Raw genomic sequence first — 115,847 nt, forward strand, 5'->3', positions numbered from 1 at the left:
AGTATAGAAACACATCCCCTGTTAGATGCCGTAAGAAGATCATTAGTAACCATCACAAGTGTTGTTTTGTTGCAAACGTCTTGGACAGTCTGTATCACACAACAGGTAATAATATTTGTTGGATACTTCCATTAAAAAGGTCCAAACACAGAGGAGGTTTGATGACTCCCCAAATTCCAATGTCCAGATGGATGTTATGAGTTTCTTTCATTTTTCAGTCCCGGTTAGAACTAATGTTACTATTAACTGCCGATCTGGTGAAAAAGCACTTCCACACCTTTCATGAATAAAAAAATAATAATGACATCATTGTATCATCTGTTATTTAGATGCACTGCATAATGTTCCTCAGACACTCCATAGAGATATAATTAAAGATTAAAATTAAGATTCAGTGTTTTTTGGAAAAAAAGAACTTACAGCAAGCCATATGTCAGAGCTGTACAGTTGGCTTAGTAAGTGTATTATAAAATTTGCTTTTGAAGAATACTCAGTTTTCTACATTGCTGTATAGAAAGTTATCAGGCTCATTTCATACATGGATTACTTTATACCGCCAATCCAATCATCAAGATTATCCTTTATCCAAAGAAATGGTGTGAACGCTTCTACCTATACTGGCCTCCTTACACAGGATCCAGTCTAAAATTTGATTAGTTGTTTTTAGGAGTCTCAGTGGTTTGGTATCCCTTTCTTAATAGAAACTTTAAAACCCTGCAATCCTAAGAGAGTACTGAGTTCTACAAAACAGCTCCTCTCGGACGTTCCTAGATCCAGGCTTGAAAGCAGAGGCGATAGTGATTTGAGTGGTGGCTCTTAATCTTTGGAACAACTTACCTCTTTACATAAGAGCTGCCCAGTCTCTCAATCTTTTTAAGCACTTTAGAAAACACTATTTCTTCTTGCTTTTTTGTCTAGTTGAGCAGAGTATTCTGGCTTTTATTATGCAAACACAGTCTTATTTACTTGTTTTATTTGAGTTTTAGTGTATCTTTATTGTTTGATTTGGTGACTCTTACACATATAATTGCATATTTCCTGAAACTTTACAGCACTTTGGTCAACTGAGGTTGTTTAAAATGTGCTATAGAAATAAACTTTGACTTGACTTATACCTCATCCTGGTGGTTGCTACAGAAAGGAGCCTGGGCTGTCCACACAAATGTTGACATGCAGCCTGAAAAAAATCGTTGTATATTAAATCACACAGCCTCACAGTCAATAAAGTTTGACCTTCTCTTCTGTTTTCTCAAAGGTTTAGAAAACTCGCCCTTACTAGACATGAAAGGCTAATACTACCTAGCTTCCATTCATTTCTGTGTTATTTTCAAGTGGCTGATAATTTTTTTGTGACACCTCATTGCATTTAAACAATGCTGAGTCAAGAATATTTGTGAAGCAGTCTCAGTCCCTCTGCAGCTCTGTTTCCTTCACTCACATTTTTCTCGGCTAGGAGCCATCAGTGGAGACGCGGGCTGAATACTGAGCACTGAGGTTAATCAGGGAACTCAGATGAAGAGGGGCCCACAAAACCACTGCACCTTGCTGAAAGGCTTTTAGGTTTTAGCCTTGGGGGAAAAGCATCACATTAGCTGGTACACTACAAAGGTGTCTGACTGATGAAACACTTTATTTCTATTAAAGTGGATCAAAAGTGATCCCAGGCTGCGACTAGGTTAAAGCACAAAGCACAAAGCATTAACCGAAAAACTTTGCTTGTTAAGTACACTTTTTCTGTCTTTTGTACAGTGCCGTGCAGCACAATAGAAAGAACCAATTTATGCACTGTGATCCTTGATAACATCCAACATGGTAGTGCAAAAGCAGCATAGAGTCAGTACCACGCTGCTTTAGCCATAACACTCTCGAAGCGGAGCTCAGGTTGTGAAACCATAACTCAGTGCTCCTCACACAAGGAGCAGCAGGAGATGAGTTTTATACACTCTGTGATAAAACTTTCAATGTTTCAAGCACATTTCTTCTAAGAAACAATTCCTTATATTGCCACATTCACACTGAGTACCTGTTTCATAACAACACAACAACTTACAAGATATGAAGGAGCAAATAAAAACATAAATCATAAAGGGTATGCTGCTGGCAAGTTATCCCAAAGAGATGCTTTTAGAAGCTCGTACAGTATTTCATACCCTGATTATCAGAAGATGTCATCCCATTTGAGGAACATATGAACATATTTGCTGCGAAGAAGCTTCTGAAATTAAAGAATTTATGTGCCCTTCAGAGAAGCTCATATTTACTCAAGATTGCTTATGAAAACCATTTGCTTCATTAAGTTTCAGTAAATCATGGAGTAAACATTTCTTGGGTTTTTCCCGCTTTATTCCTAATGAAGAAAATAACTAACAGACAGTAACACATACAGTGCTTTGACTATAAAATACATTTTAAATGAGTTCTTTAATCACATCGGGAAAAAAATGACTGCCTCGACATCTCAAAGCCAGTGTATGCAGGGCTTACTTCTCCATCCTTTAAATTATAATAACTACATCTGCTCAAACAACCCATGCTATTGCTGTTTGGAGTATTAACACAAACCACATTCATTATGCAAGAGAAAATGTTCCGCTGGGCTTGTTGAATAATAAATGAAGCTTTAGTCACAAAGCTATAAAAGTCCAAATTATTTATTGTTTTTTTCTAGTCGGAAAATAGGCAAATTTATTACTGTTTCGAAGGTTATTTTGGGCGAGCTGCATCTCATGACATTACAATGACTACCTAAACTAAAAATGATAACTCAAACATAAATCTACGATCTGCCCCTGATATTCGTGGTACAGTATATGAATACACATTTCCCTGAAGCTCCCTGAAGCTCATCTCTGTAATGATTGCACCATAAGCTTCCGTGACCTTTCCAGTACAGAGGCGTCCAAAGATTAGTCAGCCAAACATGCCTCAGCCAAAATCAATACGCCCCCTGAACCATCAACAGCACTGAAGATCACAGACGCCTTACCTCCATCGCTCCTTCCAAGTCTTAAACACCTGCAGTCCAGGGGAGTGCGAGGCCAGTCTTTCATCTCATGCAAAACTATGCAGACTGTGTTATGTCCAGCTTGAACCGACCATTAAATACTGTGGTCCATATCAGGTTGGTCCTGCAATAACCCCAAACAAGGAAAAGTTAATGGACTCTCTGTCCTGCCTGAGCGTGAGGATTAAATACCTCTATAAGCCCCTTCGGAGAAACAAAAAGGAGCCAGCAAGTAGCGTCTAAAAAGTAGAAATTTATGTTTTGGCAAGATTAATCTTTTTAAATGAATAGAAGATGAAGACATTTACATATTTTTCATTTTGCAGTTTCGCTCTTTTTGTCTCCTTTTGCCTCTACATCAGATGGGAATAACTCAAGTTCTCTAGTAGGTCTTAAATGCTTTCTCTTACCATCTTTCTCAATCTCTTTCTCACCTCCTGTGACTCGGGGCTCTGCCATTCACTCTCACTTCCACAGTCTCTGGAAAGACACACTTGTGGGGAGTCATGCTCTCAGCAAGAAAAAAATAAATCACACAAGGGTTTAAATCCGATTCACTTGATGTAATGACTTAGACTTCAATGTTATACATCTATGGGAAAATACTTATCTTGCATTACCCCTACAATGTTTATTCCCTGCTTCTACTGTGGGATGCACTGATGATTACAAATGAGAGATAATGAGCATCTCTGTTTCTGTTTCTCTGATCCTCTATCCCTTTGCCTCGCTAATTATTTATCTGAACTCTTGTTCATTTTCTTTTCACTTTCATTTTTCCCATAATTTGGATCTGTTCTATTATATCAGTATATTATATTAGTATTTCAGCATCATAATGTTAAAATGTGTGTATGTGTGTGTGTGTGTGTGTGTGGGGGGGGGGGGGGGGGAAACTCTGCATTGCAAAAGCCAAACTGGAACTTGGAATTAAAGAGGTTTCAGAGTGAGAGATGAAAGAGGACAATTACAGTAATGAGCCCATTGTGACCATGTGAGTTATGTTTTGGTTAAATTGTTTTTGAAGTCTCCCCAATTATCACAGTGTTCAAACATAGCATATCATTATTATTATTATTTTTTTGCATGATCAGAAATAGCAGTGTAATTAATTGCTTCCTTTATTCGTATTTCACCTTAATGAAACATATCAGGCTGTCACAAATTTTGAAGAAAGTGGGTTCTGGTATTTGCCCAAAAAATGATTGCCAGTATTTAAACTGCTGTAATTGACTTATTGGCCTCTGATCTGCCCAAGAAATCTCAAACATATCTTTCACGGATGATATCAAGTCATCTTGAGCCAGAAATAACATTCCTGTCAAAAGGTAGAAGTTGCAATCAACTGTCTGTCAAAAAATGACTGTTATAAATGCTTTTTTTTTTTTTTATCCAGGTAAAAAAGTTTCATTGAAATTAAAAACTTCTTTGTCAAAAGAGATCTGCCTAAGATGGCAGCACAAATTAAAATATATATATAACATAACAATTCAATAAAGATATTTAAGTGAATTCACTATAATGTGGAAGACAGACTAAGGACAGGGGCATTTGAGGTGGATACAAACTGTTCTGCATGTTTAAATACCTGAGGTCAACTATCCAAAGAAACAGCCAGTGCAGAAGAGAAGTGAAGAAGAGAGTGCAGACAGGGTGAAGTGGGTGGAGTGTCAGGAGTGATTGGTGAGAAAAGGATAGCAGCAAGAGTGAAAAGAAATATTTGCAAGATGGTAGTAAGACCTGCTATGTATGTATGGTTTGGAGACAGTGGCACTAACAAAAAACAGAAGGTAGAGCTGGAGGTGGCAGGGTCATAGATGCTCAGACTTTCTCTGGCAGTGACCAGAGTGGACAGGATTAGAAATAATTCTGTCAGAGGGACAGCTCAGGTCGAGGGCTTTGGAGATCAAGTTAGAGGGGAAACAATGAGATGGGTTGGACCTGTGCAGGGGAGAGATAGTGGATATATTGAATAAAGGGTGTTGAATATGGAGGTGTCAGGCAGAAGGAAAAGAGGAAGACCACAGAGAAGATTTATGATATTGTGATGTGCAACAGGTTTGGTGTGATAGAGGAAAATGTGAAAGCATTAAGTACAATAGGTGGAGTCATTGCAAAACATGCCATTTCTTTACATCATATATATCCTTGACATAAATCCTGTTGACTACAGCCTATTTATCAATATAAACAAAGATATTAGACATTAAAACCCCCCCACAAATAAACATCAGCAATCCCCTTTTTGGCATGACACTGGTAAAGAAAGACCTGCCTGACTGATGAAGACAAGGAATGAGAATGTGTTATGCCTGCAGGAGACCAGGTGGATGGGAACCAAAGCCAGGAGCATTGGAGCTGAATATGGAGCTGCCAGGCAGGAGTAAAAAAATGAAAACCACAGGGTAGACTAATAGATGCAGTAAAGGAGAAACCTGGTTTGATAGGGTGAGATCATGGAAACAGATGATCTGAAAGGAGGATCTTCTGCCTCCTAAAGGGAGTAGCCGAAAGAAGAAGAAGAAGAGTGGTCTGTGAATACACCAGTGGAGGGCAGTAGACGTCATTTTTAAGCAAATCTACGAGAACAAGAAGAAGAGGTGCATCAACGGACTGGAAAGATGGCTAATGACAAGGTGTGTCTCCAAGTTTTTAATGTTAAGCCAACTTTGAATAGTGGATAGGCGTTAATTTTAACTTGAGCTGTCATTCAGCATTAGCCGTCAGCTTCAGCTTGGGGTGTCACTACGTAAAACAAAGTGTAGCGTAGCTAGCTAAACCGTTAGCTTACTTTCCGTTTAACCGAATGAAATTAGCAAACAGGACATACATTTTTTGTGCATTCAACCAAATCCATAGCACTGTCAATAAGCTGAAAATAAAGAGACTGTTAATTTCATAACAGCAAACGTTTTGCTAGCTGCTAAAATAACGTTGACGGGAAGGACTAGATTTGGAAGGTCTGTTCACCTTGAGACTGTCAGTTAGCAAACAACGAAAACACGACCCACAGCGCTTAAAATGAAATATTTCTACTATTAAATAAGCTAAAAGAAAACGGTTAGCTTAGTAACCTGTCGAAAATAACTGTTCTCTAAAAGGTGTCATGCCTGCTTAGGGCAACGGGTATATGGGAATGGTTTTAAGAGACAAGTATCTGTTCCAACATGTTCTCTATGCTTTTTGTTTATTTTACTACCATCGGCATAGGGTCACTGTTGTATAAGTTACCCGTTTTACCTGGTTTGTGGAATGCAGTGTGTTTTTACACAGAGCTCGGGGAAACACGAGGAAATATAAGCCTAAAGGCAACTTAACTAATAAGGGGTAATAAGATAAAAGCACTTTAATATTTAGTTCCAAATGTGGAAATTGCCTGTTCACAATTGCAAGGATTAGCAAAAACCATCTTAGTATGTGTTTTCTTTTTTTTAATTTATGTGGTGTACTTTCTCTTATTGGAAATGGATAATCTGCAGTCACCTGTTAAGATAAAACAAAACTGAAACTAAAACTCAGACAACTGAGTCTCTGAAAGAAAATCCGTCATATGCCCAAATGATTTTAGAACATATATTTTCAGTGGATTTTCAAGTTCATTGTCAGAGTGTTTGCTGTGCTTGGTCATAATACAGGAAGTTCAAATGTTTTATTTTTAGATACACTCCATGTTTTAGAAAACTCTGGTTGCCTCCACTAACCTGTTTGCTTGTCTCTGTGCCTACATGTTTTTGTAGAGTCCACTGGGTCAACTCAAGGATCTCGTGGAGTTAAAAGACCAGTTGGAGGACATTCAGAAACGGGTAGAAGATGAGATACAGGCTGGAGTTCCTCCAGTAAGGCTCACAAATCAAATATTATTATTATTAGTAGTATTAGTATATATGGAGAGAGACCATAGATTACTTTGCCTTGAATTTTGTTGAGAGTTAAGTTATAAAATTATAGGTCGAGGTATATATCAAAACACCAGACCAGGTCTCATTTCTCTTCCTCTCTCTAGGGGGGCAGTCTGCTGGCTTCTCCTTTCTTGAAGGGTTTTCTTGCTGGGTACGTTGTTGCTAGACTTCGCTCTTCAGCGCTGCTAGGCGTTGCCATAGGCACGTGTACAGGGATGTATGCAGCTCAAAATTATGCTGTTCCCAACATCGAAAACACCATTAAAGACTACATACGCAACCTGAAAGGAGGACACAAGTAAGGAGGAGGAAAATTGGAGCCAAACAACGGAGCAAAGCGAGCGTCAGACATCTACAGAAAGAGTGTGCCAGTACAGCTCCACATGGGATCAGAAACATATAGAAAAGGCTTAAAACTTATCAGAATTTAATGTGGTATTTTTTTACTTTAAATATATTCAAATAATATATATATAAAAAAATTTATAATTACACTATTGAATTTGGTATAGAGTAAAAAAAAAACAGCTATTCTTTTCCTTTTTATATATATATTTTTTAATTTAGTTGACCCCCCTGCAGAAGACAGCTCATTAATTCATGTATTCATTAATATGAATGCAGAAAAATGTCAGTGGTTGAAATTTAGACAAACTGCTATTGTAAATCCTTACAGCTGCTATGATTGACTTCTGAAGCCAACCTTGTCTTTCATTACAGCACGTGCTTTCTAAAACTTAATTGAAAGACCAACAAATATGTAGCTGTAAACTCTGGTTCGGTTGACCTCTCTAGCATAAGCTTATTGTAAGAAAGCGCGTTGCATTTTGATGAAAATTCAAACAGGACTTGAATTCTGTGTGTTTTGGTATCTTCTGCCCTCTAGTGGTCAGAAATCAATAATAGCAGCCTTAACTTATGACACTTTTTCCTTGTTGCTCAGGGTGTAAAATTGCCTCACTTTACATCACACAGTTCTTCTCTGCAAAACCTGTCAAATCTTTTGGTTTTTGTTAATTTTCACATTGTTTACAGTTATCAGAGCAGTGTCTGTAATGCGGAGTAATGTCAATCTACAGGTACAGAACCCTTCCCCTTTCCTTCTGGATTGTATTTCCTAATCTCTCTATAAGTTAACACTTTTCAGAGACCTGTCTCTTTTTTTTCCTTTTTTTTTTTTTTTTTTTTTTTGACAAGTTGTTCCGTGATTGACTCAGAAAAACACTCAATTTGCCAGAAATTATGTTGCTTTTTCTGTGTCCTCACAATGCTGAAAAAATTCTAAGAGCAAGAAAACAGCCAAATGCCAAAGCAATTCTTTTTCTTTATTAAGATTTAATTTGCTCTTTGGACTTTTAGAAAAACTGGGGAATGTGTGTTAAAGCATTTCATGTAAAGTATACATTAAGAGTGCCTACTATGGTCTGGAGTTGACAGTATCATCTCAAAAGCCTTGTTAAGAGTTGACTGCCTGTTTTTTATATGCTGGAAACTGATCGTTTGCACATGTATCGATTATGCTCTTTTAATCTAAAGCTGTTAATAATTTGTATGTTTTTTTTGGAGTCATTTATTGAAATCTGTAGAATGAAAAGTGAAAAGTTTTACTTTCTTAGAATGTGCTGATTGCATCATGCACTTATGAGTTGTACTTTTTAGTATTAGAGGTTTAAGCTGTAAAACTGAGTGTTTTATCCATAGACTATGCTGCTTCTGCTGCAGGAGACACATCTCTAATAATCCAGCGTGTAAAGTTGTACAAAATAGTGGTGCCACTTGGCAAAACCAGCATACATTTCAGTGTGAATTTTCATTTTGCACAGCGGATATTTCACTATCCACATACAAAAATGTGGACAATCCGCTTTTTCAAAGATAAATCAGTAAACACTACAGTATTCAGTGATTCTACAAAATATATTGTTGTTTTTGCAGCTTTAGTGTAATATTAAAAATGTATTCATGTCTATGGAAAGCACTGTAAAACTGCACTGTGATGTTTTTAACATGTTGGCAACATCGAAATGAACATTTCACCCCATTGCGTAATTAGATCTCTGACAGAAATTAGATAAACAAGCCATAAAGGAGAAAGACGTTGTTTCTGCTTGTGATCAGCTTGTTAGTTTTCAGGCAAACGTGTGTACTGTATGTTTGGTGACTGGAATCCAGAAACAACATGTGCCTATTGACAATCATTGTGTTACTGTCTCCATATTGTATGTTTTAGTGTCTCTTTTTTTGTCCTATCTTTGCATGTTTTTAAGTAATAATTTTTGTGGGATATTGATTCAACTTGACAGAGCTTTGTTTTAGCAGTTTTGGTTTTTGTGTGTTTATGCTCCTACACATCAAAAACAGAACTGTTTATAATTCCCACTGTGCTGGTATCATAAAAGAAAACCATCAGAATTGTTTTTAACAGGTTTTATTTGGGTTGTTCAAATAAATCTACTCATGTATCCCTGATTGTGTCCAAATGATCCTTCAGAACTTGTAATAACAGCTTTATTATTATTATTATTACTATTATATTTTACCTTAAGCCAAACATGACAAAATTAAAAGACCAAGCCTTTGATGTCAGGGAGGACTGCATTTACATTTTGTCAGAAATCCATTCTTAAAAGTATTTTTTAAAGTACTTTGGCTTAGCTTCTCTTATTTTTTCCTCTTTATTTATGTGTGCCTCCCAACACAAAAACCACATTCTTGTCCAATCATCAACATTAAAATAAAGCATTTTAAGGCTGCACACTAAACACTATTTGATAATTATTCATCTTTAATAGCCATTAAAAATCTCCAATCACGGTCAAAAGGCTCTGCTGTCAGTAGAATATTGGTTGCAATAAAATAGGAACGATAGCAAGCAGGTAATTGGTTACTAGTAATTTATCAGCGATATATAAAACCCCATTAGCTTATTAAGTGCAGCTGTGGTGATTAATTCGGCGAAGTTGTAACACGATACTAGGAGATGAGCCGAAACTGGTTTCTGGAAAAGACTGAAGCGGCTTCTGTTGCCTAAAACAACAACAACAACAACAAAAAGCATGATTAATAAATGATTAATGGTTTTAAATTCGCTATTCAAGACAATTGTACTTTTCCAAAATTATTAGTTCAATTTAATTTTATTTATATAGCACTAAGGCACATTACACTGTAGGGAAATACCCTACGATAGTGAAATGCACTTTTTAATTGTAGAAACTGTAGCTTATAGCGATCATATAAAGTAAGACAGAAGAATATGATTGTTTACTCACCACAGTTTTAATTGTCCTCACTGGGAAGACTCAGCATTCTCATCATGGTGCCTGGAAAGACAGATGTTGGACTGTAAGTGACACTGTAGCTTAAATCAGATCCTGAATGTAATCAATAATTGAATCATTTAAAGGTTTTAGATTTCTCCAGATGAATCAAGATTTGTATATGCATATCGGAATTACATTGCAATCCTCTTATGAAAGATCAATATTTTTAAAACAAAAATCCTGAGTTCTCTGAAAGTATATTCAATATCATGCTAAAACCTAATACACAAATTCATTAATCGTGCACAACTCTACAAATAGTCAGCAAAAAAGGTTCACTGAAATCTCTGACGTGTGGGTTGTAGATTTAAATAACTACATGAAACAAACCATAAATGCAACAATAAAATGCTGATATGAAACTGAACATGGCATTTTCAATAATATTTTTTTTTTTCTAATTTGAATTTAATACTCAAAATCTGTTATCTTGTCTCACCAGCACGGACGGACTGATTGCAATTGGCTCGTCCTTGGCGCAGGCTTCCATCGATCTGTTCCCCGGTGGCTGTGTTCACACACCAGCAAACGGACTCGAAGCACTGCTGGGCCTTGTAGAGGCCATCCTTTTCACAGGCAGGTTTGAAACCTGGAACCTGCACAGGCTTCACGCCAGAAGCCTCAAGCTGGCACTTGGTGGGAGGAGGGGCTGTGAGAGCAGGGGAGAGGGGATGAGTTGATCCACATTTTATAAATTTGTTAAAGACAAACTGTAACAGTTTAATCTTTCTGACTATTGAACTTTGAGGTCACATATGAGGACAGAAAAAAGAGCATTTTTGTTAATAATAATTAAAAAAAAGCATTCTCTAGGCCATAAACAGATGAGAAGATAATTAACACATATACAGAATATATGAACACAAATATTTAAGACATACAGGAATCATCTGGGGTTCCAGTTGAAGAGTCCTGCAACACAATAAGTTAAAAAACCACAAATGAGAAAAATGCAGGACTTTAGAAGTGTGTCAGGATTCACTAAAGTTGTACTTATTTAACTTTAAAAAAAATTGACAAAATTAGGGTTTAGGGTTAGATTTGAACTGAGACTTACTAACTTGAAAATCAAAAGCCCAGTTTCAGACATTTTTTTTTTTTTTACCGTGTCTGCAAGGTCCGACATCGCCATGGAGTTCAAGGGCAGATGCATCTTCATGGGTGCAGGAGCTATGGACAGGGAGAGAAAGGTGTATGTGAGACAGAGGTAAAACAAAAAGCAAAATACAGAAAAAAGAGAGTGGCACTAAAAATAAATTGTACAACAACAGAGAGCTGTAATTCGGTTTCAATAAAATTCTAGGCACTGATTCATTATCAGTCTAAGTTGTTTTACAGGTAACAGGGCAGTTTCATAAGATTTTGTCTTCTTTTTCATCTTTTTTAATGTTTAGCAGTTAAGCAGTTTGTTTTAAATAAAGCTTTTTTTGCTGCATCCTGCTAATTCCCAGCATAGCATTCTCACCAGAGTTGACTCGTGACACCTGTGACTCAAGTTTGTTGTTCTGATCCTCCAGAGATTTGATGTCATTCTTCTGGCTGAGGAGGAAATAGGCGGTCATCGCCTGGCCCACAATCAGCACACAGGCCAGAAGGGTCAATCCTGCCACCTTATAAGCCCGGGTAGAGCGGCCACTGAAAAAAAAAAAAGAAAGCATTATTTCTTTATTAATGCTTGTAGGATTAAAAGAATATTATTTGGCACTAGAAGGTCTTCAGGATGAAAACCTTCAGTGGGAGAAAGATGATGAGTAGGTAGGCAGAAAGGTTTATGGACATAAAAGAATATGAAGAATGAAGAACCTGATTGGTAACTTAGACTTTTTGTTGGCTCAGAACTGGGGAAAAAATTGATATAACAGGAACTATGTCCATGGTGCTCATGTGTATACGTAACTAAGTAATGACATCAACTGTTGTCAAGCAGACACCTGAGTGAACATCTAAGATGAGCTCTGTTTTCACCAGGGCATGTTTTGGACAATCCTTAATTTTATTGACGTGTGCTCAGCAAGAAGTTTTTTGACTTCTGATTTACTGATTCTAGAAAAAAAAAAATCCTAAAATCATTAAATACAGTTTTGTTTTTAAACAAATACCGTATATATTTCATTTGCATATATATATATATATATATATATATATATATATATATATATATATATATATATATATATATATATATATATATATATATATTTTTTTTTTTATTAGTTTTCTTATTAGCATGAAACATACATAAAATATAATTACCATTATATAAACAATCACATATCTATGTCTATACATACATATTTATATACCTAAATAAGTATATACAAAGGAGGGGAAAAGGAAAAAAAAAGGAGAAAGAGATAGAGAGAAAAAAACAACAACAAAAAAAAACAAACCCAAAAAACAAAAAGAAATTTTCTCTCTCTATTTCATTTATATTTTTATTTAATTCTAAAATAACATTAATTTCTATATCAGTAGCAGTCTCAGCATAATAACCCACAAATCCACTTCACATTGCAGTTTTGGAATATTTTTGTTTCATTCTTTTCTTTTTGCAGTGTGTAAATCAATTAGAAAACTAAAAACTTATAATATAATATATAATATAAATATAAATGAGGTTGTTTTGTTTGGGTTTTTTTTTTTGAAGCGCTGTTATTCATCTGTACAGTAATATAATATCAGTGTGGTATTAATTTACAATTACAATATGATCAACCACAGCCACTGCTATGTAAAATCTATAGAAAAAACACAAACAGGAAATAACGGTAAAATCCTTCTCTCTGACACACAAATGTGTTTCTTTGACAGTGATTTCATTTTTTATTACATAGCCACGACTTTCTATGACATTATAGGACTTTCTTATCCCCCAAAAAGGAGCAGGATCCCCAAACTGTGACACTGTAAACTGCTTGCCTGCTGATGTCTGGCAGGCAAGCAGCTATTCTTAGCGCACGCACGCACGCACGCACGCACGCACACAAACAAAAATAAAACATATACACCGGAGCTTTACTGAGTCAGTATCCTGTTATAACAAAACGACACGACAGTTTCAAAACCTAAATTAACGTTTAGGTTTTGGTTTTCGCACCGTGATCCCTCACCTGATGTTTGTGACACACACACACACACACACACACACACACACACACACACACACACACACACACACGCACACACACACACACACACACACACAAAATTTAAAAAAAAAACCCATCTTAAACACTTACTTCTGTCCTGGCGCTCCAACATTGACGGTTGTTTCATGGCTGGGCGCGCCAATTAGAGGTTGGGTTGGAGTCTCGGGGTCGGACATCTTCACGCAAACACAAACCTGGGTGCAAACATACATATATTAAAAAAAACCCCCACTAATTACAAAATAAAACAGAAAGAATAATAACATGCTTTCATAAACACACACACACAAACACACACACAAGAACACGGAAACGGGTTGTTTACCTTCTCTTAGGTCAGACTGAAAAGTGATTCACGGTATTAGTGACCGAATTCAGCCAAATTTTACCTTTATGACTGAAGAAAGGCAGAAGGAACTGAAAGCTGAAGGCAGGGGAATCCCGCACTGCCAATCTCTACTCTGGTTGGCGTTTTTTTCACAAACTGAATTTGTGATTGGCTGTTTGTAATAGTTCATCATCTGTAACTAAGAGCAGAGAATACAGACGTTAACTCTTGGAAAAACAATTGAGCTCTTTATATGGCGAAGTAAATGGGGTATATCTTTGAATTTTATTAAATATCTGTAAATAATTTAACTTTGTTAACAACACAAACAACATACTGTGTTTTCAAAATACCTGTACTACCGATTATGTCTTTAATAAAATATTTCTATCTTTATTTCTAAATTTAAATCTAATATTAACAAAATTCTACTAATAACTATAGATTGAGGAACAATTATGCTTCCAACCCACTCCTGTAATGTCTTTACATCCTTGAATCGAACTTAACTCTTGAAAAAGACAGTTTTTCATTCACCATTCAAAAAGCAGACGCCAGTTAACACTCATTTATAAAATCTGTTATTATATTAAATATATATCATTAGCATATATTTAACATGGGAGATTTTTTTTTTTAAAAGGAAAGAGTAATATTGGTATATTTATATATATTTCAAATAAATATCCACACATCGGGCTTACAGACTTCCTTTTTCCTCTCTTTATATTGGTTGTAAATTTCCACCAATTAATGACATCTGAAGTGTGGACACTGCTTAGTTTCTTACAATTTAGACATATGCAGCATTGTAAAATCATTGAGGTATTTCTTGATTTAGATTTGTTGTGACGTCAGAGTAATAAAACAAAGACCCAATTGAACTGGCTAAAGGAAGTGAAAGTATATTGGACACCTGATTTGGCAAGACAGTACTGCAAGTCAGATAACTTAAAATCAGACGAGGCTGCAAAATCACAGTTGTGAGTGGTTGGGTTGAAGTTGTAATAATGAGTCTCTGTGCTCTTGTTTTAATTCTTCTGGTAGCCTAAAAGGTTCTGAAATTACAAACATTACACAAAATGAAACTGATTTTCTGAGTATGTGGGCGATGGAGATAACCTTCTTTCAAGAGTAAGGGAAAGGGAAAGGCTTCTGTAGTATCATTGCTTTCGCTCTTTAAAATCACTATACTATATTTAATGGGGGAAACCCTATCAAATCATTTTCAGTAGATTTTTATGTATACCATGTACATTTACACCATGTAGACCCCATTTCCATGAAGAGGTGTACATGGGGGTATTTGGGTGCCATAACACACACCATGTTTGGAGATAAAAGGAGACTGGATTTCACCCAACAAACACTATACCAGCTTCAGTGGTGGGAACATCATGGTGTGGGTTGTTTTTCAGCATACGACACTGGCACACTTTATGATTGAAGGAAGGAGGAATGGAAAAATGCACCAAGACATTCTTGATAAAAATACTGGTGTCATCTACCAGGTTGATGACAATGAAACGAGGGTGGCCGTTTCAGGAAGACAATGAAAAAAAGCCTCTTCAACCTGTCATCACCACCAAAGGCTTTTGTACGAAGTGTTAAATACATTTCAGTAAGCGTGTTCAATATTTATTATTACACATATTGGAGCACTGTATTGGAGCACTGTATTGGAGCACCTTTGTCTGGTGACTTTGGAGGGAGCTGAAGCTTTTGCTGGATTCTTGGTTAATACTCTGTTTCTCTCCATTAAAATGAAACTATGATAAAAATGAGATGGTTCAAGCTTACAAATTCAATATTTTCAGTGCTGTAAATGGCTGAAAACATTTATAAGTGATGTCAAAGAATGAGAAATGCTCTTTCTCATGTCCATAACATAATAAACAGTTTTGAATCCTTTCACATATTGTATTGAAGACTTCCATCCAAAATTTGAGTCAGACCAACTATACCAACATTAGTTCCACAACAACAATTTGTAAACTTAGAGGAGCCTGGTCAGATGGACATTTATCAGGAAATCAAGTCAGCCCAGTGAAGAGGAAGAGGAATAGAGTACTTTTCAGCAACAAAGGGAACAAAACACAAGAAGCAGACGAATACAGAGTATAGATTTTACTATACCAGAAGAAGAATGTACCAGAGGAAAAATGTAAATGAGAAATTGATAAAAATCTGAGGCTGAACAGAGCAACAGGAAGTGATACTGGGGATTTTTTTTAAAAACAGTTTTTCTTGATTGCTTTGACACAGTTCTCCGATCAGAAATGTCACTCTAACCACTCTTTATGTCCTTACATTGGTCTTTTATCATTATGTTTCATATGCTTCACATACTTCACTACTAAAAACATTTTGTTGTGTTTATGCATTTCTCATCTGTACGTATTATAACTTATATACAACATATCTTTTACTTTGTGTTAGTGTTTGCTAGCAAATCACTTCCTACTTTTTTCAGTGGTTATAGTAACACATGCTCTCATTCTGGTATCACAGCTGTGTGTTGTGACTAATTACATACGCATATATACTGTAACCATATATAGTGGGAATTTCCTGTAATATACAATAGTACAGCAGTAGTATTGTAGTTGTTTATATAATTTTCCTTGTTTATTTTTTGATGCACTTTTTTTCAGGAATGATCTGTAAGAAGTGTAAGGAGTGAGTTGGATGGACAATTAGAAATCAGTACATCAGAAGGAAAGTGTAAGTTGAGTGCTTTAGAGACAAATGTAAAGGGACAAGGCTGAATGGACACATAGTGAATATACTGGGCAAAGGATGTTGAAGATGCTGGTGCAAGGCAGCAGAAAAGTAGGAAAACCAGATAGAAGATGTGTGGAATGAAGGAGGGTTGATGTGACAGAGGATAATGTTAGGAATAGGACAACTACTGTGGCAACCACTAAAGAGAGCAGCCAAAAGAAGAAGAAGAAGATAGTTTCACGTGTATCATCTTGCTTGGGGCTTTCCTGATCTGTGTAATGCATAGAGGAACACAAAAAGTTATTTACACTCAGGTGTCCCTGTTACCATGTTATTGTGCCACATGTGTATATGTACGCAAATCACCCTAAGACATATATAATATAATATAATATAATATGATATAATATAATATAATATAATATAATAATAGCTTAATTTCAATTTTCAGTTAACAGGCATTTCTGTCAGGGCTCTGTGTGCGGGCAGGCGGAGATGAGGATCCAAATGCAGGACTCGGACACTGAATTGCAACTCAAAAAACCCCTCAGCTTTATTGCTGGTGATGAAACAAAGCATGAACTGACAATGAACGACTGGAAACAGAAACACACAGGCACAATCTGAGAGTACGACGCAACAGAGAGCAAAGGAAAACACAGGGCTTATATACACAGAGGAGTAATCAGGCAATGGGAAACAGGAGGGAGACACCGCTGGGAGAAATTAGGCTAACGAGACAGGGGAGAAGTAAAACTGAACACACTGACATCAGACATGAACGTGAACATTCAAAGTAAAACAGGAAACAAGACACTTTACTAAGACACGGACTAGACAGAGTGAGACAGACTTGACACTGAACTAAACTTGCAATAATAACAATAATCAAAACAGTATCTCTAAATAATCAGAACATAAATCATAATCCAGAAAAACACCAAAACATAAGAAACAGAAAAAGCTGGGTCAAAATGACCCAGAACCGTGACAATTTCACTATAATTCAAAACAGACTGTAGCTCAGAAAGTAGAGCAAGCAGAAGGTAGGTACGTTGATCCCTGACTGCTCCAGTCCTCATTGCAAAAATCCTTGGACAAGATACTAAACAATTTGCAGATTGTTCTCCATTACATCAAGTGTGAATGTTATATAGAACATGAAGGGGTGAAGGAAGCATGTTGTATGAAATGCTTTGAGTGTTCAAGTAGTGCTCACAAGTGCTATAGAAGAACTAGTACATTTACCAAATTGCTTGCTGTGTGCACACAGCCGAGAAAAAGGAAAGTTCAGTTCAATTAATTTCTGCTCTGTTTAATAAAAATCTCAGTATTATTTAAACTCAGTAAGTGGGCTGGCCTCTAAACTCTCAAATTGAGCACCGAGTGAAGAATTTCAGGGCAGAGTTTTGACAGTGTGCTCATAACTTTGAGTCATCCACGTAAAGTATTGATTACACACTCGTTCTGATAACATCTTCCCCTTTTAAAAAACAAGAAGTACTAGTGGCAACTATCACAACCATAAGCCTACAGTTGTTCTCGATAATTTTGGAACAATTTTCACCACTCTTAATGCAGCTGTCAAAACGGTTAAGGCATTTTTCATAACACAGACTAACCTGTTCAAAAGACACTACAACAACCAAAATCTTTTTCACATTTGTCAAAATTTGTCATTTTAAGACATCAAATTGTTTTTTTTGTTTTTTTTACTTACTTTCAAAATAGTACAGCAAAAATATAGGCCTAATATTAAGTGTTTCAAAACACAATGAAATGAGAAGGATTTATTTAAAACTTTACAAAAGTCTGTGATTTGGTGCGGTTCATAAATTCACATTATGTTTTATCATCCTTGAAATTTCTAGTACAACACTTATATTAATAGAACACTGTATGCAAGTATGATTTTAAAAAAACCCCATTAACAACAATTCTTGTAATGGCATTAAAATCAGCCCAACTTTTATTTTCAAATGCAAAAAAGTATAACAGCCAACATACTGGACACTGTTCTGCTGAACAACAAACAATTATATTGCCATCATTGTTATAATCTTACAATGAAACAAAGTCTCAGATTTAATTATCCTGAAACTAAGTTTAGGCCTTCCACAACTTTGTTTTGCAAGTTACATTACTTATAAAATCAAAATAAAATGTATTTACGGTTCAGCCACACATGCAGTCTCAAGATCAAACAGCACATTTGTTTTGCATTCAAACACAGAAGCTTGGTATGTTGTAATATTTTAAGGATGTTTGTTTCCAGTCCAGGCATTACTGCCTGAATGACTGTCGTAGATTTAAGTGATCCAAATATGGGTGAAAAAAAAAGTCATTAACATTGTCCCAACTTTGCCTTAAATCGTCTTCAGACAGTGAAGAATGCTGCAGCACGTCTCTTAACAGGCACCAAGAGAAGATCTCATATCACTCCAGTTTTGACCTCCCTTCACTGGTTGACTATAAATTTTAGGTTTCATTTTAAAATTTTAGTTCTAACCTTTAGGACCCTACATGGTCAAGCTTGTCAATATTTATCTGACCTGCTGAAACCACATTCATCTTCTCGGGCTTTAAGGTCATGGGATCAGAGACTGCTGGTGGTACCGCGCACTCGTTTTAAAACTCGTGGTGATCGGGCCTTTCAGACTGTGGCACCACGGTTGTGGAATTCTCTTCCACTGTCTCTCCGCTGCACGGACTCCACTGATTCTTTTAAAAAACAGCTGAAGACATTTTTATTTAGAAAAGCATTTGATTAATTTCCTTTTATGCTGTTTTTATAGTTTTATTGTTTTACATTGTTTTATTTGCTGTTTTATTTACTGTTATATTGTTTTATATTTCCATTTCCTGTGTTGTAAAGCACTTTGTGATTTTTTTATCTGTGAAAAGCGCTATATAAATAAATTTTACTTACTTACTTACTTACTTACAAAATTACAGAAATGGAGAAAAGCAAAATGATAAAACTTTATGCAGAGGTCAGAAAACAAATGGCCAGACTAATTCAAGCTGTTAGAAAGACAACAGTGATGTTACAAGCAAGATATGCAAAACAGCATCTCTGAAAGCACATCTGACCTTGAAGCAGATGGGCTACAGCAACAGATGACCAAACTGGAGGCCAGTCCTGTCAGCTAAGAACAGGAAACTGAGGCTATAGTTTGCACAGACTCACAAAAATTGGACAATAGAAGACTGGAAAAACATCGTAGTCATATGGCCTCCACATTCACCAAATGTCAGTTCAAATCCATGTCAAGTATACATTTCTATTGGTTGCAAGTAAACCTCTGACATAGTGTTAGTGTATTTGCTCTTTCATACATATTCATACATACAGAGGATTCAGACATCCATACAGAATTCATAAAAGTGAGTAGTGAGAAGTGCATCAACACAGAAACAAATAGCTATAGTAGTGAGGCATATGAGGTATATGTAGAAATAATAGTAGAAACAATGTAGACACAATAGCAGTGTGTGTAAAAACTAGAGATGGACCGATCCGATATTACGTATCGGTATCGGTCCGATACTGACCTAAATTACTGGATCGGATATCGGAGAAAAATAAAAAATGTAATCCGATCCATTAAATATCACGAAAGCACCTCACAAAACTTGCAACACGCTGTAACTCACCTCAGAACGTTAGCACATCGGAGCAGTATGCATCACGTGATAGAGCGGCTGTGGCATGCGGGACCTGTCGGTGGTCTGGATAGCATGTGGAGCTTCGCTAGCAACCTGGCATTTCATCTCCGACAAAGTTATCCCGAGAGAAGTAAAGCAAGTGTGTAAGTCCATCTCTGAATGTTTGTAAAGCATTCCTGCGTTAAGCTTAACAAACGATATGGAGCGACTGCCTCTCTCTCTCCTGCTGCTACTTCAATCATGAAACTGCTTAACGATCAGCTGATCGGCTTTTCTGTAGCAAGTCCGTGTCTCTAGTTTGCTTTTGGCCCACTTTGCACCAGAAAGAGGAAACCAGCGGCTGAACAACAGCAGCACGTTTAAGCTTGATCAGCTGTTGTTAGAATTTATTTAATATTACTTTCTACTTGAGGATCTTTTTCTACGTAGCTGACGCTGGTAACTGTGCAGGGGCGGATCTAGCAAAGTTTAGCCAGGGGGGCCGATAGGGCATTAACAGGGAAAAGGCGGCACAAAGACATACTTTTCTTTCTTATTCTCATTTAAAATGTCTAGCTTTTAATAAATAATTATCTGACACCCAAAGTTTTAATTTGATGTAAAATGAATAGAAGTCCATTACTGTATATAGTAACTATTAAGTCTAATATATATACCCTAGTAAGCTATAGTACTTTTTCCTTTGGGAAGGTACCATCTGTGCAGTCTGCAATTTTGTTGAAGAAAGATGTTGAATCTATTTAATATTTCTTGAAAAATAATTGATTTCTGTGCATTTTTTTTCACACTGCATCAAATTAAGGTTGATTACGTCGATTAAGCATCATGAGGTGGAGCGTGGGGGGTGGTTCCCTATTTTTTATTTATTTATTTTTGTTGTTGCTGGGAGTTGGAACCCTATTAGTTAGGTTGCTTAATATTTATGCTAAGTACTCTTTAAAATACCAGAATAGGGAGGATGGTGTAGGTTTAAGTTTATTAGATTGATCAGTATTGCTGAACTATGAAATATTTCTTTTTGCATACAGGTATAACAGAATAGCTTTAGTGTAGTTGTTGTTTTAAACTTGAGTATGAACTTATACAAAATGCAGCAAGATATTTAAAAAAACAGTTTTGTTGATTAAAAAACACTATATCGGATTCATATCGGTATCGGCAGATATCCAAATTTATGATATCGGTATCGGTATCGGACATAAAAAAGTGGTATCGTGCCATCTCTAGTAAAAACAAGGAGAATGTCTTATATGAGTGAGAATATGCGTCACAGATTTGAGTTCTGCATTAAGAGTAGCGAGAATGACCTTTCTGCTGTCAGAACTGAGCCAAAGCGATGGAGAAAAACTGTAAAAGAAAAAAAAGAAAAAAGGAAATTAATACATAAATAGATAAAAGAAAAAGGTAAACACAAACAAGAGGATAGAGATACAGAGAATTTATTAAGCTAATTTTGGAAAAGTGAATAGTTTTGGCACAACAGTAAATTCAGATGATAATTCAGATTGGAAAAGCTGCCGACAGGACAGGTGAAAAAGGACAAACGAATCTCCTTCTGGAAGGGAAACTTACAATTACATATGCCATAAAGCCAGCTGCAAACATACTCTCGTTTACAATTCACAAATTCACAAGTCACGAAACTGAGGCTGTGCTGTACTTGGCCCCTCAGCTAAAATGAGTTTGACCACTCCTTTGCAGTACGTGGCAGTGTGCACCTTCCACAACAAATACAAGGAAGAAGAGCCTTTGGCCCTTTAAGACTTTTGGTTGCTGTGATTGGCTCAGTCCATTTTGTTGCAGGAAGCAGTCGTTGTACTGCACAAAGTGCTATTCCAGCGCAATAACCACAAATAGTTTGAGTATTATCAACAGTATAAAGGTATAGTAGGTAGTCACGCTTTATGCCGTGCGGAAAAATTGTGTCATGAATTAAAATGCTTCGTTATGCCAGTAACGTTGCTTGCTTCATCATGTAGCGGCAAATTTGAAACAGCTAACCAACATAACGCCGATTCTGTTGTTAGCTAGCAGACACGTACAATTCAAGTTCAGCAAAAATAAATGGTCTTATGGTTGAATACAATGGGCTGAGTATTGTTTAGCGACGTAACTCTCGCCCAACGGCACTGACAGCGCACTATTATTGTTAAAGCCAGATAATTTTACACGATGTGATATGATTTTAACGATGAATTTTGATGTAATGCTTCTTACCAAAATACCTTCTCTAACAGATGATGCGAAGACCCAGAGCGACTACTGTCAACGCTGTAAAGTACAAAGATGTGGACTCCGACCTGTAAGTGGTTTTTACTCGTTCATTTCACCCACTCAGTAGGGCCGTACAGTATTTGTGGTCAGGAGCAGAAAAATAACGTTCCATTGTTTTCATAACAGGTTGCTTAAAACATTTGTTAAATCCTGTATTTTAAAAGATTTCTCTATTCAGTGAAAACGCCCTTGAGAGTTATAAATTAGTGTGCAGTAAGTGAATTACATCATAGCTTCACAAACTGAAGCTTAAAAAATGCATTATGTGGTTTAAATCGAAGCTGTTTACGTGATGGTCAATAATACAAAGTGGTGGATTTCTGTATGTTCTGCTTTTGGGAATTTTAAGGTACTAGAATTTCAGGATCTTGTGGATAAGATGGTATGCAGACAACAAACAAGTTTCACCAAGTCTAGAGCTAGTCTTTTATGATAATCTAAGTCAAAGTCAAATTTATTCATATAGCACATTTAAAACAAAAACTGTTGACCAAAGTGCTATACATTTAAAACAATCAAAACTGATAAAAACATAGGAAGACATGACAGGCACAGGCTAAGGTCACTTAAACCCTAATGTCTTCAAAATTGCTAACTGACATCTACAGTTAGCTTTTTTTGCAACAGCCATCATCTGTAATAGTATTAATTCTATTAATAAGATACATACTTAACATGTATTAATCTATTTTTTAATAGTTACTGTGTGTAATGTGTTTTAAACTTTAATGGACCAATCAGGAAACGGATTCCTAGACAATGACATTAAGGGAAATAAAATGAATTATAAAATGAAGCACTTTTAAAAGTTATATTTGTTCTATTTTAGTTATAGTGACAAAACAGGTGTTGTATTTTGGATCATTTGAAGTTTAAGGCCTTCTTTGTGAGGCCTTAGAAAGGGGTATTACGTGTTAAATGTTAAATATGTCACTAATTGTTCGGGTTGCTTGCATGTTACTAACTATCAATCCATTAAACACCTGTGAAAAACATTATAAAGTTATTAGAAAGGTTCAAGTTTGGTTCTGGTGTTATAATTGACAGATTTTGTTCTTTTTCTTTACTCCACCATCAGATCTTTTTCCCAAACGGTGAGTAGCGATGAGGATGCTGAGGAATGGAGGCCACCGAAGCCAAAGTCAAAAGCCCCCAACAAAACTGCTAGAGGTACTGCAACTGGTGAAAAGAAAACAACTGCCAAGAAAACTGCAAAACCAAAAGAGGCAAAAGCACCCAAAGAACCTAAAGCTCCCAAAGTGCCTAAAGAACCTAAGCTAAGGGCACCACGTAAACCTGCAGCAGGACGAAAAACACAGGCTGCTAAAAGTCTAAAGGATTCTGAAGCCTCAGTGTTGGCTGGAATGGAGAGGAAAAAAGTGGATAACGATTATAGAGAAAAAACAGGAGGAATTCAAACTGACTGTCCAGAGGAAACGAGGGCTGAAGAGAGCGGGACAAGTGTCAGAACGAAGGAAGAGGTAAGGCAAACTTTCAGTGTTTATAATTACAGCCAAATGAAACATATTAGAATGTAATTATAAGTTAACTTTTGTGACCCATTAATTACACAAAACTGTGGCTGTATTTATAATATTAAAAACTTATAAAACTGGACAATGAACTACACATCAATATTTACATTCTGAGTTGATGTCTGCAGAAAATGTCCATGTTCTAAATGTCTTGTGTTTGCATTTTTATGTTTTCTTTCATCTTTTCCTTGTTTTCCTTTCTTTCTCTTCTTTTCTTGTAGAGGGTGTCATTTATTGTGTCAGAATCCTATCAGAGAGACAGATGGGCAGATGAGGGGTCTTCACAAGCTTGGCTTGGAGTGAAGAAAGAGGAAGTAGATGCGGAGGATTTTACTTTTGATGAGCCCTGTTTAAAGAAACAAAAGACCAGCGCTGCCTGCATGGGACGGCCGACTAATTTACCATCATCTGAAGCGCAGTCTTTGAGGAATGAACTCAATATGAACTGGGACTTGATAGAGGTATTTTTATATATTATGTGGGAATTGTTTCTTTTTTTGTTTGTTTTTTGTCAGGTGGTAAAAAGACACCTCACTTAGTTTCAGACAGAAAATAAATGCTCTAATAAACGAACAGTTTGAAGGTGACCACCACCACCTGGCCAAAAAGCATATTTCTACCTTCATTTGCATAAAGTTATGACTCAAGAATTAAATTAGGCTATGTGACAGTGATTCGCATATGCAGTTTTGGTGATAAGCTACTGGAGAGAAATGCCACTTTAAAAAAGTCACAACTGCTTTTTCAAATTTAGTGTATTGCATTACTGATGTTTGAAAATCATAAGTATACAAGTAGCCGTTCTTAATGCACACTGACATATTTAAAAACCAGTGATCAGTTAATACACACAAAGATCCAGAATTCTGCATATCAAATATAATCAAATGCTCTCTGCTGAAGGTTAATTTGTGTCTTTCTGCCTACCTGCTTAACTGTGTGTGTATATATGCATGTAGAGTAGATGCAGAGTTGCAATTCCTGTGTGTGTGATTTCCCCCCCAGGTGCTGTCCCACTTGACATGTGTGGAGCGATGGGTATGTGCAAACATCACTATGCTGCTTCGTGAGGAGAACACTGTGCCGTTCATGGTGCGCTACAGGAAAGACATGATTAACCACATGGATGCTGATGCTGTTCGAGATGTCCAGATGGTTTATGAGGAGTTATGGTAAGTGAATGTAAGATGTTCAATGAAACAAAAAAAATATGAATCTTATACTTTCATAAGATTCAGATTCACCCTATCTCTAAGGGTGGCTGGCCTCTCCCTTAGAGATGGTGTGAGAAATTCGGCCATTCGGGAGGGGCTTAGAGTAGAGCCGCAGCTCCTCCACATTGAAAGGGGCCAGTTGAGGTGGTTTGGGCATCTGACAAGGATGCCTCCTGGGCGCTTCCTGGGTGAGGTGTTCCGGGCATGACCCACTGGGAGAAGGCCCCGGGGCAGACCCAGGACATGAGAGATTATATCTCTCGGCTGGCCTGGGAACGCCTGGGTGTTCCCCCAGACAAGCTGGAGGAGGTGGCTGGGAAGAGGGAGGTCTGAGCTTCTCTGCTTGAGCTGCTGCTCCCGCGACCTGGCCCCGGATAAGCAGAAGAAGATCGATGGATGGATGGATCTTATACTACTTACACTACTCATGCCCTCAATATGTTAAAAGCATGGAAAGAACATTTTAGAATACTGGAATTAGATTTGTGAAACCACATGAGCTGACTGTACTGAGTCCTGCAGCTAGATGGTGCTATATGTCAAGCTTTAAAGCCTGAAATAGTTGCATGTGGCTGATTTGTATTTGTCTGATTTCTGTGTGTTTGTCCTGCACAGTTGATAATCTGTCTTTCTTCTATGTGTATATTTGTTCTTCAGTTCTTTGGCAAAGAGGACTCAGTCTGTGGTTCAGACCCTGAAGAAAGATGGGGTGTTAACAACTGAACTGGAACAAAACCTGAGGAACTGCCGTTCAGCTGATGAACTGGATCATGTGGTCAGAATCAAATTTGTATTCCAAAGTGTTATCCATCAATTAACTGTAATAAGATTAGTTCATTCTTGGCTCTCCACACATGAAAAAGGCTCTCACACTAATAACTAGCTCAGTCCAGTGTTTGTGTTTTTGCCTGCAGTACTCCCCCTATAAGAAAGGCAGCAAGCTGACAAAAGCTCGCAGGGCCAAAGCACTTGGCCTTGAGGATGCTGCTTCTGCATTGATGAACACACCACACACTCTAGATTTAAGGGCATGGATAAAACCTGGTACTGAAGGTAACTGATAAACATGTGCACACTCTTGTCATGGTCTGCGCTGTTTTGTGTATTGCTTGAATCAGCCAATGATTACCCAATGATTTAATTAAATGGTTATGCAATGCAGATGAAGACACACGCAATCACATTCTAAATTCTTAAAGATTTATAGACTCATTTAAAGTACATTATTGATGTGTGTATATGTGTGACAGGTCTGTCATCAGTGGCAGAAGTGGCTACAGGTGTGGAGCACATATTGGCTGATATGATGGCCAAAGATCCTGAAACACTCACCTACGTGAAGACATTGTAGGAGTCTGTCTACATACACATAAAATCTAATTCATTTTTCTTGTATCTTCATGAATTATTAATATTGTATGTCTTTCTTTATTTGTGCCAGATGTGAGAAAAGTTTTGTAAGCATACAGTCTTCTGTGTCTAAGTCGGCATTAAAGGAAAAGGAACAGGCGAAACCTGTCCAAGGCCACAAAACAAAAGCAGGCGCCGAGCAAAATAAAAACAAGGACATTGACAAGTTCCAACTCTACTTTGACTTCACCTGTAACATCCAACGTATCCAACCCCATCAGGTAGGAAGTTTAATTATCCTTTTAAGAATTGTTTGCAATCTACCTTAAAAGTTTTGTGCAAATACATTTTATAGCAGAAGCGTAACCGTTTGGAGTGTGATTATAAGCTTAAAATTTTGCTCGAGTGCTTTTGTAATAAACATTTCTCTTTACATTTTAGCTATAACTTGGATCTTGTGCTATCTTTAGGGTTACCGGTCCTAAACACGGAAATATGTGACACTGTTTCTTCTGATCACAGTCCTGTTGTTTTTGATATATTTTTATCTCATTGCCATTTTACACCTTTTATTCCAACACGTCATTGTCGTGTGTTTAAGCCATCTGCAACAGAACAATTTTCTATTGCTTTTAAAGAAGTTTTAAGATCTCCCCCTGGCTCTAGTACCGAGGAGATGACATCTAATTTTTATGATAAATGCAGAGCTGTCCTTGATGAGGTTTCTCCTTTTAAAACTATGAGCTTGAAACCATAATCGATCCCATGGATAAATGAGACCACTCGTTCAGCCAGACGAGAGTGCAGGCTTGCTGATCATAAGTGGAAAAAAGGCTGCAGGTGTCTTTTCTCATGCTGAGAGACAGGTATCAGGAAATCGTAAAAGCAGAAAAGTCAAAGTGTTTTTTTTCTAATGTTATTGAGAACAGTTCCAACAATCCTCAGGGTTTTTTTCCCCCAATTGTTCACTCTGCTCTGAATATTTCCCCAGCTTCTCGTATTAATAGTTCCTCAAAAACCTGTGAAAGATTCTTGCAGTTTTTTATCAATAAGATAAAACAGCTTTGATTTATGATTGCGCTGCTTTCACATGACCCTTCTAAAATATTCACCTGCTCTGATGTTTTTTTATCAGTTTGAGCCTGTGTTTTGATCAGGTGGAGGAACTATGTAATGGCATGAAGACATTATCTTGTCCCAATGATGTTGTTCCAACACATTAAAAAAAGATTTCTGACATTTTAAGGATTTTTAACAGCAGTCTTACTTCAGGTGTTGTGCCAGCTTGTTTTAAACATGTACAGCCTTTACTTAAAAAAAACCTAATCCCGATTCCTCTGTCCGTTCAAATTTCAGAACTATTTCCAATTGAAAATCTTGGAAAAGATTGTATTAGTTCTTTTGTAAATAGACACAATGTTCTTGAGAGGTTTCAGTCTGGTTTTAAAGCTATTCACAACACTGAAACTGAACTTTTAAAAGTTCTTAACAATCTTTTATTAGTCCCTGACTCAGGAGACTCAGCTGTGCTTTTGCTTTTGGATCTGACAGCTGCCTTTGATACTGTTGACCACAGCATCTTGCATTGCGGCATCAAGGGCCTTCCATTAGAGTGGTTCAGGTCATACCGATCTGACAGGACTTTCTCTGTGAGCTTTGGAGCTTTTATCTCTTCTTCAGCTCCCTTTACTTGCGGTGTTCCACAGGGATCTATACTGGGGCCAATTTTATTCTTTATTTATATGCTGCCCATAGGTCTAATTTTTTTGAAAATATAACATTTGTTTCCATTCATACGCCGATGACACTCAGATCTATATTCAACTGAAGAGAAGCTGTCCTGCTCCACTGGAGCTCCTACTTCAGTGTCTCGGTGAAATTAAAGCCCGGATGGCCTCTAACTTCCTTAACTTTAATAACAACACAACTGTAGTGATAATTTTTGGACCAAGTGTCAATCCCAGCACCTCTCATTTTAACCTTGAGTCTTTTGTTAAGCTGCATGCCAAAAATTTTTGGGTTATATTTGACAGCAATTTCACCTTTGAAAAACAGATTAGCTCAGTTGTACATTGGTCTTTTTTCAAACTGAGGCTTTTAAGGTGAAATCATTTCTGTCTTTTAAAAATTTTGAATGGGCAATCCATGCTGTTATTACATCCCAGCTGGAATATTGTAACTCCTTATATGTTAGACTTGGCCAGACCTGCCTTGCAAGACTGCAGTTGGTCCAAAATGCTGCAGCTGCATGAACTAAAAGATGTGAACATATTTCGCCGGTGCTTGCCTCTCTTCACTGGCTCCCTGTTCACTTCAGAATTGACTTTAAAATTTTATTGTTGACTTACAAAGCCCCTGAATGGACAGGCTCCTGGGCAATTGTCTGACCTCTTGCAGCGATATGCGCCCTCTAGATCTCTTAGATCAAATGAGCTTTTGCTTTTAGCCATACCAAGGTCAAGGCTAGTTCACAGAGGTGATCAAGCATTTGGGTCCGTAGCACCTAAACTGTGTGAATAATCTACCCCTACACATCAGACAGGCAACTACTGTCAGTCTTTTTAATCTCATCTTAAAACGCATTTGTATTCACTGGCTTTTAATACAGTATGAGAGGTATTTGGTGTTTGGTACTAATATTATAAGTTATTTGGTACTAGTTATTTTGTATTTTTGTACAGCACTTTGGTTAACGTTGCTCTTGTAATTAAATGTGCTATATAAATAAATAAACGATAATCTCACAGACATTTGGGAAAATATTCTGTAGACTGACGAAACAAAAATGTAACTTTTTGGGAGTTTTGACTCCTTTTACATCTGACATAAAACTAACACTGCATTTCGTAATAAGAATATTGTGCCAACAAGCATACATAGTGGTAGAAATGTGGTGGTCCGGGACTACTTTGCTTCTTGAGGACCTGGGTGACTTGTATTTGATGAAACCATGAATTTTGAATCCTGAATATCTGGCCATCAGTTTGTTCCCTGAAATTCAAGTACACTTAGGTTACAAAGTGGGACAGTTATCTGAAACATACCTGAAAGTCCACCTCTGAATGGCTTAAACAAAAAAAACAGAAAACAAATTAAAGGTTTTGAATGGCCTAGTCAAAGTCCAAGCTTAAGTCCAATTGAAAGGCTTTAGCATGACCTTAAATAGGCTGTTCATGTTCAAAAACCCTTCAGTGTAGCTCAATTTGAACAATTCTGTGGAAAAGGGTGGGCTAAAATTGCTCCACAGCAAAAACCAAACAAAAAGAATGACAGTTTGCTTTATTTGTAAGATACATTTACGCTGCTGAGAGTCACACTTTTTCTTGTGCCTATTTTTTTTTTTACCTCGACTGGAATTACTCCTTCTAACACCTTTACTTTTATGATATAACTAATGAGACAAGTAATAACCCAGCCATAAGAGAAAATACATACAAAACAAATAAACTTGAAAAGCAACAAATAAGTCAAGTCTTCTTGATGATCATAAAGGTCATTTACAGCTGTGGAGTGTGTTTTGACTACCCTAGTTCTCAAATACACACACGCATGCACATAAACATGAACAAATGCACACCATCTGCTTGTGTCATTTCTGTCTGCTTAATGCATGCCACTTCTGAATGCTAGCCATGTCAGTCACAGTTAGCCTTGTCTGTGCCTTCATATTTAGCCCTCCTGCATCTTGCACCACATCCTCTGCTCCCCCTCTGTCCCTCTAGTGACTGGTGGGTTACTCAGAGTTGGGCCCGGGCCTCATGTGTCACCACAGCTTCCATCATCTGCTGTCTCTGCCACACCACACTCTCTGGCAACCGCTCTCTGCCCTACAGTCATTTAATCGCATACGCACATGCATACACACACTTGCTCACACACAAGCGCACCCTGTGAGTCCCCTCATTTTCTCTTCTTAACATATGTGACATGTCCCCTGCCGACATGCCATTGGATTAGGGAGCTTTGATTGACAGGCGCTCTCCTGTAGTGACAGCTACTGCTGCTGGGCCCACAGGCGGACAAAAGGACGGGGAGAAGGAGTGGGGGGCAGTAAGGGAAGGCAGAGCATGGACAGATGAGTGGTGCTGAGGTGCTTCCGTCACTTATCTCTCCTGCTTCGCTCTACTCTGCCTCCCTCTTTTTCTTACTAAACGTCAGCCCTCCAATCCACTCATCACCTCCGCTTTGCGCCTCTCCTCCCCTTTCTATGCAAGGCCTTTAATTCGATGACTCGCCTTTGTCACGGAGCGTTAATCCACAGGCTGCTGTGACCCTGCGAGCTGTCAGATTCCGGCTAATATGAACCTTTTCTAGCCGTCAAGTTGGCAGTTAGGGGGAGCAGGTGGGAGATGTGTTTTGACAGGAGGCATGTGTGTGAGCGCACACTTGCCCGTTTGCTTTAGCACATTTTTATTAAGCCCCAGCCGTGGTAGTTTGTTAAAAATAAAGTGCAAGGCATTGTATTAAGGGTGTGTGGAAGTATAGATCTCCTGTGGTGTAAAACAAAATTAGGTAGCATGGAAAGTACATCTTCAGAATTTTAATCTCCTTAATGAAGTAACACATAAAAGGGATTCTAGGTTTTGGTGTTGGTACATTTTAATTCATCGTCAAAGTTAAATACATTAAGGAAAAGAATTAATCAAGAAGGTAACATCTGAACACTAGGTGTTCACCTTGATTCAAAAGTACGGGCTTGAAATGACATCCAAGTTTAATTCTGAATCCATAATAACAGATTTGGTGGATGATTTTTCTCGTGCTGCCTTCTAAAATCCATGTCACTGATTTTTATGACCACACGAAGTGAAGGAAAAGAGTGCATTCCTGAACTTTAGAAGTTGAAACTTTTTGGTTTGGCATTTTTCAACTTTTCTTGAAAAAAGGGCTGAAAATATAAACAAATTATAGGAATAAATGAGTAATTCAGTACTTTTTGTTGTCTTGTTAATCAGCTAATGATTTCAGGCACAAAAAATCCAACTTTTCTTATGATTTCTTATGAGTGAAAATGGGGGGAAAAGTACAGTGATTTATTGTAGCGTATATAAGACAAAAGCAGAATTTGTACAATTTCAACAAGCTCAAAAGTCGGTATCATTTTATCCTTCAACACAGCCTGAACTCTCTAAGGCAAACTTATGTAGTCTCCAGGAATAGTTCTCCAGGCTTCATGAAGGACATTCAAAATCTCTTGTTACTGTTTCCCAATGGTACGACTTTCGGTTACTGTTCATCTGCTGATAGTTTTTTGCGCCTGCCACTTCTTTTGTTCTTCACTTGTCCAACTTCCTCAGTTTTGTAAGAGCACACCACACACCAGGCTAAGCTGTGCCCTCTTTAGCTCAGATTTAATTCCGACTAACATGATTTGAGGCCTTCTTTGAAGGGTACACGTTTACCTTATAGCTATTAGCAGCTGCTGTGCTCTCGAGTATGCCAGGGAAGATTTGTTAAACATGCAGTGGGCTGTTTTTAATGCGATTTGTGCTGTGATCAAATGGTAGTTCAGCGCTCCAGTCTGGGGCTTGCCTGCAGAGAAGCTTGGGTAAATGGAACTGTTTTATCAATTAAACACTTGTTTTTGATGGACAGGCGGAGAAAAACAAGATTATTTGTATGTTCACATTTTGTACTGCAAAATTGTTTGTGTGTGTGTGTGTGTGTGTACTGTACATGTGGTATATTTGAGTTTATGTAACGGTTTTAATGCCCGAGATGCTCTGAGGATTTTATAACTTTGTACAACTTGCGGTATATTGAATCAGATTCATGTGTCAAATATAAAATATGTTATTTTGCCACCTGGGTAGTACAAAGTCTGTGTAATCAGTGATTACAAGTGGACGTCAGGTGTCCTGTCTCCTTCCTCCCTCACGCTCTGCACCTAATGTATTTATTCGCTACCTTTACCTAAACCAAGCGACATATCACCAGTAGTGAGAACATGTCACTGTGCGACAGTGAGAATGGGAAACTCCATGTGTGTTCCTTACAAAGCGTATTTTTTAAATGAAATCAAACTGTGTAAAGATACTTTGGTTTTATTATTCCATATACTTTACTGGTTATTGTTTATCCAGACCATTAGATGCCCAGTTTTGTATTTCTAATCCTACTGGCCTTCACTTATATAGGAATATTGAGCATTCTACTGACAGCTTTGTTCAGCTGTTATACAACCACATTCGTCACTCATATACAATGTGTCCTGTGTGTGTCAACAAAGTCAAAAAGTCTGCAAGTTGGCACTGAATATGTGTGTCTGTTTGTTTATCCTTGATATGTCGGATGGATAGATGTGTTGATGACAGTATTCCTCTAAAGAAAGGGTGAGAGAGAGAAGGAGACAGACAGAGTATAGTTGTTGGCTGACTGCCCTCCCTTCAGGGCTGGTGGGAGGAATAAGGGGCATCTAGAAGAGACGGTCTGTCTGCTCTTGTCAGGGTTTGGCCAGTACTTGGTTACCTGTCACTCTGGGCCCATCTAAAACACAAACACAGTTCTTACTCTGTCTCACATCACCCTTCCTTCCAGATCACCCTGTGTGTCCCATCAGTGACCCAACTCAGATAGAAACTGAGAGAAAGTGAGAGAAGCACCAGACACTGGTGTTTATCATCACTGAGGACCGTCATCTGTTATAGAAAAAACCTGAGCATGAACAAAAATTGCCGTTGGATGAACTTAGATCTTTTACTTTTATTGGCACCATAGCTGAATTTGGAATACATACCAACAACAAGGAAGATGAATTTAGTGTTTGTTTGTTTTCCAGAAAGCTACTTTCAGCTGCTCCCTTATTCACCAAGGCTTGCCACAGCACGTATCTCTGCATGTTTGATTTCGAAGGGTTTACACCGAATACCCTTCCTGATGCAATACCAAAGGAATTTGTGTCTTCTCCTGGAATTGAACTGGTGATCTGTTGAATGTGTAAACCACTACACTATGGAGAGATTTCTTTTTTTCTCCATTTAGGTTGTGATATCAATAAAACCTTAGAAGCAGCAGCTAAAATTCTGGTACAGTTATGCATTTTTGCAGTTGTTTATAAGAAATACATATTTGAATTATATCTTTATCATACATTATAGTGTTGTGTATATAGATAGACTGTTGTGTTTATCTGTGCAGCTTCTATTTACTTAAAGTGTTATGAATTCTTGAATTTCTGAAAACTGAAAACTTTATTATGCCAGACATGTCACAGATATGTCATTCTTAATTACCCAAAATAATTAAAGCCCAAGAGCGCAGATTTAACAAGGCTTTGTTTTGTATTTACTGCTTTAATTTCACTCATGGGCTTTCCTAAATTCCAAGATAAAGAAGTGTTTTGCCTGCTTTTTTTTTTTTTAGACTACCTCTTAAACTTTAGTTCTTTGATAAAGATTCTTTGAGAAATCTCTTCATAGTCAGCGAAGCAGCCCTGGGGAGAAACATGTCAACACAGGAGAAATCTTAACTTTCATCATTATTTAAGGAAACTTGCTGCATTAATCCGTGTCTCTGCCATGCCATTAGCTGTGTTTTATGTTTTTATTTGTGTGTGTGTGTTGAATATGGGCGCATCCCTTCCGAGGGTGCTGCTGAGTGGTAATGGTTGTGGCACTGTGTGGGTGCGGGTGGGGGGAAGGCCTTGCGGTCTCAGTGCTGATGGTGGCATGGTGGTGGCATTTGTCAGCTTGCTTCTTCCGCTTGGGCTCCAGATTGACGTCTTGTTTCTTGGCCCTGTTCTATGGCAGGCTAAAGGTTCCCCACTGAAAAGGTCAGACACTTACTACTGTTTGCTTAACAGCATGTAACAGTTCCTCTGAGGGGGGAACGACCGCACAGCAAAACAGGCCTGGCCACGGGATATACTCCTAGGCTCATCACTTTTAGCGCACGTGTATTGAGATTTCAAAGATTTTTTCTTTTTTGTATGTTTGTGTGAGTAAAGCGTGTTCATGCACTAAAGCGACAGAGCCTTATGTGTTTTAAAACAAAATATACACATAAAATATACATTTTTCTAAAATATTTCTGCTAGCCGTTGCTATTTATCATACTTCAAATGAAGTATATCACATATACACACATAAATTAATCTGAATATTTATGATTTCAGTGGATGCTGGTTTTAGGGACAACAGCGAGTCTTGTTTAACTGTCTGTGCGGTAACTGGTGGAAATATATGTATTGCATTCATGCGTGCATATATGTGCAGACGCTGGCTATTAACCGAGGGGAGAGTCTCAAGATTTTGACAGTGAAGGTGAACATCCCCGACAGGGTGAAGAGTGACTTCACTAGGTGGTGCATCAACAACAGGTCAGACACAAGTAATACACAAACACTGTTACACTCACTGACACTTGTGTCTGCCATGATCATATGATGTTTTGTTAAAAATTTTAATACAAAACTGGAACTGTAGAAGGCAGAAAGTGTGGCATCTGTTGTTGACTTTAAGATTTTTGTACAAAAGGTACAAAACTGAACATATGATACCAGTGCTGTATGTATTGTGGCTGTTTTTGCCTGTGGCGGAAGTCGATAATAGAAATACTAAGAAATGGCTGGAGAGTCATTATTGCTTTTTAAGAGGACAAAAATGAAAATTTAATATTTTTTTAATACTCCAAATTGAATGCAATCCATTCATTATTTTTGACTTATGCTTCAGGTATCTTTAAATTAGATTTTACATTGAGAAATTATTGTAAAAAGTAAAGCAACAATTCTCATAATTTTGAATATTTTCTTAGTATTCTTTTTTAATATTAGTTTTGGGAAGCATGAGTAGCACAGCACTTTCCTAAGTAACAGCAACTTTTGCTAATTCTGTTTTTTGCCACTCTGAAATAGCCATTTAAATAATCAGTAAAAAAGAAAAAGAAGCAAATAGCAGTTGTTTGTAAGTACTATTTGTAAAGTACGCTATCTATTTTTAAATATATATTCTTAGGCATCTTGTAAGCAAGGTAACAAAATGTTACTCTAATGATAAGACGTATTTCTCATGATTAAAGGAGTAGTTTCCTTATGTGCCACCAAATATGACAAGCAGAACACTCCACCTGGTTTAAACTATAATAAAAGGTTTGATGACATTTGCAAAGCATCTCTTGGGAGCACAAGAGTCAGTTTGCAAAGGCACATTTGCTTTGACAAAATACGTTAAGCAGTAGAAACGCCTTGCAGAAGAACGCACTCTTTACCCCCACTGCTTTAATGCAGGTGGAGGCCAAAGACATTTGCAAAAGAAGAACTTCATGCAATCATTAGGAATGCAGTGGAGGATTCATATAAAAGGCTTATTCTTCCTTTCCTCACCAGGAGTTACAGGTAAGTGGATTTTGGATTTTAAAGTGTTTTTTCACCCAATATCAGTTTTTCCATTTACACCATGATCCTTTTTTGATCCTTTCTCAGTTTCTCTTTTGTTGATGTTGTCATTCTCTTCTTTAACTTATCTGTTTGTCTCTATCTTGCATTTTCTCTCTTTAGGACTAAGCTGACGAGTGCAGCGGAGAAGGAGTCAATCGCCATGTTTGTGCGCAACCTCCGCCAGCGCCTGTTGGTGTGTCCAGTGAGAGGCTGTGTCATCATGGGGGTGGACCCTGGCTTCAGACATGGCTGCAAGCTGGCAATTCTCTCACCTACTAGTAAGTAAACACAAAAATGTGCAAAAGTGGACTCCCTGTCAGCTATCTCTTGGTTTTGCAAGTCAGTGTATAAAAAGCATACTCATGTACCTACACAAATAATACTAAAAATACATTTTATTGCTAAAGATATGATGAAATCACATTGATGTTGAAGAAAGATGGAAATATAAAGGCAATTTAGAATCGCCAGTTAACTTAACCTCACTAACTCATTAACTGCATGTCCTTGGACTGTGGGAGGAAGCTGGAGTACTTGGAGAGAACCCACGGGGAGAATCCCACAGATTTACCTAGGGATTCAAATCAGGGCTTTGTCCTGGACTTCGGTCTACTGGATGTAGTTCTTCATCAGGAGCAACAAATGTTTTTGAGTCGTTATCTGACTGGGAGACAAAGCCATGAGCCACATCCATTTTTGCTGCTCAAAAAGCATCTCTAAAGGCTTTTTGTGATTGTAATCATTGTAGCCCTTTCCAAAGAGCACTTTTGTCCATTAACTATAAAGGGAATTGTATTTTTACCCTTTTACCCTAAACCTTTTGAAAGTTTTGAGTACTGCAGTGCATTGTATCTCAGGAGAACAGCTGTGCCAAGATGGTTTGTTTTTAGTTAATGCAATTCATTGTCATATTTTAATACAATAACTAAGTATAAATTCAAGTCATTGCTTTTGCCAACTGTATTTTATCACACTTTTTAAGTGTCCTTTCAAATTTATGACTAGTGAATTTTTATTTCCCTCGTTTGTGTCTTGTGATTTCTGACACTTGTGCTTAATTCCCTTTGCTATTGATAATTCAAACCTGGATATACATAGCAATGGCACACATTTCCAGTTGTTACTGGGCAAATTATGAAGCCAAAGATTTTGTCTGAAAGGTTGCCGTGTAACCAGGCACCACTAGATTTGATAGAGCTGGCATGAACCTGGTGGGTTTATTTTTTTGTGTGCACACAACTATGTGTATGTGCTGTGTCCATTTTACTGGTTTTTTTTTTGACATGTCACTCAGTGGTTGTGCCCTCAAACTGGCAAGGGATTGCCCCACCCTCTGGGTTACCAGTTGTGTGGCCAAAAGTCATGCTGGCACACTTAAATAGTATCAAATACCGTGTGGTGTGGTCACAGGTTTGTGTCTCCTGGCTCACATCATTTCACAGCTTCAGATCTAAACTTCTCTTTTAATGAAGCAGTGAAGTGACTGACTTTCTGGCGCAGCTTGGATGGATTATAGGTTGTGTACTCAACTTAGAGGGAAGAGACATTACGTTATAGCATACATCTTTGTCTGTTAAATTCCTCTTGTCATCATAGTTACATATCAGCAATATTGTAATTTCTCTCTCTCTCTCTCGCTCTCTCTCTCTCTCTTGCTACTTTTATCTGTCCAAGGTCAGATTCTCCAAACTGATGTTGTGTACCTGCATAATTCAAACCAACCAAGGGAAGCAGAGAAATTACGCCACCTTATGACCAAATACAGGTATTACAACTAAAGAGTCACTGTTAATCATAGTATTTCTGTGCAGATTGTGTATTTGTCTGCTTTCTTGGTGTTATAAAGTCCACTGAACTGTATATTATTAAAATCTGGAGGGAACTCAAAACCCAGTTGCAGTTTTTCAGAGGTTGATGGTTTTTTTTTCTTAATCCTCAGTTTTCTCCTCTTCATCTTGTCCATATTAGCTGTAGTAGGGTTGTCATTGGCAATGGGACAGCATGTCGGGAAACAGAGTCCTTCTTTGCTGACCTCATCTCCCGGCGGTATTTTCACCCACTGGATGTGTCCTATTGGTAAGGTCCAGTATACTTTGGAATAGTTCGTAAATTATTTATTATCCTGAGTAGAAATAAATGCTTATAAAAGATGGCTGATAGATGACTCTCCAGAGGGCTGACTTCTATTGCACAGTTTATTGTTTCTTGGGTTTGCAAGATTTGCATCTTAAACAGTAACAGAAGGCTGTAAACTGTGGACCTTTAGATATTTTTGGATGGTTTGCAAGATATGTGCTTTTTTCTGAAAGGAAAATTACATAGTAGTAAGTGAAGCTCAAGCTTTATGAATCTGTGTAACACCAGAAACAAACTGAATTGAACTGGTGCTGAAATAATTCAAAGTTTAATACATATTTGCAACCAAATAACTGCAACTGTATTTGTTCTGTCTATTTTTAAAGTTAACTTTGTCTGTTGTCTTTCCTCTCTATGGTGTTTGCAAAAAACATACCACACTGCTCGGCTAAGCCAAGGCTAACTGCAGTCATGGTTCCTACTCTTAGAAAACACCCAAGGATTTTTTAGGACCAAAATATTAAAAAAACCTTTAAGTAAGTGATTCATTGAAATATCCTTGATTTGTTTATACAACTTAACTGCCAATATGTAATCTCTTTCATTATGAAAGAGGAGTAAGAGGGGAGGTATCAGCAAGATCTGGAATTGTTATGGTAAATGGTAAATGGCCTTCATTTGTATAGCGCTTTTCTAGTCCCTAAGGACCCCAAAGCGCTTCACACTACATTCAGTCATTCACCCATTCACACACACATTCACACACTGGCGATGGCAAGCTACATTGTAGCCACAGCTGCCCTGGGGCGCACTGACAGAGGCGAGGCTGCCGGACACTGGCGCCACCGGGCCCTCTGACCACCACCAGCAGGCAAACATGGGGTTAGTATCTTGCCCAAGGATATTTGGCATGCAGCCAGGAGGCAGCCTGGGATCGAACCACCGACCTTCTGATTAATGGCTGACCTGCTCTGCCACCTGAGCTACAGCCACCCCCATAGTATTATGATGATTATTAAGTTATTATGATCTTGGTACAGAATAAGATTAACAGTGGGGGAGAACAGTGATGAGAAGTGTAGAAGAATAAAAAACAAAAAGCATTATATGTGTGAGCGAGAAAGCAGGACACAGATGCAGAGTAAGACTAAGAGGAATGTGTCCTCCAGTGAATATTGTCCATTAAAGCCATCTGGACTTTGTTACGCTTTGGTCCAATTAAAGAGACGCTTTGTGGTTGAAGTTGTGTCTGTAACCAGGCCCAGTCCAAACTTAAGAATATAACAGCACAGAACCTGTGTCCAAGCATAATAACCACTGGCCTCTCCCTGCTCCATCTCGCTCACTCTCTACTGAGTTCCATGTGTGTTTGTTGACTTGGGGTTAGAAGTGGGACCACAGCCTAAAGTGACTTTAAGTGATATGTGAATGTCTATGTATAATTTTTTTTTTTTCTGAGCACCTTGGAGTTCATATACACACACACACTTCAAAGGTTGTGCTTTTGGTATAATAGCCCATATTTTTTCTATCATGTTACATTTTCTGTCGTCTTTTTAGAACAGAAACGGTGAAAGCGAGGCGTTTAGTAAGTTAATGTCCACTTGATTATTTTCCTGACAGACGGTTTTTCTTTTGAGCACCTCCAGAGCAGCCAAATTTTACATCTTGATATAATGCCTTTCTTGTTCATTCTTTTGCTGCAGCTGTTTGGCATTCACACTTTTCACAACACAGAAGAACCTTTGGATGTCTGTTTGATGTGGTGATAGCTGAATGTCCTGTATTACTCAATGTGATTAATCACATTTGAGTACGCAGCACATGTGTAAAGAGTCTGCCTTAACTTGGTATGGTTTGAGGAATAAAGGCATTTGCAAGTGTGTGAACTATAGAAGAACAGAAAGCTGTTCTTTTGACATTAGTTATTGAAAAATGGTTGTTGTCGTCCAGAGATAACATCTTTCCAGAATCATCTGGTCCTATATCTCACTCTGGTTTCTTTGGACAGTTGATGAATAAGACATGGGAAAAAAAAGATGTTAAAATACAGTCTGTTTTTTTCAGAATTTAAATCTACATTCTGCTCTTGCTGCTCTTCGCTCCCTTCTCTCTCAATCTGATTCTCCTTGGTCCTTGTTTTACATTATGTATCCCTTTCTTGACTTTCCCTTCTTAACTTCAGTTGAACATTCTTTGGCCCTGCAGAATCCTTTTCCTAGATTTTCAAAAACTGCCCATACTTAAATAGTGGTTCGTTCCAAAGTGTTAAAACTCTAGGATACATGTTGGTTCAGTATCAGTATTACACGTACTTTGGGATTTAGAGTTGTGGTCATAAGTTTACATACACACATCATATCCGTAATTGTTATGGTAATTTTGGACTTTTAATTATTTTTTTGAGCCGTTCTTTTCCCAGCGTGAGGTGATTGGATAACATACATTTCAAGTTAGAATTTATTTTTGATATTTTCTAATCCACACAGAGTCAAATGTATACTTACGTCCCCACTAATATTTGGTTAACTGTCCCTTAGCAAGGTGCCTCTTGACCAGATGCTTTTGGTAGCCATCGGCAACCAAAAGGCATAACTGTGGCTGGGTAATTTGCCACTCATCTTAGCAGAATAGGTAGAGTTGATTTAAATTAGTTGTAATTTTTCAATTGGGTTTTTAACCCAACTGACTGTGTAACTGAGATACTTCACATTTATGTTACAGCAGTTTTATATCAATAGACTTATTTCTGCATGTTTTTTATTCTGTCATTCCTGCTGCATGGAAAATCATTCTATGCAGGATGAAGTCATTCTCCTGGTACAAATGGAAAAAAGTTTTAGGGGTGGGGAAATTGTATAGCTAGCCTGTTGGTTAATATACTAGTTGTCAACATTTATTGATCTAAAATGGATTAACATCCTAATACCTGCTGTATTAGTAATATGTGTTTTTCCTTAATACTCCTTTAAGATATCTGGTTAATTGTGTCAAATTTGACAGAAGCATCTCTTGAAGAATGACAATGATTGCATGGCTGATTAAAGAATAACTGGCCTCAAAGAGTGATGGTTGTTTACTGTGAGGGTCTCACTCCCCTGCTGGTTGACCCACAGCTGACCCTGACTTGCTACTAAGACATACTCATTACTGTGACCACAAGGATGATGACAGTGATGTAGAATAGCTGTGTAGCATCAGAAACAGTAGGGGTCTTAGTGCTGACCCCAAAGTAATTAATTGACCTATTTTCTTATATACTTAGCATGTTTGCATGAGCTTTTGTAGGCTGACGTGATACCAAATTGGTGCCCAATACTTTTTGCTTGACAGATGTAGGAAGGTTTTTAGGAATCCGTAGCTAGCCAAATCACAGTGGTGGAAAACAACCAGGAAGACAAAATAGTGGTTTCAGGGTATTTACAAAGTGAGTGACTCTCCCTGTGTTACCATTGCTATACCTTTAGTGGCCCTTGTTTTTCACCCTGCTTTTTTTGGCATCTGCTGCTAGTTATGATGCCATTACCATTTTAAATAGAATCAGTAAAAGTTTGGCATTACCAGTATTTTAATATTTTTACTAGAATACCATTAGAGGTATTAGGTTGGGCTGGCTTGTTTGGCTCTGTGTGTACCTCTGCAAACACATGTGTTGGTAATTAGACCTCCCCTCTCTTCTCTTTTCCTCCACTTTTTCTGCCAGCTTTGACTGTGCCGTAGTTCATTAAAGTCCCCGGCCTCATTTGCACCGTCTGCTTCCTGTCTCCCTGTGAGCCTTCATTGTGTCACCACCCCCACCCTTCACCACCCTGTCTTCTCTACTCGCCTGTCTCTCTTTCGCTCTCTGTCCTTCTGCCTCAGTGCTCAGATGGAATGACAGCCAGAAATGGCAGCCTGCAGGACATCCCTACTTGTATTTTGACTGTGTGTGTGTGTGTGTGTGTGCATGCAGTTTTCCTTGCCTTAGTCCTGTTTAAGTCTAACTTTCATCTTCTGCATCACCATAATGCTTTAGAAGTGTGGCCTTTTCCAAAGACGGTGAAAAAAGTGCACAGATTTGAGTCTTTGTCTGTAAGACTGTCATTTTATGTCATTTTGGAGCTACAGATGTGAAAGCTTGTTTTATTCTGTGCAGCTGTAATAGTCACCCCTATTTGTTTCCCTGATAGCGCAGAAATGATGTACACTGGAGTGCACAGAGTAATTTCATTAGGCCACAAAAAGTACACAGTACCATTATTAACATATGTGTAGTTCTTTCTGATTTTTTTAAAGGTACAGTGTGTAAATCTCACCATATTGGTAGAGTTCAGATTGCAGTCAATTGAATTGTGTTTTCTTACCTCTCCCAATTCAAGTGTATAAACCTAGCTACAGTGGCTGATGTGGGGCAAACAACTCTAGCTGGCACTGCAGCCTGTCACTTCGCTGTCTACCTCAGCTGTCAATATACCACTTTCCCATGTCTAATTGTTTCTGGAACAAGCTGCAAAACTTTGTGAAAGGAGTCCAATAAGAGTCGATGAGTCAGTGAAGCTCGTGTCCAGGGTTTTCTGTTCGTAATCATGATGTTCTTGCCACTGTTCGCTGAACTTAGTGAAACAATGGATTAAACATTGTTTTACAGGGACACTTGGTGAATAACTACTGTATGTGAGAATGTTATCAAGCTGTTTATCAGAGGGAGAGTGTAATTTGCAAGACACTTGAGCCTTACATTAGCTGGAATAATGTTAGCTTATAACCAGCTGCTGCTGTTTAGCCTGCCTACTGTTAGTTTGTTTAAGAGATGGTAGTGTCGGATGTGTTATCTTCAGTGAATAAGTGACTGCAACAATATCCAAGATAGATAAGCATATTTATTCACATTTTCTAACTTTAGTACCGGAGATGAGGCTTAAGGTGAGGAGGGGGAAATGAGGGAGGAAAGAGCATGTGTGGAGGGGGAGAAAGACAGAATGAAAAATTGATGATGTAAATATAGATGTCCAAATGTTAAATACTTATATATAGTTTGAACGACCTATTTGTGATCTTTAAATATAAAGTTACTTATAAGGTGTACAACATATGTGACCGGTATCCAGCCACATACATAAAACGCGATTATGCAGAATGTCCGTCTTGTCCACATCACTTTGTTAGAAGATGTAATTACACACTAATCATTGTATTTCTATGAATACAACATTCTTTTTTTCTGATAAATAACCCCGAAAGCTACTTACTGTACCTTTTACAGTATATGAAGGTGATAGGCACATATGCACATTGCACTACTCAGTTCTGCACTTACTGAAAGTCTGAAAGTCAAAAATATAACTCAATTGTATATACTGCCTATTTAAATATAACGTTTCTATTTTTGCAAATTTACTTGTTTGTGTGCACAAACTTGGGCAAATAAAAATGATTCTGATTCTTTAATAATCACAACTTTAGCAAATTCAAAATGGAGAAATACTATCACAGCAATTAATCTTTTCATTATTTTATGCTTTCAGCTGTTTAATATTCTGTAATTCAATAGAGAAAAGCAACAAATCTTCACATTTGAGAGGCTGGAATGTGAAATTAACCAGTAGTGATTATTAAAATTGTTGCTGAATAAATATTTTGTTGATCGGTTAATTAATTTTTTCAGCACTGATTTGCTTTCAGGATTTTTTTTTTCATAATAAGCATATGACATCATAAATATTTTGGTGGGTTGATGCTATCATTGTGGCTATACAAGGCTTTTTTTTAACAAAGGTACATTGAACAAACTGCCTACAATGTGCATACTTGTGTCTGATTTCAACATCCTCTCCATAATAATTCAGTTCTCTTTAAATTTTGTTTTTTTTTTTTTTTTTTTTTATTTAATGAAAAAGATGGTGAGCGAACTTGGCTTCCAGTTGACCAGTTAAGCGGATAATCTCTGTTATGTTAATTAATATTTTATTCAAATTATATAAAACCTTTTATATTCAAGAGAAGATTGTGAGTTTTGACATAGTACAAAGACGTTTAAGGAGTATATACTAGCATACAACTCAAGGTTATTGAAACAGGATTATCATAAGAAAAAATATATTTTTAGATGTTAGCAGTGGAGGATTAAGTATGACAGCTTTTAAGGACTTCAGTGTTGCTTCCTGTATTTTTCTTTTCTTGTCTTTGCCATGTAAGAATTATATCACACAATCTGGTTCTTCATAGTCCTATAAGATTCACCACACAGTAACCTTGCATGATTAAGCTTGAACTATGCCTCTATGGATGACCAGTAATCTGCAGGAAATTATACAGCATGAGGTAATATTAAGCTGACAAGGTTTGTCTGTGGCGATGATGACCCTCACTGAATGCACATTAGGTTACTTGCCATACAGCTGTGCCTGGATAATGTTAAGACCTCCTGCTGGACATCATTCTGGGACACATTAGAAGGAAGCTCCAAATTTCTGACTTGAGTAAACTATTTTCTAGGTTTTAGGTGACCTAAAGGTCTGTATAGATGTGAGTTTAGGTGTGTAGTATGTGCCAGAGTGCATCTGCTCTGATTGCCGGGGCATTGTCATTAACACCTGCTCTTTGCTAGCTCACTGCTCAGTATGTGTGCGTGTGTCTTTCTTTCTCCTACTTGCCTGGCTAGAGCAGCTTGACCTCAGCTGTCATTGTGCTTTAACACTGATAGAGCATGCAGGCTTTGTCAAAGCTCACAAAGGTGCACAACACGGGCCAGACAGATGCTCGAATGGAAATGTTTGTGTGTTGGTGTGATGTAGCGTTGTGCTTGGTGATATGATATGTGGTCTCTGTCACTTTCGTCAGGTGGTTTCCAGATTTTTGTGGGGGAATCTTATTGGTAGGAAAGACATGCACGCACGCACGAATGCACGCACGCACAGTGAATTGGACTGAGGTTTACAAATGACAAAAAGCTGAGAGGGTTCAGTGCAGAAATATTGTGCTTAAATTTGATCAGCAGGTCAGTTTTAAACACTTCCTGTTTTCACAGTGTTACGACTGAACTGCGATACATTTACCGTTGCATTTCACTGTTTTGCATGTTTTGAGCTTTGAGCATTAAGGCTGACAAGTTGACAGTGTTTGGCTGTAATAGGTTGATGTTATTATATCAGAGGGCAAGAATATGTGGGGTAAGGTTAGGGAGATCTTTGGGCAACTGTGATGATACACACGCACTCTGACCACCGCTAAAGGCAAACAGAAACAACATCCAATTTCTTGACCACTTTCTCTGTCGCTCCTCAAGGCAATGGGATGACTGACCCTCTTATCCTTTTTCATAAACACACAATCAGATCCTGCGGGCCTACATGTCACAACTCCAACCACCGGTCCTGTTGCGTTGAATAAATGACCTGATAAATTGCAGTGTGTTAAAATGAAATCGTTTTTTGTGTTGCTCTGTCGTAATAAAACTACTTTGGCTACAGTTTATTATAATTGAATCTCTTTTTTTGCCATTTCTGACTTGTCGTTGAGCTGTGGGTTTTGTCAAAGTTGTACTTTTAGTTGATAAAAGTATTATGACGTTTCTCTTTCACGTGCTAGTCATTATTTTTCCTTAAATGGTTCATTCTGTAGATGAGATCGACACAAGCAGCAGAAGAAAAAGTCAAATAGCAGTGTCTAATAACAGCCTCTGTTTGCCCTGGCACACAGGCACGCTTACAATAAGTCCTTGACTGTCTTGCCCTCTGGCTCGCTCCTGTTGGGATGAGATCATTATTACTTGCTACTGATGAACCTGGAGGAGAGTGGTGGAGACTGTATTTATGACTGTATGTGGGTGCGGGTATGTGTATCCCCTGTCATGTCCTGTGTCCAGGCATGCTCCCAGGGCCAAGCTGAGAGAGTGATGAACATACAGTGGCAGGACAAGCGATGACTGAGTGACATCCAGGCACTCAGGCCCCATTGAAGGTTGGGTAGGAGGTGGTGCAGAGGGACAGATGGATTTAGAGGCATGGAAAGGCCTCAGCTTGGCTTTGGGGTGCATCTTCATATTAGAAGAGGAAAATAAACCCACGGGTAAACAAAGAGGTTATGTCTTTGCCTTAAAATTCATAATGAATTGAGTCTGATGCAGAAAATGGTGCAAGTATTGAGTAAACATTTCAGACAGGAGAAAATATAACGTAACAAATTCTCTTTTAATACTTTGTGGACAGATTGTGGCTCGTGGGGTTGAGATGTGGTTGTTTTAGCTAAATGTTTTTGAACAAAACCCAAGTTGTGTGTTAGTGGAAAACCTACAAGTCAGAAGAAAAACATTATCATTTGCATTTATCATGATTATTTAAGGAACCTCCTCACCTTGAGAGTTTCAACTTAAATACATTTTCTGTATATTTATTATTTGTTTAACCTTAAAAGTATGGGTTAAATAAATAGTTTAGTTAGTTGCAAAATGAATGTGTATTGTCTGTTACTATGTATAAAGTAGAAATGCATTCATGTATTGCAGATAGTAGACATTTCTTCTAATCAGTCACAGTGTTACCATGCTTTTTTTTTTTAATGAAACAAAAAAGATTGAGATCTGAAAGAAGAATTAATTGAATTTGATATGAATTATGATGGCATGACTTATGTGTTAATAATTGTGGGATAGCTACTTTCTACTTTTTCCTTGAAACCTTTTACCCGTCAAAGTGTGAAAGTCTAAAGGGCATGAAAAGCACTGTGACATCTGTGCCCACCTTCTGTGCTCTTCACAGCTTTTTCATTTGATCTCGTTTGCCCTTTCTTTTTGGCACAAAGCAGGAAGCTTTCTGTTGCTCTCTTTCTTTTCATCCTCACGGAGCTCTTGGAGATATTTTGCTCTTTCCATTACTGAAGTAAATGGCTTGTAAAAAAACCAAATAATTCAAGCAGTATTGTTTTTTGAAGAAGGTTTATTTGGACTTTTTTAGCTTAACATAGTCACAGATGGTTTGGGTTGGGTTGAGGACTTGGCATTTGCAGGTGGTGAACAGTAAATATCTGCCACTTTCATTCTGAGGAGCCACAGGCCTGTCGCTCCTCCCACCGTGCTCACTGGTGGCCAGCCTCGGTCCCTTCTTCCCCACGTTTCACCCTAGGGCTACACTGTTCCCTACAATAGTCTTGTGTGACAAAAATGTGTGATGAATGTGTGTGACATGCCATGTGTGTATTGCGTGTTTGCATGTGGTTGTGTATGCTTTTGTGTATGACACAAGTGCAGGCCTTTCCTGCTACCAGATTGACGTGAGTGTCTGTGAGGCTTTGCTCTTTTCAGACATGCCTCACACTGGCAGTTGGAGTTTATGTGTGTGTGCGTTCGGCTGCCTGCCTTCTAGCGCCTCGAAAGAGACTGACGGCCTCTGACACCTGCCATTTGGACGCTTTTCTCTGTGAAAAATGTCATTGTCTTCAGAACCGACGTGTGTGTGTGTGTGTGTGTGTGTGTGTGTGTGTGTGTGTGTGTGTGTGTGTGTGTGTGTGTGCGTGTGAGAAAGAGAGAGAGAGAGAGACACAGCGCGATATGGCGCATCCCTCAATTTGTCTCCCTCAGGTCAAGCTTTGCAGCTGACTGAACAATGGAACGAAGCTGTTTGAGCAGCTGGGACAGAGAAACTTACTGTGTGTGTTTTTGTGTGTGTGTGTGTGCGCGTGCAAATATATTTTTGGGTGACAACATCTGATGTTACAGCTCATTCTGAGGCAATAAAATGAGGCCAATCCAAGTATCTTGAACACGAACACAGTTGCTGGAATAGAAAACATGGTCCAGGTTAGACATATTTGGGCAACAAAGTTTGCGTTCTCTTTTCCTTACCATATTTAAGTAAAGCAGTAAATGAGAAGGTTTCTACTTCAGCTTGACTGGGTATCATTAACACAGAAAGAAAGGTATTGGAGATCAGTACCCTTTGCTGCTTTCTTTTGCATATTAAGCAGCAGATTGGAGCCACCTACACTCGCCTTCTATATGGGATCACTTTTAAGCAAGTGAAATGCATGCATTCAGCAAGTCTTGCTGAATTCAAGTGACTGACTTTTGGCAGTTATATCCCTCATCTTCATTCTAAAAAATATCTCTGCTTTGGATGTAGATTTAGGTTAGTTGTCCAGCTGAATTACAAAATCAGTGATTTCAAAGTTATTAATCTTTGCAGCACACAGAATGCTTTTTTAAATTCATCATTTCTCCCACTGAAAAGGCTACATCCAGATAAACAGAATCAGTTTTGGGGGATTTATTCATCAGCATTTGGTCATATTATGTATTTTACACATATATATTGTATATATTCTTTACTAGGCATGTTTTACTTGATTTACTCTCTTAAGTGACTGCACCTGCTGGTAATTGACTGTGCGCGCACTGTTGGTGCTACAGCTCCTTTAAAGTGTGAGAGGCAAAGCACTCCTGTCTACTGATTTTTGTTATTGATTCCTTTTATGACAAAAAGCATATAATTGGTATAAAACGTTCCAAAATTGGCAACAATTATGTGAACTGAAGCATCTCAAGTGTAAGGGTATTTCCAAATTAAAAAGAGAAATATCAGACTAGTGAAATATAAAACCATAGGGCCTAAACAACAAACATCTAAATAGACAGATATTCAGTTACAGCATCCCTTTCTTCAAGTTGTTGAGTTGGGGCTTTGTGGCTAATAGCAGTTCTGTTTTCTTGAGGAGTAGCAGGATGCCAGTCATTGTGTGTGTGTGTGTGTGTGTGTGTGTGTGTGTGTGTGTGTGTGTGTGTGTGTGTGTGTGTGTGTGTGTGTGTGTGGACCATTGAGTTTGTGACTTTCCCCCAGGAAAGGGCATGGCTAAAGGCAAGTCTATATTTATGTTTGTGTACAATTAAGAGAGCAAATGAACATGCGAGTGAAAGATATCCCTACAGGGGCAGAAATCATTGCTTCACACCAAGAGGCAACCACTGACTTTGTATACAAAAGAGAGAGAGAGAGAGTGTGTGTGTGTTATCTGTCCATTCATCCACCATCCAACCACAGATGACCTTCTGCTGGCTGCCAGGGCGATCCCCTCACTATGGCTGCAGTCATAGATGCTATGGCGATGAGGGCTCAGAGCTGTATCTATGACAGTGGTTACCCAGATGCCCCAGCAGCAGCCTTAATTAAGTCAGACGTGATAGGGGCTGGTGGCCTTGCTTTCTTCTCTCACCCTATTCTCAACTTTCATATGTCCTGTGTATGCTTCATTGTACCATCATTTTTTTTCACTCTGTCTACAGCATCTCTCTCTCTCTCTTGTTGTAATTTTTCTTGAAAAACAAACTGTGTAGGTGCTACACCTCATTGACCTGCCCACTCTGTTTTGGGGGCAGAGAGAGAGATCAGGGTTGGGAAATACACATTCATATGTATATAAATACATATATAATTATTTGGCCCTTTGCATTTGCTGTTGGAAAATTGAGATTTAGGTATAGTGAATGATTTTGTTTATATAAGCGAAATCTTCGGTCTTAATCTGCATTACCTACCATGTAAATTTGTGTCTCTGCAAGCCTGCATGTTTCTGCGCGAGCCCATGTGTGTCAGGTTAATGACCAGCTTTGTTTTGACCTCCTTGAAGGTCATGTGCCATTGCTCGTTAGTAGTGTCACCATGGCGATATGTCAGCTGTCAGCGCGATGGATGGGAGGTTAACAAAAAGAACAGTGTAATGGAGAAAGGGCTGAATAAAGATATTGGGAAGGAGAAAGAAAAAGGGAGGGTGAACAGACAAGTTAATTTAAATGCGATTCTCATCAGACGGCCTCTGCCACTCCTCATTAATGAGATACTTATAATTGGCAAGGTTGTTGTAGCAAGGTCCAGGCCTCTGGGATAGTATATGTGCACGCGTGTGTGTTTGTGTGTGTGAGCGCACTATGGAAGACCTTAGTTTTGGACATAGGGGAGGGGACGACCCTCTTGTCATATTGGTTAGCCCTGAGGGAACTCCCCCTTCTTTCTTTTTCCAAGTCTCCCTCAAGAGAATAGGAGGACTAAACAATTTGGCAGTTTCATTTGTGTGTCACCAACATTAACACGGGTGTCAGTGGCTTTGTTGTACCACCATCTTGCAAGTGTGGTGATGGATGATAAGCAGCCTACTTTAGACTGAATGCATTAACAGGGAAATTGTATAATTCGTAGCATGTTAACCTTATATTGCCAGTAATTTAATTATAAGATATATATGAAATATAACAATACTGGAATTGTCAAAGACCTTGACTTCAGTTGAGTCTTTAAAAGTTTATTTAATGGTTAATTATGTGAAGTATTAAGGCAGACTGTTGGTTTTATTTTCTAACTTTATGCATAATTCTAACGATTTTCTTTCTGCAGCAACATGTAAATGGATTTTTTTAATGCTTACTTAAATTTATAGATAACTGGGCAGAAAGAAGAATTATATTACTTAGGATTTAGTTGAAACTTGGTATGTCTGACATCATGACTCAGTCCTGACATGGCTTTGGAAAATGTGAATGAATGCAGCATTTTGAACTTTTAATTGTATTTTGATTACATTAACAGCTTTTCCTTTTGTTCCCTAGTGATATAGACCTACCCCTCTGACACTTATAATGCACCAAAGTATTTAAGTAATAGATAAACTAATAAAACTAATAAACTAATAAATTACTAATATGTTTGTCACTTTCTGTTATATAAATTTCACATTTTGTTGTGAATGAACAAAACCTTTTCGATTTATAAATAAAGGACAGTCTGTAAAATTATTTATTTTTCTGTAATTTCACACATTTATCATGTAGAAAAATGAAGTGTGCTGTTGAAATTGCACTCCTTTTTGTTATGTTGAGACATCTCAGGGATTAAATGTTTAGTTATGTTTCTTTACACTGACAGAAAGAGAAGTAGCATTTCTATGCCTCACTTAAGATTAAAATAGGCTGTGTGTGGCTCACGAGGTTAAGTGAGTTTGACATCCCTTGTCTATAGTAATACTCTATAGAGGCTGGCAAACAGTCCACCAAAACTACCACTAGATGGCAGAAGTGCCACACGATTTGCTGTAAAGAGGTTCGGTATCTTACTACTGAGTCACACTTTCTTTTGTGAGAGTTCAGTGTGGAAAAGTGACCGTACTCTGAATCATATATGCAGAAAAATGTATGGCTGTGAATTTATAGTTGCCTAAAGTGCATACCATACAGTGGGCAAATTGACTCAATCACCCGACTGACTCGCTAACTTCTTCTGAACATGTTAAGTATTCATAGGTACATGAGGCAGTGACTCATACATGCATTTGGAGTGCAAGTTGTTTTTTACACCTGCTGCCAAGTGTCAGAATACTTAAAGGCATTTGAAAGACTGTAACTGAGATCTTGTTAAGGGTGCAGGACTACTAGTCATGATGCTATTTTGGCTTGTCATGGCTACAAAGGGGGTAACTAGAGTCATATAAAGTAACTGTTTTAAGGACTTTTCAAGTACATTATTAAAGATGTAAGTCATGTTTAATTATGATGATGTCTCTCAAGTAGTAATAGCTATTTTAATTAGTTTCCTCCTCCCTCTCCTTAACTCACAATTTTCTCCCTATGCAAACCCATCTTTCTCACCTCTTTTTCACCTTCCCCCCGCTGTCGAACCTGTATGTTTTCCCTTTTTCCTTTGTACATCTCTGCCAGTATCTTCCCAAAGCCATCCTTTACTTTTCTAACTCTTACTTTTCTTTCTTTCCCATATCTTCCCTAGTATAACCAATGAGGCAGGAGCATCCATCTACAGTGTGAGTCCCGAGGCAGTCCAAGAGATGCCAGACCTGGACCCTAACCTTAGGAGTGCAGGTACACCAAGCTGCAAAGCTTGATTGTTGTCAAGTAGCAAGTAGATTTTTCCTGGTTTAATGTGTTGTTTTTGTGGATAGTAATACGAATAAGATTGGAAATTTGGTAAGTCAGGAACAGCTGTATGTCCACTGGTTTCAGCTTCAATTTTATTTTCCACCTTTTTTTTTTTTTTTTTGCATATTGCTTTCAGACGTCAGTGAATTTCTGGCATTGCTTTTTGGTTCTCCTCTGTCGCCCTAACTTTGCTTTACCTCTCTGCCTCCCTTGCCAATTCTTCCTAACTCTCTGCACATACTACGTCATTGAAAACACAGCAGAATATAAAGGAATCACACTGAGTTTTGGAGAATAAATGTTTCCAGCAGACTTCCTCTATAAAAACCATAAATCAGCCAAGGCTGGATTATTCCTCACTAGTATCCTGTGGTCAGCAGCACAGAGCACTTGCAGAGAGCCATATTTATACCCATAACGAAAACCTCAAGAAATCTACTGAATTTATATTTGGATGCTAAGCCTCGACACCATGAATAACAGTGTGTGTCTGTTTTGCCTTTCGGGGGTATCTTTGCTATTGCCTTAGTCTAAATGAATGGCTGTGTAACACTGTATGCAGGGGGGTGTTTTGACTTATTACACTGATTATTGTGAGATTAGGGACACCTAGTGGTAATAGGTAATATTTTACCCATTTCCAGGGATTACTGTTTTTGTTCCACTTATTTCTGCTCCTCCCGTCTCCCCACTGATCAGAAGACTGCTGTCACTAACTGGTTTTCAGTCACTCATTGCAGACATGCTGCATCTCTTTAAAAGTTGGCCTGTTGTAATCAAGTTTTTTCAGCTCATGATCTGATGGAGAGTAATGATGTTTGAGAGGAGTGCGAGCAGTTCATTTTCTTTCTCAGTTCATGCTCTGCAACAAAAACTGTGCAGCCACATCATCAGTGTCTCACCAGAAGGCTGGATGTCTCCGTTTTCTCCTGAGTAATGTGTCTGGCCAGGGCCTTCGTCAGTTGTTGTGCTCTTCATTGCTTCTCATTTTTGTAGTACTGTATTTGGCTCATAAACTTTCAATAAGTGCTGGAGAGTTCTGCTGGACTCCATTTACAAATAACCTCCCTTCAGAGAGGGGGGGGGGATTAGAGACGGGATAAATGGAAAGAGTATAGGAGAGTTTTGGTGGTGTACTGAGCAAGGCTAGGGTTGAAACTCCATCCCTGTCTAAATATTATCTCAGGCAGCAGGCTCCTGCCGCAGCCAGAGGAGAGAGAGGAGGACCATTGATTCCAGACATACTCCCTCTCTTACATCCTATTCTTCCCTTTGTCTGCCTTTTCCACCTCAAAGATCAGAATCTGATGCATCCCATGCAGCATACTACATACACAAAACGGTGGATAGGGCAGGAAAGGAAGGACAAATGAAGGGACAAACTGTTCCCTGAAATTGATCAATGGATGAGCAAATCGTTGGTCATAATTGTGTTGTGATGCCAAAGTTTGGGGAGTATAGCAGTTTTTTTAAGTTCTATTTTTCAGGAAAGCTCAAACTACTAAAAATATTTATGTAAATATTGCTTTTTCTCTTTTTAAAAATTATATAAATGGAAAAGACATAACAGTGTACGGTAACGCCCAGAGCTGGCATCCCCTTTGTCTTGCCCATGGTTATGTAAGTACACAATTGATTGGTTGTGTTATTCTTCTCCGCTCGGTGTGTGCTCGTGGGGAAATGCCGCGTGTATGTGAATAAGATTATTGTAATTTTTCTCTTTGTCATTTAGAAAATCAGAAAAGACGTGTGACCTAAGCCTTAAAGACTCTGTCATAAAACAAACCCAACGTTGGTTGAGGAGTATTGTGTATTTGTTTGTGTGCTACATTTGACTGTTTTTGCCAGAGGGCACAGAAGTGGATAAATTGGTGTTTTTAAAGGTTCATGGCTCAAACGTCTATCAGCAAGCTAAATGACAGGTGCAGCAACTCCAGCTGAATGCCAGCTTTAATTATTATTAGTGGGGGTGGAGGAATGACAATTAGGTTTGGCCTGCCCTCAGGCCAACACAGTAATATGCAGACAATTAGCATATCGAGTAATTACGCATACTACTATGGATTTGCATATTCAATAACTGTGAGTCAAATACCAAGTTTATGAAAAACACAAACCACGGATTCCCATGAGACGTAGAGGTATCTTATATGTGTGTGTGTGTGTGTGTGTGTGTGTGTGTGTGTGTGTGTGTGTGTGATGGCAGTGTCGATTGGAAGACGTGTCCAAGATCCGCTGGCTGAGCTTGTGAAGATTGATCCCAAACACATAGGCATTGGAACATATCAGGTAAGTTAGCTTTTAGCTTTTTGATTGTCTGCTTTTGTCAATGAAGACAAGTATTCCAGGTGTACAATAAGGCACTTATGTTTATTTTTATTTTTATGTTTCATATTTACTTTAGTTATCAAAGATGGTCTTTTTAGGAGAGTCCAGATCAAATATTTCATACCAACAATAATGTAATCATGCATTTGCATTTCTATCCTTTCATCCTCCAAAGCACAAGTTGCTTGTTACTAGAGTTTAGGTGCGACATTTATCTTTTAGGCAAAACCAAGAGAGCAGAAACGTAACTGAGTCCTAAAAAGAAAAAGCGATGAGAGGGATGAGGAAAAAAGGCAAAACAGGCAAGCAGGGACAAAGAAGATAAACTTGGCTGAGAACTGTGTCAACAGATGATGCTAAGGATGACTAATTCAATTAATGGAGATCAGGCATGACGTATGTTTGGACATTTGTTTTTGCTTGTTTAATTGCCGTTCTCTGTCCGTTTGTGTGCACTGCCAACTCTTATACTCTTTCCAGTGTCTGTGTGTGTGTGTGTGTGTGTGTGTGTGTGTGTGTGTGTGTGTGTGTGTGTGTGTGCGTGCATGTGTATGAAGCAGGAGTTGGATCAGTGTTGGTTTTCTGCATTGCGAGTGGGTATGTAATTGTGCGAGAAAGGCAATCTGAGCATTATGTCAGTGAGCTTACTGTTAGCATCAGCTATGAATGCAGTATTGTTCTCCATGTGGTCTTGGAAGAAAAGGCTATGAGGAGATGGAAATAAGTAGAAAACGGAAAAGAATGAGGATGACACAGGCAAATACAATAAGGTCACAATAAACGACTGTCAGCTGTATATGATGGATCCAGTATTAGATGCTATGTACTACAAAAAAAAGTAATAATAAAGTTCTTTTTAAGGCTTTATTGGATATAGTTAAAGCAGGTAGAAGAGAGGGTGTAAACTGCAGAACATCTAGTGCTTTTTTGCAGCAGTTGTTTTTCAGTTATATTGTTAAATTGGTAGAATTCCTGTTCCTGATAAAGATGTGAGGACCATTTAATTATTGGGCAGTGATGAGAGAGAAGAGCTGATGTACTGTAAGGCTGAGTGAGTTTTCAGGTCTAGTGTTAAATTGGTGGAATTCCTCTTTGTAATAGAAATGTGAAGCCCATTTAATCACTGGGAAATGATGAGAGAGAAGAATTGATGCACCGTAGGACTGAGTTTATTTTGATTAACTTTTCATTTAATTTAATTTTAATTGCTAAAAAAGCAGATATTTTTGTCATTGATGAAAAAGAATTTTTGCTTTTGGCTTAGTAAAAAGGAGACTGAAGTTGTTATCAGTTGGTTTTTCATTCATCAACTAACAGATGAGGTGCTGTTTATCTGCTGAGAGGAGGTTTCTGCTCACTAAGTCAGTATTGTACAGGGTAAATTGTAACTAAGTAATACACTGATATCTTTTATCAAGGTTATTTCAAGAGCTGTCATTCAAGGAGCGTAAGAAGCATTTTCACGTGTTGCTTTGGCTAATATTTTAGTGTTAAGAAAAAGAATTCACCAGTGGAAGAAGAGAAGGAAGGGAGGGGGGTTAAAAAGAACAGCAGAGGGTGACAAAAGTCAAAGTAAAGGAATGATGGGAAAAATTTAACATTTGAAAGTAAAAGGAGGAGGTCATATTGTTCAAATGATTGTGTGCATGGCTGTGTGTGTTAGGTCACAGGCCCGTGTCTCTCATCACGTCCTGATCTTGACTCTCTAGGGTGCTCAGGGTTCTGCACCTCCCGCTCTCAGATCATGTGACTAGGTCAACAAATGCTAATCTTACCGAGTAAATAAACTCTGGGTGCTGACAGATATGAGATGGGACATCATCTTGACCTGTGTATGAGCTCACGCAAAGCATACACACTTTCTTCCCCATCCTTTTTCAGAGTCAATGTGTAATGTGTGTGCATACATTTGCACTGGTGTATACGTGAATGTATATGTGTGAGAATAGGGCAGTCATGCATGCGTTTGTTTTCTAGCAAGTTCTTTTATATGGCCTTTTGAGCTTTCGGAAAGTTTATTGCCATTAGACCCAAAAAGCATAAGGGTAGATGTAACTCTAGACAGCTGGCACAGCATGCGCTCTCTTTCTCTCTCCCTGCTGACCCAGTGAGTGACAGCTCTGAGGGACAGGCGGAAATGAGCTGAGGGCTAAAGAAGTGAGGCCCATTAAAATCAGATTGGACGCAAGTATTGGGGTGGGAACGCTGTTTTCACTGTGGATCCGCTGGCTGACAGTTTTCCTTTTTTTTTTTTTTGAATGCTGAAAAGCCAGAAACATGTCAGAATGAGGAGCCAGTGTCATTAGCTTTAACAGGACACTGACATTTAAAAGACTACTTACACATCGGCACAGTACAGAAAACTAAGTGTGTAAACATTGCTGGAGTCTTCTGTTCTTTAATAATTAGACACTAACTTTCCTTTGAACCAGACCTCCATCTGTCAGTCACCTTTTTATGTAGCTATGGTCTGTTGACAGCTGGGAAATCCCCAGGGATGTGAAATGAACTACTGGAAAATACACACACACAGACGCACACTGCTGTGTAAGAAAACATTACCCGCCAGCCGGATATTAAAGAAACTGTCATTCTTCCCCTCACCTTTGTTGATTGTTTTTCTCTTCCAATTTTAACTTTTTGTAAAACTCTTCACACACCTGAACTAATGCCCTTCATCTGCCTTCCTTTAATTTCATGTTTTCTTTCAAATACTACAACGTGTTAGGAGTGGGTAATACAACCTCAAAATTATAGTGCAATATTTCAAGGAAATCTGAGATAATGATATTTATAAGGATGTAGAAAAAAAATACTGATCGCAGCTTCTAGGCAGCATTTATAAGTGTGAACAAACTCAAGGGCATTTTCTGTACGTCTTTTCTATTGAGCCACTGTCATTGATGCCATCGAAAGTGTGAATCTGTTGCCACAAGGTGCCGCCAGCAGCATTATAGTGCAATACTAGTGACACAGCATTGTATACAGTGACACAGCACAAGTCAAATGTAAGCACAAAAGTAACCTAGGAAGTGTTTTCCCTGGAAATTTTAACAGTAACGTAACTGTTTAATACTTTTGTACAGCAATAAGTAAAGTAACTTAATCCTGTACCTCTTCGTGAGCCTGCACAATATTGTCACATATTAAAACTGAAACTGAAAACCCCTTGACCCCTTCGTGAGCAAGCACTTTGGTGACAGTGGGAAAGAAGAACTTCCTTTTAACAGGAAGAAACCTCCAGCAGAACCAGGCTCACGGAGGGGCAGGCATCTGCCGCGACCAGTTGGGGGTGAGTGGCAGATGGCTTGGATTACCATCCAACGTTTGCTGATTCTGCCAGATTATGGAGTGCAGCTAGCAAGTGCTCCAGCAATGCTTGGATGAGCAATTTGTTTAACTCTGGGTCACACACCACAAGTATAAGTACTGTCTTCATAGCCTGGTTGTACTCAGTGCTCCCTTTTTAGGTCCAAAATCGTCATTGAAGGGTAACAGACAGCTCGTGCTCTCAGACATTTTTGAGTGGCTTCGGCTGAGGTGGTTGAGCAGGTGGTATGATATGCCACTGCCATATAACATGTACTGAGTATAGACTGTAAATGGCAGAGAATACCATCTTATGTAGCTGAAGGAATCTAAAGTTTGTGTTCTTTTAGGAACATTTGCACTGACTTTCAGATTTGCTTGACTGAATATGAGGTTTTAGCCTGCATGCTGTGCTAGTGATGTCACTCTCACACCAAAGCCTGTTTTCCCATAGTGATATGTGTGTGCGTAGAAAGAAAGTGTCTGACTCCTTTGACATGTTTTTCACCTTTGAATGGTAGTGCCTATGGGGCAGACAGGAGCAGGCAGAGCACAGGGAAAGAAGAAGAGAACGAAATAAAGGCTTGACAGTGATTGATAGTTCCTGCCTAGTCGCTTTGGAGCGTGGGAAAAAAAAAGCAAGCTCTTTAAGACTTGGCAGAAGGTGCCAAAAACATTAGTAGATACTATTTTAATGATTTCCTTTAGATTTGTTCAAGCATGTTTTTGAGTGTTTGTGCATTTAAGCAGGGTGTTAAATGAATAAACCTTGCATCTTTGTTTGTATAATGGATTTACAGAGGCTTGTGCCAAATATCTTCTTATTCTGCAATAAATAATACATATCTGGCTGCCAGGTACTTATTTTAAGGTTGTACAATTTACTTTCCCTTGTTTAAATGTCTTGGTAAGTGCTTTCTAATTGCTACCTTTTTATATCAAAATTAGTTTTCTATAGTAGGATATTCAAGGGAAAAAAGCACACAAATCTCATAGTTAACAAGAGCAAACAGCAGAATTGTCAAATAAGAAATAAACTATTTGAAAGAGAGGAGGAAAGGTGCATTTTTTGGTTCTTAAAATGATGATTTAAATCAACCGTGTCCTTAATTTTTTATCTATATTAAACAAAATGCAAACATTGCCTCTAATCTTTTTGTTAATGGAACATTTGAATAGAGTATTTTGTCCAAATTCTCAAACATGATATTTTCCAAGTGAAAACCTAAATAGATGAGACTTCCTGTGCCTCTCTTGAAGCGCTTTCTGTTCTAGTTTTCTCATGTTCTGTTTTGCACTCCCTCGGGTAATGTGTGACCGTGCATGTGTTTGTGCACACGAGTATGTGCTTGGTTAGGTCGTTAAATGCCAGTCATTAATCAGCACCTGCAAGTGATATGACGGCAAAGACATGTTTTTATGATTTTCTATCACCTTTCACAAAGACCTGATAGCTATTACTTAACTTCCTGAGCTTCCATAATGATCACTCTTGTGTGTGCATGCACACTCCCACGCCTTAACTACTTTAACTGTATGCACTACTTGCCTAACCTGTAACCTAACCTTAAAATTCAAAATAAGACTTGCTTTTTTGTCCCTTCAAGAAAGACAAGTTTGATAATATGCCTGTAGAGAAGAGTCACTGATTAGTCTGCATATTGTCTTAGACCTTCATAAAGTAATTGTTGTGACCACATTTAGGGGCCTAAAACATTAGTAATCCCTGCATCCACAAACACAAGCATACTCAGCCAAGGCTCCATATGTAGAATACATATACAGGTCTCAGAGGCCTTTAAAAAGTGCTGTCAGTCAAGATCATGACCTTCAGATAGCCTTGTTTATTTGTACATAGTTCACTTATTATGTGAAACTGACTGATGTCACTCAGCAGTTTCACTCCATTGTCTATCTGTCTGTCTTCAAAATTGGTTTTCCCAACTTCACTTTGGTGCCAAGTACATTGTGGATTGTTGACAACTGGGAGGAGATCTGTGAAGGGGTGGGGGTTGAGTTTGGTGATGCAGAATTTGGAATCATGGCTGCTGCTGAGGCAGCATACCTTAGTTGTTGCTCTGGTTGATTTAAATAAACAGTTTTAACTAATCAACCTCTGGTAGATGTGACAACATTCACTGACTTGTGGCTTCCCACATTACAAGAATTAATACATGAGTATAAGCCTTTGTGTCTCAGTTTGAATACAACACTTGGAACCCAACAGACATTTCATCTTAATTATTGTGTTCCTGTTTCTCTTTATTCTTTATTCTTCTACCTTATTATTCTAGTTGCTCAGACCTTTGCTGGTTAACTACTCGCTCTGTTCCGCTCCTTCTGCTAATTCCTGCTATATCTTTTGGTCCTCATAACTTTTATACTTTTTGAGATATTAAGCTTTTTATGCCATTTTTTTGGCCCATTTTGCTGAATGGGACCACATTACGAGTGTGATCACTGGTTTTGCTTGCCGGGCTGAGCCATGTTTTAGCTCAGTGAGATGAGCAGCCGTTCTCAGAGCAGGAGGGCCGGGTTCGAATCCCGCTTATGGCAACATTTTTTTCAGTTAACAGTTCAACTTTTTTTCACTCTTTTCAACACAAATTTCAGCTTCTTCACCACTTTTCAGCAGAATTTTCATTCTCTTTTGCTCTTTTTAGCAGAATTTTCAATCTGTTCTGCTCTTTTCAGTAGAATTTTAGGTTTTTCACCTCTTTTGAGCACAAATTTCAGTTTCTTCTGCTCTTTTTAGCAGAATTTTCAGCCTCTTCTGCTCTTTTCAGCACAATTTTCAGGTTCTTTGTCTCTTTTTGCTGAACATTCAGCTTCTTCACCTCTTTTCAGCACAATTCAGCTTCTTCTGCACAGTGGACATTTTGCCTTTCTGGTTGAGACCGAAAGTGGTTTGGCTCAGTGGGATGATCAGCTGCCGTGAGATCTGGTGGCGAAGATTCAAATCCTGCCTGTGGCGGTTGCCGCACATGTTCCCCTGCTTGCATGCACTCTTTCTTGACACTCTTCACTGTACCCTTTCAAATACAGCCATTTTCAGCAAGCACTTCAGCTTCTACAACTCTCTTCAGCTGATAGTTTTGCTTCTTCTGCTGTTTTCAGCAGATTCCACTACACAGCATTCACACTGCATTTTCGCAGGAAATGCAACTTTTTCTAGTCTCACAGTTAACCTTCTGTCATTTACATCCCTCAGGCTCTTCTTCTTTCATATAAACGATCAGCCTGCTGTCCAAAGACATTCATTCATTACTGTCAGTCCCCTTTCCCTCTCTGGTTTACTCACCTTCTGGTTCACTGCAATTTTATAAATGTCGAAATGACAAGGTATTCTAGGTTTTATCAGTAAAGTACCTCTCTAAAAAACCCTTTTTGTTTTGTCTCTTTTGTAGTTTTCACCACTGTGCTTCTCTCACTGTCTCTGATTGACATGTGGTAACTCAACAGTGTTTAAGTACTTGAGGTGCAGAAAGAAGCACTTTGTTCCTTTGTATTGGTTGGCTGGCTTTGGCTGGTTTCCGACCAATCCAAACATAACTTTCGCACATAGGGATCCACTCCATTGGTTCTGTATGAATTTGAGGTTTGGGTGCTGGGAGTTGGGACGAAGGAATGAGGGAGTGGAGGTGATTTTCAAAGAGATAGTAGCATATATAGCTTTGTCTGGCAAACCATCTCTATGCTTCCACATCACCTTACAGCTCTAATCTAAATACTATGAAGAACATTTAGCAATGATCTAGATAACTCAGATGGAAAATCTGCATTAAGTTGCGTATGTGATTTCTAATGTTCTTTAGTTAGTGTGTACCTCGAGGTGAGTTGAATATAAAATGAAAATAGAAGAACACTAGGTCAGTGCATCCCTCTAAAGCTAGAATTTGCAGCTTAAAAATAGTGATCGTGCCATTTTATTTGACTCGTCTGTTGCATAATCAGATAGAAAACATACCTCACAAAGTGTGACACGTGGATCGATAGATAAAAAGATACAGCATGACATGCTTCACTGGTGCTGTTAGCGCCACTGTAAACTGTGACGCAGAGCCATGCGGGCCTCTGCTGCCTGGGTGTTGAAGCGGAAACACACGGACTGGATTGTGGATGTTTAATAGAGCAGAACTCTTTCACTCCAGCTCTGAAATCACAGTTGTTTAGTACAGTTGTTTTTCTTCACCTGTATTTTCTCGTTACTTTCTCCCTATGACATATTTGCATATCCTTTTCTGTGTAGCAGTCCCTTATTTGTTATGCAAATATCTATTATTATTGAGCAGTGTCACAATGTTTCAAGTGTAAATGTGATTATTATGATTATTGTTTACTTTTGGGAAGTTACTATAAATGCTTATTAAGCTACATTTTTAGTGTTCCCATCCCTAACCAAGCAGTACCTAAAGTGTTCTAGTGTTTCTCACGCCTGTATAAGGTTTCAGCAAGAATCTAAGAACACATTCAGTGGATTTTTCCTGCAGGTTAAAACTCACACTACCTTACGCACCTCCAACTTTCTCACGTGAGAAAATTCTTTTCTGGTGTGACAGGTGATTGCCTCCTCCTTGTCTTCTCTTTCTCCTGTGAGCTTCTGCTTCTAGAGCCACTCAGCAGAAATCATAAATCATTCGTAGTTTTATTTGTTCCTGTTCGGAATTTTTTAAAATTATTGTCTCCAAAAGGCCTCTGGTTATACTTACAAAGAACAGATTGTAGATGCTGTTTTTCTCCAGAACTACTTTGTCTTTTAGCTGTAAGTCATCCTCTGTCTGCTGAGCAAAGCTACATCTGTTGTAGGCTAAGTGCTAACTTTTGCTGAAGTTATAGTAACTTAGTAAATATAGCAAATATAGCAGTCTCAGACTTATTTAAAGTTAAAGGTTAACACGCTACCATCATGTTAAGCAGCTTAAGATAACAAGATAGAAATATTGTTGTAACTATATAGCATAAAAATGTGTGATAAGTATTGGAGGTTCTGTGCTGAAATTACATATTGTAGTTCACAACGGCCAAGCAAAAACTTAGGAGCCCCATGTGTTCTCTGTCTCCCGCGCTCTCCCTCCTCTATCCTCATCTGTCCTCCTATCCTGTTATTGCTGACAGAGGGTGTGTTTGCTAGCTGCTCTTGTTGTTATCTGTTTACAAGTCAGTGTTTGTTAAAAGCTTGATCATGTTACAGGACAGCCCATGCTAGTCTCAGTCATGTTCATGCACATGACAGACATACACATGCACACAAACACATTCAAAGACCAACAGTAGTCTAGTTTAGAGTGTCAGCTAATCCTCAAGCAGTCGCTGAGACATCAGTCTGTAGCTGAACTCCTGGATTTTAACCTTGTGCCACAACACAGGGTTTCGTGTTTCTCACTGCCAGACCTTATATTTCTTTAAGATTATTTGGTTGTGTGCTTAAATAGTTTGTTGACAATAATTTTCTTTCCTTTCCTTTCTTGCTGTCAACTTTTCTCATTTAAAAAAAAACAGGCTCCACTGCTTTTGAAAAATATCTCCTGTTTAATGTTTGATTGGCTGGTCGATGAGAAATGTGAAAGTTTCATTTGGAGGTACTTTCATAGACTGAGAGCTACAATGACAAGAGCACTGTATTACTGGGAAAAATCACAGAAAGGCCTAACGAAACATTTTCCTTTCACTTCTGTACTTCTCCTGTCAATCAGTTTTCTCGCTCCCTTTTTTGTTTAAAATTTGCCTCATATTTGCTGTATTGACAGTGTATGCTGTCAGCACAAGATCAAGTAGCAGTATGTGGTGAAAATGGAATATAATATATGGGAATTAACCTGAACACACTCAAGTGAAGTCTGTTAAAATCTTCCATTAAAATATTTTGATAAACAGATTTGGATGGGAAAAAAGAAAGCACAGCTACATGCAGCTGTGTTAGTTTTTAGTGTTCATCTGTCCCAAAGAGGTTTGAAAAATCCTAAGAATTCCTGTATTTGCTCTCACACACAGATAAAAGCAGTGATTTAAAGTTGTTTTCTTTGCTTAACCAGTTTTTGCCATGTGTCTTTCTGTCTCTGTGTGTGTCTGTACTTTAAAAATTCCCTGGTTTTGTCAATATGTTTCTTTTTTCTCTTAGCATGACGTGTCAGCTGGAGCTTTGAAGACAGCATTGGATGGCGTGGTGCAGGAGTGTGTGAGCTTTGTTGGTGTGGACATTAACATCTGCTCTGAGATACTGATGAGGTAGAGTACCCAAAATGACACATCGCATAATTTCTAAAAATCAATTCAGTTTTATTTATATAGCGACAAACCACAACAGCACTTACCTCAAGGTGCTTTAAATTGTAAGGTAGAGACGCTCCAATAACACAGAGAGAACCCCAATAATCAAACAACAAGTATGCACTTGGCAACAGCCTGCTTTAGCCCGCCTTAACCTTAAATTGAAGGAAGAATTTCAGAGTAGTCCTCCTTGATTATTCCATATACTGTGCAATATACCATTACCACAAGCAGTAAAACAGCCTGAGCTCATGATGCTGTCACCACCATGCTTGACAGCTGGTACAAAGGTGTTAATTTTGGAGCAGGGCTTCTTTCTTGGTCAGGATCATCTTTCATTGTAGAAAAGAATGTAAGTGAATGCATGTACACATTTGAACCTGTATGTATGCTTTTGAGCCTGTGTTGATTAAAGAAAATCCAAATTAAATTCAAACCTCTGCACCCAATTTGTAGTGGAAACAAAAGTTGTAGTATGACGTGATTTGATATGATTTGATTGACAAGTCACTAGCCAATAATCTTGCAGTGCCCCTCAGTTTCACCGTGTACAGTTTCTAAACACTAAAATGGGGATTATACTCAGCTTAGACTGAACTGTGGGACTCACATTGCCTGTGTCCGTCTTTTACACACAGTTTATGTTTGCAAGATTCTTTGCCTATGTTGTCACAGAAGAGGGTTCTTACTGAGCGTGGCTGTAGACTCAGACTAGGGATGCATTAAAATAGCTCGTTTGGGACCAGTGAGCTGTCTTGCTAATGTTAGATGATAATTAAGAATCAAAACATCAAACATGCCTAAAAACATTTAATACATGTCCTCACAAGCAAGTGCATGTTTGCACTCAACCACTGTGTGCTGCACAAATACATGCAGACAGAGACAAAATTCTGAAAACGAGATGAAGACGGGCTCAGACCTCTGGCATACTTTCCCTTAGCAGTCACAACATGGCAAGGGATCATTCACACTCATGCCATTGCATGATCTACACACACAAACACACAGATGGCCTGCCAGTTTTCTGTTTAGACTAATGCTTCACACCTTGGCCCACTTACTGGGCTGACTGGTATTAACAAAGAGGATTAGGAACAGTGGACACAATTAAACTCACAGAAACATACATGCTGAAGAAGAAACATGCAAGAACACCGTGCACACATGTGCTTATTTGTTACAACTTGTGCAGTATAAACATGAGTCAAAAGTAGGAAGTGCAGAAATTTCATATGCACACTTTTTGCAGTGGAGACAAACAGTATGAATTGAGCTGGCATTAGCTGCAAGGCAGGCATCAGGTCATCTGTTTACCTGTCTGCTCTGCAAGTGAGCTTTTTCCATTCCTCCACAAAGTTAAGCTATGCACAAACGCACATGAAACACACACAGACGTGTTGATGACTGAGGTATTATGCCGAGTGTTGACATTGCCACATGCTTTAGCATGAGTGAGTCACTGTGGGCATTAACAGAGCAGACCTAATTTAGTTTCAAATCACCTCTCGTCTTTGCTCAGCCTGAACTGGACAAATATACATGCTTAATATTGGCTTATGTGTGTCACTTGTGTTTCCAGTGCTTGCTTAAATGCCAGGTCACGGTTGCAGAATCTGCTGTTTGTTTGGTGTGGGTGTGTGTGTCTAAGCCTAATACTGTAGAGTTATTATAGGTGATCCCATAGGTATACAATCTATATGGATATCAACCAAGCTTGAGATCCTACTTATTTAATTACCTGTTCTGTTTTGTTGTTTTAGCATCTAGTGTAGAATAATTTTAAGAAGTTGTTTGAATATATTGGGAGATGAGTAATTTTTGTCCCTTCAATCTGTTGTTTTATCTCCTAGGCATGTAGCAGGCTTAAATGCGGGAAGGGCACGGAGTATCACAGAATGGAGAGAGCAGCACGGTCCCTTCATCAACAGGGAGCAGCTGAAGCTGGTCAAAGGCATGGGGCCCAAGTCCTACCAGCAGTGTGCTGGCTTCATTAGAATAAACCCACAAACTCTGTCCAGGTACGCACTCATATACACAGTATATCCACATAGATAGACCTAAAAGCAAGCAGACAAACACTCAAATTCTGTTTCACAATGTTGTCTTTTTTTCATGCAATGGTCTGTTGGAACAAACTGCAAAAACGCCCTGTTTAAAATGTTTAGACATGTTGTGTTATTTAGCCATGCAAGTAGTTTAGATAAACTTGCACCCAAGTTCTGAGAATTTCTCAATGGGGTTCAGTTCGTAGCAGTTCAAAGCAGTAAAAATTACAGTTGAATTACCATCCAAGAGTTTGTATCGTGTATATCATGTAAAACAGAGATGGGTTGAAGAAGTTATTTATGATTTATGAGGAGTCTGAGGTGATGCAGAAATTATTCTAAAAAAAAAATGTTTTAGTTACTCTAGATAATCGTGTCAAATGTGTTGGGAAATACTGACAGTGTACTTGGATTATTTCAAATATCCATCCATTCAGTATTTCCGACATTTTTCCCTCCGAGATGATGGGGGCAGCAGTCTAAGCAGTCTAGCAACTCAGACCTCCCACTTCCCAACCACCGGTGCGTTTTCAAGCCAACTTAGAGATATAATGTTTCCAGGTTGCCGCAGGTCTGCGGCAGGATCTCCTCCCAGTGGGATGTGCCTGAAGCACTTGTACCGCTGTTATATTTGGATGGAAGCAAAATTCACAGGGCTCAGTAAAGCAAAATGCAGCATGTTTCCATGGCTTGATAGATTTTCTTTTCCCTTAATGTTTATATAAAACAATATATAGTCTTAGAGCAGGAATACTGGGGTGATTTAAAATGCATTTCTTTCTTGCCAAAACAGTGTCAGATCATCATCTAACCAGGCACCAGAAGTGCCCGAGAAACCTGCAGCTAAGAAAGGCAAGGGAAAAACTGGTGTCAACGTCTCAACCTCATTTAACCCCCTCGATCAGACTTGTATACACCCGGAGTCCTACCATGTAGCACAAAGGTACAGTGCACACAAACACACACGGACGCTTGAACAGCAGCCCACCCCACTGGCTAAAGCATGTTCAGGCTATGATGGAGTTGATTTTGACACCATCTCACATGGGGTTGGTTATAGTGGTGGAGGGCTCTGATTTGATTTACGCAGACATGGGATACAAGAGAGGAGGCGTTGGCTGTGGTGTGTGTGTCCTTGTGTGAGAGATGATTGTTAGCGCTGCTGATGCTGATATCAGAAGCACATTGAGCATCTGTGTGTGTGTAACAGATGGACACACAAAACGGAGGGAGAGAGTGGGGGCCCTCTCTCCTCCAGCTGTAGTCACTCAACTGTGTTTAGTCTATATAAGTTCTGACACTAGTGGTTTTAAGCATTGCTCTCCTCTTGTTGATGGTGTCTGTACATATATGTGGGGAGATGTATCTCTGCGCACACACATGCAGATAGATTGATGTTGCGTGTATGAAACTTCCTACTTCAGTGTCTGTGTGTTCAATACAGACTGCACTAGAGAGTAGTTCATCAAAGAAGTATTGGGGATCAGAGGTCTTAAAATATAAGAGCACACATTACTCTTCTGTACTCCTTTTTGAGCTGCACGCGTTTAGTTACATTTATTTGTTTTTCTCTTTTATTTTTATTTATTTATTTGGCAGACACGTTTCTCGTCCATACTTTCAGCTCTCTCGCTGCCCCTCCCTGTCACTTTCTCAATGGTGCCTCACATTAAAACTTCTTTTAACCAGAATTACCAACCGTTTAAAGATATCTTTAGCATTTTTCCCACAGAATTTAACTCCACAATTGAAATTTCTCACTGGACATCTAATCGTTCTCTGCTTTTCTATTTCTCTTGCTGTTCAGAATTCTTAATCCTGTGTTGGCAAATGCATTATCCGGTGTTATGGCTGTATTATAATCCAAGTCTGGGAATGTACTCCATTCAGTATGGGTTCTGAAAGTATCCCAAAGTGTGTTGTGGTTTTCCAGCACATCACCTGTCTCTGTAAAGATTTTCAGTACATGAAAAGCCATGTCAGTTCTTGCTCTTTTATTTTGACAAACCAGAAAATAAGTAACCTTCCACTAAACTTAAAATCACAGGGTATGACAGTGATCTGGAAATAGACCATACTACTTGATGAGTGTATCACTCATTGGGCTAGTTTGGATGTCTTTTTACATAAACCTTTAGATTATAGCTGTAAAAGTCTTGGTGAGTTATATTCATAATCAAAGAGTTACTTTGAAAATCACTCATTTGTATACTGACTCAAAATCAGAACTCTAATAATCGCTACTAATCACTAATAATCTAATCAACTTGAATTGATTAGATTATTAGCTGTGAGAGCATCACTGAAATACCCCAAAGATTTTCTCTCCTCCTCACCTACAAATGGTGAAAACAAGGTTTAGAGGGAGAATTGTAAAGGAATGCTTGTGTGTGTGTTAGTGTATGTGTGTGTTTGTGTGTGTCTTTATGCTGTATAAGGAATATCATGTTCATCGCATTAGTGGAACTGGATCCTCCATTACTGCTCACAGCCTACACATCCACCCCTTTTTGTAACCATATACACACACGCGCACAAAACCAGAAACACAAGAGCACACACATGATTTGTCCACCTTTTAAAAAAATTAAAAAAATCAAAAAAAAATCAGTGAAGCCTAATAACTGAAGACAGAGTGGGTCCTTGATTGTATGCCTGGATAAAATCTGTATTAAAGCCCACCCAACGCTACATTCACACACACATACCAAAATACATGCACAGTGTTGGTAGCAATTATATAAGTATGAACCCAACGGTGTTGGAGGCCTGTGGACTCCCGGTACCCCTTAAATACTAACATACACCACTGAAAAATGAAATGTGAAACACACACCTGCAAGTAGGGCCCTCCACCCACTCAATCTATTCTAAGATATCTCTCCTGTGCTCTTCTATTTGCTTTTATTTAGGTTTTAAGATTTTAGTATTCCTGCTAGTCAACCAGTGTGCTCATACATTTAGTTTGGATTTTGAACTTCTACCACAGTGTATATGAATTAAGGAGCAGGAAAAAAACTTATATGAACGTATATTAACTGCATGACTTAAATGACTCTATAATATATATAAAGAGTTAAAATATCAGAAATTGTACTTAATGATATAATTAAACTTGGTTGCATTGTGCAAAGAAAAGCTTTACAAATGATCCTGCTTGCTTTCTGTAAAAAATTATATGTCAGCCGCCTTTTCCTGGCTTTAGTCCAACTGGGGGTCTAGATGATATGTGTCTAAGCAATCAAGACACAACTATTTCTTTTCCTGTTAAAAGATATGTGGTTGGAAAGTTAAGAAGATTAAAGAGGCACAGGAGAGAAGACCTTATTGTTATACAGATATCCAGTTTGGTCCGAAGGTGTTGTTTCCTTACCACTAAGTCATGTCTGGCACATACTTAGCTACTATTTTGTACCGATCAAGCTTACTGGTGTTGAGAGATCGAGTCCGCTTGTTTCCCTCTTTTGGGCGTTAGACAGGGACTTCGATGGCAGGGGCCTCTCGACGCACAGCTGTCACAAACGTAGTTTGTACACAAGCTGTTTTATGTTACATCGGTACTGTCCCTCCTATTGCCAAATGAACATTTCTGAACAACACAGTGTATGAATCAGGTTGGTGTGTGTGTTCTGGTGTGTGTCCACCTGTTCTGTCCATCATGTTGTGGACAGCTGCTGAGTCTGTTTGGCGTCAGCCTGCCAGTGAGCGACATCTATCACGGATGTTACCCAGCTGGTCCACACATGAACACATGCATAGAAACAAATGCAGTCACATCTATCACCAAATATGCCAAGTGCCTGTTGTAAATAATATTTACAGTATGTATAATACACACACACACATCACTTTTTTTCCATAAACCCTGCTCGCTACTTTGGCTCTGATGCCAATTTGTTGCTGTTTCTGTTTAGAGTACAGAGAGCAACTAATTAGTTTGGATTTATATCTCCGGCTCAGTGAATTTGAAATGGTGCGACTTGACTGTCTAGACATTATGTGGTGGGACATCGTGCTGGAATCAAGTGATAAAAGTGTGGCTGACAGACACGAAGTCCAGCCTTAGCACAGTGGAGGCAGTTTCATTAAACAAGGTGTCAGAGCGTTTACAGCCCAATGAGGATTTACCTGATTTACCAGGGGTAAATTAAATATGTGTTTTTGCATCCAACACAGAAAACTCCACCTTGACAACTCACAACTTTTTGCGTATTACTCACACACCTCTGCCGCTCTCCCTATTTTTCCCCAGTGCCTGCTCACTTTTCCTGCATAAGCTTAATATGTTTTTTTTTCCTTTTTTCCCCTCCATTTTTCCAGCATCTGTTTTTTTCTCTGTTTTTACCTTTACTGTTTGTCATCTACTCTTAGACCCCAGTCATGCAAGCCTAGAGATGGGTCAGTGACCCCTCCTGGCAAATTTCTGTTGCTAATGGAAGGGTGTTTATTCCCTTGACTGGTTGGCAAGTGGTTTCTGGACTTTGCTGGTAGTCACAAGGTGAAACTGGTTGAAAAGAGTTACTTGGTGCAGAACCAAAAACCTCCTTGCAAGTTCTTTGGTGGTTGTTTGTAGTTTGCACAGTCATTGCCTTGTCTGCAAAAACTACTCCCCTACTGGTAGCGACACTTTGCAATTAGCAATACAAACTGGAGATGGAGCATCATGTGAGCGATTGTGGTGAAGCGTTTTCCAAATTTTTTTTTGTGCTAGTTTATGAAATACATTGCTAGAAATATAGATAAATTATCCCAACATTTTCCCTTTTCAGTATAACGGTAGAACACTAAACTCTAGTAAATAATAATGATATTTGAATTTCTAAATCCCTAAAAATGAGTATCTATTATTGGTAAGGCTCTATGAAGTCAAGTAGGTTTGTGGTTTTATTTCTAAGCTTAAATTTCTGCACATGTCTCTCCTGTCCAGATTTCTGTCTCTTGTGAGTGGGAGTGTGGACCAAATTGGGAGTACAACCCTGAAACACTGTGTGGAGAACAAAGTTAAGACAAGCAGTATAGAGGAGCTGGCCCGCACCCTGGACACCACACCCGAGACCCTCAAACTCATTATAGACGGCCTGACGCAGCCCCCCGGGTTTGACATACGACAAAGTAAGACTCCGGCCGCTCACTGATATACTGATATCAATTCAATCAGAAGAAGAATACAAAGGACAATGTTGAAAATGCTGAAGGAAAAACATGTTAATGCATGTAAACATTTTTTAAAAATTTTGGTTTTAATAGGAAAATGAGACGCTGACATTAAGATGTTTACATAAATGTTACTTTGACTTTATTATTTGAAAGGTATTTAAATAGAAGAAAGCCAATGAAACATATGTATGGATACCCTTGATCATGCATGTTTTTTATTTCCTTATATCTCAAAACTATCAGTATTTTGAATCGTATAAAAATGTTGTAGACTGCACGTATCTGCAGCCTATCAGTCACAGTAACTTCCCTTGGCCTCTCATCTTTCCTTCATGATGTCCTTTATAGGTCCCCACTGACTGATAGAAAATCAAACTTGTATTCATCCAGCTCTTTGAGAGTCTTGCTAGTTATGACACACACTGACTTTTCTTGCCTTTACTATAATAGGCATGTCTTGGCAGTGTAACTTGATAGGATCTGACAGTGCTGTGGCTTCCTCCCTGTAGCCCCACAATACAAGCAGTGTGTTTCTGACAGGGTGTGATGGGTCCAACAGACTGTGTTGTTGGACAGCGTCTCTTTGCAGAGACACACATACAAAATGCACAAAGAACTCTGTTTTTCTCCTTAATCTGAAACGCTTCAGTTCAGGCACATACAAACATACCACTAAAACCCCATCCATAGTTACAAACTGTTGCTGTAGCTCAAATTTGTTTTCTCAGGGAAAAAAATAGGACACATCTCTTGCTCTTCTGTTTTTGATTAAGCAGCCTATTTATTGATAATGAGGAAATATAAGTCAGCATCAACTCTCAAATTCTGATTAAAAATGGCACAGAGCACTTTAATATTTGCGCAACATATTTTTCTTTGACGGTCTTCCCCAAAACAGGGGGAAAAAAAGATGTAAGTACAAAAGAGTAATTATTTTCAGACTGGCTAGTTAAATACTATTTTATGTGAAGAGGAAAGAAGTCAAGTCTACCCACTTATTGCTGGCTAACTTGTCTTAAAATTGAGGAACGCGGCTTCAAAGTTCATTCTCAGGTTAGCCTTATTCGGTTGCAGTACACTATGCTTGGCCTCATAGCCAGTGCTCAGCTGAATAAACAGATGGGCTAAGACTACTGCATGAAATCAGTGCTGTTGGGAGGATAATTGGACGGGACTATTTCCTGGAGCACAGTCCTTTGTGTTAGTGTTACAGACAGGAAACAGGTCTTATGAGCAGGCAAAGTGGAAAGTGGGGTTTAATACACTGCTGATAAACGTATGTAGATACAAGTATTGAGTGACTGCTCGAAATGTTATGTTTTTCATGTCTGCCTCATCAACAATTTTTTCTGCATTCCCTTATCCCACTTTTTACTCCCAAACACTTCGACTGTCTGCCGCTTGTGTATTATTTTGTCATTGATATCGCTCCACACCTTGCGTCTAGCTATCTTTTTGTCATTCCCAGATTTTGGACAAGCGGACTTTAAGCGGGGCGTTGTGTCCATGAGTGATCTGCGGGTGGGTGCGGTGCTGACAGGCCGTGTGGACAACACCGCTCTGTTCGGGGCTTTTGTAGATATTGGCGTTGGCCGTGCAGGCCTCATCCACAAGAGCAACATCACCCTGGACAAGCTGCCTGTCAGCCAGCGTCGTCGCAGCCTGGCTCTAGGACCTGGGGAGCGAGTGGAGGTCCGGGTCCTGAATGTTGACCTTCAGAGGGGACGGATTGGGCTGGACCTGATCAGGGTCTTGCAATAGAGTCACTTAATACCTATGATTGTCACTAGAAGTGTGACAGAAAATTACAGGTTTTAAACTGCTAAGGCCTGAGATACACAGACCTTGGTCAGTGACCCCCCTGGCAGTCTCTGATTCTTAGGGTAAAATGTCTGTTTTGTGACCCACTGACAAGTAATTCCTGAAGGCTGGTGGCAGTGACTATTTGAGTTGTTGTAAAACTTGAAAAAGTGCAAAACAACTGGAAGCGGGAAATGTTTTCCTTCCAGGTAAAAGCTGTGCCTCTCCACTGCAACCAACACTTGAATTGAATTGAATTCCTCAGGCAACAACTTAACAACCAGTCAGGGAATACACATTTTACCCCCCATGACCAGTGCTCACCAGATGGTTGCCGACCACTCTCGAATCCTGTGTGACTAGTGCCTAACTTGGCTAGTTTTAAAATGATCAATTTCAGTGAACAGCTGTTACAAGTTTAGAAATAAAAGCAAAAATTTCAAGTCATGTTTAACAGTTAGGACACTTCATTTGGGACTTGTTCTCAGTCTGTTTGTCATTTAGAGGGGTGCTTTGCTCGGGACAGAGCACTACACCTGTGAGATGATATCACAATTATTTGCACTTTAGTTGTTTGTAATGCTGAATACGACATACTTGAGCGACTGTTGTTAATGTTTGTAATACTTGGTATTCTCATTATTCTCTTGGATTATTACTTGAATAAAAGAAAAATCAGTTCTTCACTATGTTCTTTGTCTTCTGATTTGAGCAGTTGTTATTGACTTTTGGATACCTTAAAGAAAACCATTTGAACAAACAGACTGAAATTCTGCTTAGTGTTGTTTCATCTGCAGTTGATGGTTTGAAGTTAAAATATTCTATCTATCTATCTATCTATCTATCTATCTATCTATCTATCTATCTATATACGTATATACGTATATATGTATACGTGTATATATATATATATATATACGTATATATATGTTATATCTAAATAATAAATATTGTGTTCCTGATGAAAAAGAACAATTTCAGCAAATTGTGTTATATGATATGCTTCACTTTTTTGAGGAGATGAGACGCACGAGTAAAGGTGGGGGATGAGTGGGAAGCATGCTGGCATGAGGCATGGAGAAACTGAAGGTGTAAGAAATCAAGGACCTTATGTATCAAGAGATGAAAAAAAAAAACAAGTAAAAGAAGCAAGTTTTTCTTCCATGTGCACCGGAAAACATGAAAAGACAGAATGAAGGAGGGTTTGTTGAAGCAGAGGCAGCGATAGCAGGAGGAGGTGGGAGTGTTTCTGTATTCCAGACTGCGGTAAAGCCTGAAGGCTTTTTAGGCTTGGTCCCAGACACAATTATCCAAACACACACTAATCAGCTGCTTCAAAATTAATCCCAGACTCCCTATCCACATTATCTAATTTGTTTGTTTTTATGAAACTAGAATAAATAAAAAATTTACAAATACATGAAATATGGTTCTGAGAAAGCCTGAGGTCCCCTGTGCTAAACCTTACAGTGGATGCAGAATACCGAATCACTCTTAGCACTGCTGCTTCATTATTTCCCCTTGGGGGAACAAATGGAATATATTCTATACGCACAAATACAAAGAGATGTTAGATCAAGATTAATCAGTAGTGGCAGTTTGCTTGGTGATGATATATGAAAACTGCACACAAATACAGACTAGGCTCTTTTACTGTACTTCGCTCTACTTTTAAGGAATTTTTTGTTCCAGTCAAGGTGCCTCTTTACATTTGATGTTAACTCCTCTTGTCAGTTATTTGCTTTTCTTTGTTTTGATCTCATATCTTGTAGCTTGTTTTAATGTTGCAGTGTTTTTTTGTCTTGGGGAACGCAACTATTTGTGAAAGTAAACACAGCTTCCCTCAGCACCATTCCTGCCTTCCCTGCCGTTAATTTTCCTCCCTGTACTAAACGTGAGCACACAGATGGGACAGTCAATCTGGCAGCCAGCTACTCCCGCACCTTGGAGTTTTTGCCAAACACTGACCAGTAATGAATCTGCGATAAGAAGCAGAGTATCTGCAGGAGCGGTTGTGTAGTTCTCTGTTATCCACTGCTGCACTGGTTCTCGACTGTTGCGTTGTGGAGTGAGCTCAGGTGTACCTTGAGGTTTTGGTGAAATGTGAAGAAAATTGATTGTAAGAAAGCTGCTGAACAAGTGTCACACTTTCACTCATAAAGCATGATGGCTATTTGTGGTTTCATAAGTCAAATTAACAAAGAGAAACAGCCCATTTTGCTGTGTTGGGCCCTCTTTCAGCATATTTTGTTGCACAGGTGGATATGAAATGAACTTTTTTTTTTTTATTTAACGAAAGCGTAGAGGGAATAGTTCTCACAGCTAGTAAATGCATCCTGCTAAGCAAACACTGAGTAGAAAATATGTCTTTCTCTGCTGATCTCAGATTTCTCAGACCACCTGATAGACATCTAATCGCTGTTTGCAACCAATAACCAATAATAGTTGTAAAAAGTGCCATAGGTTTGGTGTTACTTGCAATTGTATCAAGCTTTGCTTAACACCTCTCCATTTTTGTGGGACTATGCAAATACTGGAGTAGATAAAACAGAACTTTCTGGTGCATTTGGTGCTGGTAGACTTTATTAAACACGTCTGTATCCTCTGAAGTTCAAATCATTAAACCCTCTTAAATGACATTACCTGGCAGTTGAGCATGTGGAGGATTATATATACTTTTTATTGTTAACTCCTGATTGTAGTTTTAAGAAAGACCAAATGAGTTTGTAAGAGTGCAAGAGTTTTGTAACTGACAGACGTTTTTACCCATTGAAGCCCATACAGTGAACACATCGTGTGAAAAACCACAGCACATGTGAAAGGAGTTTGTGAAAAGCAGGAATTACATTTTCCTGTCTCATTTGTTAAAGCTCAACACAAACGTCAGTCAGATTAAAAAGCAAAACTCTCTCTTATATCCCTGTTTTCCAACCTTAGGTGACACAGTGAAAAATTCCAGATAGACGTGGGGGTGAGAAAGACTTTGGCTCTTGGCATTACTTGTGAAAAACAGAAGTAAAGTATAGACAGAGGAGAGATGGATGAATGGAAGTAGGAGAGAGAGGGATGGAATGAGACAGGAAATGAAAGGCTTTCTCCGGTTTCACTCCCTGTGACCTCATCAGTGTGATCATGGGTTTTATGAGCTTTCCCTCTCGACGCCCACACACCACCTCACACGTGCCAGGACACACACACTCAGTCACACACACTTCAGGCCCTATATTTCATTCCCTGGCTCAAAGACAAACACACGGTACATGTGTTTTTGTCTCTTTGTCTGTTCATTTTCTCACACTCTCTTTGTCAAGGTTTCACATAGTTAATCACACACCAAGATGTTCAAAAAGCTGAGATTCACTTAGAGGCTCTGATATACAAATACTGACAGTGAAGGAAAATGTCTGAAAGTATGAGACACTTTAAATTAAATAAAACATTAACATAGGCATTAGCTGTGCACACTCTGTGGGCATCACTGAGATGTGGATTTGGCTTTTTGTATTTCATGTCACCAACGGAGCTTAAGCTGGCTTATCCACTAAGTCGAAAGATAAGTGGCAGTGAATGTGTAACCACCTGATTATTAGCCAACAGTAAGTGAAATTAACTTCTGAATAATCTCTAAAGCACTTTTATGCTTCCTCCTTTACCCTCTTCTTTTTTTCTTGGGGTCACGTCTCGTGCTGATATTCATTTCCCAACCCTGCGCTCTTTAAACAACAGCTATGTCACTTAGATTTCCTAGTCTCCAACAGCCTTACCACTTATCTCCATAAAGTGGGTAATGACTTAAGACTGTGTGTTTATTTTAATCAGTATTAAATCTTCTTGGAGTCGAAACGTAGCGGAAGGTTACTAGCAGACGGGGTACTGCATGCCAAAAGAAAAGTCCTGTTAGCACTGATTCCAGCCTAGATAAATATTTTCATAGGTGCCAGGTGTTCACTTGACATTATCCACATATATGTGGAATATAGTAAATTATATTTTGATTGCCTTTCTTTTGTTTTTGCGTGACCACAGTACATAATTAGCACCTTTAAGGTAGACAACTAGAGCATAGCAAAAAAAATAATAGCGAGAATAAGAAGAGGGGCAGGTGGGAAGGGGAATTTTACATTACACGTTTCTTAAGTTTTATGAAGACAGAATAATTTACAGAAGCTTAACACTGAAGGGAATAAAACTGAAGGTTGCAAACTTCAGAGATGTTAACGTAAGCCATCAGCTGACTTAGGGGTACACTACAAAGGAAGTTCAACAAAGTTTGTCTTGCTTTGTGTTAGTTAACTTGACAAAACGTAAAATCCCAGTCAGTGATAATATCATATCACAACGGTTCTTTATTCAACCCAGTCTTTGTCCTTCACACTTACATAAAAGGGAACCATTTAATTTTTCTTCCAAAGAAAATAAATTCAGTCAGCGCCACCTAGTCGAACCCTAGACATCAGCAGAGGAACAGATGATGATTTCTAAGATGATGAAAAAAAATATATAACAAAAAGAAACACTGGTGCTAAATATGCGACCAGGTTTGGCGCTTATTATTATTATTATTATTATTATTATCATAGATCCAGCTGGAAAAGATGTAAGTGACCTTAAAGCCATTCTCTAGGCTTTTTTCTGGCTCCACTTCAAACATCAGTTCAAATGCTTTAGATTGGTTGCATGAATCATATCTAATAAACTGGCACCGGCAAACATACATGTTTAAAATGGTTATATAATACTAGGGATTTGAACTGCTTTTTATTCTTTCTTTTTTTTAACATAAAAATACAGGTGTAACTGCTTCTGAAGCTGTTTAAACAACACTGAAACAGTTCTTTTCTTGTTGGATAGAAATGGGCACATTCCACATAAAGAAGTCCCAGTTAACATTTTTAGCATTTCAGCCATAAATCTAATTGAGTTAATATGTTTATGTGTTTATGGATGTATATGGATGTATATGCTGAACTCTCACCACACACAAACATACACTTTGGTGAATAGTTAGGCAAACACAGATACAGCTCCATATACATGGCTTCCTCCAGAGTAGCACAGTAAGGGATAACAAGGCCTCTTCCTGTTCCCGGGTCATGACCATGGTTAGTGCTTAAAGTGATTGACAGCTGAATGTTTGGGTTAGGCTGCCATCTCTGGGGATTTACTAAAGGCAAAACCTCAAGTGTGGGACACAGGCAAGACATCACTCATATAGAGACCTATGGTGTCAAAGCATGTGCATTCACACAAACACATACAGACAGACTGTCTAGGCAATCCCTCCTCCACATATGACACACAAACACATCAAACACATATACTGAGAGTGTACGAGTATATCTCACTGACATATCTTATGTTCATCCCACTGGGAACTCAGTCTGAGACCACTGGGAGGAAGGAAGTGGGAACTTAGAGGGAATTCATTCACACTTAAGGTGCAGCATGTAGTGTTACTGGCAGCTCATGATGATTCTCCTTTTTTTGTTTGTTTTTTTATCTGAAGTGAGGTGGATAAGTCATTGATTATTTTAATTAGCATCATGTACTGTTGTATCCACCAGTCTCTGTGATTATATGATTTTATACATTGGATTGCCTGCAGTCTCATCTAAAGCACAGCTTTTAAGAACAAAATAATGAGATCTAATGACACCATAGATTTTTGGGTTTTTTTCCTTTGGGGGGTGGGGGGGGGTGGGGTGGGGTGTTTAAATAGGAACTTTCATGTCCAAGAAAATTAATGGTAAACTAATGGCTACTGATGTCTCATTCTGTTCTGGGCTGTGGGCAGCTTTCACTGGAAAATCTGGAAAATCAACAGTTAGTCACGGAAAAAAATAATGTAGATTTTCTACTGGGGCTTTTAATAGTTTGTGAAATTTCACAAAGGTGTTATGGGACTTTAATTTATGGAAATCGATCTGTAACACTAAAATTAATCCTTGAAACTGTCTTAAACAAAGAAAGAAAAAAACAAAAAAGAACAAAAGCAATGTGGTTGTGTCGTAATCATTATCACTTCCGACCACGCTCTGCTACAGCGCAGCTGCTACTGTATTAAGAACCATCTCCTGTCCTGTGTGAGCCCCTTAAGGCACACACAGGGTTTGCTAGATTTGGCAGTTGTTTGTTTAGCTGTGTGTTACAGCAAGCCATTAATACTAAGACCTAATAGTGCTGTCAGTAGCATTAACACACATGGGAGCAATTTCCTTGACACAGATTACACAAGGACATAGGCTCCCAAACTAGTGCTTCCTGGACATGGATTTAACCTGGAGTTATAATCTTAGGGGTGTGGTGTTTATCCATGTTTCAAAGAACATGGATAAACCTTGCAAAATATTTTAAATTAATTTCTAAAAATTAATTATTTTGCAAATTCACTGAAAGGAGATTTTCACCCTCTCTGTCGTAAATTCTGTAGTTTTATTAAAATCATGTTCCAGTTACATTTGATTCTACAGAAAATCAGCTGCAGCTTACAACTGCAAAAAAGGAAGTAAATAATCACAATAAGCATATTGCAATCAAAGATGACAGTGCTGTCCATATTTCTTTCCATACCAAAGAAACTGAAAGTGGACTTTACTTATTTTGCAACTTTCTGCTAAATTTGGGCACTGAAAGTGGAAAGTCTCAATACTGTCCCTATACCAAAGCACTTTTATGTAATATTCACACGTACACTTACACTCTGTTGGATGCATCAAGGGCAACTCGGGGTTCTGTATCTTGCCCAAGGACACATATAGACAGGAGGAGCTGGGCATCAATCCACTGTCCTTCTGATTGGTAGGTAACCTGCTCTAGCACCTGAGCCCACAAAGTGAGATCATGAAGAATGAAAGAAACCAAGTCCTTTCACAGATCTAGTTGTGCAGCAAAATATCTTTGCAAGCTCAGTAAGTTACAGGTAGCCTAGCAATTAATCTTCTCTTCATTTTTTTTTTATCAGCAAATTGTATATTTTGGCACAGTTCTGGATTAAAGGGTCACTCTGCTGTAGCCATGTGTAACTCAGACAGTTTTTCTTTTAGTATGATTATTTTTTGGTTTGATTATTTCATCATTGATTTCTCTTTTTATCCTCATCTGCACAGGACTGTGAAATGAGCCCCTTTCGAGAAGTTTACTGCTTAACAGCTGCAGAATCATCCCCTCTGCATTGTTGCACGGCGCAAAGCGCTCTTATTTGTGAGGCTTAAAGTACACCAACAGGAGATGTATTGATTTGTATCTGGTGAACAATGGCTGTGCTCACAGCAGCTAGACTTTGAAGCGCATTCTGTGAACCTCCCAGAAATGTGTAGAAAAAAGGAATTCAAAACAGTGGGTGGCACTTTTTAAACTCCAAAAAGCGAATTTTTCACAGATGTGCTGTAAAAGGTAAATAATGGGTTCTTACAGTGCATGTATTGTTGCAGCTTGTAGTCGTGTCTCATATATCGTATATGAGACCTTATTTGCATCCATATTTGAGGATAAGCAGATATAGTTTTAGTCATTAGCCAGTGACACAATTTCAGCTGTCCACTAATACAGATACATTCATAAATCCCAACAACTGAGTAATGAAATGAATTGTTTTTAATTTGATCTTCTGCTTTGCATTCATTAAAAACCTTGACATTGTTTCAAAAGTTTTCATTTCAGTTAATTTACATATTCATGGTATATCAGCATTTTAAAAAAAATTGAATTATTTCCCCCCCCCATTTTGTCAGAAAGTGATCCGGCATCTTCTCAGACAGAAAAAAGGACTATCAGCAAAAGCGTGTTCCATGAAAAGGTTTTCTTTTTTTCCACTGTTTGCTTCTGAGGATATTTCCAGTTGTTTTCGTTTATTTTGCCCCATTTTGGTTCATGTGTAATGGTGGAACAACGCTGAACAATTTATTTTTTTCTCAGGGGAAAAATTGCATTGTTGGATAAACTCAGAGAGAAGGCCTACAAAGATGGATTTTTAAAACAAGTTTTTTTGTCAAATAAAGAATGAAATGTATACCTTTTCAATCACCAAAGAAGAATGACAGAAGATTGTTTTCATCTCAGATTGCTTTTGGCAAACAAAATCAGTTGCCTGTCATTTTATTGAGAAATTACTTGATTTCTAAAACATGATACGGTTGTAAACAAGGGAAACTTTTTCGGTCTAGCTGCTGCTTGTGATCGACTCAAAATCTATCGCCTCTACAAAAACACCCACTTCACATAGATATATAACATATGTCTATAGCCATAAAGAGAGAGATGTAGATATAAATTATATATCTACATCTATAGAGACATAGATATAAGCAGACCTAAACATTATTTAAGTTGAAGTAGAAACAATGTTTAGAAAGTTTTTTTTAATACAAGTGAGAATAGAAATGACTTTGTGAAAAAGGAAGCTTGCACAGAACTCTATGCAGTCGTATGAAAAACTAAGTACAGCCTGTGTTTGTGTAGATTGATAACTTGGTTTTCCCCATGACTTTACCAGTCACTCACATTTCTATGGAGGAATTTTGGCCCACTCCTCCTTACAACATCGCTTCAGTTTACTGACGTTTGCAGACAGTCGTTTATGCACAGCTCTCTTACGGTTATGCCACAGCATTTCAATAGGTTTGAGGTCTGGATTTTGGCTGGGCCGTTGAAACACTTGCTCTTTTCTTGTTTTAGCCATTCTATTATAGATTTGCTGCTGTATTTGGCATCATTGTCTTGTCTCATGAACCAGTTTCAGCTAAGCTTTAACTTGGCTAGCCTCTCACTTAACTCTAGAATACTCTGGTAATCAGAGGAGTTTATGGTCAACTCAACTGCGAGGTGCCCAAGTCCTGTGGCTGCAAAATGACTTATTGATCATCACCCCTCCACCAAAGTGTTTACCAAGTGGTATTAGGTATTTGTACTGATTGACTGATTAGTTTTCACCAAACATCATGCTGTGCGTTATGACAAAAATCTCCACTGGACTTTGTTCCAAAAATTGTGTCATTGTTATTTTGGAAACTTTTATAGAGATAGTCACACTTGCTTGTGAAATAAGAGCACCTGGCTGCCTCCTAATTCCTATGTAAGCAGTAACAGTGTGCCTATTTTCACAAGACTGCATGGAGTCCTGTAAAAACTTTTTTTTTTGCATAACGTATTAATAAAAAGCAAACTATTAGTAGATTAACTCCAGTTTAATTAAATGTTTTCACTTTGTTGTTGTTTGCTTGTTGTGGGATTAGACACAATTTGAAAAGAAAAAATGTTCTAGTGCCAACATAGCAGGGTACATAGCTGCAAGAGACACTTCCACACTAGCATCATCTTATTTGACTTTTGTATAAAAATGTTAACTCACTAACCAGCAATTACCAAGCTACTCTGGAGTGATCAGTAAAAATGAATGTACATTGTTTCTGTTGTTTTTGGTAGCTGCTGCTCATCATGTTAAAAAGGGAATGCAGACAAACAAAAAAGAAAAAAACCCCAAACAAATAAACCAGTGCCAGTTTAATGATATGAAAAATCCCCTTTGACTATGAATGTTAAAGTTTCCACTGGTTACTATAAAGTTATATAGATTTATGTTAAGAGATTTTTTTCTTTCTTCTTCTTTTTTTTTTAAAGAAATTCCTTGTTGGTTGATTTTCAACAATATCACCTGTGTTTGATGTTTTCCATATTCGGCCAGTAACAACATGAATCATGTCAGGACACAGTAGATTCGCAGACTGATTTTTCAGTTTTGCTCCAGTATAAGTCTTGCCATGGAAAAGTATCTCAATTCAGCTTTTTGTCTTTTGTTAATTTATTGTACCTTTTGGACAGATTAAAAAAAAAAGCTTCAGAATTTGGAAAGGAAAAGAAATCTCGCCTCCCAACTCACTCACATGTGGATTCATTCCAGTGAAACATGAGAAGGTAATTAAACATAATGAAGATCTATGCAGAACCAAATAGCCTGTGAGGGCTAGAAAGAGAGAGACAGGAAGAGAGAGAACGAGAAAGAGCGGTGCAGGTTTAGAAATTGTCTTGTTATATAGTGTGTGTGTGTGTGTGTGTGTGTGTGTGTGTACATATCCTCACCTGCCTGTGGAAAAACCCAGTGGTTTGGTGTGGTTTCCTGGGAATACACTTCCTCTCTGTTCCATCTGTTCCACCACACATCACCCAATCAATCGCTAACCTGATACCCATGCTGTTCATCCTGCCAGCCAATTGGAGGAGCCATTGGTGGTCATGTGATACTCCAGAGACAGTTGGCAGCCCATTTGTAATGTACAGTTAACGGTATAATGGTATTTCTGCTCCACTGGAAACCACTAGAGTTTCTTTGTGTTTCGTGTGTGTGTTTTGTGTGTGTGTGTGTGTGTGTCTAATGATAAGTCCACTTTTAGACTCTTCAGGATGGCTTTTATATTCTTTGACAGTTAACAGTATGTGTTGCAAATGTCTGTGTGTTTGCACACAGGCTATATCACGTTGCATTTCTGTCTGCATACTGACTATGCATCATAAGTCAGAGTTGCCTTTTTTACTGATTCTATAGTTGCAGTATACAGTATTACAGTATTTGACACAGGTTTACATATGTGCAAATGCCTCAAAGGTTTACCTGCCAAAGATTCACGCAAATGAACGCCAACACCTTTGTTGATACTCTGAGACTGGCAACTACAAGATTTTTCTCTTTTTCCCTTAATGTCTTTTTTTAATCCCCCCATTTTTCTATTTAGTGTGCACATGTGCACCTTGGTAGTTCCCTATTTATTTATATAAACAGTGCCTGAATTTCACATCTGAGTCTTTTTAATCAGAACTTGGGCAGTGTTGCGCTGCTGTAACTGACTGTTGTTTCACCCACCATTTCCAAAGCAAACAGGCTGTGATTACAGTTGAGGAGCGTGATCCGTTGTTAATGGTTTTCTAACGGCCTCGGTGACAGTTCTCAGGCTGCCACTGTGGACGGCTGTGATGTTCTTTAAAGAGCAGTGAAACTGGCGTTGAAGACAGCTTTGGAAGATGTAACGTAGTTAAGAGATATAATAAGATTTGTGAGGAAATGGAACTCTCCTCGCTTTCCTCCGCTTATTCTGAAGAGAGACAGCATGCAGGTAATTGTGCTATTTTTAACTGTAAGCAAACTTTAAGGTACTTTTTAAAAACTGTAGACAGAACAAGGCTTCAGATTCAAAACATATTCTTCACTAATAACACAACCTATTTTACTTCAAAGACAATCCTGAACATTAACGTCGCTTCGTTCGGCAAAACTGCTTTGCAGTCAAAAAAACAAAACATTACTACTCATAAATGTTTCCACATTTATGCATTTTTTCAATAAATATTTACATTTTCCCACCTTGACTTATTACCTCACTGTATTTGTAATATACAAATAAATGTCAAATGTTTTAAGAACTGAATAATTCTACTTCTTTTTATTTGTTTTGTCAAATTAACTTACTGTTAATTTGTCAAACTTCAAAAGCTTCAAATGTAAGTGTGGTCAAAACTCTGGTCAGCAAACACAGCTTTGCACTTGACTTGTCTAGCTGTGGTTTCAAAACTTTACAGATATTTTAGTAGCAAAAGGATATCGCCATTGTGCCTCAAACCAACCTTCTTCTGCCAGTTAAAAAAAAGACTTTCAGTGCAGGCACTTAAGCTCAGAGGCCACTGGCATGCACTGGGCACACTCAGTACATTTAATCTGAAAATGAATTAATTCTTCATATATGGAAAAATTTTTTTAGGTGGCTATTCAAATGAGTATTTTAGTGTACATATGTGAGGACATGTGGGAAGGTTTTCTCACAGTGGTACTTATGACAGGTTAGAGAGATGGCTGAAGAGAATGGAGAATGAGAAGCAGTTATAGTCATCATGCTATATCTGCTCAGCTTCTCTTTGAGTTGCGGTCAGTTCATCAAGAGCCAAGTGGGGATAAGGACAGAGTGTGTGTCCTTGTGCATGCATGCGTGGTAGTCTTTCTGGTGCTTCTGGTAATATGCTTCTTTCTATATGTGTCTGCATGTGTTTGTGTGGTATTGCTGACGGAGAACAGCTTAGAGGGGGCAATCCAGACATGTAAAAGCTGCCAGAATCCTCCACACACACATTTCAACAGGAGCCATCATTAATACTTTAGTCAGAGGCCATCCTGATGTGGGGCCAATTTAGACCCACCACTACACATAAATCTATCCCAGAAGTCTCTGCTTCTGTCTGGCCAGCTGGCAAGTAGCGTTGGAGGCACTGGAAAGAGGAGAGAAATCTATCCAATTACCTCTCCTCGTTTTCCTGCGAAGAGAAAGTTCCCAATTTTTCTCCTTGGTTTCATTTTTGCAGCTTTACAGCCTGGTTGCTCAGGGAGGCAGCCTTAGCCTGGAGAAGCAACTTGTGATCACTTCAGTGGACGGGGATGGAAAAACGTGGGCGGTAATGATGAGCAGTTCAGCTCGATTCAACATGCAGTATATCCACAGATAATGTGCCTTTTAGCAAGGCACCTAACCCCCCACCCAACTTCTCCCTAGGGAAAGCAGTTGGCTGTATAGTGCCTATGAAGCATGTGTTTACTGCTTGTAGTGTGTGCGCTTATTTGTTCTTCTAGCAGCAAAGCCTCCAACTAAGCGATCGTATCAGTCGTTTGTTTCTTCTGAGTTAAACGAACCGTGTAAGCGTTTCTGAAATTACCCACATTAATGTTTCACAAACTATAAAGACAGAACACGCCTGTGTTCGGACGCAGAAAAGATTGAAGAGATAAAGACAAGCCCTAACCAGGAGAATGGCGTTTGACTCTTGTCATGGTTTGGGTTAAAACACACCCTTTTATAATGTTAAACACATGTGAGCGAACTCATTTCCCAAGGTGCCAAGCTCACCGTATCTCGAGGTGACAGCACCACCGCACAAGCACAGGAAAACTGCATGTGTGACGATAGCAAATATGGATACATGAGAACCAAGAAGCCTGTAAATGCCGATGAATGTCTCCAACTGGTTAAGAAGAAAACTGTGTAATCAACTCACTTCTTTTGCCACATTCTCCTATCGCATTATTTGACTTCACCACATTGTAGATTTATCAACTGGTTTATACTACAAGTATAATTTGTAACATAATTGCAATGTCATTGAATTGGAGGGGGGTACAGGAAAACTCAGCTTCTACCAGTGCCTTTCTAGGTTTGTTTTGATTGGTTGAAATATAGAGTTCAGGACATAAGCAGTCTTACATATACTGTATATGCTGTAGGTACAGCGGAATAGATTTAACAAAATAAACATACGTTTGGTGTAAAAGAGTTCAGAACAAGTTGAAATGTGTTCCCAGTCAGTGGCTCTTTATCATGATTGTAGAGTGTACGACAAAACTGAAACAAATGTTACTGTGTTGCATGCGTTGGCATTGCAGCACTTGGCGAATAACATTTTGGCAAAACTCAATTTAAAAAAATATTTAAATAATTACAAGTACAAAGCCAAGTTTTTGACTGTTATAGATTTAAGTGATGTAGTAGACCAGAAGAATTTGAGGTTGAGCACTTTACATTGTTTTATTGCTGATCAGCTGATGGTAGTTTACATAGTACTGTAACAGAATAAGAAAGCAAAGAGAGTAATTTTCATGTCACATGGACAGTATCAGTGTTGAGGGTTATAGGTTATGCACAGGACTTCTACAGTCTTGTTGATGCCTGGGCACATATACCCGCAGGTGCAACAGGAGAAAATATGATAATGTTGTTTTATGACCAAATCGCCTCTGCAAAGACAAACTAGGAAAGAGGATAGAGAAATAATTGCATTAATCTGTCAATCTGAAAATGTCATTCACCACCTGCCTTGCACGCGTTTATGCATTCATGTCCATATACATGTACTGCGTATTCATGTATGCATGTATTGTATGTTTCATTCTGTATTTTCAGCCCTGGCTTTTTGCCATTTTGTTGTAGATCCAGGAACCCTGTATCCTGGAATGAGGCAATGTGTTTGTCTTCCTTAGAAGTTTGCCAGGGCATGGCTGTATCAAACACAAACACACACATGCACACGCAATTGTTGAGACTGTAATTCTCTAACTAATTATGTTGGTAGTGGAGTAAATGTGAGCTCAAACTTGGCTTGTGTGACTTGTGATGGATAGTCTGCTCTGAATTCTGGAGTAGAGTTCATAATATTTACCCGGATACCGCAGGAAATGAATGGCTTGAAGCTGGCCGTTTCAATTTACACATTTTTCAGACCTCATTTTTTTGGCACTTTCATATAAATGGCTGAGAACATTATGCCTGTCTCCCTTTGTTTTATTTTCTCATTGCTCATACTATGTGACTCTGGGGCCTCCACTTTATTATATGCTTTTACCAGAGTACAGTAACTAAGTGATTGACTTCCACACACTCAACACTCACTCCATCTACTGTACAAAAGCATTTGCATTTATTGTATTCAATACAGCAAATACTATCTCTCTGTCAAACATATGCAGATATGCAGCTAGCTGGACTGATCTAAATTCCCACATTAAGGTATTTCATTGAAGAACTCAATCATAGTTTTACAAAATTAAAAGTTTCAACAATCTCCTTTTTCACTTAAAGTTTAACTCTTCCAAAAGCCATACCACTCATTTGCTGTGGTGAAAATAGTGTATTTCTATTGAAACTGAAAACATCACTTTTCCAAGAAATCCCTACATTTTCATAATCACAAGGAAAGACCCATGTTGGGTTGAGCCACAAAGATGATGAAGTTGTATGATCTGAACAAGGTTGTGAAGCCCAGTCCAGTTAGGTTTGGTCAATGTTAGAATTTTTACAGCAGGTATTTATAATTTATTCCCTTAAATTTCTCTTCATTCATGTGTCATTATTTCCCAAGCTGAGGTTAGCATCTGTTTGGTGTCAGATTTTGCATCTTTCTTATAGCTGCAATTACTGACTTCTGTTCTCCTCATCCTTGTCTTCCTCCGCTGTCTCTGAGTGAAATCTGGAAATTTTCTACATGTTATTTGTATCACCCTAGTCAAACACGATATTGACTAGTGACTGTGTGCATTTTAACCATAGACTTTATGAAGATGGGTGAAGCTACCATAAATTTACCAACTGGTTTGCAGAGTCCTATATTTGAAGCTTTAAAAATAGATGTAAAAAGTGCACGAAGTTTTGGACTATCAAACAGAGGAACACTCAGTAAATTTAGTCTTGAAGCTAGCAATTAAGGCCATCAACCCATCAGAAAAGTGTTTTTACAAGGTCACAATTTAAGTGAGCATTTAGAAATAACCTTCTTTTGCAATCACAGGAGCACAGATGGTAAAGAAAACATGTAGCTTTTTTTGGGTTGGAAAAATTAAGACTGTGCCGAAGTACCTTAAACCTGTCATCTAAGAGCTTTAGAAGTCCATGGAAAAATATCTTGCTAACTTGACCTCTGTATGTACTTTCTTGCTGGGTTTATTGGCTAAATCATTTGCCTGGGTTCCTGCATTTTAAAAATAAATCTCGGTGATAGCATGTTTTTATGGAAGCCCGTTTCCGCCACTAAAAAAGAAAAATAAGTATCCATAACTCGAAATTTCGAGTTACTTTTCTAAAAATCTTGATTTAATAACTCGAAATTTCAAGTTAGCTCTGCCAATCAGTAAACTACATGAATAAGGTCACTTTCTTGTTACCCGGAAGCATATGGCGCAGAGTAACGTGCACTCAAAACCGGATCGCAACAAACTGGAGCTTTCGCAAGTACGTTTGCTGATAGTAACGCCATGTGATTCAGCTAATAACACAAGGATTTCATCATTTTTGAAGCCACGCTGAAAATACTCAGCAATCTGTCCATTCATGACTGGATGTAATACCGGTAGCTTAGCTGTAGCATTTGTACCTGAGGGCTTCAGTTTCCGGGTAACAAGGAAATGACGTCATTCACGTAGATTACTGATTGGCAGCGCTAACTCGAAATTTCGAGTGATTTTTCTCAAAATTTTGTGTTAATAAGTCGAAATTTTGAGTTAATAAGTCGAAATTTCAAGAAAATAACTCGACATTTCGAGAAAATAATTCGAAATGTCAAGTTCTGGATCCTTTATTTTTTCTTCAGTGGCGGAAACGGGCTTCCATATGTTTTAAAATGGATGCATGCTCACTGGCTAATTATTTGTCAGTCACAGTAGCCAATGAATGTGCTGTTTCACTGATAAATCTACCCCTCATTGCCAGAACTCCTTTTTTTCATTCAAGATGGTGAAAGTGAGAGTGGAAATCTTTAGGCTACAAAACTGGACTTTAAAAACCAGAGCTGATGCCCACAGGATTCACCCCCTGCTGGCCACTACTAGAAGTTCAGTCTAAAGATCTCACAGGCTTAGGCTTAACTACGTTTGTATTTGATATACTGTCTATGATTCTTATCACTGTGATTGATCTGTTTAGGAATTTCAGCCAGGCGTCTGCTGTGAGGGCAAAAGCCAGCAATACTTTCAACTGTGCATGACCATGTTTTGATTCAGTGTGCACATACATGAGGGGATATACAGAACAGGGTCCATCATCCATGTCTTTGTGTGTGTGAATGAAACAGAGGCAGTGGGTGACGCGCATGCAGCTCACCCGGCACTACATGTGGCTCTCCAAGAAATTGAATTAACAGTTGACGTGGTTGTCTGGTTGTGTATAGCTGCAGCAGAATATGTGAACCAGTGAGTTGGTTATGGAGACAAGTTCCTCTTTATTTTTTTCTTTGATGTTACAGGATGAACATGCTGTGTAGGAAATATGAATCATGCAATTAAGCTTTAATTGAACTTCGCTTGGTCACGTTTTAATCTTATTACAAGTAAGATAACTGGGTTAATGTGTCTACGTGTCAGGAACGCTAATTTCAGTAGTAACTTATAGTGATTTTGATCAAATTATCAGAGTGAATATAAATGGATTTACCGACAGGTGCGAAAGTACTAGTGGCGGCGTGGCAATGTACGAGTTGTGCTGAAGTCACCTGAGGCTGTGAGATTTTAAGCTGCTTCTCTCTGCTCTGCTTTTCACCTGGGAAAGGAAGCTTACCTGTAATTGAAACCCCACTACCTCGGGCTCTGTACACACACATTAAAATAAAGATGCACATAAAGACATACTCTGACCCCTTCACCTTTGTGACTTGGTGGGGGGAGATGTCTTTGTTTGTGTGTGTATGTGTGTGTGTGTATGTGTGGGTATTTTAGCATATATTAATACGTTAAATATGTGCATTTCTCTCATTTGTCATTCTGTTTTTTAAAAAAAGTTTTATGTCTGTGAGAAATTGAGAGAGAAGAGGCAAAGACAGGAGACGAATGAGGGGGGTTAGGAAGGAAACTTGAGACGGTCGGACCTCACCTGGAGGCGGAGCTGGTTGCCTTGGGGCTATGAGCTGTCACTCACAGCTGTAGTGAGGATGTTGTTCCCAGGCCCTTCTGCTCAGGTGAGACAGAAGACAAGTGTGAGAGGGGAGCATTAAGAAACAGAGTAATGCTTTTTCTTACGTACTTCGCTGATATCCGGTATCACATCCGCTATCGTGTTACAATTTGTGTCACATTTTCACTTTCCGTCTCAGCTGTCTGTATTTCCTTTCACGAGGGGGTGTTCCAGGACATTTTATTTGAACCCAGTGGTAAATGTGGTATGTCAGTGGAAAAGCTGGTGGTCAGTTCAACATGGCCATTTCAGATACTACTTAATGTACTACCAATGCTTGAACTGTATATGGTGCGGTATGTGGTGGATGACAATGCATTTGCCACACACATGTTCTAGGAAGTCTGGAAAGCAATTTTAATGTGGAAATAATCTGGTATACTCATGCATAGATGTGTATTTGCATCCGCGTCGGCTTGTTATGTGAGGGGATTCCCAGAACTGTGTTGAGAGCATCATTTTCCATTCATGTTGGTGGCGATCCAGAGGTTGGGTGTGATCAACTTACTGTGTTGATTTTGTGTACATTTGCATGTACTGTTTGTTCACACAGCCTATTCCTTTTCCATGTTACATTATACTTCCATTTCACTCCTTCCATGTTTCATAGAGAAATATTGCATTTTCTCCCCACTAAAATGATCTTGTAACTTTAATCACAAGTTACACTGCAGACCCAGACTAGTGTAAAGCACTTATGCACAACTAATCTTATTTTTCTTCATTCTAGTTTTTCTACACTGTTGTTAATTCGACTTTAGGGGAACATTTTAATAGTGTTTCGTCCATCTACTTTTGATTTCACTGTTGTTTAAATCTAATTACTGCATTTGAGACATTTTGGAAAATGTCTTTGACAAAGTGTGCGTATTTCAATAGACATTCCCTTACAGTATTTTATTTAGGGTTTGATTACGATGACCTCATGCCCAGTGTCATCACAGCAGCGAAACCTAAACCCCAAGCACTGAGTGCTTGTTTCACATGTTTATTTTCACAGGAGACACGCATCCTCCCCTCTATCCTTCCACCTTCTTCCGTCTTTTATTGTCTGCAGCATCGAGCTGTAAAGACAGGTGGGGACATGCACGTGTTCTAGTCTGTTGTGACGACGTCCAAGCTTAAAAAGTGACTTAACTTAAGGGATGAACTGTCCACACATAACAGACATCTTAGCAAAGAAATGTGTACATGAACAGTATCTGATAATCAAGGAAATTCATGAAGGATAGGAAACAAAACAGCAAACCTGACACATGGCATGAGAGCCCTTCAGTAGATCTAGCCACTGTTTGCTGAAGCATCATCAGAATTGGTCTTAGTGGAAGAATCACTGTCAAGAAACCCTTTGTAATGAACGGAAACAGGAAGAAAAAGCTGAGGTATGCCATATTACACTGGAAATTGACTGAAACTCAGTGGCAACTTATGGAGTGATGAACCCAAGTTTGTAATGTTTTGTTTAAAATATTGTCAGTACATGTAGATGAGGTCAGGAGAGAAGTACAACAATGAGTATCTACAGCCAAATGTTGAACAATGGTGGAGGCTCTGGCTGCATTACAGCCAGTGGTGTTGGGGATCTTGTCAAGAATTTATGGTATTACGAATGCAGAAAAGTACCATCTGATTATGATCAATCATTCAGTACCATATAAACAGCCTCTGATTGGCAATGTGTTAATTTTTCAACATGATAATCCCATATACACTGTCAATGCACTAAAAGCATACCTGAATAGAAAAACGTGATTAAACAGACTTTTAAGCTCATTCGAATTGTTTTTGACTTATATGCTGCATTTTCATGTGTTTTCTAGGTTCAAACAGATGCTATTCATGTTTGCTTTTTCCCATTTGCCTAGCGAAATATAAAAAAAAAAAACAAGCTCAAGACTTATGCACAGTTCTGTACATGGAAAGAGAAAACACACATTTAAAATTTAAAGTAAAAGCCAGTGCAATAAATTGAACATTATTTAAACTCTATAGGTAAATGAAAATAGTACAGAGACAATAGTATATCTAATGAAACAGATTTTTTATTGTACTGAAAAAACAAACAAACTTAAATTTGTTATTGCAAAATATTGTAACAAAATATTGTTATTGTACAGTTTTAGTTAGTTTTTCACTAAAATGATGTCTTAATTATAAATTTAATAGAAGCAATGCGTTTCAAAATGTTGAGATAACTTTGATTTTCTCAGACTCAGCTCTTTTCTTATTAGCATACAGGTAGATTTCTAGCTTTAAACACTTGTAACACACCTTGCATTTGCCAACACCTCCATAAACTGTCCTACGGCACTGATATTGACTTACACATGTCACTCGTGTTACTATTAAGTCTAATGAATATTTGTTAATTCTTCTTAAGGTTGACACTGTGATTCCATTCTTTGTTGTGGCAAGCTGATCGTAACACACCTCATGATGGCTGCTTCTTCATAGTAGCTCCTTTCTTAGAAGTGCCTTTCCTTCAGGAGATGTTTGCCAAATTAGGATAAAGAACAACTGAGATTCCAAGTTCTTGTTATGAGCTTTGAAATCTTATAAAAAATGCAGAAGAAGCGATACAGCTTTGCTGCAGAATATTGTCGTTTTCTGTGGCCTTGCTGTTTGTTTTTCTAATATTGGTTAGGTTCGTATCCTGTGTTCAAATTATACGGTGTAACTAGTCCAGAAAAGAAAAAACATTAAACTGCTCAAATTCAAAACTCCAACATACATAGAGTATTCAAAATGTGATGTTGTGATATGATAATGCTTTTATTGTTTAAAATAAAAATCAAACCCATTATTTATTTAGACTCTCATGTCATATAGTTTTTATATATGCCATCTTTCCATCAACATCTATATATAGACTTTGTTTTCCCTTCTTAAAGTGTGTGTTTGGTTAGCCAAAGTTAGAAGTGTTTTGAGTGAATACAGTTGTAGTTCGGGTTGTCCCTGTGGGAATTAATCCTGTCACCTGGACTGTCTGTATCAGTGACACGCTTCATTTATTTCTTGTGTGCATTGATATGTGTTTCTGCTATGTGTGCATGGATCATACAGAGGTGACTGCTTGTCTGTGTGTGAGTACACAGATGACAGCTGACTGCTCAGAATAATAAATGAAGTGCTGAATGTATTTCTCTCCAGAGTTTCCCTAATGGGTGCACTGTAGGGAAATACAGTCCACACACACACACACACACACACCCACTCAGCGCCCCCAACAAATAATATACACGCATCCACACATATCTCTTATATTTAGCCCCTCTTTCCTCTCCTTTCTCGCACAAGAAATTCCTCTTCTCCCCAGCGAGAGAACCACTAGTCAGGCAGGCCTGTCTACTCATATCCTGGGCTATCGCTGGGCCCCTGCTTACTTAGCGCCACCCCACTCCAGGCTCTTTACTTCAAGCCACCATAGGGTTTGGTCTTGGGAGGCCCAGAAATTGGACTCTTTTACCCCCAAACAGAAGGCCTTTGATGGGGATGGGCCAAGGGAATGAAGCCCTGACCATAGTAAGAGACCCAGCTGTTCTCAGCTTTCACAGGGGACTTCCAGAAAGCTCCAAGGACATGAGGAAGAAGTGGGAAATAAGTTCATGTGATTCTAAATATCTAACCTTGTACCTCAATTTTAAGCTCATTTATACACCTTTTTGTAGCCGATACAGAAAGTTGGCACAATGGTGTTTGGAATAGCATGAGGGCTGTAACATGTGGTTCCTAGACATATTTAAACTCACTCAGAGGTGTTATTTTTTATTACTCAATGGCAAATCTTATTTACTTTCCTGATCCCAACTTCCAACTCCATTTTTCAAATATTATAAATGTCTCTGTTGACATCTACAGAGAACTTTGTTTCTTGTGTGTTTATGCGAGCTTCGTGTGCGTGAGTGCATGTGCGTGCGTGTGTATGTGTACGTGTGTGCATGCGTGCATGTGCGTCTCAGTTTTCCTCTAAAGTTGTTGGGACATGACAGTCCTGGCACATCCTCCTGATCTTGTTGGATGAACTCTCTTTGACTTTTTGTCGAGTATATCACTACTCAAATAGCAGACACACACCCAGACACACATATACACATTCACACACACAAACACAAGCCCTGCCTGAATAAAAACAGGTAACGATCAGGAAGTAGATCACTGCAGTGACAGAAAACCACATGATTAGGGAAATGAGACAATGTGTCTGTGTGGGAAATGTGTGCAAGACTGCTTAGTCAGTGCTTGTGTGTGTCTGTGTGTGTGTGTGTGTGTGTATGCACTTGTAGATGCAGGTTTTTCACACATTTAGACATCTTACGTTGTAAGCAACTGAAAGTGACAATTGTTGCCATACCAGTTAGTCTATTTAATTAACTTGCATGAATTAAACTATTGTTACAGTGTGTCAGGTAAAGTAGAAGTTGATTGTACTAATGTGATTGTGTAAAATGCACAATCATCCATACAGGCACTTACAGGTCACACATACAGTATCCACAGTCTTTCATGGCTGCAATTAGATTCACATAGTAGGTTCCCTGTATAAAAAAGCCATCTTAAAGTGGTTATTAGACAATGAAAATGTGAGAATACTGACGGTTGATTCAGTGCTTCAGTAACCAACAGCCTTCGTCAAGTTCCAACTGTTTACTTTATAATATGTATTTACAAATCAATCAACTGGAATATTACAGAAAATTGTGTTCACTTGCTATGACTGCTATGACTTCACGCTGATCTTTTTAGTGTTTTTTGCTTTGAAGAGCTGAGAATGACTCTCAAGTATTACAGAGCTAGACACATAGACCTAAGAAATCTTAACTGCGTTTTTGATACATCTCAAGATTTAGATAAATATTTGGACCAAGACTGTATTAGACTTGCTAATCTTGCAAGGTGTGGCATGCAATCGGCTTGTCACATTGTTTTTTTGTAGTATAAGTGTTTTCCTTATAACTATAAGTGCACAATTCAGCTAGTGAGGCTCTTACGCTCAGCTGTTCATGCATATAATCTCTACTGGCTTAAACCACTTCATCATGCTAAACACACCTCTTTAACACATATTAGCATAGTTGTGATGGGTTTATTAACCTTAAAGGTTGATCAACACACACACACATCTGCAGAAATGGAGATTAAAGTACCCTGCAGTGTTAGGGAGTTGCTTATTATGAAAGTGCATTTTCTACATTCCAAACGTGTCACCTGAAACCCGGTGTTTACCATTTAGTGCTGTGGGAGCTGTCCACCCAGCAACTCACTGTGTGTAAGAGTGTGTGTTAACTGTCGATAGACCCATCTAATCTCACACTTAAGACTTTGAGTGAACTTGTCAAGACCTTGGTTGCATATGTGTGTATATTTCTATTTTGTGCGATTTAGATGCAGTGTTACTCTGTCATGTTATCCAGGTGCTTCTGCTAAGCTCATGTTGACATAATCTGGGAACCCTCCGACTAGTCTTCTGACATAGCCTTTGGGGCCAAAGGACCATTCCCAGGGTTTTTGCTATATCCAGGAGATATCTGGGTCAAGTCTTCCTGGTCACCTCCAGGTTTTGCAAATCCAGATACATTTTTTAAAAGGCCTGCTCAAACACAACTGGCTAATAGAACTCAAACTACAAGCGAACCACAAATGGAACACGAATCACCCAGAGCATGTAAACTTCTGCCAAAGCAGCTCATTCTCTGGGCAGTATTTACTCATAAGGGAGTATTATTGTACTTCGTATATATTCATTTTGGGTTTTTTTGGTCTTTTTAATCACGTTATTTATAGTGCAGTAAAAACAAGTGCAAAGTGCAGGCTTTGTTATTTGCCCTGCTGAAACCCATTTTAATATACTTGACATAATTTTGAATATAATTATTTTTTTGTATTTTATTCATTCATGTGTATTCATTCTCTTTCTTTTGACAATACATTTTTTGATAAATATATAATTTATTATGGGGTAGACTGAAATTTGACATGATTTTTGGATGCAAACTGTAATATGCTGTCTAAAATCTCCATATAACAGTATAATTGGAAATAAAGTATCTTGTCAGGTACGGGACCACGCCTCCAAACACGCTCCTTCCGGTTCTCATCTATATATGTTCCCCCAGTTCTACAAGCTGTTTGTTCTCGTTTACGTGCCCCACCCTCCCTTCCCTTTTAATTCTTTAACTTCTTCACTTCTATTTAGTACTTTGGGATCTGCCAGGCCCAGGAGCCGCTGCCAGTCCCCAAACCACAGCTTATTCATGTCCAAGCCATTCACCTTTATCTACTAAAATGCTGTCAAACCTCAAATAAAGACGTGGGCCCAGCGAGTGAATTTCCAATACAAACAAAGTATAATTTAAAGACAGTTTTACAGATAAATAACAAACTTTGACCCAAAGGAAGTTTGACCTTATTTGACCTTGAAGACGAGGTCAGAGGTCCAAAGTAATGTGATATTTAGAATTCCCATATATCATTCCTTGAATGCTTAAATGTTGTCAGTACAAACAATGGCAGTAAGAAACATAGTTTAAATAGCTCTGTATAGCATTATTATCACTGTCTCCTTCAGATCAATCTATTGACCTTGAAGGAAAGTTCAAAGGTCAAATGTGACATTATATTTTAACATATCTTTAAATGGTACTGTTGACAACATACACCACACTGAATCATAGTTTCTAAGTTATAAGATATTTTAAATTCTAGATATTTTATGCAGTGGACAAATACTTAGAGACTGATTAATGGCCAGTTAACATTGATCTGACTGACTATGAAATGTAATCAAGTAACCACGAGCATTGTGTTGCAGAACATTTTCTTGATTCAGTTTTAACTAGAGCTACCTCTGTATGTTAACAGTTGTGTTTATGCTCATGTTTACATATGAATTCTCTTAAACCACAAAGGACGGATATCTTTGGAAGCATGCTTCTGTTTATTGTGAAAGCAGAGCAGTGTGAGCTTAAAACTGAAGTGATGGTAAAAAAGATGCAGATGGGCAGACTGTATTTTGCAGACGTAAGGGAATCTAAGGTTTCAGAGTCAAATTCGCATGTTCGATGACACTGCATTTCTGGTCATGACCTTTGAACCTGGCCTTAAGGAAGTGAGCCGCACCTGTTTCAGTGCAGGGGGGAGGGTTGAGTCTCCTTACATTTCTGACCTAAAATGCACTCAAACTTCACTTGTTATCACAGAATTAAGTATACCACAAAATAAAACACGGTTTATTTTGTTTGTTTTCATTAAACCAAGCACTTTACTTTAGCGATTCACTGGAGTTGAAATTCTTAAATGCAACCTTTAAGAAAAGTTCTACGTATAATATTTGTTCCTAACTTTCACTGCAAAACAGCGACACCATTGAAATGTGTTTTTTAAATTTGCTGTATATATCTTTTCTGTATTCTATAATATTTGGGAATTGTGCACTCTTGTCTCCAGCTACTGTTTAAACCAGTGTTTGTCTGGCATCTTTACTATGACATGCATCAGCAAATCAGGATACATTACCCAGCTTAGCAGCATGTTAACACTTCAGAAAAACCACAGTTTACTGCATCACTCCACAGATTATCTTGTTCCAGCTGGTGCACTGTACATGCTCGTTCTTTTCAGGAAGGCTGTTTTGTGTTGCCATTAACAATGTATTTTTCTAAGTGTATGCATCGTTTGATCATTCAAAATATATTACACATGATACAGTGTATATACCATTTTATGAGGAAGTCTCACGCCTGTTTGTGTGTGTCTGCTTTCAGTTGTGAGGTGTGAAAAGGTCACGGTGTGAGCTGGAAGGTGATAGAGAGGTGAAACGCTGCAAAAGGGTGAGAAATTGAGGAACAGTGGAAGCTGACGTTCTTGTGCCCTGGAGCACTGTGCTTGTGTGGGTGTACGTTTGTAGGTGTGCATGCCCAGGGCAGAGTATTAGTAACAGGATATGGCTGCAGTAGAAAGCTGGAAACTTGTACCTCCTTATCTAGAGGGCAAGTGAGTCGGTGTGTGTCGTTTTTCTCATACATACCTGATCACAATGATAACATCCACCCCGTGTTCCTGTGTGTGTATGTGAGAAGTCTCAGCTCTCTGTAAATTCCCCTGATACAGTTCATGGCTCACAGGCAAGGCGAGACAGGAATTGAACTCTTATTTTGGCACTTTTTACCCCAAAACATAAAAAATGTATCTGTCTGTCTGTCTGTCTATCATAACACTACTGCATAAAATGACTGTTGTCCTTGCACTACTGCTAAAGAGTGATGTAATTCAACAAATATTTATTGGCTGCTTAGGTAATTGGAAAATGTTCAGTATTTGTGGTGTTACAGGTATTTAGTTTTCCACTATGACTAACAGGAAGGATGTAATCTGAGAAGTTATTAATAGATTACAGGTTGACCTGCAATGTTGATAATAATGATGAATTATGCTGTTGTCATGAAAACACAGAATGAGGGCAACATGCCAAAAAATGTCACGCAGATAGATCTGTAATTATTAAAATAGGTCTGAGCTGTTTTCCCAACAGGAAACGATTACTCTCTGCATCACCTTATACCAATGGAAAAAATAAAATAAGCAGTGTCATTTGACCATGCACTATGTGGCACTCACATTGAAGATAAATAAAGATCTCCCATTTGCTTTTGTCTATTGACAACTCCAATGAAACAGACAATGACAAAAACAGAAAACGGCACTTTGTGCAGTTTTTAAGGTTTAAATGTCTTGGAAACTTGATTTAGGATAATTACATGTTTCATAATGGACAAACGCCAGTGCTGATTTTGGGATTCATCACGACATCCAGAGAGAAGAATAACATGTTGTTATTATGATGATTTCTCAGTTTGTTGAGGATGTCAAGTTTTTCTACTGCTCACCTCTGTAAAACAAGGCAACACCAGGGAGGAATATTTTTGGTGTAACTAGGTGGCGCTCGAAAGTGGGCAGTTGGTATCATTCAAACCACTTTTGTTGGCGTTATCTGCTTACGTGCTTTTACTCGCTAGCTCCTCCTTTTTTGATGACTTTGCTCACATTGTGATAAACAGCAAACATGATAACGTGACGTCTGCGTAGTATCTAATGTCTGCCAGTCACTGGAGGACAAGATGTTATGACTGTATAACTGTCTAATCTAACAGAGTGACCATTGTAAAGGACAAAAGCAGCATGCAGTCTGAGCCCAGCATTGATGGTTGCAGTAGGAATTGTGGCTAGTTTGGTATTTGAATACGGTATCTTTGTCAAACAATGACTTCAGAACTAAGGTTCATACCGAACACATTAGCTGCTTGACTTGAAAACTGTGTCTAAAATCAAAGATCATCCTTCTACACTTCTTCTTTACATTACACTTATCAAAACCTTCCCCCCTCCCACTATCCCATCTCCCTGCTCCCTTCCTTTGCCACCATCACTTCCCCCTTTTCTCCCCTGTGTTTTTTAGGGAGTTTTATGTTCTGCCTGTTTTTTTCTGTCTTCCTGAAAAGGTAAGACAATCCATCCTCTGTTTGTCTGAGAACAATGCTGGGGGATGTTCGGTTGGCATACTACCGAAGGGAAAAAGACATTGAAACAGTGAAAGACAAAGACAGAGAGAAATATGGGGGAAAATCTTGAAGCGCTGCATGGTGTTGTGTGTCATGTTTCTTGCCAAGCCATGTTGACTCATGGGTCGAAGCTTCCTCGCTGATTTCTCCCATCTAATTTTCCACCATTTTGTTTAAAATCTTCTTGATTTTTATTTCTTCTTGCTTTAAGTAGTATCTTACAGTTCTCATTGTTTCTTTTTACTCTGCAATGCATATTTCAATTATTACTTATTTTGTAATCAGCCTTTATCCCAAATATGCTTTACGTCTTAACACCAAACATTTTCTTGCTATCTAATCATACCTAAAATGCATAAATGGAATGTATAATATACATTTATCCACATGTCTTGTGTGTTCTTACTTAAGCATCTCAGGGTCTTGTTCAACAGTGATGGTGGAAGAATGAGAGACAGATTAGAACGACATCTGCAATCATGCAGACGCTGTACTATTTCTGTTTTGAGAGCTGTGCATTAAAGCAAAGCCATTGATTTACTGGTCGATCTACACTTGTACCCTCACCTATGGTCATGAGCTCTGGGCAGTGACCAAAAAAATTAGATTATGGGCACAAATGGAAATGTGCTTCCTCCGAAGAGCGCCTAGGATCTCCCTTAGAAATAATGTAAGGAGGTTGATCAGTTTGGGAGAGACTAAGAGTAGAGCTTCTACTCCTCCTCAATGAAAGGAGACAGTTGGAGACAGTCAGGCATCTGACTAGGATGCTGCCTGGATACCCGCTAGTTGAGGTGTTTCAGGCATATCCTTCTTGGTGAAGTACCTTGGACTCTGGGGCTTGACTTGCTTAGAAACACTTCAGTGTCCCCATGGATAAGCTGGAGGAGGTTGCTGGGGAGAGAAAGATCAGGGCATCTCTGGTTAGACTGCCACTACCGTGACCCAGACACAAATAAGCTGCAGAAGATGAATGTGTGGATGTTATTTGCACATTGAAATAAAAAATTCACTCTCTTTTTGAATCCTTTCCTAATCCTTTTTGCTTGGTCTTCAGTCTTTGAGTAGGATTTAGCCCTATACTCACTAAATGGTCTATGTATATCTTTACTAGTAGGTCACTAACTCTGTCTGTGGTAGACAGGTGGTGTACCATAAAGCACCGGTAAAGTGAAGAGATAAACCAAAGCAAGAAGCTGCTGTTAAAAACTGTTCAGTACATTCAGGGAACCAAGTAACAAAGTAAAAGACCTGTGAAAAATAAATGTATGGAATTGTTCTGGAAGATCAATGTATTAAAACCTGTCAATGTAATATATTTTAAAAACATTCTTGTTGTGCTATATATTATAGAATAGGCTACACAAACAGTATATGAATAGAGAGCTCATTACATATTCAGCTTTGTTCAGCAGCCCTGATTTCGTCTCAGTCACTGTTTGAGCTGTCAAATAAGCCCTTTTAATCCCCCAGTCTCCAGCATACAGCATTTTACAGGGAGGCTAAACTAGATCATTTCATGTGGCAAAATGTAATATCATACGGAAAAGAAGGGCCCCAAGACAGAGAAGTGACTCAACTAGTACTAAAAAGGAGACAGAAAGTTTCTCCCTCTGTGGAAATCATCTGGTCTGAGCTTAGATTTTTCACTCAGTGAGCCAGCTTGAGTATCAATCTTATGTGAACAATGCTTTGTCTGAAGTTTGTCTATGTTACTGACAATTATACTAATGCATTCTCCTACTGATAGTTAATAGTTTAAATGTGTGTTCTTTAAAGTCATTCATAGTCAGATATAGAAGATCTCAACTTTTTCTCCATTAAAGTGTAAAATAACTTACAGTTTTAAGATTGGAAACACGGTAGTTTTCCTCCTTTTCTCATTTTTTTCTTTTCTGTTTCCTTCTTTTTCCTTCCTTTTTTTTGCATTTCTTTCTTCCATTCAAAACACTTTTCCTCCTCTCCTCAGATTAAAATGTCAGCCTGTCTTGATGGTCTATCGATCATCACAATTCGTCTTATTCCCCCTCTCCTGCTCCCTCCCCCCCCTCTCCCCTGCTTTGGGTGCTACTTGATATGGGTGTCAGGTCATCGACGGCTGTGTCAGACAGAGTCATGAGTCATGCTTCTATTCTGAAGGCTTGCCTTATAAACCGACTGCCATATTGGATTACTGAACAAACAAACTTTGGGCCAGCAGAAAATCCATTAGCTATATCGACAAACAGACACACGCACAAATGCCTTCACACACACACACGCACACACACACTTACACAGACAATGAAATGCAGATGGGGGACAAGCATGTCCTTAAATACCAGCATGCACAACGTGAGGAGCAGATACAGAGAAAGAAAACAGGGACACATATCAATCAGGCACACAATGCGTCTTTGTCTCTACATAGTAAACCAACAAGATAAGCTCAAACATACAAACTCACCCTCCCTTGTTGGAAATGACAATGTCTGACATCTGTGAAAGAAATCCACAGTATTTAAGACACAAGTATTTAAGAGCGAGCAAATATAAGAACAAAGAGTGTGGTTATGATGAAGGTTTGCCTTTTCCACACCGTGAAGAAATTACTAATTTCTGTTTTTCTTTATTCCACTTCCTCTGTGTTTTATTTTCTCTAGAGCTCAGACACTCCTGCCTGGAAATAGTGAGCTTAAACATTAAAAGGAAATGACTGCTCAATATGAAAACTTTTACATAAATTCCACTCTTAACAGACACATTACTGTAAAGTTTCCTAAAGTCATGATGTTGTGCATCAGGGACACATGTTTTCTGAATATACTTGGTTACTTAACTGGTTATATACAGAATGCTAGAGTGTACTGTTTGACCTGACTTGTGCCTATATGATCAATATTTGTTAATTTTGTATTCAGGCAACTTAGAAGAAAAGAAGCCACATTCACTTACACTTTCGTCTTGGTCTTTTTTTTTTGACCTACTAGATGTAGAGGTATCTGGATACAGAGCTAAAGCTCCTGACCTTCACTAAAACAAACAGACGACAGTTCAATTTTAATGCCTAGACTATTACCTGTTGAGGTGGCTTGTATTGAAGCCTAGATGCTTGTCTTAAATGAGCACTAGGAAATGTGAAATGTGCAAGTGTGTTAAACCAGTGCATTCTCCCCCTGAGATATCACAGATGCCACTTTGCCAGGTGCACAAAAAGTGAAAATGTATCTTTTGGCATTGGTGCCATGACACGCTGGCATGGTAGCACATTGGGGGGCTGGAGATGGTTTAGTTACACTTCAATGTTTTCCACTAACTAGTTTCATTTTTAAACCCTTTTTTAGTTTTGCTTAATAAAAACTACTTGGCCAGGGTTTTTACAAGGTCATGGTTTGAGTTAAAACACACCCCTTTACAAGAATAAACCCTGCATCGTGAAAAATGCTGAGATGGGAGTGATGGACCCATATGCTTGGAGCTCTGGCAAACAATTTTATTTTGAGTAATACTTACAATTACTTTTAAAGCTGTGCATTTATTTAAAATACCACTAAGAGGACCTATCTTTCCTTGTCCTAAACACTTATTTAAATGGAGCTGGAGCTTATCTAAGTGGACTGACAAGAGATGGGGTCCACCCCGGACAGAAATACAAACAACCATTATTGCACATACCTGTCTCTCTTGCTGAGACAATGCTAACCACTGCATCACTGTGCTGCTATGATAAAAGGATGTGGACTGGAAAGAGCTGGTGTTTATATTGCACTTTTCTGTCCAGACTTCTCAAAAGGCTTTACATGTTTGTGTTTGGACTGTGAGAGGAAGCCAGAGTACCCAGAGAAAAAAACATGCACGCAGAGAGAATGTTCAAGCTCCACATTAAAAGGTTTGAACCAACAGCCTTGTTGTTGCGAAATGGCTAGCGTTAACTGCTGCACCACTGTGCTGTGTCAAATGATATGAACTAAATTAAATTATCTATTCATGTTTATCTTTCCTGTACATGATGAATATTAAATGATAACCATCGTACGGCTTAAACTTTGTAATGATATCTTCATGAGCTGTAAAACCAGCCCATTATTATAATGAAGAGTGGTGGAAAGAAGTGTGGCTCAACTCCTAATTAAGTAAAATGAAAGAAACATTAGCATCTTTCACACATAGGACCCACCTGGCTAATGCCTAATGACACATCAATACAAACTTACGCGTTCTCAGAAGTCATTTTTTCCAACAAGAAATGTATATGTGGCTGAATGTTTTCCATGTGACAGAGGAGCAGTTGCATCATTCCTCTTTGACAAATGTGCTGTCAACATGATGCATGATGGGAGCTTTCCACAGCCACCCAAATAAAACTGCAGTGTTCTCTCTGCCTGCCACCAGCAGTTGCAATCACTTCGAGTTAGCACCTCGTCACAAGCATTCTTTAGGACATATTAGCACAGGCTTCTCTCACCTATCTAGTTTCAAACCGCACACACGTATGCATGCACACGTGTATGCGTGCACATGCATATACTGCAACCCAATATGATCCCTTTCCCACCCTAACGCAATTTTTACAGAAGGTCTCTCAACAACAAGTACATGGTGTAAAAATATCCGTTGTATCATTAAGGAAACGGAGTCTGATTGGTTGAAAGCGAGAACATGTGACAGGTGTCAGCCAATTGACAGAATGGAGGACAATGAGGATTGAGTTACCTGCATCACTGCTACTGCTGTGTGAGCTGCATATGTGTGCATGTGGTATTTGTATCAGCAGCGAAAGTGTCAGTGTAAGAAGGTCAGGACTTTGGGTAAACACTTGTCCCCGCAGGATCAACGGAACGTCTTGTTAAACGTGCGGTCAGTAGTGCATAGGTGTGAATACAGTCTCACACACACACACACACACACACACACAGTCACGATTCAAAGGCTTGAACAGAATTAAATTTCTCCTCTCTGCCCCCCTCCCCTCTTCTTCAGCCAGCTGCCTGTCCGCCTGGGGCAGAAATCAAGAATACCATTTTGCACAATTTATGTCAATCTAAATGGAGCAGAAAGGAAAATCAAAGACTTGAGTAGGCGATAAAGTGCATATTTGCCCAGTGCTGTAATACGGTCTGTTACACTGTTAAATGCCTGCTGACTGATGTGAAATCATGCAGGTTGTCCAGTTCAGCTTCAGTTTCTTTCCTGATGAATTTCTGATGGAACAAAAAGAGAATGGCCACATGTCATCTATTGTCACCTTGATGTATTTAATAACCACATGTGTCGTTGACGTCCCTCTTTTACAAAATCTTTATTGTACCATACACTTCTTCAAGTGCTCATTAGAGCACTTTTCTAATCAGCCAGTTACGTGGCGGTAACTCAGTGCATTTAAGCAGGTAGATGTGATCAAAACAACATGCTGAAGTTTAAACAAGCATCAGAATGGGGAAGAAAAGTGATTTAAATGACCGATTGTAGTTGCTTCAGAAAATGATGGTTTACTGGGATTTTCCCACACAGTCATCTCTAGGATTTAAAGAGAATGGTCTGAAAAAGAGAAAATATCCAGTGAGCATCAGTTCTCTGATTGGTAATACTAAGGGATTTTCAGAGGTCGCAGGAGAATGATAAGATTGCCTGAACAGTAAATAAGTAACCACCTACTATAAGCAACCTGTGCACAACAACGTCTCTGAACGCACAGCACATTGGACCTTCAAGCAGATGGGGTACAGCAGTCGACCACAAGGCCACAACTGGTGCCACTGCTGTCAGAACAGAAGAATTTGGCGTAAACGTCATAAAAATGTGGATCCATCCTACATTTTATCAAGGGTTCAGGCTGCTGGTAATGATTTAATGGTGCGGCGGATATCTTCCTGGCACATTTTAGGCCTCCTAGTATCAATATGATGTTGTTTAAACACTTCAGCCTACTGAACACATGTCTGTCCTTCTGTCACCACAGTACCCATCACCTAGTGGCTACTTTCAGCATCTCTTCGGGATGTGGTGGAATGAGAGATTTGGATCCTATCATATTAATGTAGATCAAAATCCAGTTTCTTGTGGTTGTCACAATGAATTATTATGCAACTTCTATTACTCATTATTCAGCATTAAAACTGATTTTTTATTTATAGACCTCAGCAGCTACATAACTTGCGTGACCTGGTTAACAAGACTGATGAATTATGAAAGCTTCAAAGTAAAGGGATGAGGCATTTGGCTTGCAGAAAAACATCAGATGTTATTTACAGGCATTCGGATTAACACTCAAGTGTTGACAGACTGTCTCCACAACACTTCCTTCTGTCAAACCAGTCCAGCCTGAACAAATCCAAGAGCCATATGTTGGTATGGGATTGTTTTTGTGGCAGGAATTGAGAAATGCTCTAAAGTGCCCACTGCTGTGGTGCCAAAATGGGGGAATTTAATTCTAAGCTGAGATATGTAAAACTATAATGAGCACTGAATTGATATTTTCCTGACAATTTTGATTTAAAGTGCTACAGTTAATGTAACACTACACAATAGTGGAGCTGTGTTGGCCTGAGCAGATGTTTGCAAAATGCAGTAGTTGAGAAAAGAGAAAGAGAGCCATTATTTCATAATTTGTATTTTTTATACATATATTGTATGACTCACTAGTCTTTAAAATAGCTGAAAAAGCTGTTCTGATAACTGTGACAAAATGGAGTTTTAAACAGGAGTTAAAAATTATGGCCAAGGGCAGAGAGAGTGAAAGGACAAGAGAGAGAGAGAGAAAGTAAAAACAGACACAATGGGTGGGAGGATTTAACATGAGGACCGGGGAGACAGACAGCTAGACTGAGAGACAGAGTGGGTGGATGATAGGCTTTCCCTTAGGAGACTAGCCATCCAGAACTCAGATGGAGCTCCTTAACTCAGCGTGACCAAATACAAACTCTCAGACGATCCCCGAAGACACGCACAAACACTGACCCCAGGGCTCCAAGTTCAGAGGTTCGTCTTATGGATTCTCCTCTGCGTCTTTTAAAATCTGCAGATGACAATTATGGCAAATTTGATTAACAGAGTGAGCACCATGGCTATCGGGCTTTTTTTCTTTTCTTTTTTTTAAATGGTGGGCTAGTGTATCAAGTTTCACTAGCTGTCATTTATATTGCCAAGGGAAGGATGGGGGAGTTCCTTTACTGCCTTAAAGCAGACTTCAAACAAAGCCTAGAAGAGAAAAAGACACGAGCTAAAGACAGAAGGAAGAAAAGAAAGAAAAAAACAACAACCATACAAATGAATGACCAGACAGAGACAATTTAACAAGAGATGTGGGAACATTCTCCCAGTCATCTAGAGTTGGGTTTCATTTTGGCAGCTCAATGTGAATAGCCATTACCTTTCCAAGGCCATCAGATTGTACAATTGCTACTATGTCAGAAAGATAAAACCCCAATCCGCCCGCGCTTGCATATGGATACTGTCATGAAATCACTGCGACCATGAAGCAGCCAGACAAATAGTCTGGAAATCAGGCTCAAGTTTTTGAACAGGGGACAGAAAAAAGTGTAGCTCTGGGCTGCAGCGCTGAATGGAGAAACACTCCAGTGAATTTTTCATTCCAGGATGAAAGACACATGTACGAAAGTGCCTATACACTTGTATGAACCCACACATACACACCAGAAGAGTTAGTCGGAGACTTTTCCAGAAAGAGCTGCCCTGTTAGCCCCCTCTCTCTCTCCTGGTCGTTTTGATTGCGCCCACTTGATTTTACAAGAGCGCTGAGCAAATCCAACTGCTTTATTGAGACCAGTTCCCCACTTCTCTTTCTTTCTTTCTTATGGCTTACACATAGCATAAACAGTCCTCTTCATTAGATATCTTGTTCCCCTAATAGAAGTCAAATAAAGTATGACTTTACGTTACAGACAGCTGGTTAACACCCAGACAAGGGCCCTTCTATGGGTCCTAAGAAAGAAAGCAAGCAAGCGAGTGAGGAAGACAGAATGAAGGCCTAGTTATTTTTCCAGTCACATCAGCATTTGAGAGTGTTATCAGCCTAAACAAATCTCCAAACCGCAGTCCTAATGCAGTCCAAGGGAATGTTGGATTTATTTTTCTTTCAGGGATACAAATGGTTTCGTAATAAAAAATTCGGTACAGGCTTTTGGGTTTAATGGCTACGTCTTGACAAGTGTAAATGGCCAGCAAGGGGGCATGAAGGAGGGTGAGACAAGGAAAAAGAAAAAGTAGTAGTAGTAGCAGCAGTGAGAAACAAGGTTTGAGATGAAACATGCTGTTCTCACCTCTGAGACACATGCACACAAAACAGTCTGCAAGTAATTCCACAGTCCAAGGTATTCCCTTCCTTGTTCGGTGAGACGTTTTCATTAATCTACACAGCTAATGCACTCAGCTGTGTGTGTGTGTGTGTGTGTGTGTGTGTGTGTGTGTGTGTGTGTGTGTGTGTGTGTGTGTGTGTGTGTGTGTGTGTGTGTGTTAAAGCGAGCTGTTTCTTGAGTGTGTTGTGGTCTGGCAGAGGTGGTTGATGGAAATGTGCTGAGTAGGAGCCATGAGGAAGTGCAGCTGTTGAACAAAATCTCAACAGTGACTGCACAATTTCTTTCCTTCTTTCTTTCTTTCTTTGGTTTTTCCAGCTCTCTGTGGTAAATAAACAGTAATACTGAAAATGCTACAATTTAGCATTAAGAATGACAGTGTTTTAATAAGAGGTGTATTCCCTTTGATTTATATAGATGTGCCACAGTGGGGCAGTGTATGTACTTGACTTTCAGTCCCTGCAGCCAGAGGGACAGATGTGTAAAAGTCTTTCTTTCCCTCTCCTGTGCTCTTTGAATATTTCATTGACAAGACACGTCTGTAAATTTGAGTTGCATGCCATAATATATACAAATATGGGATTATGTAGATTATCTCACCAAATAATTCTTATGTTAAGATACCACACAAACTAGAAGAGAAAAACAATTAGTAGGCCATCCTGTTGATATGCCAAGTTGCACAAAAGATTAAAAGATTATCAGATTAGTGAATGTCATAAATTGCATATATCGAATGCCCATATCGTCAAATGTGCGATTTATTTTGTGACAAGAAAGCTTTTTTTTTTAGCTATCAGAGTCTGATAAAGCAGTTTATTAAAAACAGTGATTATTTTATGATATGCCTAACATAACATTTTCTGCAAAGGGGACCCCAAGATCGTCTCTTCAGCATGTCTTAGGTCATTGTGCTGGGGTAGTGTCCCTACTCTGAACCCCTCCTAATATTCTTCCCCTATTGCTAAGGCCGTGTCCAGACACCCTTCAGAGGAAACTCATTTATGGCACTTGGATCTGAAGTTTTATTCCTTTGGTCACTAGTCAGAGGCCACAGGTAAGGTTAAAAACTTAGATCGACAACTTTGGTTTCAGCATTAGAATATGCCATGTAAATCTGTTTGTCAGTCTTCCACTCCATTCTCTCCTGACTTGTGAACATGACCCTTAGATGTTTAAACTCCTCCACTTGGGTTGGGAACTCATCCCTGAGCCAGAGTGGGGACTCTACCCTTCTCTGGCTGAGAACCACTCTCAGCTTCAAACCACCCTGTTGCGAACAGGAGGTCACCAGATGATGATCGTCTGCAAAAAACAATGAGGTGAGGTCCGGATGCCACCACAGTGGAGAACTTCAGACAATTAGCTATCCACGGAAATTCTGTGTATAAAAAATTATGAATAGAATTGGTGAATCCCCCACCATGAATGAGTCTCTCTTATTGGCAGAAATGTGATCCAAGTACTCACAGTTGCACTGGCATGAAATAACCTGTAACAGCGGGCCAGATACCCCGAACTCCTGAATCACCCCCCAGGGATGGATTCGAATACCTACTTCAAGTCCAATCCACCCTTAAGTATCTTTGAGAGGATAAAGAGCTTGTCCAATTTTCCGCAACCAAAATGAATACTGCATTGTTCTCCATGAATCTGAGGTTCGAGTAATGGACCGACTCTCCTTTCAAGCACTCGGATATACGCCTTCCTTGGGAGGCTGAAGAGCGTGATCCCAGCCTGTTCATTCTTTGAGAGAGAAAACAACTTTGTGATAGATTAATGCTGATCAAACAAGCTGGCTTGAATGCATATGTTCAAACCTTTTCATCTTGCAGTCAAGATATGTACAGACTAATTATCAAGGAGTTTTCCAGGAGTACGTTTCATCATTTTAATGGGACATTTAGGGCCACCCATACGCCAGAGGCATATGGAGGAATAATGGGAGACTGTGTGCACACTGATACTTGTTCCATAAAAGAAGGGCAGGTTATCCCTCTCTGCCAATGCTACGAATACGTAGCTCTCAAGTTTTTGTGTACACATACATGTACACTTCAGCATGATTATGTTTACCATGTTGTGGTCATTTGGTCTCTGTCATGCAGAAACCTGGAAATCTGTATGCATGTATGTCTACACAAAATTAGATTTCAAGTTAAATCATATTTCGGGTGATTGTGTGTATGTGGGAGGTTTTTGAAAATGATAACGATTGTCCCTGCTGCTTTCATTCTAGTTCCCCCACTTCTCTCTGGAAGTAATTTCTCTCTCTCTAGCCAGAATGATTCACTGACTGCTGAGACATTCACAAGCTAAAGCTGCCTTATAAACACCCCCGGTCATAACCATTTTAAAATTAATCTTGTAAACACAACTCTAAGAAGTGGACAGTAGAGGCTTACATTTTACTTGTTCAGAAATTTCATTTTATTTGTTAAGCAATAGCTTGTTTTTAAATATGGACATGTTTCCCAGAAAAATAAATTGACTGTGGCTAATTTAATTCAGTGCTGCACCTCAATTATTTCTCATTAGAGAGATTTGTAAATATGGAGGGAAACACACAGACACATCCACCATCCACACATATTTGTAGATAGACAAACAAATTCATGTCGGCTGCAGCAAATTGAGCATCGCCTGTGATTTTGGAGGAACACAAATACACAGAGGTCTAAATGGCTAATGTCAATGTCAGCATGAAGTGTAAAGAAAAATCTGTCAGTAACATGCACACACACAAACATACATGGAAACACACACACACACACACACACACACACACACACACACACACACACACACACACACACACACACACACACACAGAGGAAAAATAGACTCCTTGCTGCCTTGCTGTCATTTCTTCTAAGGTCCAGCCAAAAGCCACAGAGCAAAGACTGAGCCTGACATTTCCAGTATGGAGAAAGAACAAAATAAACATAATAAATAGTGGTATTGACATCATGTGTCTGCTCTGGAGCACCAAAGTATATTAAAAAAAAAAAAGCCTATGGATTTATTCAGGAAGAGCTGAGAGAAAAAGAAAGGCAAATGGTTTATTTTTATGGTTGTATTTTTAACTGGATTTATAACCAACATTTGTAAACCAGAATTAATGGGTGTTTAATTCATGTGTTTCAGGTTTGAGCTTTTTGTTCACACAAAGTGGACTCACTGACTTTTCTGGATACTGTAGGTGCATCAGACACTGCACAGCTTTGGTAACGTAACATTGTTATCAAGAGTTTAATGAAAGTCAGTGACAGTTCAATGTAAGGGCCGTTTAACTAAAGGGAGGGAGAAGAGAGACTTTGTTGCACTTTATGGCAATCAAGAAGGAGGCAGAGAAGTCACACTCAAACTTTAGTTTGATGGAAAGGTTTGCAGTGTTCAGTAATTTGTATGAATGCACACTATGAGCCAAAGTCTACTACGACATTGGTTTGCTTTTTGAGCCAGCCTCAAGTGGTCACAGGTGGAACTGCAGTCTTGCTGCCAATGCACCACAAAACTTAGAGGTGCATTTTCTGCAAAATTCAAATCTTCCTGAAAGAGATGTGAAAGTGTGAAATGTTAAAGTGGGAGGGTTTGTATTCACGCAGCCACTAGTGCTCTGCGATATTGCAAATTTTGGTATCGATCCAATAACAAGTTAATACAGGACCAGTATTGCTGATTATTATGAGTATTATCTGTATTACAAATACAGGTGCTGATACTTAAATACAAAAAGGTTTTCATAGTACATGTTTGATGTATATTTTTTTTTATTTCCAAAAAATAATTAAAATAATTAATTTAACACAATTCAGTGGCTACATGCTAAACTTAGAGGATAGAAGCAAAGTATTAATCTTATCGCCCTAGTATTGATCTGAAACCAATGCCAGAATTGGTATTGACACTATTCATATTTGGATCATTTTCATTTTGTCCACCTCTAGCAACTACTGCACATGCATAACCCAACACATACACAACAAAATTCAACTGACGGTGCAGGAAAGTACCCCAAAGTGCCACTGTGTGTGTGTGTGTGTGTGTGTGTGTGTGTGTGTGTGTGTGTGAAAGCGGCTTTAAAACTTCTTTTATTTTCTCTGCCTCAAACATCTAATTGATGTCTCTTTTAAATCTTTTAGATCTTTATAGAAACTCTGTCTTCACACGTTTACAGACACCCTTTAAAAATCAAAGTGTGTGTGTTTCTGTCTGTGTGTGTCTAGATGTGTTACAGGTTGAATATGTGTGTTACAGGCACAACTTCTCACATTGCGTTTTGGTGTGTTTGCATGTCAGCATGTCTGATAGACAAAACAAGAGAAACAAAAGGAGAGGGGAGGGAGTCGAAAAAGAGGAAAAAAACAGGAAGGTGATGAAAGAGTCATAACAGCCAACTACAGCACTGAATGTTTATTTTGCCTAATTATGCATATGATGTAACATGATATTCCGTGCTGTGGGAATGCCACAAAACTAATTATGGTGTAACTGCAATCCTAATTAGCCCGTAAACACACACTCTCAAACATAGCCAGACACTTTTGTACACGTGTGTACACACGTGCAGTAAAAACTGTGTCTGTTACAAACTGCTAAAAAGCGATTAGTATCATTCCTACTATTACACGCATACACTGAGCTGCCTCATTTCCAGTTTACAGGTTAAACACCGGCTCTGGCATTTGCTGTGGCCCTTAATGTTAGACTGTAAAGCTAACGGCTGCTGTGTAGGTAGGTTAAGAAGGCTGGGAGCTCCTATAAGCCACATTATGTGGACATGTGATACGTAAATGTCTAGACGAACTTGTGTTGATGTGTTTTGTTTTTTTTGTTTTTTTTTGTAATTTTGAAAAATGTAGAAGTAAAAAAAAATGCACATTCATTTTTTAATTTCCTTGTTGTCTTAAGTTGACCTGGCTATTGTTTAATTTAAGTTATACTGTATATCAACCCTCAGTGCAGCTAAATAGTTTATGTAACTGTCTTCCAGCTCGTATTTCCCCATGTAATTATTTTTTTCTCATCACGTAAAGTATAGAGAAAAAAATGTATACCTAGAGTTCCTAAATTTTATTTTACATTTTTCAAACTAGAAAGCAACCAGACATCTGAGCTGTGTCAGATAAATTCAGTCGTGTTTTTAAATTAATTTTTTCTTTTTATTTTCCCTCACCACAGTGTGAGACATGAGCCACTTGAGAGTTTCAGTCCCTTGTATGTCACAGTATCCTCACCGCTCCTGTTCCAGACATGGGTCCAGTGTAAACCAGGCATGACAGACACTCTATACTCTAGTGCAGGATTGCTTACTTGGCCTGAGCTACACTCTAATGTTCAAATCACTGGTGAACCACAAGTAGAGTGGTGCATGCCTTGATTTCCAATTACAACACCATTAAAAGCATTTCTGTTGTTAAGTTTTTGTGAATATTAAACACACTTTTACCTGTGCTGTCTGCAGAAATTGAACGTGTTTTTAGTTTAGGTGCAATAAATGCAGAGGCAGTACACAGTGGTGTATGTTTGACAGCATATCGTCTGTAGTCATCTTTAGATATTTTAATTTAAAAACATGAAATATCTTAGAAACTCTAACAGGTTGTCCTGAAGGTTTCATCGGCTGTTGAATTCTATGATTCTCTATTTGCATTTGCGCAGCAATTTTAATTTGATGTAATTACCTCGTTGCAGATGCTTATTACAGCAAATTTCCTGTGTTATCTGTGCACATTTGTTTGTGCTTTTAAATCAAGATAGTCTTAAGTTTCATGGCATTATCCACTGTAAACTTTAATTAAATGTTTACAAGAGGCAGTGGATTCACTTAAGCTAAAAGCATTTTTTTTTTACAAATCTAATTCATTTTAGTGGATTATCTTCATCAGTTGTTATCCTATCTTAAGACCCAACACATGTAAAGAAATATAGCACCATAAGGTTTGTGGAAAGCCAGATTGGGTTAGATTAGAGGCAAGTCATTCAGAAAGGGGCACAAGGTGTGTAATTCTATCCAAACCCCGGCTCTCAGCTTCAATTTAACGAAAAACGCTGCAAGCAAAAGACCCTTCGTGCATAATCCAAACTCTGTAAGAGAATAACTCAACCAAAACACCTTAAGCTTCTTTCAAACAAATTTGCCCGAATCAAAGTGGCACTTATGAATAATTACACCGAGTGTTTTTAAGTTGGAATAAGAAGGAAAACAACAATTAACAGTGAAAGTTTTCTCCTTTTTTTCACTCTCCAACCTTGTCCTTGTAAGCAGTTTTGTCAGTGTGTGTGCCCTGATAGTTTGGGGAAGTATCTATTTACTTAGTGATTAGGACAATTTGACTGTCGCGGGCTCGTAAATTCAAACCATTCACTCTGCTAGATTGGCCCAGACAACATCATCAAGTCACAATGTGAAATACAGACACACATACATGGATAAGTACACACACTCGCAGAGGCTTAACCCACTCTGCTCAAGAGGCATACAAGACTCTCATTTGGATTTCTGTCTGCCTGTCTTTTTTCTTCACGCTTCCCTCAAACTTAAATAAACCTTCACATATAATTACAGCCAATTCTGTATATTTTCATGTCCATTTCCTCGAAACACTCAAAACGATTGGCCTCTAAGAGCAAAGCAAGTGGGTGCGTCTTGATGAGCGAACAGCACACACGTGCTTCTCAACTCAGGAAAAGGTGAAAGAGTGTCTTTTATTGATTCAGGAGTAAAAAGGTAAAAGCAACACAAATCGTTCTGTCCTTCAATCATGCAGGAGCTGCCGTGTATTTGGTCTGCGCAGAGTGCAGTTCATCTGATCTGGTGTTGCCATGCAGTGATGAAAACATTATCAGAGTCAATATTATGAGTGTGAAAAAGGTCCACTTACGCAGAATGTGGTATTGTGGTCACATCTTGATGTCTCCCTTGCACTTAGTGCCAGAACTGTTAAAAGCGAGAGTGGAAATTCAAGTTAAACACTCAATCCGGAGGCGAGTTTGGCGCCACCTGTGACCTCCTTACCCAAAACACAAACACTTACAGATAAGCACATGCACACACGCATATTTAACTTTGGTCTTGGGGTGTCTGTAGTTCAGGAGGTAGAGCTGGTTGTTTACTAATCAGAATATTGGTGGTTTGATCCCCACCTCTTGTTTAGGTGCCCACAAGCAAAATATTAAACCGCATATGACTGCAACAGCAATACCTTAAGCAATTCATATTGCTTATGTTTACGTTTTTGCATACATTTCATCATATTTGCAAATTCCTTTAATACTTCTTTTCTGAATTTGTTATTTGATTAATAGAGCCATCATAAAATAATAAAACTTCTATTTTGATAATTAATGTTTTATCCCAGCAAAATCCGTTTGGAGACAGTGTATATTTATTTCAACATATGATAGTAGTCATACCGTTTTCAAACAGTGGTGCAAAACAGCTATAGAGTCAACTATAGTCAACTAAAGGCTTGAAAACATTAATGTTCATAACTGCAAACCCGTGCAGGGAAATTAACAGATTAGAGGTATTATTCACTTGCATGTGCAAGTTTTGCATGAACTTGTTAGCAGCTAGCTCTTCAGCTACATTTGCACTTGTCCTGCAACTGACTATGTCACTGAGCTTTGATGCTTTTCTGGTGCAACCAACTTGCAGTAAGTAGACGACTCCCTGTATAGCTAATAGCTTTAGCTAATGAAAGTACGTGTCTGGGTTTGCAGACAAATATTACCTCGTTTTGTTTTATGCGGTCTTGCTGTATATGGATTATGTGAATGTGGGTGCTTAAATACTCTAAACCTTATGCAAATATTT

The 115,847-nt window shown here is 38.6% G+C and overlaps 3 protein-coding genes across 3 annotated transcripts; 2 read left to right on the forward strand and 1 right to left on the reverse strand.

Moving 5' to 3' along the window:
- The first annotated feature begins 5,525 nt into the window (after positions 1-5,525).
- On the forward strand, positions 5,526-7,299 carry LOC120736790 (SLC35A4 upstream open reading frame protein-like). Its single transcript, XM_040037081.1, has 3 exons — positions 5,526-5,640; positions 6,742-6,840; positions 7,008-7,299. Exons 1-3 carry the CDS (start codon positions 5,626-5,628, stop codon positions 7,203-7,205), a joined length of 312 nt encoding a protein of 103 aa, XP_039893015.1. The 5' UTR covers positions 5,526-5,625; the 3' UTR covers positions 7,206-7,299.
- Positions 7,300-9,315: 2,016 nt separating this feature from the next.
- Positions 9,316-13,817, reverse strand: LOC120736788. The gene is made up of 8 exons (XM_040037080.1): positions 13,701-13,817; positions 13,466-13,569; positions 11,692-11,861; positions 11,332-11,396; positions 11,108-11,138; positions 10,666-10,875; positions 10,176-10,226; positions 9,316-9,930 (listed from the first exon to the last, which is right to left on the reverse strand). The coding sequence occupies exons 2-7, from the start codon at positions 13,549-13,551 to the stop codon at positions 10,183-10,185; spliced, it is 606 nt and encodes a 201-aa protein (XP_039893014.1). The 5' UTR covers positions 13,552-13,569; positions 13,701-13,817; the 3' UTR covers positions 9,316-9,930; positions 10,176-10,182.
- An 8,052-nt stretch (positions 13,818-21,869) lies between these two features.
- On the forward strand, positions 21,870-72,882 carry srbd1 (S1 RNA binding domain 1). The gene is made up of 21 exons (XM_040037119.1): positions 21,870-21,978; positions 22,334-22,398; positions 23,449-23,851; positions 24,127-24,366; positions 24,911-25,077; positions 25,777-25,894; positions 26,034-26,172; positions 26,370-26,466; positions 26,561-26,750; positions 34,683-34,786; positions 35,696-35,803; positions 35,966-36,123; positions 37,520-37,610; positions 37,814-37,921; positions 51,661-51,752; positions 54,016-54,098; positions 63,565-63,671; positions 65,567-65,734; positions 66,555-66,704; positions 70,689-70,873; positions 72,387-72,882. The coding sequence occupies exons 2-21, from the start codon at positions 22,334-22,336 to the stop codon at positions 72,677-72,679; spliced, it is 3,066 nt and encodes a 1,021-aa protein (XP_039893053.1). The 5' UTR covers positions 21,870-21,978; the 3' UTR covers positions 72,680-72,882.
- Positions 72,883-115,847: the final 42,965 nt, after the last annotated feature.

This window comes from Simochromis diagramma, unplaced genomic scaffold, assembly GCF_900408965.1.
Source record: "Simochromis diagramma unplaced genomic scaffold, fSimDia1.1 OVJJ01000330.1, whole genome shotgun sequence".
Lineage (NCBI taxonomy): Eukaryota > Metazoa > Chordata > Actinopteri > Cichliformes > Cichlidae > Simochromis > Simochromis diagramma.

Coding starts and splice junctions, on each gene's coding strand:
- srbd1 (XM_040037119.1), top strand. CDS start 22,334: ATGATGCGAAGACCCAGAGCGACTACTGTCAACGCTGTAAAGTACAAA. Junction 23,852..24,126: donor GTGTCAGAACGAAGGAAGAG/GTAAGGCAAACT, acceptor CTTTTCTTGTAG/AGGGTGTCATTTATTGTGTC. Junction 63,672..65,566: donor TGCTCTGAGATACTGATGAG/GTAGAGTACCCA, acceptor TTTATCTCCTAG/GCATGTAGCAGGCTTAAATG.
- LOC120736788 (XM_040037080.1), bottom strand. CDS start 13,551: ATGTCCGACCCCGAGACTCCAACCCAACCTCTAATTGGCGCGCCCAGC. Junction 11,139..11,331: donor TGTCGGACCTTGCAGACACG/GTAAAAAAAAAA, acceptor ATTGTGTTGCAG/GACTCTTCAACTGGAACCCC. Junction 10,876..11,107: donor TGGAACCCCAGATGATTCCT/GTATGTCTTAAA, acceptor CTGCTCTCACAG/CCCCTCCTCCCACCAAGTGC.
- LOC120736790 (XM_040037081.1), top strand. Junction 6,841..7,007: donor TACAGGCTGGAGTTCCTCCA/GTAAGGCTCACA, acceptor TCCTCTCTCTAG/GGGGGCAGTCTGCTGGCTTC.